Raw genomic sequence first — 135,916 nt, 5'->3', positions numbered from 1 at the left:
CTGGGGACAGTACTGTATTAAAGTACAACAGAGGCCCCCAAAAAAGCATGATATCCTCCTCTGAGTCCCAATTCTACCAACAGGGAACTGAGGTACTAATAAATGAATAGCTGCAAACACAACACACTCTTCCCTACCTTCAGTCTCCTATCAGGGACAGAAGGAAAGCAAGCACCCTGCTGGATGATGGAGCCATTGCCTACATCAGAGATGGTTTTCAGGCTTCCTGCAGACTCAGACATGAATTGCTTCATAAATTATCATCTAACAGTGCTTCCAGACTTTATCTTTGGACTCCCAGGGGAAGAAACTTTTCTTTTTTAAAGGCAAAACTGAGATTCTGAGTAATCCTGTGACTTCAGGTCTAACCTGGGCTCCTCTGTTTGGAGGAGACACAAAAAGTTATTGCCACCTTCAGCACCTCCTCTGGCCTCATCTCTCTACAGGGACCACATCACGTCCTGGAGCCTCGTCTGAAATGGGCAGGAGCTTCATAAAAGCCTTCTCCAGAGCTACACCCCCACTGTTTTCATCCCCTCCTACTGCTATAGGGATGCCTCCAGATCTTAAAGACTAGCAAAGTACACTAAAGAAATCTCTAGACTTTTTGGCAGCTGAAGTATCAACATGAATGGATGGTATTAAATTGTCTTGAAAATTATACACTTAAATGGAAATGATTTAATCACTGCTTTTACTTCTAATTTGGCAGTCTAAGTTGAGCATTTTGTATGTTTTGGGTAAAGTGTTATAATAACAATGATGCAGTTAAGAGCAATGGGTTTTGTTTTTTTTTTCATTTTTAAACTGTTTTTCATACAATTGCTTTAAAAAAATCATCTTTGAGAAGAAAATTACTTACTCCGGGACTCAGCCCAGCCATGAATTTTTGTAGCAATTGTCATTAGAATTCAGCAGGGGAGTGGGGGTAAATTTTGAATTTAAACATGCTTGCTAAGATTTGTATTACTAGAAAGCCAGAAACTTTCAGCAGTTAAGGTGTTGACCTCTATGTATGTGTGCCTACGTGCTGAGCTAGTCAAAAGGCAGGCAAAAAAGCATTCTGTCTGGATTTTCTATCTATAGGAGAGCAGTTGTGCTAAATAATTATAACAAAAATAACATCAGTGCAGAGCCAACAATCAGACCCAGATCATCTTCTTACCACCAGTCAGATGCCTCATCTTCCTGCCCCAAAGGCATTTTCAGACAGTGAAGGATGACACCAGATGCATGCCTGCTTCAAACCTTTCTCTTCACAGAGACCAGTTTGACATAGAAACCTTCACTTCAGTCTATAAATAGCAACACCAATTACCCATGGATGCACCACATAGCAGAGGAGCTGATAACCCATGACATTCTGGAAGGTAGCTGAACATTGCCCTGCCATACATGTTAGTCTACATCTAACTGCAATAAGGGGGAAAAAAAGCACAAATTAGTGAGTCCCTTTTTCCTAACTCCTAAGGCAAAAAGATCTGCAAGATAACAATTTACATTCCCCAGTAAACATCTAATTCAGCTCAATGCTTTTTCACTAGTGAAGTTTTGCACTGAACCCAGTGCTAACATGGCTTATGCACAGTTTAACTGTCCAGGTTTAGGTTGTGTGCTGGACAGCTCTCCTTTTCCTTCTCTAGATTAATTCTGTGCAAGCTTCCATATTGATTTTCACAGAAGCAGAAGGAAGTCCTTAAGATGGTATGTTTATAATATTGACCCATCAGAAAAGCTTAAAAAAAAAAAGAAAGCTTATCACAGAATTACCTGTTTTTAACATAGTTAATCTCAACCCATCAACTCACTGGCACAGTTTTCTCACATTAAGTTTGATTGGGGTTTGCTGCTGCCTCTGCAGAAAGCATAACAGAATCTGCTGACATACAAACTTTTCATAACAAGCAACGCAACTGCTACTCTGGCACTTCGTTGCAAAGCAGTAACATCTTAGGTGACTAATTGCTTAGTATGGAAAAGATGTCCCCAGTTTGCTATTCCGTTAGGTACATAGAATAATAGAACTCTTGACTAACAGAAGCAGGTCCAACAGATGTGATGTGTAAAATGCAGTTCAGAGTGAGTTAAGTCTAAGGACATTGAACTCTGCTTTATGGGAAGGAAGGATGTTCCAAGGCATTTACCAAGCAACTTTCGAAGAGAATTTTTCCAGATGGTCTGGTTGCTTTCCTTAAGACTACTAACATGCCTAGTAAGCAATGCAAGGAAAACACACTTTTGTTTTTATAGTGAGTGGCCAGTCTGAAGCCTAGTGACTTCACATACTGCCTACAGCACTTCCAGACTGTGGTAGAGGTCCTAAAATGTAGGATCACCCAACAGACCCATGTCTTTACTGCAAGTTGGAGCGTCTGCATGTTCCCTTTTCCTGGACTAGGACAAGCATTCCAGCAGTCAAGACCAGAGCTGTCACCACTTGATCTGAAACTGCAGCTGGTGTCAGGATATAATCATTCCTCAAGATCTTCTACTGCTTTAGAGAGGTGCACAAGAGCAGAAAAGGGCCAAAGACAGCACAACTGCTTCTGGGTTTGGCACAAAATGAGATATCAAGATGAATGCATATAAGGGCATGAAGCTGTTCCTGAGCTTGGGCCAAAGCGACTAAAGGCCGTCTTTGGAAGAAGTCTGCAAGCAGCAAAGAGGGATTTAATTTTTCTGCTTGAATCCTGGGCTCAAGTCTGATCCATACACTGGGTCTTTCATGCTTTGGAAATCCCAACCAAGAGCTTTAAAATACACTAGCTAAAAGACAGACTGAGGGGAAAGAAGAGATGAAGAAGTGAATATCTGAGATTTCTTTCTTTCAGTGATTCTGCTCCAACCTTCTCCACAACTAACTACTTCTCCTTTGTCAAAAAAAAAAGGTGCTCCTGTGCTGAAGCCTTGGGTGGGAAGCTTACTTCCATCATTTGGGCTTCAGTAGCAAACAGACACTGTGGACATTAAGCAGATAGTCAGATATATGAATCTGATACCAACGATTAAAACTAAGCCATTTTCCTTAGAGCACTGAAGGGAGCCTGTCTCATCCTCCTAATGTGGATGGGGTACTGACAGGCACATCCGTGAGCCATGCTTGAGTATGTCTCCCATAACCTACTCAGCAATGCAGAGCTGTCTTCCAGGATCCAGCATGCAAGCAGGCAGAAGTCAGAAATCCCAAGCAGCAACAAACTGGACATGCAAGCATTTGTGCCTGGCTCCTGGATCCCTCCAGCCAGTGAGGATGGACAATGTCCTGTAACCTCCTCCTACCCATCCTCTCATGCAGGAAACCCAAATGGAGAAGAGTTCTTCTGCAACAGGACAGACTTTTCCCCCCCTCACACAGTGGAAATACATCAGCTTCGTTCAGAAGAGGTTCTTCACCAGAGGGTGGTGGGCATGGAATAGGCTCCCCAGGGCACTGGGCATGGCCCCAAGCTGCCAGAGTTCAAGAAGCATCTGGAAAACACTCTCAGACATACAGTCTGATTATTGGGTGCCCCTCTGTGGAGCCAGGAGTTGGACTCAATGATCCTTGTGGGTCTCTACCAACTTGGAATATTCTATGATTTTATGAAGTGGTGCCGCAGGTGGGAGAGCAGCACTGCCTTCCCTTCAAAGGTCACTAGGGCTAGAAAATGAGAGCAACCTGAGCACTTCAGCAATGCCAACACTACATATTTCCCCCTTCCAACAGTGCAGATTTGGGTTGGGCAACCTGCAGAAGAGACTGACTATATTAACTTGCATTAGGGAAAATGCCTGGGAAGCATCCATCTCTCTTCACTTCAGGTAGCATCTTCACATCGCCCTTGTCACCTGCAGGTTCGTGAGGTTGTATCCATTTGTCTCAAGGAAAAATATTATGCTTCATCAGCTCACTTTATAAGCTCTTACCTCTGCTCCTGGACTGGCTGTGTGCAGTTGTGTCCCTCTCACCATTGTTCTTGCTAGATGGAAAAAAAAAAGAAAAATGAACCAGACTCCTCTTGCCTTTTCTATTGTGATAGGAGTATTAACAGGCTCAGGGGAAGGAAGATGCTGTGTGCCACTGATCCAATTAGAATTCTTCTTATCTGACCATGGGGGACCAGAATTGCTCACAGCATCCCAGATACACCAGCAAGCAAAAGCTCTGCTGCTGCTGCAGGTTGCTTATTTACTTCGCTTCAAAAAAATCATAACTGCTACTTCACTTTGGAGGAAATTAAAGTTATTAGGTTATTTAAAACCCATTTTAAAGGAAGGCAGGTAATGAAATCCACTTCTCAAAATTTAGAGCATTGGCAGATTTTTAGCCAACAATTCATTTTGACACATCTTTATGAAAGCAATTCTCCTCAGCATTAACATTTATTTTCAAATCCAGCTCGATTTAACCACAGACAGTAGAAAGCCCTTCACTTAAAGGTGTATGTAACTATGTGAGTGTGGCAGCAGCACAGAAAAGGCTGCAGTTTCTAAAACGTGAAGAGGGAGAAGCTTCTTCTTTAATTGGTGCCATAAACATCAGAAACCACATCTCCCTCAGAATGTATGCCAGGAGTCCCACGTACATGAGTGGTTGTACCCATCATAATTATCTCTGTAATAAATACTACTTTCATTTCCAGAAACCACAATTCACATCCACACTGTAGCTCCTTTCTACAGTCCTCTGCATTTAGTAATCCAATAACTTGAGCAAAGTTTTCTGCCACAATGAAGAGCAGCAGCTAATTCTACTGCTTCATCTGATTCCTGTCAGAAAAATATAATTGCCGCCTAACTTTAATTCCTGGTTAGAAAGCTGGAAATCATTGATACAAATAATTTGCACCAGAAACGCTTAGATTTTTCAAGTGGTTTTTGAGCTACATGTCACACAGAAATCATCTGGATCTTAATTATATCAATCTCATTCATTTTCATCTCAAGATAAACACAAGCTAGACAAAGGAAATAGAAGAGACTTATACATTTCCTAATTATAAATCTTCTGAAAAAACAGGGCCTAATCCTACTTATTTGCAGGATAAAGGATTCCAGTCTTGCTGTTTTCAATCAAGCGAGGTAGAGATTCCCCTCTGCTCGAAGTAGAAATACACATTTAATCAGCATAAACTTAATGCCCCCTGTTGGTTATATATCGCTAAATACACAGCACATGTACATAGGGATTCCTCTGTCTCCTGCTGCCAACAAAGGCATTGTACAGAACATTTTAATCTTACATGGGCACAGGGATTATACTCCAGGTTTACCTGGAGGCATTCTTCACCTCCTCCACGAGGAAGGAGCCACATCCTTGTGCATGGCAAGCCTTTGTGTCTTCAAAGACACAGGAGTGCTCAGTAATAACTTGTCCTGAGGCACAGAACTACGCATGGCGGCCTGCAGCCATAAAGCCTGGAGCCTCAGGCCTTAGGAAACCTAAAAAGGTGAGTTTGGGATCAGGTATTTAAAACTCTCTGTAACGTATTTTGATAGTCCCTGAGGAGAAACAAGGTGAAAACTAACTGCATCCTCATCTGGCCAACTTGTCTGTAGCCACTTCATCCTACATGTGGAATTATTAGAAGAAAAAAAGCTTCGTCAAAAAGGTGGTCCAGAGCTGGTTATCAGCAAATACCAGCCTCTTCCTGGAGAGACATTTGGTTTCCACTGTGCAGATGGCTGAAATGCCCAGGGTGACTTTGTGTGTTATGCTGTAGCTTCACAGCAGAACCAGCAGCAGGAGGCAAAAAATCCCATTTTGTTCCCTTACCTTAGTTTCTGGAGCAGCTGCCCATCACTGGGGAGATAGTCTTGCCTCTGTCCTCAGGTTAGGAGCATGCCAATGGCATCAAGATTGGGACTGAGAGGGACAGAAACTGCTGATGAAGGGACAGAACATTAGAATGCAAGGGAGTACCAGCAGGCACCAGGAGCCACCCAACTCAGCTCATGCCAGGCTGTAAGTGACTGCAGGTCTCTGCGCCAAGCCCCTGATGCACCTGTGAGCCCCTCAAGTGACACTGAGCCCCACAGTGCCGCTGCCACCTGAGAACAAAGGTATCAACACTCACCTGACTGTGGAAGGTCCTTGGAGCTGTGTCTCACCACACCTCCACAATGGCTATCACCACAGTGACATGGGGATGCTTTCTCTGGGCACAAATCCGCTCAAGAGCTCGGTAGGCCCAAGCATCAGCTGTGCTACAATGGGGACGTGCAGCTGCTGCAGCACTGTGAAAACAGGCCCTATTTACATGTTAACTACTATTATTTCCCCAGTTGACTGAAGAAGAGACTGAGTTAGCGTTGGTTCAGTCACCTGGCTCTCATCCTACCTGTGGCAGAGGAGCAGCTTGGTTGCACCCTTGGGGCAAACGTTCGTGAGCAGAGCCTCCAAGCCTCCTTGAGTCATCTCATTTTTCTTCTGGGTGTGGCCAAAATGAAGTTGAAATTCAAAGTTTCTTCATTCCCTGATCTCTGGAAGACAAGCTGTGCCAGAATTGCAATGAAGCACAGGGTTCCTCAGTTACAACAGTACATGAAGAAAGATGGCATGGCTGAAATTAGGGTCTACAACATGGGCAAAGTGGAAGCAAAATTTAAGCATTTATTTGAATGATAATATCATTAAGGTTGGAAAAGACCACTGAGATCATCTAGTCCAGCCATACTCAAATCTGGCAAAATCTCATTGCAGATACCACTTTGAAATACCCAGTAGTTCCTTCATCAAAAACAAATGTAGATTCCTCTCAGCCCTCCAGCTAAAAGTATCCTACATTAGATGATCCTTTAGACATTCATTAATGAATCATTAATTAGCCAACAGTATTCCTTTGCTGTTTGTTTGATATACAGCTATCTCTGCTGAGCCATTTGTGAACCCGCACTGTCTGGATAGAATAAGTAACATGAAATAACATTTTAATTGAGCACAAAGATCCCCAAATCTCTTCCTTGTATTCTCTTCCTTGAAATTCCTTGAATTTGCTTTAAAATGACAGGAAGCAGGAATACATCAGGAGTAGAAGAGAGGAGACACTGAGAAAAGCATCTGGATTTAAGAGTGTTAATGTACATCCAGTGTGACTTTATTCTGAATGGAGAAACCTAATGTTAATCCTTGCATATAGCCCTTTGTGAGCCCTAAGACTGTGAAGATAAGAAGAGCAAAGCTTTTAAAATAATGTAAGGTCATATCGCTAAAAGATTGCCACAAGTCTGCCTTCTAGACTGGAGGGAGAGGAAAATTCAACAAAACAAAACCTTAAAAAGCACATGATACTCTAAAAATCTATGTAGCTACTCAAGAAACCTGAAAAAAAGAGCAAAGGAACACCTGAAAAGCAACAGTGACAATGGCACATGATGCAAGAAAATGGTGGAGAAACATCTGTAGCCCTTAAGGGCATCAAGTGAGATGCAGAATGCTCAAAGTTAGCTTGGATTGCTCTCTGCTCAATTTGAATTTCAAGCTCTGCTGTACAAATGTCTTTGTCTCAATGCATGGTTTTGAAGTGCTGCAGGAGTGACTGCCTGGATGCTTTTCTTTTGAAGCCCTCTAAATCCTCCCTGTCATCACTGTTTCACATTAAAATATATATTCTCCATTGCAGGACCCAACAAAGAGATCTTCAGCTGTTCAGTTCCCCCACCCCCACACTCCTACTCACATTGTTTTTCTTTAGTTTCCAAGAACATGCAGATTTAATGGAGACATCCTTAAAAAAAATAATGCTTTCCTTACAGAAAGTAATATGTTAAAAGCCATTTGTTGTCTCCCGCTGGCAGATTTTTGCCAACAAGACAAGAAAACATAATATGATCAGAACGATGTGTGCAGGAAAGCAAAATTGTCTGCCTTTTATAAACCATTCTCTTGTCCTTGTTACATCAGCTCCCAACATTTGTTCCCATGATTTCAGCTGCCTTCCAGCTGGCTCCAGAGCCCAGTCCTACAGACTGAGTAGCAAATGTAGGTGTTGGTTGACACCACCAAGCTCTGCTGCCTCCCTGAGCCCCTGCACCCTCCTGGCTCCCAGAGGATAAGTTTACCTCTGCTCTCCTTTTGCTGTCTTTTCTTTTTTCCTTCACCTCCCTTCTAACCTAAGCCAACCTCATGGTCCTACTCGCCCCACTATCCTTCTGCTTTCCTCCTTTTCATCACTTAAATTCCTTTCTTCTTAGGCATAAATCCTACACCTGCCTCTCCTGGCAGAGAATTTGGGATCACCTGTGACCCTGAGCTCAGTTCTTCATCTCAATCCTCTTCATTTATCAAGAGCTGAAATTTCACCCTAACTGACCCTGACATGAACAATTCCTCTGTGCCTCAGTCTTCTCATGTGAGCCATCACAGCTCTTTTTCTTGTTGAAGAAATCCATGTTTGGAAAATGGAAAAAAACCTTCCTGGGTCAGCTGTGCCCACCAACCTTACAGGTAACATACCCGCTCCGAGCGAAGGTTATTCTCCTAAGACTGGCTTATTTTCTTTTTCTGCTATCCCTTCTCTATCTCCCATTTTATTACTGGAAGCTTCACACTGACTGGTAGTTGTGTAAATAACATTTGCATCTTTATTAACGCAGATTCAGCTGTGCCCACGTTAAGATCCATCATAACATACAAAAGGCACTACAGCTTTGTAGTCAGTAACACACACAGGGAGGAAACTGGTTTCTTGCTCAGTCACCTCTGAACACACAGCCAGAACAGCCAGTTAGCATTTAGGTGGGTGAAGTCTTCACACAAGTACATGGTTTGAATCAACTGTGAAATAACTTACCTGCCCTAGCAACAGCTTCAAAGTGTAACGACAGTTTGTTTCAAAAGAATGTCTTCTCCAACAGGATTAGATAGGACTAGAGGAAATGGCCTCAAGTTGCACCAGATTGGATGTTAGGAAATACTTCAAAAGAGTGGTCAGGCACTGGAATGGGCTGGTGTCACCGTGAGGTGGTGGAGTCACCGTCCCGGCAGGTGTTCAAGAAGCCTTTAGACATTGTACTGAGGGACATGGTTTAGTGGGAAATATCGGTGGTAGGTAGACGGTTGTATTGGATGATATTAGAGGTCTTCTCCAACCTTAGTGATCCTATGATTCTCCTGCCAATTCCTTACAGATAATGAGGCATCATAGGCTGCCTTTTAAGCGTTAGCACAATGAATGCAAATCAATATTGATGAGTCAGCAGGTCATTTATATTCCTGTAAATAGATAATTCAATTTACAGACTGTTTTTTAATTTGTTAGTGTTTCTTTACATACTTGTTCTCCCACTTCATTTTGTCTGTCTTTTTTATCTCTTGCAAGTAAATAGAGAGACTCAATGTATTCTGAAAACTGCAGAATAATTGAATGAAACAGTGTACTTACCTAAGGATATGCTGCTTTTCCAAAGGAGGAAGTGTTCCCCTCTTTCATGTTGTATATGATGAGTAATACCAATTGCCAACTACACAAAGATTTTAGGCAAAGCATAATATGGTTTAGAAACATAAATACACCACAGTGATTCATGAGCTGGCATAATCAGGTCAGTGAAGAGCCGCATCAGTGAGGAACATCCTTAAAAGATATTAGAGCATCTTTAACCACAGTACAAGCAGGTGTGTCTCCACTTGCTCCACTGCCTTCACTTGTAAGGCTGATTTTCACCTATAACTGAAAAGTAAAGAGTGCACCTCTGCTTTAATGAGGCAAATTCACCTTGTGAACTATAAACAGAGACTCTGTGTAGAAAGTAATAGCTGCCATTCTTATTCCTCAAAGCTTCTCCTCTCTTCGCCTTTACTCCACTTTCCACCTACTATTTTTCCTTCTCATATCCTGCAGCTCCAAGTCATCCTTATGTTTTGAAGCCTTGTTCATGGCAATAACCTCCATCATTTCCCTTGCAGTTAAATCAGATAATGACATTATCACATCCCAGCTCCGATGGGCTCCCAGTTCTGTGGGAGATCATCACACTGCTTCAAAACATGGCTCTCTATGACTCCCATGCTCATTCACTTGTCTTCTATAATCCTGAAAATGCTTCTGTATTGGCTGATAGACTCTGCCAGCATCCAAATGCAGCACTCCCATGTTCACCTTTCGCAGCAGCCAAGAAGCAAGGCCTAACATAGTTATTTACTACTGAAGGAGGACCAGCTGCAAAATGTGTTTTCTGCTTCCTCAGCCTCCAAACCCAAACACAGGCCACCTAGTTTTCCACCAGCCTATCTCTACATAGTCTCCACATGCCTCCCACATGGCTCCAAAAGTTTCCCTTTTGCCTTGTTTCTCTTATCTTCTCATTAAGAAAATAATCCCTTCTCTTCATTTTCCCAAAGCCCCTTTCAGCCCTATAAATCTCCCCAGGAAATTCAGGACCTGACCTTCATGCACAGGACCAGATCATTGCCCCACTGCTGTAGCATTGCAAATCAACTTCCGTTCTCTCTCTCAAGCATTCACATGCAACCTGCTGTCCTTTTGGAGATGAAATGACCCAACTACCTCTAGCATTTAAATCTGTCTAACAGCTCTTGGTAGAAATCATTTGAGCTGGTCTGTTTTATATCCTTCTGAGGTTTCTTAAGCCACTGCCCAGCTTTGATTAACTTGTCAGGCCCCCAGATTTTCTGTATTACTCCCTATTCCCTTGTTAACACAGCTTACTTGCTGTTGTTAACTTTTGACAGCTGCTATGCATTGAGAAGACATTTTCACTAGGTTCACGGGGATATCTAAAGCTTTTCCCTTCAGCTAGGGGGCCTCACATAACTTAGAACCTACATGCAAGGGTGATGCTTCTCTATGTTGATTTTCAATTTCCTCCAGGTTTCTTAGCTAGGAGTCACTCAAAGGGCAGATTTTAAGGAATTAATATGAAACTGGACCACAAAAATTTTGCCAGAAACCCACCAAGCTCCAAGACAGATGATGTCTTCCATGTTCCTGCAGGACATCTCCTATTTCTGACTGCTTTCCCAGGAGCAGAATATCAACAATGGCACACAGTTCTGCCTGGGCTGTTGAAGGCAGAGGCTGAGTACTGCTTTCTGCTGAGCAAATGTCTATAAGAGAACACAGAAGACCTTAATAAAAACAGAAAAAACAAATTTGTTTGGAGAGTGCTGGTGTAAAATGAGGAGCCTTATTCACATCCTTCTGGGATTCCTCAAACCTGTTCTAACTAACTCAAGTCACTTATTACAGCAGCACATCTGCTCAAGTTGCCCTTTTTGAAAGGTGTTTTAATTAAATATCTTTTTCAAAAATTTCAATTTTTTTTCATTTGCTTTTCAGTTTTTGACTTGAAATGTTAACTTGTGAAATTTAGAAGAGAAACAACAGTTCATAGCTTTATCTAGACCTCTTGGATGTTTTCCAGCTAAACTAACGCAAGCCAGCATACAAATACACCTCTCAAGTTCCATTGACATAAATAGGGCTAATTCAAATAGTATCACATAAGGATGGGAGCCTCTCAGTGCAGTGAAACAGGATTATTTAGCCACCTCCGGAGAGATCTTTTATTTCTTAACACACAGCTGTGTACTTCTTTAGCCAGATGAAACCCACTGACGCATTACGTGTGGAGATGGTGTTTGTGTTGCCAGTCACTGTACCAAAGTGACTTGGTTGTACCAAGCTAAGGTAGCACAGACTGCATCTGCTTGGCCAGGGGCACAACACACAGGACTCATTGGCTCTTTCTCTATTGTAGCGATCAGAAGGACTAACGCGATGGAAATAGCATTACAAAAAGGGGGAAGGAAAATACAGTGCTCACCCACATAGGAAGATTTTAGGCTTGCAGGAAAAGACTCCCACCAAGGAGGGATCTCCAGGAAGAGATCCTTCCTCAGGGGCGGTCAGCCCTTAAATGAGGCCTAAGAGGGGTGGAGCCAGGCTCCACCCCTTCTGGTTGCACAGGTGAATTGCCTTCACCTGGGCACCCAGGGCTGACTGGGTCTTTCCTCCAGGTGCTCAATCAGTGGTTCAGGCCATGACTCAGCAGTTCCCATACACTCTATGAAGCTTTCCAAGACTTATGTAGCCAGATGACCCTGTATAAGTGCCATAGTGGCCTGAACCATTTCACTAGATTTTCCACTGGACTGCTGCTACTATGTACATCTTCCCACTTACCTGGTCCGAAGGCCATACATGCCAGAATGGCACTTGAGGCCAAGGAGAAGGGATGCAGGGATGTTTCTGATTCCCTAACAGCAGTGAAAAATGTCAGCCTGGGCAGCTTGATTAAACCAGATATATTAAACCAACCTCTTTTATTTGTTTCTATCTCTTTGAGAACATCTCTTGCAAGGAAAGAGAAAGTCAAGACAAATGAGGTCACACATGACTAGAACCAACCACAAAAGGTTCACTGCTCTGTTTGCTATTTAATGAAATGTGTGAATCAGTATTAGTCTTTTAACGAGATTTTCATAAGGTTTTATGAGATGTCCTTTTAATTTGTAATGGTTACTTATAAAATGTGACAGTTTCCAGTTGGGGGACAGCAGGAGACAAGAGGGAAGCTCCCAACTGCTCTGTCTCTTTTCATTTCAACACATCCTGTTCTTTTTGCATTTCACACACAACCTTTGGCATGCAGATTACCATATCAACAAGCTAGAGAGGCAGTCTTATTTTCTGTTATGATGTGGATCCAATGCAGCTCCACACATCAGATGTGTGGCTGCTGAGAAAAGGTGTCAGAAGCAGCAAAGCCATTGTATTTTTATGACATGAAAAAGGAGTATGAGGACAAAAAAAGACATACTACCTCAGATGAAAGACCAAGTGTTCTGTTTCCACAGCTGGACAAGAACAGATATGTGAGAGGGAATACAAGAACAGAGAAAGTATGTGAAGATATAGTCCCAGGTTACCCTCCAAATCTGTGCTACTTTGCAGTTCAGGAGCTTCCTAAAGAAGAGGAGTTTTCTTTGCATTTAATGCCCCTTCTCTGGTTCTTTTTCCATGACTTTGTTTAGCTGGTTTTTGAACCCTGAGCCAAATATCTAAACTGAAAGCCTTATTTGTTTGCAATAGCTAATCTGAGGGTAGCAGCTGACATCAAACCTGATTCAAAGAAAAAAAAAAGACATAATAAATCTCATTATTGATGCACATGTGTTCCAGGAAAACAAGACAAAAACAAACCATGCCAAACAATAGTTAAATCGCTAACTGTTACATATACAAATAATAATGTGGAAATAACAATTCTATAATTTTCTATACCCACTACTGGCAATTTCCTATAATACTCCCTGAGCTTAATGGAAAAAAATAAAAACAATTTTTAAAAAACCCTGAAAATTCTAATTGCAGACAGTTTATTCTCTTATTTAGTTTCAACAAAATAAGCATCCCATTTCAATCAGCACTACCAAGCTCTGTGTCAGAGGACAAAAATATCCCATAAGACAAAGGCTGTCAGAGATGTAATGTCACTTCTGATTTCTTGATCCTTCTTTGCTGTTCATGAAACTTGTGTTGCCAAAAGGGACATTTTTTGTTGTTGTGAGTGTGGATCTCCAAAACATAATAGAAATCACAACTGCTGACTCCACCTGGGACAGTCACAGTACCACTGATATGCAGTGATGTGACTGAGGACAACTGAGCACTTGGCATGGCTGGGCTCTAGATTTCTTAGCTCACAAAAGCCACTTGGTCCAAAGAAAGATAATTCATCCCTGAGAATATCTCCTAATGGTTTTCCCCTGCCAGAAAACAAGATCAAGAAATCTGCATGGGACGTATTTTCTCTTGGCCTGTATTTAACTATGGTAGCATATTTCTATAGGAGCATCACTGTGTTTTATAGATGCATCGGTGCTGTCATAAGCTTTTTTCATTATTGCTTCCAAAAGCTCATGGTCAGAGCCAACTGCAGCTTTCCTGTATGAGTACTCACAGCTAGATGTAGACAGCCACCACTGTATGGTATGGGATACATCTTTTTCAATCTGCACATTGTTTACTTTTGCAAATGCAAGACTTCTGAAGGGATAAACAACTGGTTTCCCTCTTTTGCAGCTGTATAACTCCAAACCTTTGCACAGATGCATCCTTTACATCTTGTTTCAAATGAATTGGCAAAAGTTGAAGGGAAACGATGCTTTTGGTATTTCTGAATCATAGTGAAATAATTCTTTTATAGACATGCGGCTTTCTGATGACTTTAAAGATCACTGTGGTTCACTCTTTGATCATACAGAGAGTGCAGACATAAACTGAGGTAAGGGTTTTCATGTCAACCCCACATAAGGATAGGAGCCACCTAGAAGGGCCAGCTGAGCCCTGGGCCCTGTTTTTAGAGAACAAAAGTAAGACCTTACACATTGTATTATATTATATTCATTATATTATAGTCATTATATCTTAATACATGAAGGGTTATAGACTCATCTTTTACCTTTGGCTCTCTGGAAACTTTGTTTCATAAAGAATCCAGCTGGAACATACTATTTTAACGAGGCTATTTTTCCTCATATTACAATCATGTTATATTAATATTCAGTGCTTTCTTTAAGCTCTCTAGAGTGTTAGTCACGGTGTCATTGCTTGGAAGACACTAGGTTGTTCGTCCTGCTTTTGAAGCAAAACACATTGAGGGACTTTGTCTTCTATTGTGCTGAAAGCTGTCTGTTGCCAACTGACTGCTGCTGCCTTTGCTGCAGAACACTTCCACAGAATTTCACAGAATCATTAAGGTTGGCAAAGACCACTGAGATCATCCAGTCCAACCCCAACCCATCCCCATGGTGCCCACTGACCATGTCCCTCAGTGCCACGTCTCTGCATTCCTTGAACACCCCCAGGGACAATAACTCCACCACCTCCCTGAGCAGCCTCTTCCAATGCCTCAACACTCTGAGAAGAAATTTCAGCAAGGAGGAGTTGCCAGAGGACTTCCATTCACTCTCTTTTCCATTTTAATCTTTACTTTTTTTTTGTCTTGGTTTCAATTCCTTCTGGTTTCTGAACAATACCTGCAGAGGGAGATGCAGTCAAATGGAGAACACTCTCCAAAATATCCAGCAGGTCATTTCTGCAAATGACTGCTTGAAGTAGGATGGAAAGAAGTTGCTTCTACAATGCATTAAACACTCATTTTTCTTTAAGATCCTATCACTACCTTTGAGCACGATCCTGAGCCCCATAACTCCATCTGTGACAAGGCAGAAAGCTGATTGTTCACCTCACTGCAGCAAAGATTCCAGTTGTGGAAACATTTAGGCCTCTCTACCTGGCAGCAGCAGCAGGACAAGCTCTGCCCATGGGAGAGGTCTGGCTTGATCAAGTTGTTCATCTTCCCACCAAGTTCTTTATTTGTTCAGCAGTAACATCTTGAAATCCTTTAGGAAGTAAGCCTTGACTAGCTGAGAGGACTGTCATCACGGCTGGGGAGGACAGACTCTCAGGCTGTGTTATGGCTCATCTGCACAGTCTCCTTGGCAACTTTCCACCACATGCCTGGAGTTGTTCCACCCAGAATTTCTTCTTTTCCCATGTCTGTGGCACACAATTTTCCTGCATGTCCCTCTACACCCTTCTATCCACCCCAGAGGGGTGAGGAGTCAGCAGGACAACATCTGGTACTTTGCAGGTCCAATGAGTAATACTTAATGTCAGGCTGCCCCAAGGCCCTCAGCCAGGCAGAACCTTGGGGGACATGGCTGATATCCCACTACAGCATTTCCAGAGGTCAAGAAGGCCAGAAATTGTGATTCCCACTAGCTATGGCATGGAAATAGGCTCCAGACTTCAGCAGGAGATTAAACAAGATATCCAGAAACAGTGGGATTTGGGAATTATTCAGCCACTTTGGTGCTGTTCTTTAAAACAATCTCTGCAATTTTTGTCTCTAAAATGTTTCTACCACATAACCACACCTAAGCACAACAATTAAGGTGTAAGTTACAGCAATTCCCTAATTAAAATGTGCAACTGAACTGCAAAACAGAGCGTACTCAACACTGCGATAAAAGAGATTCGTTTTGAAAATGTTACCCATACAGACATAATTCTATTTCAGGATGTTCAAAAAGAGTCAGGGGAAAAAGATGCACAAATGTGTGTCACAGGATGTAAAACAAAAAACAAACCAAAAAACACAAGCAAAACAAACGAAGCAAACAAAAAGAACAACCAAGCCAAACAAAAAAAAACAAACCAAAAAATCCAACAAATTTCATCTGAGCAGCTGATTGGGCACAGAGTGTTGCAACTTCATCATCTTGCTAAGGTAATTATTTATTTATTTTTTTTATGTTTTCCCACACAACCAGCCTGGAGTTATCTGTGAAGTTTTACACAAATTCCCAGTTGGTGTAAGACAGCTTGATCTCCAATAACTCTGCTTATGTTAATGGAGGATTTGGCCCAAGGTGTTAAAATATTTACTGCAAAGAGAGTCACAGATCTGCTATAATTATGTTTTATCCACTGATCAAACCTCTTACTGTTCCCACTGCCTTAATTACAAAACTTGGATTTCTTCCAGGAAGAGAAAAACACCAGTAGACAGATGGGAAAAAAAAAAAAAAGAATAATTTAACATTTCCCTGGAGAAACAACAGAGAAGAAATCATTTGACAATAACCTGAATTAAGTAATGATTAAGATGTTCAGCAGTTGTTGTTCAAGAACAAAATCAGATGCACTTGCAATGGCCATGAGCCATGGAGCTACGTATTGGGTGGGTCACTGGTGCTGCTCAATGAGGCTCCTCCAGCCATGTTCCAACAACCCTCCTTAATGGGATTTTGACACTCCTCACATGTATTTTTCAAAAGCTTGGTACAATGCACCGTTGGGAAATTTCTCTTGTTTTTCCACCTGAGGTTTTAATTTTTGCCCATTACAACTTAGGTTTTGAAAGCTCTGTGACCTCTTCATGCCGTTCTGCCCCACCATAGCGATTTACTGGTCTCTGTGCAATCATTTGTGCCATTTTTCAGCTGAGATTAGAAATTAAAGTAACACACAAGTCATTCATATTAGTCAGCACTACTTCCTAATATTACAAAGGGTCATGCAGAGCTTTCCTGTAAACTGATGTCAGGAAGGCAAAAAGGCATTCAGGAATTTTGCAAAGCAGAGTTTCCACCAAACTCTCCTTTCGTGGGAAAGGTGTTTGGGGTCCATGACCAAGAAGACCAGGAAATCTGTTGGAAGTCCTTTCCTGGATGTGTGTGATACACACACACACAATGTTAGGTACTGGAGAAGAGCTTGAGTGATGAAAAATACTCTGTTCTTTAAAGGCAACATGAGAACTTTCCCTATCCCACTGAACCCTGGAGAAAGCCTGAAAGAAGGAAGATGAGGGTGTGTTGCTCTGCAGTCTCATCTTTTCTGCTCACCACCCCTCTTCCCACGGGAACTATCTATCCAAACTCAGTAAGCTGAAAGGAAATTCACCCTGAATCCTACCAAGACCCCAGGCATCAGCCAAGAACATTAAGTGCATGTAGAAAACAGGGACTGAGAGCAAAAAATCCCACTGCACAGTCATCAGTGGGCAGGCAGTGTCAAGAGTTTTGTTCATTTGTAGGAACTGTTAGGAGACTTGCCAAATAACGTGCAAGGCAGCAGTTTCATTGCTAACATGATAGTTCCCTTCAGTGCAAAGCAATTAACCAAATCCGGGCCCCATCCTCGCACAGCACCCAGGACTGCCTCTTCCTGACTTAATTTGGGCTCTCATTTTGCTGCTCCTGGTGCACAGTACAAAACTGTAAATCACATTTCTTGAAAGAGTAGAGGAAACTGCCTGCCCTGGTCATCACAAGTGACAAGACAACCACAATTCAAACTCAGATGTTCTGAAGATGTTGCATTAGAGGCAATTTTGACTGGACAATCAGAGTTAATGCTAAAACCATCTGGAACTTTAAAATGAACACAGATTTACCAGCAACATTGTTATAGGTTTTAAAATATTCCTCTACACTAGATGCAAAAACAATTCACCTGCATTATTACTCTTTGTTAGTTGTACTATGAAACCGCTCCTGAGCCTTAGCTGTGAACAGCAACCACCAGGAGCAAGGCTCTGTACAAATAACATAATTATCATTTGATCTGTTTTTGTCATTTATGTAATTTGAGCCAAATTCATCTCAGTGAACACAAAAGAAGCCAGCAAAACAACACACCCAGCACTTGGTCAGTTTAGTCCTCTCCCTCAATTCTTCAGCCAATATCCATTTGTCTTTTTAGATGTATTTCTCATTTCCTCTTTTTAAACACATTCTGTCTCAGACACCACCCTGACAGAATTTGAATGTATCCTATTTTTTTTCCTATCTGGCGCTCCCTCTTAGTCTTCAGGGGATACCAAAAAACTCAGATATTTTTAGCAGCAGGAAGGAGCTTGCTGCCTCGGGGGCAGCCTGATGGATTTCTATCCTTGCCCAGGAACTGGACTGTAGCTTTCATGTATGCACAAAGCAGTGGATGAATTTTTCTGGGCTTATCCTTCAGTCAGCTCTCTGTGATCCAAAGTGTGTGCATTTTCCAGCTGGTCTCCATCCAGTTATGTATGGCACACCAGTATGCAGATTGGTTATTCTGGAGGATTTGTCTTTCTAGTTACCCAACAGTCAAATCTTCCTCATTAAGTGCTTTAAGGAGAAAATGGATACCTCCACCACCAAGCTGCAGTCTCTTCTGTGAAACTCCCTTTCAGCATCTCCAGCACTCTATACCCTTGGCTGCAGTCACTGTTTGACAGCAGACACTTGACTGAGAGCTCTCAGGAATGGAAGTGTGGAAACTGGACTATGTAGTCATCACATTTCTCCGCCAACTTAATTTCTGCTGACAAAATCCTGAAGGAATGAAGAAGAGATCTGCTTTAAATAATCAAGATATTTGACTTGGGAACATGATGCAGCTCCCTTAGTACTGGGAAAAAAAAAATAATTCTTATTTTAAAATGCTTTGGTCTGTACCATGGAAAAGAACAGGAGAAATGCATTGAGAAAAGGAAGATAATTACTGTCAGAGAAAGTCACCAAAAACTCAGGGTGAGAAGGAAAGAAGGAGACAACGTCAAATTAAGGCGTTGATCCTGCAAACACTGAAGTATGTCCTCATTTCCAGGAATTCAGTCATCCCTTTGTTTCTTGAATGTGCTGATTTGTTATACCCATGCACAGGACCTAGATGTCATAGCAAGGGGCTAGGAGTGAGCCGCAGTCCTGCACCGTAAGAAGAGAAACATTCTTCTGCAACTCAAGAACAACCACAACACCATCACAACGCCTGCTCAATTTAAATGAGGGAATATTTCATGTGATGTTACATATTGGGGTATTCGATCTGAAATTAATTACCTCGGGAATGATGGGATTTCCTGGAACTTTCATTTTCTAAGCTGTGAGAAACAATCTCTCTAAACACTGGAGCAGTCTATACACTTGGATTTAAATATTGTTTCCTGTAAACAAAAAGATAGAAAAAGGGAAAAATATATTTTTATATAATTATTTACTGTATTATTATTAATATCATTAACAATCCAGGACTTTCCTCTTGTCTTGTTTTCTCATGCTCTGAATAATAATAATAAAAAAAGGATATAGTAATCAGCAGCAAGAAAAGTATAGTTTTCTTGAGGAATATTTATTTTTATTTATTTATAAATAAAAATAAATATTATAAAAATAAATATTTATTTATTATTGAACAAGTTTATAGAAGTGTTGTGTCCCAGTACCTAATCTCCCCAAACAACTCAATAACGTAATGTCAGACAGAAATAGAAATTTCTTTCCAATAAGCTGTTTGGGAAAATGATTCATTTTTTTATTAAACTACAGGCTTCTTTCCTAGTTTTGAACACCAGGGATTAATGTGGATATGATTGAAGCTACATGGTATAGATATATTCAGGCTATCACTGCATGCTGGAAAAGTTAAATTCAGGAGGTGGAAAGGTGGAGGTGAAGCTGTGCACTAAATACCAGAAAACCAGAACACCAGAAGCCAAACTCCCAAAATCTTTGATAAACGCAGGTCCCATCACTGTTATTGTTCTTGATTAGTCCTCACAATGACTCAGAACGGTTGTCATAATGCAATATCATCTTGCTTCTTCTTGATGTGAAATCACTTGTGCTGCATACCAGAAGGGTAAACAGAGTACCTCTCCTTTTTAGAGGAGGAAAATGAGAATCTGGGGAACCATAAAACTGTCAGTCTGAAAAGAGACTAAAGCAAATTATTAAACAATCCTTTTATAAACAGCAGGAGGAAAACAAAGATATTTAAAAATGCCAGAATGCATGTATCAGGAACACACTGTACCAAATCCAAACTCATTTCCCTCTCTGGCAATATTACTGAGAAAGGAGGAGGGGAGGAAGGTGGATATCTTGACTTCAGTCATGACAAGCTGGGAAAACTTCATTTCCATGGGCACCTGCCTACAAAAGCACATCCCAGCAATTTGTCCTCAGAATGACAGCACACTGCTTTGGGGATCCTGAAGGGTCCATCCTGCCCAATTGCGCTCACTGCATTCATTACTCATGTTAATGATAGAAAGTAAAACTCCAGGAAAAAGCAGATGGCCTCAACCAAGAAGGCTGCATTTGACTGTTACTAAGACCGAATTTAGCAATCTTTATTTAAGTTGAAGCACTGGAACAGGCTTTCCAGAGTGGTTGTGAATTCCCCATCCCTGGAGATGCCCAAGGCCGTGTTGTATGGGACCACAGGCAGCCTGATCTGGTGGTTGGCACCCTACCCATGGCAGGGTGGTTGGAACTAGATGAACTTCATGATTCCATGATTTAAGATCTTAGGTGAGACAGTCTTTACAGCCCCATCCCATGTTATTTATTTCAGAGAAGTCAGCAGTAAAACAGACTGAAATATGTATGATTGTATGTTTAAAGAAAGCAACATCAGCTTGTAACACTGACAAGCAAGCTCTGTTTCCCTGTTATTTATTGTGCAAAGACATTGATAAGGAGCTGGAGGGAAGATGCACATCTCTCTCCATCTGTTTTATTGTACTGGTGTAAAATAGAGTGTGAAAGGTCTCTATAGAGTGGAGAAAATAATGATTAGGTTTGAGACAAGGAAGAAATTTAATTTGCACTTCTTGCATACCAGACTCATCCCACTGTACCTTGCAGAAGGACAGATGCATATGGGGATCCAATGCCATACTTCTTTCTCCTCACTTGATCTATCGGACAATTTCAGATTCCTTTCCTAGTTTAGGGTTTTGTTAAAAATAAGCTCTGTCAGATAGATGAGGAAGTCCACAGGAAAAACTCACAGGAATGGGAACTCATTTTCTACCAGGGGAAATATCCATCTCCTCTCCAGGGTAAAGCTCAGAGTAGTTCAAATCTCAGTTAAAAGGATTTATTAGATCAGCTTCTTGCTTGGTCTATTTATCTGGGGGAAATATAAGGAATCTCAGAGGACAGGAGTTGTCCCATGTTCGCTGGGAGGGGTGTGCAGAAGGGGAATGTTCATCTACAAGGGCTGCAGCAGGTACCTGGGGTGGGTGGGTGGAGCAGCACCAGAGCTGCCCCTGGGTTCCTCTTCCACCCAATGGCCCTGTGGCTCACCTGGAAATGTACCACGCAGCTCCTCCTATGGAAATGGGAAACGCAGATTTCTTTGTCCTTGTGAATGCTCCCCTGCAGCACCCAGGAGCCTCGAGTATTTATAGGCCAAGCCAGGTAAAATCAGAGTCAAAGCAAATGAAGACCTTTCCATGAATTTGAACTCTGTGATGTGAAATGTGCCGACTCTGTGCATCTGTTCCCTGAGGAAGAGGAAGGTGAACAGCATGAGCATGGCCTCTGGAGCTGGAGCTGGCTGATATCACAGGATGCAGGACACAGCGAAGCCCTCTGCACAAAGCTCTGCTTGAATTGCTGGCCCCTCCTGAGTCACACCTGCCCCAGGCAAAGCAGCTCCCTTTGGCTGATGTCAAGGCTCTGCATTCAGAGGAAAGGGAAAAAAAACAGCACACCCTTAAGCTACAGGGACTTCCTACAGGAGTCTTCCATTAAATTCCTTCACTGGAGGAAACAGCAGCAGCATGAGCTGGGACCCCTGTTCCTGTCTGCATGCAGAACAGCAGGACACAGTCTAGAAGAGGGAAGGGCAACCCAGAAAGTTCTGCAGACAACAAGCCTCAGCCAGCACTTCTGATGCAAGTATAGTGTTTAATTATTATATTTTGTCTTTGATTTTCTAAGCATTGTTCACAGAAAGATAAATATTATTATCCTCATTTCAAAGTTACAGAATAATAACGCTAAAATGGAAAAGATGATGAGCTCTAGCCCTGAGGCTGAGCTCTACGTCAGCAGCCAGATGCACTGCTGGGGCTGCAGGCATACCTGGCTGCTCTGTTCACTGTGTCTCATAGAATCATTAAGGCTGGAAAAGACCTCTAACATCACCCAGTCCAACCGCCAGCCCACCCCCACCATGCCCACTGACCATGTCCCTCAGTGCCATATCTCCATGGTACTTGAACGCTACCCATAAGGCCTGTGCTCCCAACCCTTCACCACTTCACTGCCCTTCTCTGGACATGCTCCAGAGCCTCAATGTCTTTCTTGTAGTGAGGGGCCCAAAACTGAACGCAGCCCTCAAGGTCTAAAAGTGGAGCACTGAATGAAGCACTGCCTTCCCCATAAAGACCATTCCCCATGTAACAGCCCTGTGGGCTCTGTACAAATAGTCAAGCAGAAGGTAGTGGAATGTCTCGTGCAAAACATTTTTGCTTCATGTATATTTTTTCAATCTTACTGATAACACCTTAGGGCACTAGAATGGGAATAATTCACACAGCTCTGTTTGCTTTCACAGTTTACTCTCTTTGCTTCTTAATTCAAATTTAGACAAGTACCAGCTTTGCTTAACAACCACATGCATTTTAATTCTATATTCTTCTCCCTTCACCCATTGTTTGCAGAAGGGATTACCTACCACCAGGGCAAACAGTTGAGCAACGAAAACATTTCTGTCCTGGTCACACAAAATTTGTTCCCACTCACCGCAAAACCCACAGCAGGTGGATTATGGAGAAAAGAAACACGAGCCTCCACCACTCCGTCATTTCTTATGATCATTTCCCAGCATCAGTTCAGCTTCTTACCCTCTTCACATTTTGATGAGTCTATTCAAAACAAAGCGGAATTCCTTCTCTCTGCTTTCATCTCAGCTGGACACGAAAGAAAGAACAACCACCTCTTCCCAGAGCTAGCATGGAAAAAAAAGCAAGATGCATCCCTCGCAGCGCTGGTAACCCCCTGCTTTAGGCCACTGCTCTATTAAAAATCTCCCAATGACCACTAGGTGGGGAGAGACGCTTATTGTCCCCGAGCCTCTGGAAGACGACAGCAGGGCAGACCTCCCTCCAAATCTGCATTTTAAGCAGAACATTTTCCTCTCTCAGCTGCAGATCGGTGGGGAGGGGGGAAACTGTAAACTGGGTGTGACCAGAGACAAAGAGATCCTTCACAGTGAGCTGCAGGTTCTGAGATCTGCAGATATTCCAAACTCAGTTGCAATCCCTGAGATATAGAAACTTAGATTTGTTGATGGTGCAGGATTGAGTTTAATATCACACATGGGGAATGTTGGGCCAAAGCAATTTTTAGGCGTAAGTTCCTTACTGACAGATTTATTTGTCAGAGGGGTTTGTGCTGTTTTTATTTTCTTTGTTACTTAAAAGTATTTTATAAAAATTTGGGTTTGCAACTTGAGATTCCCAGGAGAGAAGGATGAAATGAAGAAGAGAAGGATCTGGGAAGACCCAATAATGGCCTTTCAGTACCTACAGGGGGGCTGCAGGGAGGAAGGCATTTGACTTGTTAGCCGGGTCTGTTTTGATAGGACAAGGGGAATTGGTTTCAAACTAAAAGAGGGGAGATTTAGGTGGGGTGTAAGGAAGAAGTTTTTTGCAATAAGAGTGGTGAGGCACTGGCACAGCTTGCCCAGAGAGGTGATGGATGCCCCGTCCCTGCAGACACCTAAAGTCAGGCTGGACAGAGCTCTGAGCACCTGATGGAGCTGTGGGTGTCCCTGCTCATTGTTGGACCAGATGGCCTTTAAGGGTCCCTTCCAAGTCAAACAATTGTATGATTCTATATGAATAGTGTCCCACTAGCTGGCATGAATTTGGACCTTTACGTCTCCATGTTACCATTACAGATTACCACAAACCCCAGCAACATTAGTTCTAGAAAGCAATATGGGCAACATCAGGCTTTAAATTTTCCAGTGAAGACAGATACATGAGCAGTGAGCTGCTGGATGTTCCATAATGCAGCAGCAAGTCTATCACTCAGAGGTGCTGTTCTACAGCAAGGTTGGGTCTGGCTCTACCACTCGGTAGTCACAGACATGGCGTCAGCTTAGATGTATCCTCAGAAACCCCAACTCCTGGTGTTTACTATAGAGACAGAATCAGAAGTTCTCCTTCTCACTTGCAGCCTTAGCTGAGAATTACAGCAGCACCCACAAACAACTTGGTGGCTATAAAAACCATCTCAGCCTCTTCGTCACCTTTCAGTAACAAATACCTTGAAAGTGCTTGGCATCCATTGCTGCAAGTTTCTCACTTCATGCCTGGTAGTAAACAACATCATCCTTCAGATGAGATGAGAAGGTTGCCATGGAGCTCCTGGATCATTTTGATCAAGGAAAAGTTAATGTTTCAAGTATAACGTTTTGATGAGGATTTTCTGTGTGGTCTTTTCTTATTTTTTTAATCTCTGCATTCCCTGATAGAGGGATCATTACCTATGACCAAATAAGAGATGTATTTGGCAGCTACAGCCCTCATCTGCCAAGTTCAGTGCAATGTACTTCCAAGAAGAACATCTGGCTCTGTAATTTTGTTCCTTGGCAATGCAGCTGTTGTCTGCACGGCTGACTACCCCCTCTCTGCTGGCGGCTGTGAAGCTGCACTGGTGCATGCTTTGCACACTGCAGCTTCATGCTGTCTGGATGTTCTTTGCCCTTTCCTATATCACAGATTTACCTACACCTAAAAATTATTTTTGCTTTTGCAAATGAGTGCAAGATGCAGGCCCTCACATTACACCTCGCTGCACATGGAAGCAACCAGAGACAAAGCTGGTGTGGGGTCTGGAGCACAGGCCTTATGGGGAGCGGCTGAGGGAACTGGGATTGTTTAGTCTGCACAAGAGGAGGCTCAGGGGAGACCTTACAGCTCTCTGCAACTCCCTTGAAAGGAGGCTGTGGAGAGGTGGGGGTCGGCCTCTTCTCTTGCGTAACTAACTAGTAATAGGACTAGAGGGAATGGCCTCAAGTTGCGCCAGGGGAGGTTCCGGTTGGATATTAGGGAAAATTTCTTCACCAAAAGAGTGGTCAGGTGCTGAAACACACTGCCCAGGCAGGTGGCTGAATCACCATCCCTGGAGGTGTTCAAGAAACGTTTCAGTGTTCTACTAAGGGACATGATTTAGTGGGGAAATATTGGTGGTAGGTTGGACTATATGATCTTGGTGGACTTTTCCAACTTTGGTGATTCTATGAATAACAGCATAAGCCTGTTCACCTGCTCACCAGAATTAGCAGCAGGTGTTGGTGCATGAGCTGGAGACCACTACAAGGTACAGCACTTGCGGCTGACAGGCACACATCATCATATGTGTTGTCCCCATAGGAAACAGGGTATGAGAGAGAAAGGAACTCCCATGTCAACTGCATGCTATTTTATGGTAGCTTCACTGAGATCTTAGGTGGAACCGTTTAAATTCTCTTGAAAACTAATTAACTTAAATCTATTAAGGAATAGTGGAAATACAGGACATACGAATATTAAATCTGTACAGGGAGAATGCAGTATTAAGAGTTACTGTGCTTCTTAAATAAGTGGTAACCACTGGCACGGTATTTCACCTAAATGTCTAGTGAAAGCAATAGAATCAGTCATAGAACCATTAAGGTTGGAAAGACCACTAAGATCATTTAGTCCAACCATCAACTCATGCCTGTGACCTCTTTAGACCATGTCACACAGTGCTACTTGTCCACAGTTCTTGAACACCCCCAGGTACAGTGACTCCTCCAGCTCCCTGGGCAGCCTGTGCCACTGCATTACAACTCTTTCTGAAAAGAAATGTTTCCTGATATCCAACCTGAACCTTCCCTGGCACATCTTAAGGCCATTACCTCACATCCTGTCGTCATTTTTTTTTTCATAAACCATTAAGGTTATATTCAAGACTCAGAGGATGAACATCACTGAACAAAGGCCCAAGGCTAAAGGAATTACAGGTTTTATTTTCTCTTGGAAGAGAAATTCCCAGGCAGAAGAACCAGAGTATTAGCCAAGAAAAGTTGAAAACATGGATACTGCAATGAATATCATAAAGGCCACTTGAGAAGGTAGGTGGGAGAAATGAGCCATGCAAGGAAGGTGTGGAATAAATTGGTTACTGTTATACAATATCCACCAGTGGACAGAGCCTCATACTGTACGATGCTGAGCCTCCAGCTAGCACTGAAGGATGCCTTCATGTTGAATAACAGTAGAGCAACACGTGCTCTGTTTGAGGGGACCTGCCAGGAACTGTCTGGAGGGGAACACTGAGGTTGCTAAAAGTCACCTCTGGACTAATAATTTCCAGAACACCAGCAGCTGTAAAGAATTTACACAGCAGTTCTTTTGGTATCTGTAGGGAAGGCTGCAAAGACAGGTAGGAGACAGACGGATTTCTGGCAGGAAAGAAAGTGACGTCGGTGATATTTTCCAGTTACGTCAGACAAAGGTGGCTAACAATGAAACAAGGAAACAATAGATGGGCTTTGCGTTCCATACAGAAATGGAAACAGATGAGGGAGGTGCTTGCAAACCAGGCGACAAAGCGAGAAAACATGGAAGAAGCTGGGAATTATCTAGGGGTGAGGACTCAGTCTGGGGAGGACTGAGTCCTTTAATTGGAGTAGATCCTGGCTGGAGTTTGGGTAAAGAGACTACCTGTAAATGCAGAAGTTTTTTTCCAATAAAGTATTTCACTTTTTTTTAAAAGAAGGATTTTCTCCATCAAGACAGATTTTACATGAGATGAACACTGCCACTGAATTGCGTCAGGAAAAGAGACCTGAGGCAAAATATCATATGAAACCAAGAGTCTAAGCCCACAAAAAAAAAAAAAAAAGTAATACTAAACTTGCATATACTGTGGCCACCATCACAGTGTCTGGCAAAAACAACTTGAAGTGTCCACACGTTGCTATGTGACGGTCTGCTTATGCCAGAAGTGGGCACAGCAGGATGAAGGGATCACAAGGGCACTCAGAACAGTTTTTCACTGAGACAGTAGAAAAGCTCACTTCAGAAGAGGAAAAAAACTGATCCAGCTGTAGATGCCCATGTTCATTGCAGGGGATTTGGACTGGATGACCTTTAAAGGTCCCTTCCAATTCAAACGATTCTATGGCTCAGTGCAGCTGAGTGCAAGGATGCTACAAGTCTCCCGAGTGCATGTAGGAGTTTCGATAGACCTTGAGAACAGAGCCCAAGTTGACACAAATCCTTCTTTTCATTTGTGATATCCCCACTTCAATCCTCCAGCTTTTTCATCCAGCTGTTGCACTGTTCCCCAGGATTCAGACCTCAGCTGGCCTCTGGCGCCTGGTACAACCTTTGGAGCAGGTAAACCCACCATGTGATGCCAGGTACAGCTGAATGTTTGTTACAGCTCCCTGGTGAGTTGCTATGAAAACTGGCGTCAAATTAATAAAAGTCTTAGCAAAAAAAATGTCAAAGGACCAGCCACTGCTCCATGTTTGAGGCTGTTAATTACAGAGCAGCAGGGGAGGCTAAGACAGCACCTGCTGGCACCGCTTAGTGGCACTGCAACCAGAAAATGCCTGCACGGCTGGACATGGAGGTCAGCTGTGGGAAGAGACAGAGGAGGAGAAGCAAATAGCTTGTTAGGGTCTGAAAGCCCAAGTTTTCCCCAAAAGCAATAAAAACAAAGCTGTATGTAACCAGAGTGGGACAGCTGTGAGCAGCTGTGTATGAGAGGAAACTTCACGGTGATGTGAAGTTACTTGCTGGATCAGATCTGTTCTGCTCTGGTATAAACATGGTTTCTACACTCTGGAAGGCAGAGGGAAGTGGTGAGACATCCCATAGCTGTATTGTCATACCCTCTTGGGTTTCAAGCCCATATTGAGTCTGCTCTTCTCAAACTTGACAACTTGTTGGCTCACAAACTGACTTGTGTCAGCCAGGAGCCAGGGGAATTGCCAGCCAAGGAAATTCAGATGCAGGCAAGTGTCCAGATTTGCACTTTGCCTCTTGGGGCAGAACGGCTGCAGCCAGCACAAGATACGTGATGCAGAAAGTTCAAATCCAGATTCAAGCCTGGTCAGTGGGCATAGCTTAAACATGGACAGGCAACAACAGGAAGATGGAAGAGCTGAGCTACGGCATGGTGCAGGTGTCCTGAGATTTTCATTACCCATGTCTATAGTCTTTGATACGGCTGGGTAAGGAGAAGAAATGTACTTTTCCAAATGACATCACAAGTGAACGTATTTTCTGCTAGGAAGAAACTAAGGGGAGTCCCTTCCTGAGCCCGCAGGTTGTGTGCACTGCAGCTGAGTTGCACACAGAGGACAGTTTTATCACCTTACACTCAGTCTCTCCCCAGTGACTGCAGGGTGACAGATTCCACACCAGGAAAATCCCATAAACAAGCAGCTCGCCTGGTCTTGGATTTGGAGCAACCTGCTGTAGGCACAGCACATGACTCAAAGGCATTTAGCTCAAAAGATAACCACTGATTCATGAGTTCAAGGGGTGCTATTTCTAGCAATACCACTACACAACACGTGAGCCAGACGATCCTTTCTTTTCTGGTTCCTTTCCCCTCATTCACATCTTTAGACAGCAAATGTCACAGAGTTGAGGCTGCTGAATTTTCATATGTACCCTTGTACGGTGCTTAATGCAAAGGGAGAATGATTACGACATGGTCTTCTAAGCGCTGCTGAATGCAAACCCGATGTCAGCACAGAACAACAAGAGCAGGAACTGCAGTAACAGGAGGACAATTAAATTAAGACACTATGCAAACTCTCAGTGAAGCACAAACCAACCTTCTTCCTCAGATAACAAGAGCTGGTTAACTTTTTCCTTATTTCCACAAGCAGGCACTCACCTCAGTTCCATCAAAGTGATGCAGGCAGTGACATAGTTGAGTGCTGAAAGGCTGTTGCTCTGCTATTTGTGGCATGACAAGTTGCAGAAAGATCTGTCACATGAACCCACTCTCACATGATTTCCAGTGGACTGTTTTCCAATGCTTGTTACCTAAGTGCAAATCTGGTAGAGAACTGAGAACTGAACCTGGACCAAAAAGTTTGGAAATCTCATGGGGACAGATTTTCTGAGGAGCTTGGCAGCTCCAGTACAGCTCCTTTTTTCTCTTTTTTTCCTCCAATAATCAAATATGCCCCAAGATGGTCTAGATAAAATTTCCTGGTGGCAATCTGTAATTTCAGTCTGTTAGAAAGAATAATAATGCTCAAGACACTGGAGAATAAGGAGAAATGTATAAGCACTGCACCATTATTCAGATGATTAGTGAATGGGTTTAAGTGCGGCTTACTATTTATCCAAAGCCAACATATGACAAGTGTTCTCAATGGCCATTTTGAACGCAGATGAAGCTCTGAAGACATTCTGCAAGAAAGATACAAAAAATCGGTGGAGCACTTCAAACGATGTAATGGCAACAAGCTGAAATGAAGCATCTTATTCCTGATGTTCATTTTCCACCAATGGAGTGATGTTCTTTCACTTGTGATAGAAGGAAAGACAGTGAATGGCTTAGGTTGGAGGGGACCTTAAAGCCCACCCAGCCCCAACACCCTGCCATGGGCTGGTTGCCCCCAACCAGCTCAGGCTGCCCAGGGCCCATCCATGGCCTTGGGCACCTCCAGGGAAGGGGCACCCACAGCTCTCTGGGCAGCAGTGCCAGGACTACAGCACCATTAGGGATAAATAGTTCTGCTTACTGAGTGGTTCCTGCAGCAGCATGCTCTCAGGCTGCTTGGATGCCTAAGCTGAAGAAGCAAAAGGCAGTCTGTGACAAAAGAAAGGCTGCACAGCTGGGTCCCCTGACAAAAGCCAGTGCAACATATGGTTGCAGGGCTCAGATGAACACAGCAGGCTCACGGCTTGGGGAAAGCACTTCCAAGAAAAGTCCTACTGGGGGATGCCTACTGAGAGCAGGCTGTGTCTTCAGATCGCCTGCATTAATTAAAGCACGTAAATTGGGGCTGTTCTGCTCCTGTCGCTGGGGAGCACAGTCCATCAAACAAGTCTGATGTTTAAATTACAGATGCTTATCAGCTGCTTGCTGTTTTCAAGTTCATTCCTCTCATGTTTTGCTTCACATGTTAAATAAACCCACGTGTTTCAGAAGTCTCTTCATCTCCACACAGCACTGATCACAGCCCTCTCCCCAAAAGTTGCTTCCGAGTTACATGCTTCTCAGAACAGCTGAAAATGCAGAGTTCATCCCAATGCAAGTCAATGGGCCATGCCTGATGCCTGCAGGGCACAAATTAGAGAGACAAGACAAAAAAAAAGGATGGTTTCCCCTCCACCAGTTCCTACCCTTTACTCAGTTCTGTAACAAACAGCAACCTGTGTCTGACTATTATCCCAAATGTCAAGAAGACAGCAAAGAAGTTAAGCTGGAGTCAAGCTCAGTCAATAATAGTCCACTGGGAACCAACAACCATATTACTCAGCAAGGTTGTCTTCTACAGCATATTTGGTGGGGTTTTTTTGTTATGAAAGTGATTATGGTACACATGAGATCCTAATGATACCAAAATTGTGATTTCTTGTGTGACTAGAGGATTCTGTACAAATTTTTGAAATATGTTGCAGTCCCATGTATTGGAAATGTATGTGGAAAGAGGCATACAAAATGTGTATGTGTGGTGCTTCATTTTACATGGGGACAGAGAAGAGGTCAAGCTGCATGGTCTGTCAGATCACGGAATTGCAGAACAATAGTGGTTGGATCCTCCCTGAGCAGGGTCACCTAGAGCCAGTTGTCCTCAACTGCATCAAAATGTCTTTTGAATATTTCAAAGGATGGAGTCTCCATAACATCTCTGATGCATTACGGGACCTTTGACTCCAATAAAGTCAAACCAAACTGGAAATTCTCATGAGTCATCTTTGCCTACTAAATCTCCATTACAAAATATATTTTCATGAAGACAGCATGGTCTCAAATGCTGCAGAACTGAGGTAAACAATCCATGGGGATTCTTGCCACTTAATGGCAGACAGTGGAAGCAAACCCAGTCAGTTCTGAGATGGTGGCAAGTGTGCAGCCAGGCTCATTTTGTGTGAGTGTGGCACAGGAGAGAACAGGGAGCAGGGAAAGGAAACCCTGATTCTTAGAAGCTTCATGGAGTTGCATATAGAATCATAGAATCATTAAGATTGGAAAGGACCTCTAAGATCATCTGGTCCAACCATCCACCTACCACTAGTACTGCCCACTAAACCATGTCCCTCAGTGCCACATCTCCACTGTTCTTGAACATCTCCAGGGAAAGTGACTACACCACCTCCCAGGGCAGCCTGTGCCAGTGGCCAATCACTCTTTCAAAGAAGTTTTTCTTAATATCCAACCTAATTGCAGCACAGTGCAGGGCACAGTTGCAGCATTCAGCAGCCGCAGTTCCCCAGTAATACACTATACCTAAATTTCACAAATGGCCATAATGAAATAAACAGCGCTTGCTACTGAGAGAATTAACCAGGCAGCAGGGAGAAAGAGGAGGCACAGGTGGGTGATTTTTTTTTCTGAATCAGCCCGAAAGAGCCAGGAACATCTACCATGGCACGTCTGTTCTGCAACCCAAAGCTGTGGCTGCAGCTTATCACACACACATCAGCCAAATATGTTAGCACAGATACACTGACAGCTGTATAACCTGCAGCAAAAGCTATGCTGAGCACAACAAATAGACTGTTTGAAAAGCACCAGGGTATACACTACTCCTCCAAGCAGTGAGCTGCCAAGTATAAGTCCTGCAGTTGCTGTGGCTGCAAAAATTGCCTGTGAGTAGCCACTACTTGTGCAAGTCTGAGCAATGGGCCTCTAAATGGTGTGCCGCTTGGTCACTTTGCAGCGCCTTTGCCACAATACTCTACTCAGGATAGGCTCACCAAGGAGAAAGGCAGAGAAACCACCCAACCAATCTTGATATCATCTTGCTTTCCGCTGTAATCTTCATCCCACCTACCTACTCCTGAAATGAGGAAGCAGTGCCAGCCCTCTGCTAATTTTTGGGTGGATGCAGAAAGATCACATGAAGCACAAATGCACATTCCCTCCCTGGAAGCAGCCCGCTCCTTCTTTCCAAGAGAGTAAAAAGTGCATGAATGTTTTATGAGAGAGGAGTGGAGCTGAGTGGAGAGGAGTGGAGAAATAAAAACATTATACAAGTCAGCCATGCAAGACAGAAACCAGACAGCAGAGAAGGTAGAGGTGACAGCCAACAATTTTCTGGAAGGAAATGAGAGAACTCTGATGCAAATGGAGGGACGTACCAGACCGCCAGATGCATACGTTTCCAGAGGCAACTTTCACACCTCCAAGGAAAAGTGATCCCCAAAATTCAAATGCAAATACCTTTAAACAGAAAAGCTGGAAATACAGACACTGGAGAAGTACTACCACCTGCATGGATGGGTAACACAGCATTATCTACAGCCAGTGATGCAAAAAGAACCGTGTGTTAACAAGCTAATCATCATCTTTCCTAACTGAAAATAACCCTCCCCATTCACACACACACAAATAAATCACATGCAAGTCTTATTAGATAGCAGCTGCCTTTGGGAAGCAAGTTCAGAGATTAGGGTACTCCGATGAGCCGGACGTGAATCATCCTTTGCTTGACCTCATTTCCCAGAAGTAATTTGTTTTATAACCTTCTCTTTCCAAAGGGAAACCTAATGACACTAATTATATCCACGGCAGCAGCATGAAACAGGAGACGCCGTGCTGCTGGTGTGGACCACCATGCACGGTGGTGGTGGCAGCATGACTGATGGCGTGCAGTGGTTGTAGAAGGCCTGCTCTCACTCAACAAGCCTCCAAGTCGAACCTCAGCACCTACGCTTCAGCAAGCTGCCTCTAAAAATGCTTCACGCACAGCGCTTCCATCCCTGCTGTGGTCAATGTTAAACTGCTATTTTTCCTTCTGTTTTCGCTGCTTCTGCTTTTTGACAGAGCAAATTCACTTGAGGTCTCAACAACCATTTCACCAGTGTGGGAGGCTGATGGATGGAGCTGCCAGTGAGGAAAGGGAAGAGAGGATGGAGCAAATAAATAAAAACAGTGTCTTTATTTCAATTATTCTTAGCACAAGGTGGAGGCACACACAAAGAATCCAAGAACAAAGAGGAACAACCCCAAGACTTCTGTATGTAGCACTAGAGGTTAAGAAGATTCCCCTAAGAACATCATGACTGTAGGGATGCTTAAACTCCTGATTTCATTTAATTGCAAGAGTCTGGCTCTTACCATCTCACAGTTTGGAAAAGGAGCTGAATCTGACCTGGCTTTGGTTCTGCTATGCTCAGATATTTACACAATCCTTGCCCTAGAAGACTCTGACAATCTCAACAGATTAGACAAAGGATAAGAAAAAATGTGAGAAGATTTACCTGAAATCAATTTACAGTTCAGTAGCAGTGCCAGAAACTTCATTCCCACATCAGCACTGGTAGGAGGAAGGAGGGAGGATGTTTCTAACAGTAAGAAAAGCTCCCAATCACCTTGAAAATCTTTCACTCCATGGCGCTACCTCCTATGGGTGAGTGTGTGGAGAGACAGATCTGTCCAGTTTATGCCAAGAGGTCATAACGAAGGAGGTTATCCTCCTAATAGAAGATAAGGTCCCCATCAGATCCAGGAGATCAGATTTGATGACCAAGATAGTTAACTGAGAAAAGTCTTCTGACTTACAAGCTTTAAGCTCATAAGACCATGTGGAGACAGATGAGAGGAGGCACCATGGAATGAAGTGGCAGCAGCAAATTTGGTAAGGGAGAAAGAGCCGGGAGGGCATGATACAGGTGGTTTATTTCCTCATCTGAAAGCTTGCAGAGAATGCAGGATGGGTTTAACTGGCAAGCACACTGCTCATTGCAGAGCTAATTAACAAATGTGGAAGTCTTTCACCTCCTACTGACCTTCTCACAGAAGTTTCTTGCACTGGCCTTGAACTCACTGATCCCTGAGGATGCAGCTCCTTGGACAGGCAGCCCTGTCAGACCTGGCCTGATGAAGACAAAGCTGATGTTTTCATGCAGGCATGTGGGAGCTGGAAATACTACACAGTCCTGGGAATAGATCTGCTCCCAGTTAATTTGTTAATTAACAAAAGGTCAGAGTCACTTCATCTGGAGCAGAGCTCTTGGCTTGACAATCTTTGCTAGGAAGTGCCTTAAGTGACAGCTTCACTCCACAGTGCTAATAATGTCTGCCTGTCTCCATTACACCCTCCTTTAGAGGCTTCTGGCCATGATGGTCTTGGCTAGAAGCTTGTAAAACGAGTGGGAAGAAAAATGGGTTCGATATCTGAGAACCACACGTTTCAGCAAGCTTTCCAAACATTCCAGCTAGTTTGGTTCACTTCTTTACTTTAGGCACGTCTTTCCAAACTTCATGGCTTGAAACCAGCAAGCTCTTATTGGATTCAAGAGTTGAGAAAGACTGAGATCTTGTGAGAAAATCTGACACTTTATAACCTGATTACAGAAAGAGCAAATAAGCCCTGGATCCAGATTAAATCACCAAACATGAGCTTTGCTAACCAATAAACCTGTGACTTCCATGCTGGGTCTAGTAGGCAGCTCTGCTTTGCAGAAGCATTTTTAGTGCAGCTGAAACTCCCAGTGCAAGTATGCAAGGGTCAGCTTAACCTAAAGTATTGTGTAAAACATAGCAAATTGGCCTCAAAATTTTCTAGACAAGAAAATTGAGTCGTTAATTCATACAGCAAAGTCAGTGCCAACTTTGCTAGTAAAGGACACAACCACAGGTTGCAGAAGGGTTAATGTTGCCTCAGCCTCTTGAGAGAAAAGTATAAACCAATGTGATTGTATGGTATTGCCACAAAACCAGCTCTTAAAATGTTTTGGTCCAACTGATCTGAATGATGCCAAACGAAGGTAAAGTAATGAGGTTGAAGAAAACATAGGCTTTTAGTCCAGATACAGCTCTTTTTCTTATAACATTATCATAGTTAAAGCTAGTACATACCATACTAGAGCTGTACATATCATCTACATAGCTGAGGTGAAATTGTAGCACTGAATCTGACAGCTAACCAGGCAAGATGTCATCCTTCCTCACCTTCAAGATAAACTCATCTTGTTAGACTTTTCAAAGAAGGCCATTAGGTAGAATCTAATGAGTGGCTATGCTTCCATTATCATAGAAACATTAAGTTTGGAAAGACCACTAATATCGTCTAATCCAACCACCAACCCATCACCACCATACCACTAAATCATGGCACTCAGCATGACAACTATCCTTTTCTTGAACACATCCAGGGACAGTGACTTCACCATTTCCCTGCCCAGAGCAGCCTGTTCCAATTCCTCTCTACTTTCTGAGAAGAAATTTTTCCCAATATCCAACCTGAACCTCCCCTGGCATAACTTAAAGCCATTACCTCTGGTCTCATCACTAGCTAGCTGGCAGAAGACCTCACTACAACTCACCACAACCCCCTTTCAGGGAGTTGTAGAGAGTGACTCTCCCTTGAGCCTCCTATTCTCCAGACTGAGCAGTCCCACTTTCAACAGCTGCTCCCCATAAGACTTGTGCTCCAGACCTATGTCTTCAAGCCTCCAGAAAAACTACAAAGGAATTTCATTAACTTCTTGCAAAAAATGAAAGTGGACGCAGTCTTGCTGAGACTGCCTAACTTTGTGGTCAAAGCGACACAGCCCTGCCTCAGATGGAGGAATGAGCTATGGGGCTTCTGTTGTAATCCTAAATCTGGCTTAACTAGCATTAAGGCTTGCCTTAGCTAGAGGTATATTTGATGCTAGAAAAGCTTGCAGATAAATTATCCCTACAAAGTAGTTGTTGTTTCTGTCTGATGGAGGCAATGAGGAGCTGAACCATGAATTACTGGAATTTCTTGCTTCTTCAGGCTCTGCAGTTACCTTGCAACAACATGTGCATACTCACGGATCTGGCAAACTTACCCAACAAGGTCAGAGCAATGACCATTCAATACCTAAACAGGCACGAGCTTGGAGTCTGCCCCAGCTATAATTAGAAGCTTAAAGAATGACACCCTGTAACTCCTGATCCCCCCCCCAGGGTGACCCAGAGTAACTGCTTGGAGAATGGCTTTGGGTGCCCAGAGCTCACAAGTTCTGTTGTGTAAACTTCAGCTATTGGCTGCAGTTTTGAAGTTAAAAGTATGCCACCTGAACTCCTGATGGAAAGCCTTCAGTGATGACCTGTGACAGTGGGTATGATGCTGGGTCTAAAGCTCCCTCCTCAGATCCCTGCTGTCAACAGAGGATGACATGGAGAAGATAATGACCATGGGACACGTTGCATAAATTACTGAATGACTGATATGCCTGATTAGAGAAGGCTAACTAAGTAAAAAGACAAATCTTGTTCAACCTTGTTCACCTTCTTCTTCCATCGACGACCTCTAGGGAAGGTGCTGAGGGCCATTCCATCATGGGACCCTGCAGAGCTCTGGCAGCATTGCAGATGTGGGGCTAAGGAGATTCATTGTTAAGGTTGTGCTGGTCTTTATACTTCCAGGTGTGCATCGCCCAGAGGCTGCGTGAGCCTTTGAGCATTTCACGAGCAAGGCAGGGGGAGCCTTTAGCATTGATGCGCTTCCCCTAGAAACCCAGTGGGGGTTGTTTCCCACTTTCAAAGCCTTTTAAGCTTATGGAAGGGAAACGCAGCCAGCAGGATGTACTGAGCTGCTGGGCTGGAGTTTATGTTGATGTCTGGCTCGTTTCTGCCGGAAAACGCAAAATCTTTCTTGTGGAAGAAGCAGGGAGTTTGGCTCTTCATCTTGCCCACGTACAAACTGCTATATATTTAAATTGAGAGAAGCCAGGAGGCACGTGAGAGACCAGAACAAAATTGAGATGAGGGAGCAGGGATCATGCAGTTCAAAGCTGTTTTTCCACAAACTGCTATGGGAAGTTTATGTATACATAAATATACATACAAGACTCTTAATTTCTCTTTTTTTTCCTCTCTGACTGTGCATACACAGTTATACTAGAGGTAAAAAATGCCTCTTTTTCTCTTTTTGGGTGGATGAGGGGGAATGCAAGGGGTATGTTCTGAGTGTTTGACTTGAAAAATCAGTGATTTGTTATTGCAAACCAAGTTGGTTCTTTTTTAAAGACCTATAGACACAGAGCAAATTCACATTAAACTCTACCTACTTGTACCTCCTGCCTGCCTTTCCACGTCCCCTCCTGTCTCCCACATGAAAGAAAACACTGATATGGGATCAGCAGGGATCATGCCCAGCACACCCCGGGGGTAGTGCAGGGCTTCCAGCATCGCCGTACCCCCACTGCCACAAGGTCCCAATTCCTCTCTGAAATCTTCCTCACCCAAATCAGTGCCGGCAGCCCCAAGAGCAGCCCGGGCACGGGATGGAGCAGGAAGCCTAAAAACTTCAGTCTGCAGAGAGACCTCTAGTGTTTTTCTTTCTCCATGTCCTGGCAGAGTTCCTCCAAAGTACAAATACACACAGAGCTCCCATTGTTTGCAGCCCTTCACAAGCCCACTGATCCTAATATGGAATTCAGCAGGAAACCCATGATTTCCTGACACACAGCAAGCTGGAGAAAGAAAGGAAAAACTCCATTAAAAACCTCCAGGCTCTCCTCCATGTTAGAAATGAGATGGAAAATGGAGTGGATTTAACAGGAATCCCCGATCCCTGCGGCCAGGCGGGAGGAAGGCAGACACGAATCCAAGCCGCAGGCTGCTGATATTTTTTAAGTTGCAATAAATACGGAGAACTGCAGGGCAGGATGAGGATTTCCTGACTCGGACGGACAAGAAAGGACAGATCGCTTTTTCACGATACTCCTCTCCGTGAATTTAATCTATTCACCTCAATGATTCTCTGGACTGCTCTGGTAATTGTTAGAAGCAGCTGTGACAGCCTGGAAACATTAGTATGATTTCCTGAGTTTGAGCTTCCCCCCCCCTCCCCTTCCCCAACTACTCCAAACTCAGGAAAAGTCCATACAATCGCACTTCATTTTTCCTTCATGTGCACTTGGAAGCCCCGGGAGCAGCAGGAGCAGCGGCAGCAGACGCAAGGATGAGCTGCAAGGCAGAAGGTGACAACTGCACTGACGGGAGCAGCAACAGCACCAAGAAGATGTTAAAATGTGTGGTGGTTGGGGACGGGGCCGTCGGGAAAACCTGTTTGCTGATGAGCTACGCCAACGATGCCTTCCCCGAGGAGTACGTGCCCACTGTGTTTGACCACTATGCAGGTAAGGAAGGGCTTCAAAAATATTTAATCGAGAGCCAGGTGGGAGGTGAAGGAGGATCAAGGATGGAAAAGATTGGTTTGAAGGCAATGCATGGGTTACTGCTCATCCAGGAGCGTGATTCAGACCTGGACGGCAGCCAGAGGGCTTAGATGGCAGTTCATACAATTGGGGCAATGCGGGATTTATGCAGAGAACTTGCTTGCTTCTGATTTTTAGTAAATAAGCAACGTGAGGGATGCACTGGATTTTCAGGACAACAAATAGAATTCAGCCTCTGTCGGGTTATACTCAGCTGCTTGGTTTGTTTTGGTTTATTTGTTGTTGATGTTGTTGTTCTTACAAAAATATTGAAGCTCTGAAGTTGGCAGGCTGCATATGGTGACAATTACATTTATGTGTGTATACACTAAAATCATAGAATCATCAAGGTTGGAAAAGCCCTCTCAGACCATTTAGTCCAGCCGTGCACCTACCACCAATATTGCCCACTAAACCATGCCCCAAATTACTACACCTACCCTTTCTCGGTGACGTTTTGCTTCTTGGCAAATGGTGTGTAAGTTATAATATTTATATCCTATTTAAGGAGTAATCTCTAAGAAAAGCAGTGCATCTCTGAGTGCTGTCAAAATGTAATTCTCCTTCTGGAGACATTTGTTTCTCCATCTATAAATAGAATTTAATATTATAACTTGGAGGTGGGGGAAGCAGGAGGGGTGATTGGTTCGAGTGCTTTATGGGGAAGGAATTTTTGATTTAAGAAAAAAATATAAATCTAACCAAGATCATAGATGACATTCAGTGCATCACTGTGCAAAACAGATGCACAGAAGAATCACAACATTCACAGGCCTCTATCCTTAGCAATTACTTTACCCAGCTGTGTCCGAAGTTACCACCCAGATGGTGTGACAGCCTAAAACTATTGCTCAAACTACTCCTTAAATTTCCCTATCCCAGATCCTGCTGTTTTTCTTATCTCCCTGCTCCTTTGGCTTCTAGTTGTTGTTTTTAAGATCCCTTCCAAAAACAGATTTTAGCACTGTGAAACTCATGGCTTTTTGTGCAGCAGCAGCTGGAGTTTCCTTCATTCTCTTTCCACCTCCTTAAAAACTGAATTTTCATGGCGTGGCTTATCATAGATTTGGTGTTCTGTAATGGGAAAATCTCTGTTTTCATTCTGGCTCCGTGTCAGCTTTAGCAGATGAACTGGCCAAACAAGAAAGCTGTGTAATTGCAGAATCTGATCCGTGGAAATGTGAAGACCTTTTTCTCCACAAGAGCGGGCAGTGTCACTTCTAATGCGAGCAATGCTGTCTTTCCTCTATTATTCCCTCCAGACAGATCAAAGAACCATTCTAGAAAAAGTCTTTACCCAGAGGTGATATAGGGAAGAACACTTCATGGTGTAAATAAGCACTTCCATAAGGGGAAAGCAGTAGGCAACACTGCGTGGATTTATGTCCTATATTGTGATAGCTCCCACATACTTTCCCATGATAAACTGAGATCTGCTTGTCCCCTAAGGCTTTGCCATACAGCAGTACACCACTCCCAGCACCCTCTGCAGTCTGCCAAGACCTGTAAGTATCTCTGAATATGGAGAAACCCATATGACAGCTGGCCCCAGCCATTGACCTGTAGGTTGGGTGGCTTTGGTATGAGCATGGGGGGTGTGTGCATATTCAGATGCTGATGCTAGTCCGGGTGGGGAGCACCAGGCATATCCCTAACTGGTAACATGCAGGAATGTACCTTGATTTTGTCTCTTCTCCATCAGAAGTGGTAGAACTTGCCAATGGGCTCAGAAGTTGCTGAGGAAAGGACAGGCAGATGGAGAGTGTCACTGCATAATCCTCCTTTCCTTAGGGTAACAGGTAAAAGCATTCAGCTTTTAAATCAAGCTACATTTTCAGGCTTTGAAGATTTAGACCTCTAAAAGATCTCCAGCTGCTCTCATTTGCCTTCTAAACCATGATAGCACATAAACATAAGCTAAAAAAGTTCTCGGTAGCAAAGTTCAGAAAGATAAGAAAAAAACACCTCTGTGTATTAACATGCTTTTCTGAGACAAACCTTGTCCAGTGCCAGTGGTCAAAACGTGCGCTGATCAGAAATGGAATTTACATTTTTTGAGAAATTCCATTATCCAATAGACCGATTTCACTACAAAGCAGTACAAAAAACTGAGCAGTGGAAATGACTTCCAGAGCAGAGTGCCTTAAAAAAAAACAAAAAAAAACCCACATATCTACTAATACAACATGCAGTCACAGACATGGGTTGATGGTTGGACTAGATGATCTTAGCGGTCTTTCCAACTTGTATGAAAGACATTACATGGCATAAAATATAATCTATTAAAATACTTTCATATATTGTAGCCATTGAGAGAGGAAAGAGCTCACCTGGGGCAAAATTACCTCTGAGCTCACAGTCATTGGGATCCTTTCTGGCTATAGACCTTTCCACTGCAAAGTACTTAGCAGCCCATGGTCGCTAGGAGAGGTGTCACGGAGGTAATAGGGACATGGTGATACCACCATGGCATACAGAAAAGCTTTGCACATTGACACATCCTGGAGGATGGCTGAGATGCTGGAAAATCCCCTTTAAATTTACCCCGCCACAGAGCTTTATCTGCCCCTATCAAAACCCAACCATTTTACCTTTCCCAAATCAGCTGAAGACATTTGTTTCAGATGGTCTGTGCTGAAAGTGCTCAAAAGCAATTAACTGCTGCAGGTTTCTGCAGAGCTGTGCTTCCCAGTGAAGTTTTTTCACCCAGCCCATTATTACCAGCAGCAAGTGCTTCCATTTGCCTCTCCAGGTCACAGCCTGGTTGTGAGTCCCAGGGCATTTACCAATTTCCTTCTTTCTAATGGAAAAAAATAGCGGTGGGGGGAAGCATTAAAAGTTGAGGATTCCAATTGTGATCTCAGAGCAGTTTCTCACTGCCACAACTCTGGCAGCTGGGGGGAGACAGCGATGCTATCCAGCCCAGAATTGGGAAAAGCTCCAGATGCACCGTGGTCGTGGCCAAGGCGTTAACTGTTCATGGTCCCGCAGCACCAGCTGCATCTATTTGCCAAGCTCCACTGCATCCTTTTAGCTGTAGGCCCGGGGCAGGTTTTCATGGTGCAGATAAGTGAAACAACAGGGTGTCCTTGAGGATGCACACAGCTTGGACACAGTGATGCCGTGGATGAGAGGCTGCTGGTGTTTTGCTGTGCGTGCAGCTGCTCTGTGCAGAAGTCCAAACCAGTTATTAGCTCCACACTAATAATATTCAGCCACAGATTTCACCCACAGTCCACAAAAATGAATTTGTTCGAGGCCCCTTGCCAGGGCTGGGATGCGATGGATACAGAGCAGAGTCTGAGGTAATGCCAGACAGATGGGGAAGGCAAATTTGTTATTTGGATACAAAACTGGGCTCTTTTGTTGAATGTGGGGAAGTTTACGAGTCTGTTTACTTCTCGAGCCATTCTGAAGAAGTTTAGCTGGTGGCCAGAACCCTGAGTAGGTTTCCTTTACCTTTGGTGAAAATCCTAGTCCCACACTGAACGGGTTTAACCACAAAGTGGCTATTTCTAGGGCAGGCGAACCAAAGTGTGATCCCAGTGACAAACAGGATATTACTGGCCATAGCTGTAACAATAGGGTCTGTTTGGATAGTGAGGGCATGCTTTAATATGGTGCTTCCATTCCGTCTTTCCAACATCAAACACTGATTTTCCGTGAGCAAAGGTCTCTCAGCCAGGGTGACTTGTATTGTGTCTAACTATGTGAAGTTATAAATGTTTAATTAGGGCTGAGGTTGTATCAACAAAAAGAAAAATACAATTCAGCTACTAGCCAAGCTGGTTTAATAGTACCAAAATTAATGGGGGTGCTCTGTGGAAAGCAGAAAGGAGATGTATCTTGCTTTTTAAGCTAGGCAGCCACTAAGCATCTTGTTTGATATTTCTGAACTCTAAAAAAAAGGCAGCAATTTTTAGCATGAAATTTATTCACCCCAAAATTTATACTCAAAAGTTCATTTATTTTTTTCCTATGTGAAAACTCTCCATCAAGTGGGGAGCAGTAGCAATTCGTATGACTACCTCAACCCACTGCACAGCCAGAAGAGAATGGACTCACAGGATGGTTGTCTAAGGAGGAGAGGGTGGTGAGTCTCAAACCATTTGGTTTAGGGACTGCACACAAGTAAATGCCATATAAGTATCTTTAGTAACTGATGGTGTATCCTTGGTAAATGAGAGAGAGGTCAGCCTGTCCAAAGGAGAACTGCAAACATCTGGACTGATGACTTAATGAATATGGCATAAATATGTCTCTCCTTCCCCTCAGGTGTCGGCACAAACTGGCGAACATTTATAAATAGTGAATTCATTTGAAAAAAATTAGCACTGGCATACGATCAGCTAATGAATAACATACAGAATAGTTCAGCCATGACAGAAGCTCTGTAAATCAAAAGCAATGTAGAAGAAAACAATTATTAATTACCATTAGGAGACAGATGCTTTGTTCTTTAGCGATGATTCAAGCCAATGTGGTTGATTGAGCAGTGAAGTGGGCTGGAGTGCTCACTGAGCAGCTTCACCTCCATGAGAGAGGAACCACCCACTGAGACAGGAGCCTGAACACCCCAGGTCAGATATTAGGATAAACTTCTTTCAGAAGGAGTGGTGATTCACTGGCACAGGCTGCCCAGGGAGTGGTACAATCACCATCCTTGGAGGTGTTCAGAAACTGTGGAGATGTGGCACTGAGGGACATGGGCACAGTGGGAATGGGCTGGGGTTGGACTAGGCCATCTTAGAGTTCTTTTCCAACCTTAATGATTCTCTGTCTCTGTGAAACTCCTCCAGCTGCAGGAACAACAGCACATCTGTCCACACTTTCGATATGCCAGTCATTTTTGATTGATTACTAATCCTTTGCATGGGCACACTGATTTCAACTAGTTTGTTTGGCAGGATGTGTCAGCAATGACCTAACTATCATACTATTTCTATTTCCTCTGTGAGAACTTCATTAGACAGGATAATTAGGTAGGAAGAGGCTATCGCAGGAGCTTTGCCATTTCTGCACAGGTGCTGCTGTGGGAGTCTTCACACTACCATGTTCTTGAGACAGTTGTCTCCTATAAACAGTCTTGGTAGTACATTAGATGTTTCATGTGATGCCTGGGGTCATTAAACTGAAAGAGCTATAAATAGCACTGAGAGAGAGCTGTGATGTTTATTTCCAGGGATGTTTGCAGTGTTTTTTTTCCTTTTAATTTTCATCCAGCTTTGATCAAACTGATTTGAACGTTATCCTTGAGACAGGAAAGCGCTGACTCTTTTAAGATTTAGGTCTCTAGACTCACAGCCACAGAACAGATTTGTTCATTTTGCCTCACAGCAGCTGAAAGGATTTTTCTGCCAATCTTCTCTGTTATCCAGAATAAACCAAAGGTCTCAATAACACATTCAAGGTTCAACTCAACAGAAAGCCACCGGTGCAATTCAAAGATTTTTGTGGCTGCCTTTTTGGGAAGATAAGTTTTACAGAACCACTAATTCTTAATCTTTCCACAGAAGGTTTACTTCCATGTCCTGTGCCACATAAGCTAGAGGAAGTTCAAAAATCATCAGTTTTTTTCACAGCCAGGAAGTCTAGATAGTCTTTGTATACCAAAGAAGAGCTTTTTACCTGAATGATCATGGTCATCCCACACTCAAATGAAGCAGGCACCATATACACGCTCAAGCATAGAATCACACAGTCATTGAGGTTGGAAATCATAGAATCACTAAGGTTGAAAAAGATCTTAAAGATCATTTGGTCCAACTGTCAACCCATCTTAAGACCTTTTCCTTCTGAAGGGTGTGAAGAGCTGAGATTACTAAGGCTTGTATCTCTCTTCCTCACACACATCCCTGTACTGTCCTGTGCCTCCACAGTCCACTTGAAGCCGATGGAGACAGAGATATGTGCTCATTTCCTCACCTGGTATGAGCAGTCAATGCATATTTTCATGGGTCAAGCACGCAGGGGACAATGCTGTCCAGGTGTAGAATGATGGCTTTTCTAGGGGCAACCACAACTGGAAATATATTGTAAAGATGAGAAAGTCAAATGACATAAAAAGAAATGTATCGAGTGTGATTAACTCCAGGAATTTATCAACATATGAAACTTACTGGGGGAAAATTTTAATAAGGTTTGCAAAAAAGGGAGGTTGAACCTGATGTAAGGAGACCGAGTGCTACCATAATTGAAAAATAAGACTTCTGCAAGTGATAATAAAAGTAAGCTGACAAGTGACCCTCTTGTAGTAGTCAGGATAAGACCTGAATGTGTTATGAGGTGGCTGGAGCAGAAAAAGGGTTAACAGTAGGAGCAATGAAAAAGTGACCCTCTTCTCCACCACTCCAAGATGGTCTTAGTCTTCCCCTCCCCTTCTTATAGGCATAACATTGCAGGAGGTGACATCAGCTGAGGAAAACAAAACTGAAACTGTGACCTCTGGCTCTTGAAGGAGATTTCTACAGCTTGAACTAAACAAAAACAAACAAACAAACAAACAAAAAAAAACGTAGTAAGAATGTCTACAGAATCAAAATTCCTAGACAAGTACAAACCTCTTCATTTCTGCAGGATGTGGCGGTGTTTTACTAAATGAGTCACAGTTAAAATGGTTTACCTACTGATTAAGCCAACTCAAAATGCCTTTACCAAAGTTTCCATCTACTTTTCTCTTTTCTTCATAAACCTTGATACAGATCTCTGTGCCAGCAATGCTCATCATCGCTACCATACGTTGTTGTGTACATTTGCTCTGCAGGTAGTGCCTTTCCTATGTTCTAACTTTCCAGTTGCTATGGCCAAACCCAATGACATCATGGAAATGGCAAGGGATGAGGAAGAGCAAACATATTTCCTTCAATTGTTCTGTTCAGACAAAGCCATTAAACAATAATGACATCTTCTGTCAAATTATTATTTATCTTTGCAATGAAAAAATCCAAGTTATTATATTTCTAGCATGCTTTTTAGAGTGATCACTCACCAGTCTCTGGACAGACATCATATTCTTGTATCCCAACATATGAGTCTTCCAGTCATTGAATAAGATACTGAGGAATTAAAGATTTATAAACTGTGACCTCACAATTTGTCAAAGAACCACTCAGATCAGGATGAACTCCAGACTGTATCCTTGAAGGGGCATTCACTTCTCCTTTTTCCCAAAATAAGTTCTGGGAAAAGAGGTTTAAAAATAATTTCTAATAATTAAAATCTTTTAAAAAATAGGTGAATTTACCCTTTTAAGTGCAAAGGGTTATTCGTTATTCACTCTCAGAAGCCTTTCACCCAAGACAAGCCATGCTACCAGCAGCCTTCGCTGAATACAGGGACTGAACTTTATGTGCAAATTCTACATATGCTAAAATGCTCAAGTACTATTAATCAGCCAATGAGTTTCCCATGTACGCAGGTGGACTGGAAAGCTCTCCCAAAACTGAGAGTGAATCATTACACCTCGCTGCAATCCCAAGCACCATCCATCATGTCTCTACAGTCTCAGAGACACAGCCAGGTGAGCTTCGCATGAAGGAGGATCTGACAATGCTCTCCAGTTGTGTGGTTCCTATCACCTTTGGCTGAGATGGCTGCAGATCTCATTCTGCAGTGATGGCCTTTCCTGAATACTTGCTCTGTCGCATACATACTTATAAGTTCATGACCATGAGCAATAACCTCCTCTTAAACAGATTTCACCAAGGGCAAAGAGAGTCATCATATGAGTAGGCAAGATGGCCTGTGAGGGTACTGGGTGAGACAGGGCCATCTGCACCCTACAGCGGATGTGGCACTGAGTGGAGCCTTCAGCTAATCCCTACAGCCACAAAGCGTTGAACCCAGGAAAGGAGAAGACATGAGGACCATGAGGGACCATATTACAGTTGGCTCTATTCCTCAAACTTACTGTGGGTCCAGTGCACCAAAAATTCAGCAATGTGATTGCCCTAGGGTTACCTTTCTACCTCAGTGAGTGGCACAGCAATGACTCCATACATATTTGAAGTGCTGACCAGCCTCAAGGGAAGAGAAGCCTGGAAAACTCATTCACTGACAGGAGAAGCACTAGGGAAAAAAACGAAAAGAGAGAGAAAAAAATATATACTCCCAAAGGAGAGAGGGAGGCAGCTGTAAAAATATTCCCATACAGAGTGGCACAGGAGGCACAGTCAGGAGAGGGGTGTCTTGGGAGCAGGAGGAGGAAGAGCACCGCAGTGCTGGATCCTTCCTCCTGGTTTGGGACAGTGTACAAGTCTATGGTGGAAACAGCAGTGCCCGTGATGAGACAGGAGGCAGCAGTTAGGCATCTGAAAGAGTTAAGAGTAGAGGGGCTGGACAGAAAGGCCCTGTCACAATGCAGGAGGACGCCCAAGATGACTCACTAGAATGAGTTTCCAACCCCTGCAATTCTGAGGGGACAGAGGCCACGTCTTTTATTAAAGGCTCCCTGGCAAAGATATTCAGATAGAACTTTGAAGTAATGATATTAACAGTATTTGCTAATGCTCAGCTTTCTGCAGACCTTATGGAAAGGAACTGCTTCAGCAGTGAGTGGGAAAAACATACATCTTCAAAGATAACATTATTTTTTCTCCCTTGGGAGATGGGACAAAAAGAGCATCTAGTTACAATAATAATGCGGCTCCACTGAGAACAGACCATAAGGAAAATCCCATAAGGTTGGAAAATTTGCTTTAAGTTTATAAACTGTCCCATGCTCCAGTTCCAGAGCGGGCAGCCGTCCAGCTGCTCTAAGCAGCTCTGTCCTCAAAGGCCAGACCCTTCCCAACTCAGACGCTCTCTGTTTCTGAGCAGTCTCCCCAGCTCTGTTTCTGGACTGGCTGGATTACCTCAGAGTGCTTTCCTCCAATAATTAGGCACAGAGTCAAGGTCCTGTCCTAACTTTTGGGGCCAGTTGCTTGAGATGCTTCCCATGAGCAGCACAACCACAGTGGCAACAAGCAGCAGGAACAAAAAGACCTGATTTTTCATTTAAAAGGTGAGGCATTTCCACTGGGGAAACTCAGCTCCGGAACAAACTCTCTGTATTAAAATGCACTTCCTGAGACTGTCTATTTTTTGCCATACAGTTCAAGAAATGCCTTGCAGAAGTAAGGGAGAGCCCTCTGGCTTAGAATCATAGAATCATTAAGGTTGGAAAGACCACTGAGATCATCTAGTCCAGCCGTCAACCCATCACCACCATACCACTAAACCATGTCAGTCAAGATGACATCTACACTTTCCTTGAAAAACTTCAGGGACGGCAACCTGTTTGGCTTCATGTTTTCCACTCAAGTCAGACAACAGCGCAGATATTGACAGGTTTGGTTGTATGATCCCACTTCCCAGATGGCTCCATTTGGGCAGACCAACTTCAACCAGGGTTCAGGATCTATCAGCTACATAGATAAGTATTTTTTAATTGCATCTTTATTTTTAGTTAGCTAGAACTACACACATGCCTTCACTGCTATGTCAAAACACGAAGGATGCTACGGAATTGTTTGTAATTTCTTTTCAGTGTAGCCTGTATTTTGCTTTCTGCAAAATTGCCATTAAAATTTTCAGTGAGAACATGAACAAAATCCAGGAGGGCATTTGTATGCTGTATTTAAACATTTAGAAAGAGAGCTGTTTTGCTTTGTTCTGTATATGTAACCAGTAAATCTCAGAAATCAAGTACAATTCCCTTCATTTCATTGCCTTTTAGTAACTGCTGTGAATATTTGAAGCCTATTCCAGAAGTTCAAGGGAATAACATCTCTCATTTAAAAATATATTTGAAATACAGCTTCTATAAAGTGATTTTCCATGAATACCATCCATGAAAACAGGATCAGACTCTATACTAAAGGGGGAGTTCATATTTCAAAAATATTCTTCTACTCTGCCAGAAACCAGGCCTAACTCCAAAGAACTCCAAATTAGCTGATCCAGTTTGTAATATCATTAGTATAGAGAAATTCCCTTGCCATGCATAGAAATATTCTCTGATGGAGTTTGCCACTTGGATCTGCTGGGAATTTACCTCAACCAGCCAGTTTGGTGGAAGTCCAGAGGGGTGAAGTTGATGAGGTTCCTGTTATTTTAATATTTTAGAGTGTTAAATGCATTTTCTTCCCTCTACTCTCCCTCCTGGGAAATGGCTAAAATGGTGAAATAATTCATTCTTCCATTATTTGAGGTATATTTCTCAATTCATTTATTTTCCTGTAAGAGCTCCTTGTAGCAATACCATAAGTCCTTCCTGATGCTTCCAAGGAAGTAAGAAGCAATGGGGAGTGTGAATGCAGAGGTCCCAAATTTGAAGTATTGTTTGACAGAGGAAATGGATGCCAAGAAAATGGTGAAACAGGAATAACTTTGTGTTGTCTCCATATGTTGCTCCCAACTGAGTTTCTTTCCCCCCGCTTCCTATTTAAATGTACAAACAGAAAAATGAGTCTTGAGACAATTTTGCAAGGAAAATGGAGTTTTGAGACTACCCCCAGTAGGGTGGAAATTCCTGAGAACACAGGGGAACCTTGTCCCTGGGTGATAATCATGGTATGTCATGGTGAGCTGCATGAAATAATTTGTACAAAGACTTCTACAGAAGCACCTTGTACTTTGCATCACGTTAAGTCACTCCACCTCTAGCTCTCCTTTCTGCTGTTCTCTCCATCTTTTAAAATGCATAGATGCATTTCCTCTTCTACAGATTTATTCTCCACACTGCTTTTTTTCCCCTCAAAGAATAGGGTCTACCCACCTGAAGTGTTAGAAAAAAGAAAGACAATTTCATTTTCCAAAGCAGGCAGCACAGAGCATGGGGCTGGACAGCACTAGGTGTATGTCTTGTAGAGTCATCTCTGAGCCAGCTGGGTCCAAACCCAAACCACAGACATTGCATGCATAGCAGCTGCCCCACAAGCACTTACTGATAATTATTACCGTGTGGCTCTTCTGGTTTCCCAAAGTGCTGCTGAGCTGGTGAGGGCGGCAGCCAGCCAGGGCATGGGAGCACATGTTTCTGCCTTCTCACGGATGTCAGCTCTGCCTGATGGAAAATGCCGTCTGAGAAGAATTAAAACCAAAGAGCAGACAGTCAGGGATTTGCAGGATGGTTGTGGGACTGCCATACGGTAACCACTATCTGTTGCAGAGTCCATTCAGCAGCCACCTCTTTCCTAGCTAACCTCTGCTACAGCATACCATGAAACATTACCTTAGCACTGCTTCTTCTGCATAAGCTACAAAAGGTCAAAAGTGCTAAGAAGATGCAAGAGAAACAAGAAAACCGAAGAAAATAGGAGAAAATAACTGGATGAGGGTGGAAAATGGATGTACATCCACAGAGGATGGAGGGAAAATGTATGCTTTAGAGAAGATAGTCCGGAAACAATCCATAAAACACAAAAGAAGTTATTTGTAACAAAAATGTTTTTGGGCGTAAGACATCAATTTGAACTTCTAGGGTTAGCAAAAGTTCGGGCCAGAGCATTTTCATTGAACTATCCCACCAGGAGAAAATGCTGATTCATCAATGTTGAAGCATTTTTTAAATACTTGGAAGGACAAATTCTTGACGTCCAGGGCACTCTGGTTATTCCTGACAATGCAGCAAGAAAGACCTAAATTGAAAACATAATATGTGAAGGTCTTGTTTTCATTCCATGGTAAAATGAAAACAAATTGTAAAACCTCAGAAGTTGTCGCAAAGTTGAATTATCATCCCCCTGGCCAGTACTAGTTGGTTACCCTTATTACCCATTTTACAGTTATTGTATTGCAACCATTATTATTTAAAGGCAGATTTCCTCCCAGTTCCTCTAAAAGAAAAGTCTGTGCAACGAAGAAAAAAATTCCAAGGAAAATGCCTCAAATAGTATGAGCTCAGGTGTGGTTTCACGCTTCCGCAATATGAAGAGATGCAGTGGTTGCAGGGAAAGGTTGGAAATCCTTGCAAGCCCTGGCAAACATTATGACAGCACAAGTCAAGTGCTTTGGAAAAGAGAAAACAGCCTTAGAACTAAGTATCCATCATCGTGTCTTTAATCCTTCTGGTATATGCTACCTATAGAGTTGTTTGGGTTTTTTTCTTCTCCTCTGCTTTGATGACTTTTGTTATCACATTACTGTCTAGTAAATCCACGTTGTAACTAATGAGACCACGTAGGTTTGATTTCCAGAAGAAGCCAGATAAGAATAGAAATAGAGTCATCAGAAGTAATGAGAAGGCACTACCAACAATCCACATGGATTTGTTTCCTTAAGAGAGCTGGAAGCGTATCCTGAAAGAGATCACTTCATTTCCCTGTGAGTGTGGTGGGTGAGGGTACTGAAAATTAGACTGAGTTTTTACTAGTTGTAAATATTTGTGCCTATCGCCATCATACATTGTTTTTTTGTCTGATGATATTCACTAGGATGAAATTGTACTAAACATATTTTGATACCGAATAGAGAGGAAATAATGGATTCTTAAGAAATCCTTTTCAAGATTAGATATGTTCACATAAAGTGCTGGGTTCATCTGGTTTTGGAAGGCTCACAGAGCTGGGTACAAGCACATCTAAGTCAGGAAACCTTTGAAGTGAATGAATGTATTGCATATAATAGAAGGCCAGTAATTAGATCAATAAAATAAATGAAAGAAATAGACAATTTCCTTAATGCTTTTCTGTGCTAACCCCTAAGCTTTGAGGAAATAAGAATGAAGGGATTTATGACACGCAATAGATAATTTCTCAAGAACAAGTATCAATTTTCACCTTATATATTTGCAGGAGACGCAAGGAAATGTTCATATAATAATAATGGTGAAATTTATTTTTGTCAAAGACATATCAGATTACAAAGAAGACACATTTGGGAATTATTTTCCTGACTTACTTTGTTATACCAATTTACAGAAGCAGTTAGAGAAGTGTCTGTGGTTTCTGCTTTATGGAATTTTCCTCCAAATCATTTGCACAGATGCACATTGCTAAACAAAGGCAGCAGTCCTAAAGCCATTCACCATCTCAGAGATGTAACTCCAGCTAATTACAGGTGGTAGCAAATGAGCTTAATTTCCCTTCATCTACTTGAATAGTAGGTACAGAAGAGAAGGAGATTGGTCAGCAGAGGAACACATATGGCATTTGGCATGGGGCAGGGGCATGGCAGCTCCACGCCTCAATATGGGATAGTGGGCAAAAAGCAACCACAAGTGCCAGGATAGCTGCTGATAAAATACAGCCCAGAGGAGAGGCAGGAGGAGATAAGAGGGGTAGAATGGGATGGAAAAGCCAAAAGTGCTGCCCCTCCTTTTCTCACAGCACAACAGCATTGAAAAATCTCCCATGTACCTCCTCAAACAAAGGCAACTCCACCATAATCCCGGTAAGGGCCAAAGTTCACCAGCAACAATGGGAGACAACAGAAACAGGAACCAGAAAGTCAGGGCAGATCAGGCAAAATAAACACTGACTTGAAAAATACGTGCAAAAACTAGAACAAACCTGGGCCCTGGCATTTGCTTTGTACAATGGAGTCATTTCTGGTGTAGAAAAAATGGAACACTTTTCTCCTTGTTTGGGCACTTTGGAATGTGGGAGGATGGAAAATCTCCTCTTTCTCTCCCTTAAAACTTGTGCTGGAGTTTTTGAAGGCATCACGTGGAACTTGAGAGCCCATTCAAATTCTGTTGCTGAGTTTTGAAAAGAAGCACATTGGGTTCCTTGGAAAATCTCCTGTCCTCATTTTTGTTCCAGTCAGGTTCAAATCCACTGATTCAGCTTCCTTGAAGGCTGAAGGTTTCTGGTTCATTCCTCAGCACCCACCCCATTAGTTTATAAAAGACACTCATTAAGTTTGGTTATGGAAGGACAAGCACTAAGAAGGAGTCTCAGTATCAGAGACTCTTAGTAGCTGTACAAGAGGATGTTAGACACATCAGAATTTCTGCAGTCACCCATTTGGAGGGAAGACCACATATTCCCTTAGGTCAGCAAAAAATATATGGTAACTGGGTGATGCTCACTGACTCTGGGAGTGCAATGGATACACTCCAGATGTCTCTTCAACATCCGCTGGAATTTAAATCCACCCATTGACAGATGGGAAACCTCAGTTCTGAAAAAAGACCTATGGGCTGAGTTTATAGTAAGGTGGCCAAGACCAGAATTTCTCACTATTTGTTTGTCATTTTGCTATTTCTAGAAATACCTCCCTCTGCCCTCTTGGAACGCAAGGGTGTGTAGTTCCCAGACATGTAGCCAGCTTTAAAAAAAACCCAAATCTTAATGTAGGAAGATGCAAGCCTATGGGAAATCAATACGTCCAAAGGAACAGGGTTGGTAAAAAAAACTCTGAAGAAAAATTACTGTGAAGGAAAGCAAATTTGTTAGAACAAACACTGGCTGATGTGAGCAACTCAAGAGGATACCGCTCTGATATTCTTCAAATCATTGTTTCACTTTGTTAAAGAATTACAAAAGGAATCATAAGCTTATGATGATGAATGTATGCATAAGATCAAATTAATTTGTCTTCACTGTTTTCCTGTGTTTATAAGAAGACATACATTTTTTCCATACCCAGATTGCATTATCTTTGGCTTCCTGAGTACCAGTCCATCGCTGACCATCATATCCTGGGAAATGTCTGACTTCATCAATTTCTCTGTTCAACAACATGGAGTCTGCTTGGAGAATGCAGGCTGCCCATGAGCACAGCAATAACAATTTATTGTTTTAACAGAAGGAAAGGAGTTTCAAGTGATATATAGGCATATATGTCCTGTTGGTTTTCTCTTCTTAATTTGACTAGAGGATCTCAGCAGCGGTAGATCCATCTGTTTTCCAGAATTTATTCTTAAACTGGAAGTCCAAAGATCCTGCTTGAACAGAGGAATGTTGTTATTCAGAAAGGGCAGAGATTTTGAGAAAACCCTTTGTTCTGAAATCCTCTGAAAACCAATCCAAACCAGTCTCTTAGAGGTCCTCAGTGGTGTGGTATAAACCAGATTTAATCCTCATATCTTAGCCATTTGCTCACTGCTTTCCCAACTGAAATGACACCAGCTGGCCATTATTACTTCACACTCCGGAGGGTTCAAATGTTCATTGGTGTTCTGATTCTGTGAGCTCTCATCACCAAGGGCAAGAGAGATTTTTGGGCTGTTTGGTCAAAAAACATTTCATATGAGAGCACAGTATAATAATGCACACACTGCCTAATGTTGAGCAACTCACTGCACGCTATTGAATGCTTAAAAATAAAATGAACAACTGTTATTTTATATATTCTTGATCATGAAAGCCCTGTAGACAGCAGGCATCACAGCAGTTAACAATAACAGCAGTTAATGCAGAGAAGTGAGCTATGCTAAGTAAACAGTAAGTTCAACCCATGGACTGTTGCTTGTATAACCACAGTGATATATGAGAGTTCATCAGGCTTCATTTAAAAGCAAATTTATTTCAATGCTACCATTTTATTTGGAGGGAAACACTGGCATTGGGAAAGGCACACAGCTGAGGTCAGGAATCAAGGCCAAGTCACTGGTGTTGTAGACCAGAACTTCACCCACGAGCTGCCTCACTTGCCATTTTGTGTTCACATTACTCCTGACTGTATTTTTCACCTGGAAGAGCTCAAGATCAAGCCCTGATTCCTTTGCCAAAATATTTCATAGCCAGCCACATACAACATGATCATTCCTCTCTGTCTCAGAGTCTCTTCACACGCAGGGAATGAAATCTGGTCTGCTGAGGGCAATGTGCTCATTGTCATTGTCAGGATGAGGGCTTCATACCCTGCCCTAAAGCCTTTCCAGCTGAGTCCATGCTCACATGGGTGATAGCAGAGACTGCTAAAGTCTGCCCTTAGGAAAACAGCAGAAGCACAGGATAAATGACCACAGATCATGGCAAACATACGTGCTTTCTGCCACCTCCACCCATCCTCCATGTCTACCTGCAAGAGTTCCTTCAGCCGCTATGCAGATGCAAGCACATGGTTGCCTTCACGCATGTCAAGAAGCCTAGCCCTTTGAAAAGTCCTTCCCATAAGTATATTAACAGTCATCTTGGCTTAAACACTAATTAAAGATAAGCACACACTTGCATGTTTTGCTGAAACAACCCCAGAATGAGGAAAGTCTGAATTACGCAATATGAAAATAATACTCTCCATTTATTAAGCACGTCTTGACAGTACATAAAATTCTGGAGCTTTCTTCTTGGCCAAATATTTCTCCCACTTCATACCATAGGTATGCTCCAATTATGCTGGGAGCAGAATGGCAATATTATGACTCACTTCATATTGTAGGCTGGAAGTACCATATTTTGTTCCAGAGAGAAACAGAATGTAGGCATAAGATTTAAAAGGCAGCTTTTTGTAAACTCTGCTCCAGCCTATGCTGTGGCACCATCCAGTCCCTCTTCAGCTACAGCTCTGACTGCACTCATTTTTAAATTTATAATTGTGCCGGGAATAAAGCACGTCCCAGTTAACTTGCAGAGGTGAAGGAGGGAGTTAAATGATTTTTTTTGTGTTTTCTCCCAGAACAACTCTCATGGCAGTAACCGCTGCCACACACTTTTGTCATCAATTCCATGTTGTGTCTGTGCTGAAGCGCTCAGACACAGATGAAATGATGCTGTTCTTGTGGCTCATCAGATCTCATTAAAGACAACCAAAGCTTTTTGTTTGTCAGCCTACCGAGAGTGGAAATTATCATCATCCCACTTTGGCTCTGCATGACTTACACAGGGCTTGCCCACCAAGGTTACGGTGGGCTGAAGGTTTAGATATAACTGTCTTCCAGTGTAGAAGTGAAAATCAAATTAATTTCTGCTATTAACAGATGATGCAAAGTCTCTGTGCCATTTGGTATCAGCAAGTCTCATTCTCAAAATTCCAGCACTGTGTCCTCTGTGTAGGTTCAGACACCAGCTAGTGCCATGGGTCCAAGCAGAACTCAACCGGAAACTTTGAGAGGGCACCTGGCAGTTCTAATAAACATCACAGGATTAGAAACAAACCCTGGGGAGATAATACCTTGATTCCCAGCCTCTCTTACCAGGACCAAAGAATTTTTATATACCACTGCCATGTCTCAGAAATTAAAAAATCATAAAATATCCCAAGTTGGAAGGGACTCTTGAAGATCACTGAGTCCAACCTCTGGCTCCACACAGGACCACCCAAACCCAAACCCTCTGAGAGCATTATCCATTATCCAAACACTCCTTGAACTCTGGCAGCTCAGGGCTGTGCCACCTGCCCTGGGAAGCCTGTGCCATGTCCAGCAACGTCTGGTCAAGAACTTTTTCCTAATATCCAATCTCAGCCTCCCCATCACAACTTCATGCCATTCCCTTGGGTTTTATCAGTGGCCCTAAGCACCAACCATGTTTTGCACTTGTGACTACCAAGACCCAGTAGCAGAACTCTGCAAGCAAAACCAGCCAGCCTGGCTCTCTTGGGTTTGCCTTTTAAAGGTCAGCACCAGTATACTCAACAGAAGCACATAGAAATGATATAAAATGTTGGAGGTTCCCACACATCTAGGCCCCACTGAAGAATGCACTTCCTTTCTGCAACTGAGATTCGATACCTGTGGTTTCCACTTGTGCTTCCACTGTGCTTAACCAGCACAGCCCCCCAAGCACCCTCCGCAAACCTTGGCAAAAATCACATATCCAAGAAAAGCGCACAGGTTGGATGGTGTTGTCAGCCTCCACAACGCCTGCTCGTGGCTTCTAGCCCAAAATGCTTCCACCCTCATCAACCTTCCCAGCCCCTCGGCAGCCCCAGGCTTACTGTGATCAGCTGCACCTGACGCTTTTGGCTCAGGGATGCATTCCTCAGGGGAACTTTGAATCTCCCAAAGGATCTGCTCCAAGCAGATATTTTTCCCCTTAGGGAACCAACAGTGCAGGATACAAGAGATTTCCTTCCTAGGAAATACGTGCAGATGAAGCCTTAAAATCGTTGCTGATGTAGAAGTGGTTTTGTGACAGATTCACTTTGCTTTTGGCGGCAGTATCCTCCAGAAATAGCACTCCCCATCTGACCGCAACCTGCATACCTCAGAGCAAGCACCACGCTCACGTGGGTGCAAAGCGAGGTTGCACACAGCCCTGCCTGAGCATGGGAAAGGACACTGCAGGATTAAAACAACAGGGCATAGGAGTGGAAACATGTCCTATACAAGCATGTAGGATTTGTATCACGCTGTACCAAGTCGGCTCAGTGCATCTTTCTGAAAGATATGCTGGAAATGGGAAATGCCCCCGAAAGTCACAAAAAATAAAATAGAATAGAGTGTTCAGAAAATACTGTCTGTGGGGAAGAAGTTCAAGTAGTGCAAGTGTCACGGGTGGGAATTTAGTGGAAAAAAATGATGGAGAGCAGCAGGGTAACAGTCCAAAGGGACCAGTGAGAAATTGAGAATAGGAAGCTCACGGCAGAAGGCAATCTTTTATCCAAGTGCCATACACAGAGAACAGCCTAAATGACCTCCAACTGCCAAAATTGACAATGTTGGTTTTTGGTGTTTTTTTTTCCCCCCGTTTTTTTTCAGTAAAATGCGTAGAGTGATCTGTATGGCACTTATAGGGCTGAGGTAGCTGCCCTGTGAAACTCACGGGGTACTGGTGTCACAGATGCACTGTTCGGGGGAAGAACAGAGAGGGAGTGAATTCTCATTCATAGCACTCCTTTACCTCCAGAACTCATGCTATTATCTGTTTTGATTCTTCTTATCTGGCCAAGTGAGAATATGCAACAATCTTATTTAAATTTTTTTTAAAAGCCATTACACCTCAACATTCTGAGATGGTTGAGGAGTGTGCAGGCACAACAAAACACCTTCACAGCATCCCTCCAGCTCCAATTCAGTGAAAGGATCGAGCAGAGGGACATGTCTTTGATATCCCATTTTCTGTTGTTATAGGCTCTGGTTTTCAGTTTTAAACCTTCTAATAGTGTAGTAATGAGCTTTCCATTTCTTTGCTGACGTGGTTAATGCCTTCAGGCTATTGAGTTTAAAAGCCAAAACACACAGACATAGAAAATTTGCTTCAGGGTTGAAAAAATGTATATCCTATTGGAAGGGTGGGATTTAATTTGCCTTTGTTCTCCCAAATCTCACATAAACAAACTCTCGCATATCTCCCAGTGCAAGGCAAGGAAAATCAAGAGTGCCAGTTCTAACTGGAACCTTACTAGTCCCTGGTAGCTGGCAGGAACACATGTGCAAGCTGCAAGGCTTGAAATTTAGGACTTTTTTTCACAAAATGTCCACGTGGATCAGAAGAAAGATTGCCACTCACTGAAAGAAACGATGTGCATGGGACCAGATCCTGACCACCTCAGTTGTGTGGGTTAGCACTTGGCTCTCCTGGGTCTGCAGTCATGTCCACAGTCAGTAGGTGCATCAGGATCTGGTGCAGGACAATACTTCATGACCACGAAATAGCTGTAAAACAAAAGAGGAAAAAAAAAAAAGAAAAAAAAAGAGGATTTTTATTTTTGAAACGGTGATAATTATCCATACCACTACATTGTAAGCATATAATTATACACTGAAACATGCATTCTGCTTTTGTAAAACATCTGCTGTACCTTCCCAGCCACTAAAAGCAGCTGTTTGATAAAGCTAGGCAATAGTCCACACTATCTGCTGCACTGTCTGCCTCCTCCTCCTCTGCCTTTGTGTTTTCTTCCTCTCTCCTCATCCTCCTTATCAATTTTACAACAAGGTATCACTGTCTGCCTCAAATTATGGGAACTGGGAGCAATTCTATCGAAAAAAAACCTGGAGGAGGTGGATCTCTTCAAATTGAGAGGGACTCGAGCAGTCAGAGAAGGGTTTAACGCCAGCTTGCGTCAATGATCTTCATTACTAAGGCCAGAGCAGTACTGGCAACAAGCATGGCAAAGTGCTGTTAATGTCACTATTGAGCACAAGAACAGAGAGCTGTAAGTTTGTGAAGTCTGTCTGAAAGTTCTTGGATGTGAGTGTGTGCATACAGAGAGACATCTTAAAAAATAATCTAAAAAAAAAGGGAAATATGGGATAGTAATTCCGGATCCAAATCAGACCCAGTAAGGACACTAACAAAACACAAGGATAATTACATCCATGGCACACTCTACGGTAGATTCTGTTTTTCCATATTTAAGACAAAATGTAACAGATATTCATACCTTCACAAGATGTTATGTGTGCAAAATATGTGCATATCTTTGATTCTGTAAAAAATATTTTATATCTAAATATACAGGGTCAGATGGGTATGTCAGCTCATTGCTACTTGAGTCACAGAATCATTGAAAAAAAATATTATTAAAACGGGCTCTTCCCAAGTTATCCAAGGGCTGGTTTCTTACTCTGGTGCTTGTTTTAAATGATGTTATGTTTTGCTAGATAATAAAGAATCAAAAGCACAGATGAGTTTCCAGAGAAGCACTGACCCCTTATCCAAAATAATGGAAAATTTTCAGTAAATGCCAAGAGAGCATAGGGGAAGCTCATCACAATGCTTCTGCTGTCACAGCTTGCTCTGTTTTCCCAGGGACGACTGATTGAGGGCTGTTCCACTGGAGGTGGAATTTCAATGAAGGACTTAACATTTTAGTAAGTAGGGACTGTAAGAAAAAGCTTGTGGAAGCAAGGCAGCCATATAAACCATATTTATAAATTTGCATTCAGACCGTGCCTGGAAAGTACAAAGCAGTCTTTTTGTATTAAAGATGTAAAGCCGGGTACAACAGAGCCATTTTCCTAAGTATGTGCTATACAGTGGAAGCATTGGCTGGCTTTCATGTTTTGCAAAGTTCAGTCTCAGTAGATGGAGTCCCCGCAGTATCCCAGATGCAGGACGCACACGTCTGTGCACAGCCTACAGCCCAGAATCCCTTTTTCCAGAGTGAGAATGAGTCTTCACTTTCTCCAGCACTTAGTACTTCTGAAGGCCTCTTTCTGCAGCATTTTTTTCCTTTTCCCCTACTTTCCTCATCCATGTATGAGATAAGCAAAAGCTCTTGCACCTGGGATGATGCCAAGACGTCCCAGCCAACAGGATTAGCAGCAAACATCTTCACTCATCTCTACGTGCAGCCCGTGATCTCGCCTTCAAAGCAAGGGAGAACTCAGTCCTGGCGATCTGAGAGTTCCAGCATCCTGAATTTGGCTGTCACGTGGTGCTGGATCACACTAGCCATATGCTACCTACATAGCCACAGGAGTGCCAGCCAATATTGGGCTGATACCTAACGAGTGCAAAACTGCCACAATTTATGAACAGGGCAGAACTCTCAATGAGCATTTTCTTCTGGTCTGACTGACCTCGAACACTGGTTCAAACATCCGACAAAGCTTGGCATTTCCATTCCTATTGAAAGTGACAACTCTCAAATCTTCTGTGCAAAGTGTCGCTACAATCCTAAAGAAGGAACTTTGAAAGCAGAGCACAACAGAATATAGAGGAAATAGATGCACACACACTAATTTACCTTGTAAGGGTAAAAGGTAACAGTTGTTACTGGACTATTATTACCCATCCAGCTGCATATGTTGTGAATTACAACCAGTGTCAAGTTCAGACTAGAAAGAACCCAACCAGTGCAGCAACAGTACTTTTCCATTGACTCAGCAGGACTCAGCCCAAGAGACACTTAATAAAAGCTGCAATGGCAAAGAACAGAAAACGTAACCCATGTGATAGGCAAGGAACACTGGGCATATATGCAGAAGTCTCTGTATCAGAAGAGCAGGCCAGATAATACTACATTTGGTAGGAAGTTGCTGGAATTTCTTTACATTTTTAAGCTTGCACAGCAAGGGAAAAAAGACAATTTACTTAGACTGTGAGTGTGCTTCACAAACTGCCCCACTGTTTGCTGACATTTAAGATCTTCAAATCTCGCGTTGAAGCATGACCTTGGAAGGCACAGAAGTGAAGGGACCTTTCAGGAACAGACAACTCTTGAGAGCACAGCTCTGACACAGAGTACTGATGGAAGGAAAAACAGCCTCTCCATCGGGACAAACTTCTGGGGCATTTTTAAGCAGCACTGTATTTAAGAAAGACGGCAGCAGTCTTTTGTCACTGAAAAGACTTGGGGTTACAGTCACAAACCTTGTAGGAACTGTGTTCACTAAGTTCCCATCACCACCAAGAAAAATCTTGGGTGTGCACACACCACAGGTCCCAGCCTCTAAAACTAAGTGTTCAACTATTATTTAATGTTTGTTTTGCCATTACAAAGATTTGACTGAAATTCAAGTTTCAGTTAAACAATTTCTTATTTCTGGGTGACTCATTCAATTTTGGATTCTCCAAGATTCAGTGCATATGCAGGAGAGTGGAACCTATGCAAATCCCATGGATTTCTGAATATTTCCATCCAAATCTTATCCTTTATCTGGCTGGTTGAAGCCAAGGGGTTTACAGGAATAGCTGAGGCCCAGGGAAGTGGGCCCACTGTCCCTGGAGGTGTTCAAGAAATAGGAAGATATGGCACTGAAAGACATGGTTAGCGGGCATAGCGGGTTAGACTAGATTATCTTAGTGGTCTTTTCTAATCTTGATTCTATGAAAATTTGGTAACCAGGTAGGATATAGTGGGATGAAAGAGTGAGAATGGTTGGAAAAAAACCTGAAAAACTGAAACATTCACCCAATACTTGGTAAACAATAAAGTGACAGAAGTGTCAATAGTCACCTATGCATTATAGTTCCTGGTGAGAATTAATGGACACATGGATTAAAATCATCCAGCTGCCTTTCAAAACCCCACATTAAGACCCCATCCAGCAAAACCTCAGGCAAACAGTTGGCTTACAACCCCACGTGTGCTTTCTCTGCAGTTCAAGGGGCTCTGCAGGAACACAGGCATCTGCCCACACATGACCAACCGCAAGATTAGAGCCAAAGTGCTTAGCAGTGGAACCTTACCAGAATTTTTCTAGCTCAGTTTGCATCAACACTGCCTTCTAAGTGTTTTTCATGATTTGATAGTAAGTGGCATTTGAAGAGACCAAAGATCTTTTTGCAGGCAGCACAACACGGCCAACCATGCATCCCTTCTGACAAATGCTCTCTTCTCACAGCCTTGTGCAAGGAAAGAGCGTGCCTGTCAGATGTGTTTTGTTGTCTTTTAACTCTCCTGTCAGCACAAGTGTCAGCTATTTGTAAGTCCCCCTGTGCAACTAACCTTCCCTAAGCAGTTCTGAAGACGGTGCCTGCAGAAGCAGTTTGCAGATGATCTCGATGCAGCCTGTGATGTTACAGGAGGAAGACATCATCATACATCTTTCACCCAGCACCAGAGGGCGCTCTTGCTTCCTTCTGAGGCCTGTACCAAAGAAAGCTGATATTTTATGGGTATCTCCTAAGCACTGAAATATGAGTCCCACAGACCCCTGGGCTGGAAGCTGTTCCCTGAGCAAGGAAAGCCAGCATCAACAGGTGGTATTTCAAAGAGGGTGGAATCATGGAATCACAGAATCATTAAGGTTGGAAAAGATCTCTAAGATCATCTAGTCCAACCGTCAACTCATCCCCACTGTGCCCACTGCGCATGTCCCTCAGTGCCACATCTCTACAGTTCTTGAACACCTCCAGGGATAGTGACCCCAACACCTCCCTGGTGTCACGGTATTATCTAAGGGTCTGCGTCCGTGACAAGGGGGACAGGCCCGAAAGAAAAAAAAACGAGAAAAGAGGAAGGAAAAAAAAAATTGCCGGCGAGTAGGGGCCGGCCCCCGGGGGGTCCGGCGGCTAAAGCGGCAGAGAAGCCGCGGAGCCGCAACCTGGGAAAACAAAGGGAAGAGGGGGACTCGGAGGCGGATCTAACACAAAAAACAGCGGCACCAATCTGAGGAGGAACAACTAATTTTACTAAATATATCAAAATGAGGCTAGTAGAATTATAATAGAGGGTTTACAGGCTGAAAATCTTACACAGTAAACAGCAGGAGGACCACGTGCTTTCTCCGCCGGGCAGGAAGGAACAGACCCCGCGTCTCCCACGCGGCTTCACCCCTCCCCTCCAACGCAAAGACCCCTGGGGAGTGCACCTCCTCCCCTTCCCCTCAGAGGGCCACACCAAAAAAGGTAGTTTGCAGTAACCAGGGAATTAACTCTTTAACTGCCCGTACCTTACATGATGTAATGATGTGGAATACCGACAACAAAAATCACAAAACCATAACACCTGGGCAGCCTATGCCAACGCACTGCCACTCTGAGAATAATTTTTTCCTAATAGTCAACCTGAACCTCCCCCGTTGCAACTTATAGCCATTACTTCTCGTCCTATTGCTGTTATGCAGAAGAAGCCGGTCTCCACCTCACCACAACCTCCTTTCAGGTAGTTGTAGAGAGAGATGTGGTCTCCCCTGAGCCTCCTCTTCTCCAGACTGAACAATCCCAGCTCCCTCAGCTGCTCCCCATAAGACTTGTGCTCCAGACCCTTCACAGCTTTGTTGCCCTTCTCTGAACACAATCCAAGGCCTCAATGTCTTTCTTGTAGTGAGGAGCTCAAAACTGAACACAGTACTTGAGGTGCGGCCTCATCAGTGCTGAGTACAGAGGGACAATTACTTCCCTGCTCCCGCTGGCTGCACTATTTCTGATACAAGCCAGGATGCCATTGGCCTTCTTGGCCACCTGAGCACACTGCTGACTCATGTTCAGCTGAGCATCAGCCAACACCTCCAGAACCTTTTCCTCCACACAGCTTTCCAGCCACTCTGTCCCAAGCCTGTAGCACTGCATGGGGTTGTTGTGACCAAAGTGCAGGACCTGGCACTTTGTCTTGTTGAACCTCATCCCATTGGCCTCAACCCATCAATCCAGCCTATAACAAGAAGAACCAGGTGCTGCAAGGTGAATGTGCAGCGTACAGCCAAGTGTGCTGCAGTGGCCGGTGCTTGCAAAGCACACAACAGAGCATGGAGAGTGCAGGGTGTGAGCAGAGAGAGGATGCAGTGTGTGAGCAGAGCCCATCTGACTCAGACAAGGATGCCTCCCCCCTCCAGGGAGCAGTGTGGGTCAGGGTGGAACGAACCGCACAAGCAAGATGAATGCTGATGACAAGTCCACGAGGAATTTGATGGGGGGAAATGAGACAGCAGTAATTGAGGAGAAACATCCCCAGTGGGGATTTAACAGGGTTTTTCCTGGTAGTGTTTTGAACTGAGAATAAACCCAGTGGAAGCGTCCCCTCTCCTCTTCTGTATCCACATCCTTGTGAGCAAGGACCCCAGAGCAGCGGCGGGACCGAGGTCAGCCTCTGTCACTGCATGGGAGAAAGACAGCATTTCAGACACAATGACGCAACATTCCTGGAAGAAAAAAATGCCACCGATTCAGAAATAATCGGCCTCTGGCCCCAGGCTGTGATTTGCACAGACACATCATTGCTCCTTGCTGAGCAGCTGCTTTGGATTCCCTGCAGAACCCACTACAGGCAGGGGCCAGCAGCACAGGTCAGCTATTAAACGATGCTTTTGACTCTTCATTGACCTGCAGAGCTGTGGATCTTCTAATAACTAGATTAGAGACAGCTTATCTTTCTACATTAGGTAAAGGTAAAGACACTACAGAATTTTACTAAAAATTGTGTGTGTGGAAACCAGCACCAGAATACCTTACCTTACACACAGCAGCACCAGGCTGACCTGCTGCATGACTCTCAGGACGGCAGGAGGTGCACCAGTGTCCCAATAGTTAGGGCACGGCATGATTAAGTCCTTCTCGGTGATACAATGCAGACACCTCACTGTGTGTGGACCAGAGACAGAATTAAAAACAGATAGCAAAGACAGAAGTATGGCAAGTTAAGAGGGAAACAATTCAAGAATATATGCCAAGCATCAGTGTTTGCCATATGAGCCTCAGCAGTGAAGCATGCCAGTTTGCATCAGACCAGACTCAACACTGCCTAGGCAGTGCAATTGCCAAAAATAGCTGTGTGCATCACCATCAGCCAGACAGCTCCGTCCATCCCGCTCCATGCCGAGCTGCTGTGTCACATACCTCTGCTACATCTCTGCTGCCTCCGTTCGGTTTGGGCAGAGGGATTTCCATTGAGATGTGCACTCCACATGATGGATTTAAACTGATGCTGCAAGGTTCAAAATTCAGCAATGCAAGAAGTCTGCAACCCTACCTGTGCACTGAGCATTTCCACTCCCCTCCAAATCATGGTTCTGACTTACAATGGATCCTGAACCCTTACACATTGCAGCAGTCACTGAATCACCTCCCATGGCCACCTCTAGCTCCAACCTATTTAAGTCAGCTCCGAGGATGAAACAACCCAGGAAGCCACCCCCAGACCTACGTCTCTAAATGCTCATTCTCCACGAGGACCAGGAAGCACTTAGATCTTGCTATGTTTATACTACACTGAAAGAGCTGCCCATTTGTTCTAGCATCCCTGCAAGAACCTTAGCAAAATGAAATTCAGCCCTTTCACTCTGGTATGGTTTTCAAGCCAGAAAAAGCCCATCTCCCCATAAGTATTCTCAGAGTTATTTAATAATGTAGGTATAGCTTCCAGATACTGCAGCTTGCTTTTTGGCTATGATGAGAAATGCTTAGAAAACAACAACAGACAAAGAGGCTGAATGCCAGAGGGGAAATAAATGAACAACAGATTTGATTTGTACAGTAGGAGAGGACAGTAATTGTAGAGCATCTATTGCAGTAAAAATTTGGTGTATGCAAGAGATCAAATTCTTTCACTCTAAGCATATGGAAGGGGGAAAATGGGCTTAGGGCTGAAAGCACAGTTCCAACAAACTGGATAATTGTGGCCCCATTTACACACACATGCAGGTGCAGACTGAACTCAGGCACCATCTGTGGAAAATGTCACTTGGCCAAGGAGCACACAACAGAAAGCAATTGCTGCATGCACACACATACACATACACACACACAGAGTGTGCTGTTGGCAAGCTGTAGTAGGAAAGTGTCCTCTGCAGTCTATGATCGTGGTGGCCTCTGGACAGGGATATGTAAACTGTTTATTGTCCCACAGCACGCAACGTTCATCACAGCACTGGGTCAGCACGGGTACAGGCAGAGCTCACCTCCCTGCAGCCACTGAGCCACAGTGCCAGAGGTCTGCAAGCATTTCCCTGACTAGCACTTCCATAGATTCTGTTTTAACCAAAGTCCTGAAGAACAAGGTGGGATTGTGCTTGGTTTTGCATTGGTGGTGTTGCTGTTTGGAAAAAGCTTTACCTTCAGACTTTCATGGTTTGCTCATCAGGCAAAGGTGGAAGGGCTGCCTGGAACAGATGCACTGAGCAGCATCTGCATTGTCTTCCTGCAATCCCATGAGGCTGAGCTTGCACAGCCCGATCCTTGCAGATGCTCCCTGCCTGGTTATGCACAACCTACAGCCAAAGTGGAGGCACTGCTTCATGCAGTGGTTTTGTCCTTCCACTTGGATTGGAGCTCTGGACAATCTTGAGATCTGTGAAAAAGGCGAAGTGCACTAGGTGAAAGCAGCTGAGCTTTTTCTATCTTCTGCACTTTCCAGAGTGAAAATTTATCAGGTTTACCCAGCCTTAGGCTGAAACGGGCAGAAAAGCATAAAGGGTAAAGACAAAAGTTGCTTCGCTCAAAGCACTAAAAATACCAGCGCTTAATGCAAAAGTCATACTTTTTTTTTTTTTTCTCTCAACAGCGTCTTCAGGTTGTAGGCCAAAGCTCCGTGGTCCACACTCACTTCCTCTTTCCTTCCACTTTGTTTTGCCACAAGCCATAGCAAGCACACAATGTGGTCACTAATTGCAGAGCGGCGCACCCCATTGTGTCAGAGCCAGCAGACAGACAGACAGATGACACATCCCAGACAAACATAGTGCTTCCTCCACCCATGTAGGCAGCATCAGAGAGAGTCTAAAACCAGCATCAACTTGCCCTGTGCACATCCATCCCAATGCAGCTTCATGGTTGTGTTCCCTACACATGTGAGTTTGAAGGGAGCCACAGGGATTTCCTTCATAATGCCAATCTGAGGCAACTGAAGAGGCTTCAGAAATTGAGCTTAGAGGTGTCTGAGTTGATTCCTGCTTTACTTAACCTGGCAGCTTAATTCTTTGTGGTTGCTCTTTCTGAAGGAGTTTCAGGGAATCCATCAGACTCTAACAGGACACAAACTGGAAGAAAAGGTTATCTCATGGTCTGACACCAAGAGGGCTGGGTGTACGAGGTTACTGCCCTGGATGAGAGCTCAGAAGATCAGAGAATCATAGAATATCCCAAGTTGGAAGGGACTCACAAGGATCATCGAGTCCAACTCCTGGCTCACCAGAGCACCACCCAAAACCAAACCCTAAGTCTGAGAGCAGAGCCCAAACACTCCTTGAACTCTGGCATCTCGGGGATCTGCCCACTGCCCTGGGCAGCCTGTTCCAGTGCCCAACCACCCTCTCAGTGAAGAACTTATTCCTCATACCCAACCTGAAGCTGTGGGCTTTGCACCCATGGCGGCCTCAGGCTTCCCTCTTGGCCCCAAGGAGCTGCATCATCTCTGGGCACCTCACTTCCCCTGCTGTGAAACAGGAAATTTTCCTTCTCCACCTTCATTGTTAGCGTGTTTGCTCTGCAGAGCCAGGCTGGTCTCTGCCCCTGTGTTTGCACAGGCCTGATACAATGGAGTCATGATCCTAGGTGTTGCCGTCATAAAAATAGAAGCAGAGAACAATGCCTTCTTTAAAAACAAGGCTTTTCATGTCTCTGGCTGTGTAAAATATGCTGCTTAAAATCCATTCACTGTGCTAACCAGCACTCAAATCAAAGGCGCAATTCACATCATGCTTGGTAATAATTTGCAGAAAGTAGCTATAGATTTTCTACCTGGATTAATTTCCCTTTTATTTGCAACATTCTGTGATTTTTCTTCACAGTCCCTTTTCTCTGAAGTCAGATCTGATCCCCATTAGTGTCGCTTTCATGTAACTAAAGAAGTGTGTCAATATTTTCCAATACAGATTAAAGCCCCAGAAAACAAGGTGGGGAGGGAGAGGGGTGTGATCTGCTTGGTTCTCAGGAGAGCAGTGTGAAACAGAAAAAAAATTGCCAGGCACTTTGTGAAAAACTATCTTTCAGAATGCCTGCTTTAAGAGCTCTCTATTTCAGTCAATTATTAAGCAAATACAGCTTTCAATAATGATAGATGGAAAATAAATAATATTTCTTCTGGATGAAAGAATAATTTGCAGAGAAGCCAGATTTCCTGCAGGCTAATATTATTATTTTTTCTACCTGAGGTATACGCTGCTATGCTGTATTTTGCTGACGAGGTTCTTTTTTTTGTTTAAGGGAACAGAGGAAATGTTACAAAAATATTCATCTCACCATAAATTTCCTCTCTTCTGGAACTAAAGTGACCACCGCTTTTTAAAATAAAGCCATTTAACGGCAACTTACATAAAAAATACACAGCACTTGTTTCAAAATTCATTCACTTACTTTTCCAACCAGAAGACATTATGATGGATGTTCCTCCCAACCAAAAGCCATTCCTCTGAGCTCAGTAGAGATGCCTCTGGTGTTCACAAGGCAGAAGAAAAGGTGAATGAATCCTAATAAATTTTCTCAAGAGTAAATACAGTCTAAGCAGGGTTACAGCCAACAGGGAGTGCAAGATATTCCTGGAAACTCAGCCCAATTGAAACATATGATTCAAAAGTCGTATTAAAGCATGGAACGCTTAGCAGAATGGTTAGATGCATTAATTCTAACCTAAGAGTTAGAAGTTTAAAGAACAGAAACCCATCACAAATTCCTGTCTCTTGAAAAAGCTGTGCATTTCAGAATTAATTTTCAGTGTAAAACAGGCTAAAAAATATAAAACGTGCATAAGAGAAAACTTTCTGCAAATAAGTAAATAAATGTGTCTGCTGGAAAAGCAGAGCTGCTTCACTTCAGGATTTGTAAATCAAAGGGGTGTTCACACCAATCCACGTCAGCCTTAGTTCTAATCCATTTGCAACAACCTTCAAAATTTTGACTCAGCATCTCTAGCTGAAAATTCCTGTCCAGCTCTATGTGGGAATTTGGATTTTTTTTTCTGTTCAAAGGACAAAATGCTCCTGCCCCAGATTAACCAGCCCCTTCAGGCTCTTCCTCTCCTGCAAGACCCAACCCAGCCTGAAAAGTCCCCAGACTATCCCACAGATGTACGTGGGGTAGAAAGTGCTCTTCTCAGGTCATGGGGGCTGCCCAGAGAGCTGTGGGTGCCCCATCCCTGGAGGTGCCCAAGGCCAGGCTGGATGGGGCCAACCAGGTCCCTTCCAACCTAAGCCATTCTATGGTTCTATGATCACACCCTGTCCCACCTTCTGCTTCGCATGAGCGCAGTCACACACAAAGAAAGGTTAAGGATCTCATAGGCTCAGGTTGGCACTCACCTTCTCTCCCTCTCACAGAGGGTTAAGATCAGGCATCTCAGCCATCTGCATCGGTTGCTTTTCCAACATCACAATCAGTTCATTGTCCGCAGTGGCTGCCACACTGAGAGGAAAGTGGAAGGGCTCTCAGCAGGACATAGTGAAAGCATTAACAATGTATAAAACCTCCATGGTAGCTGAGAAAAAAAAATATAATCTTCTAACTTCATGTTTTCTTATGAGAAAGTTTAAATATTTCCAAGATTTCTGCTTATGGTATTTAACATTTCTGCTTCCTCAGCCATGTGTGTTTAGAGCTGCTGGACAAATGTTGGCCTGATCTCGAGCTGCAGGACAAATAGCAACTGAAGTTGGGTACCTGGGGCTGAGCACAATTTTTATTTCCTGATGTTCTTTCTGAGAAATACAAAGCAGCATTTTTGCCGTGGCCCACCGTGGGCCGAGGAGCAGGTACTTGCTTTTCAAGTTGTTTCAGGCAATTTGTATTTCCTCTAATATCAGGCTGCTATGGAAAATACATTCCTGACCCCTTCTGTGTACAACTAGATTGTTCTTGCTTTCGAGCTTTGGCATCCGTACATTTTGTTGAACAAAAGATGGGGAAGGGTATGGAGGGGAAGACGCGTGAGGAGCGGCTGAGACCCCTGGGTTTGCTGGGCCCAGAGCAGAGCAGACTGAGGGGAGGCCTCATGGCAGCCTACAGCTCCTCACAGGGAGCGGAGGGGCCTGAGAGTACGGCATGGAGCTGTGTGAAGGGAGGGCCAGGTGGGGGTTAGGCAAAGGCTCTGCCCCAGAGGGCTGTGGGCATGGAACAGGCTGCTCAGGGCAGTGGGCACAGCCCCGAGCTGCTGGAGCTCAGGGAGCGCTGGTACACTGGTCTCAGACACAGGGTTTGGGTTTGCATGGTGCTGTGTGGAGCCAGGGCTTGGACTCAGTGATCTTTATGGGTCTCTTCCAATGCAAGATATCCTATGATTCTAAACAGAGAAGCCATTTTTCCCTTGAAATACATCCAGCAGCCAGGGCAACATGTCTCCACCCCCTTCACCCAGCTTCCAGGACACATCCATCTTAGCTCCATGCCCCTCATTTCTTGGCTGTTCTACCACAATTACCAATACTGACTAATGTGGGATGACCAGCGCAGACTGTCTGCCCAAGAGGCTCCTTGGCCACACTCAGCCAGGAATCCTTCAGGAATGCTAGAAGTAAAAGCTCCTCAGTTTGTCAGCCTCAAAAAATGCAATCCACTGAAGTTATAGCTGCTGAGGATTAAAATGCCTTTGCAGAAGTTTTTCTCAGCAAGTGCCAAGGACCTCTGTCAAGTTCAGAGCACAGGGTCTCCTGCCAGTGTAAGTCACAGTAAAAGAGCTGCCCCATCATCTAAGAGCCAGCTCACAGTGAGGACAACCTGGACATTGCAGAGCAGAGATTTCATGCCTTTCCATGAACATTATCTGCTCCTGCTGCCATCTAACGAGATCGTGACAGATCACCACTTTTTTTAAGGAGACAGTGTAGTGTTTATTTCTCCAGACTGCTTCCCACTCCTTTCCATGCAAAAAATAATAATAAATAGATAAACAAATCTGGCTCTGATACAGAGTGGAGAACTGCCTGGATTCCATCAACCACACAAACAGCTTCTGTAATTACTTTGAGAAATAACCTATGTAATGCCTGGGCACATTTCAGTGAGATTTGCCTCATTTTGCCACTAATCTTCCATTTATTCCAATGCTGCTTATCAGGCCTCATGCTCCTTTGATAACCACCTGTTTGACATAACTTTGGAGAGCCTTTTCTCCAGTACTCAATTGCAGTCAGAGGAATGACTTTTGCCATGTGCAGACAGGAGAGAGAAGCTCAGCAAACACTCCAAGTTTCCCTTTGTTCCCACCTTTTCTCTCTGGAGAAAAAGTCACAATCCTTGCTGTACTCACCATGCTCGTAACATCTCTGTTAAGAGACTCCAAATACAGGCTTCAAAGAATCAGGTTTCAACAAAGAGCTGCTTTAAAGAGTCTTGACTGACTCCATCTGTGTTAAAATAAATGAAAATGGAATAGCATCTGTTCAGGTCAGGTCAGCACAGCTAGTTAAAATACTAATAAGATTATTCCAATTATCAGTCACTCTTTATCTCATCACTCTACTACAATAGCCTTTGCTTTTGACTTGAGCCATAATCCCAGCTCCAGCAAAACATATTCGTAGACATTGTGCTATGGTGATTGAAGCTTAAAAATATTTAGTAGAGCTAAAAATATAGATATAGATAACAATATACTTTCTGCCTTTCAGTTTTTGGATAGGCTTATGCTACAGTCAGAGCCAAAATTTTCTTCTCTCACTCATCTCCATGCCACAAACAACCACATGATATCATGAAGGGCACTTCCCTTCCATAGGGGTTTGGAATATATCCTGTGTTCTCTGTTGTTTAGGAATGATCATAATGTTTTTAATAATACGTTCAGGCTCAATCTATTTACACTACTTAATGCTACATTGTTCCTCTAAGGTTTGCTTGGATTTAGAGCTATTGCTTTCAGGAAAGAGTAAAAAGACCCTTAACTACAGTATAATTGAAATGCACACAACAGAGTCTATTTTCCTGTGAATTTAGTCCATTTACTTTGGCAGTTATTATTAATTTCTAACCTGGGAGCAGAACTGCCTTCCATGGGGACAGATGATGGTGCATAGTGAGCTGAACGACTCAGGAAGCACATCCCAGCCTGCTGCTGTGCACAGCCCTGTATTTAAAACAGGATGAAACCTAACAAACCACTTATAGATACAAGGTCAGTTTTCCTCAGTTCCCCAAGCACTATAATCAGGGTAGTCTTTTCCATCTAAAAGACCTTTGCACAACGCTGAGGCTCCAAGAGCTCCCTCAATACTGTAATCCTGGAGGAACTGGGCACAGCTTTCCTTGCAGAGACCCCAAGGCTCCTTGGGCTCTGCTATCAGCAAAGCTGAATTTATTCAAGGATTGATCAGCAGAGTAATAACTCACTGAGATGCATGGCAAATCCTCCAGTGCTGATTTTACAAACAGTGAGGTCAATGATTCCAACAAATCAACTTCATTCATGCTGTCTATAAATAAGTAATGTCCCAGAGTGGGAAGAAGCTGGCTCATGTTTTAATGTTGTGCTTGTTCTGAAAGCTTTGGGAATTTCCATTTTCATTCAATCATTTCTAGACCAGATGCACTCTGCTTGATCTTCTTAATCCACTTCCACTGCTTTTGTGTTCTTTGTCATGTAGGCTGGCCAACACTAAAGTCTGTCTTCTCAATGCACTTTGAAAGATTTGCAGCATTTCATATCTGCTGTTTGAATAAAAATGATTAGCGGACAGGTACATTTTTTCTACTAGCTTTCTCTGCACAGCAAATGCCCAGCTGTGGAGAGCTGCAGGCAAGATATAAATCTATGGCCTCTATCTTCTCAAGATGCTAAAAAAGCACAAAGTAAATCACAAATTGTTTTGTGAGATGACACTGACTGGATGCCTCTATTCCTGTTGCAGAATGGGACAATAGAGCTGTCACTTGGTACTGGTATGCTTTTCCAATGCAGTTGCAATGCAGGTCAGGGTCAGGCATTTTCTCACTAATTCCACTGGAATTTCTCACTAATTCCATTATTTCACAGTGTTCAAGGGATGGGCAGGGGTGCCCATTGTTACACATGTCCTTCTGCTTGTCTCTGCTCATCCCTAATCATGAGAGAGCTGAGAGAAATTAGAGCCTGAGGAGAAGTGCAATGCCTAGAGAAAGCAGAAAGATGCCTGGAAAGGAAACTTTGAAAGCATTTTGATATTGCATCTCAGATGCTTCCAAAACATCATGCTCCAAAAGCTTGTCCTGCATAGTCAATCCCAGTCTCTCAAAAATCTTTAGCATTGACTTCCACACCATGAGAACGCTGCATGACTCCACGTGGCTATTTGCCTCCTGCCTTGAGAAGCTTCAGTGGGCATCTGAGTCAGTCTCCTGGTTTTCCATGCAACCACAGAGTTAGAAAGAATATAATTAGAGCAATTACAACGCCAAAAGGCAAGAATGAATTCACTTTGAGCTAAAGAAAAGCAAAAACTACTGCAAGGCTCATTAAGTAATGAGAATAATCAACCAGTGCAAGCTTTAGGTCAGCAACTGAGGAAAGATAGGTAGGAAGAGGAAAGTCATGTTACTGCTGGCTAAATCATTAAGAAAACCATTGCTTAGACCACACTGTCTCATCCCACTACCTGCTCGAGAAAGAATTTGGAGAAGAGCTACAGGAATGGTGTAAGAACAAGAAAAATGCCTCGTAGGAAGACACTAGATAAGCTATTCAGAGCAGAGTAAATGATGCTGTGAATCCTATCCAACTTTAAAATCACTAAACGTCTGTGGGCTACAGACAAAGCAGTGAATTCCTCACCACCTCATTAGACCAAGAGCTCTGCTGAGTGCAATCAGCTGAATCCCAGCCCCAGAGGCCTCCCTGTGCTCCCACCTTGGGGAGCAGACTGCAAATGTTTTTCAGATACTGTAAATATCAGATGGGCAATTGTATTTGCGCAGCAGAAGAGAGAGCTCACCCGTGGTTGAGATGACAGCAAATCGTGAGACTTACTCAGAGGATTTCATCTGAAAAATACTGGCTAGCAGAGTCCTGTACAAGATGCTAGTAGGTGATTACAGGAGCCATTAAAGAAAGGCGCTTAGTACAATTTTACATTTAAAGTATGGTATTTAGGCCAATTACAGGGCAAAACAGAATACTCTTGATTTTCCTTTCAGAAAGAATATATGTAACCAGCAGGATAAATCTGAGGTAGAAAATCAGTTTCCCTGTAATCAGATCTTGTTTTTCAAAAAGGATGAAACTGGGGGACGTGCCAAGAGTGATGTGTCAGTTGATTTCCTGGAGATGACTCTCACACACGGAAGTGGAAAACGACCCAGTTTTGAGTCACGGGGCACTAGCAGACCTGGGGGAGCCAGGGCTCCCATCACACTGCTCCTCATCTGCCATGATGTCAGCCCCACAAGGTGGGAACACTGCATTCAGCCAAAGCAAAGGGAGCATTTCCGAGAGAGAAAAGCTGCAGGGGCAGGAGGACAAAGCTTAACTGAATGGATTATGATTTCTGACGGAATGACGGGGACATGTCATTAAGGTCTTACACTTTTTTTAACTGGCTGACTTTGGCGGGGGCCAGATGGCAGCATCCTTATGGCTTTCATTTGCAGGTTCCCTCAGCATTCCCAGCTCTAGGTGGAGCTGTGTAACATCTCCTGAAGTTAGGTCCATGGCAGCTAAAATGAAGTTCCCCACACACTGAGCCAGTCAAAAATGAAGCAGCATGTGAGAGATTAACCTCCAGTGACTCTATTCCTATTATTCTCATATGTATCAGCTAAAGAAAGATATTTTTGGAAAAAAAATACCAGAACCAGGATTCATGAATGCACTTGAAGTACACAGAAGGAGCTACAAAAATGTACTGCCCACAAAGACTTTGTATTCCTGTTGAATATTCAAACTGCTATTTTTTCAAGCCCAGGACATGTAGTTTCAGAGGTATTTAGATGTTGAGTTATGGGAAAGAAAGGGAATTAGAGACTGAAATGTCTCTGAGGCATGTCCGGGTTTCAATCTCTATCTGGAGCATAACGGAGATTCTCCCATTTCACTCACAGAAACCCTGCATTTGCGTTATGCTTTAAGACAAGAAGATTTACAGACAAAATATTTTTTAAATCATTATTTTCAAACAAGATCCTACAAAACACATTCCTGTCCTGCCTGGGCTAAGCCCCAGAGAACAGCAGACACTGGGAATGGGAAAGGGGATTCCCAGTTCCTTACAAAAGCTTTGACTGAACTGCATTCAGGAGGGAAGGAAATGTTTCCCAGCAAGCACTAACAGTATCCCCAGGAGTATCAGCTGCTGGAGAACACATGATGTTCAGTGTATCGACAACTTCACTTCTCAGAAATCATTCTGAAAGGCACCAGACGAAAGAACTTGAGGTCCCTGATACACCCAGACATTTGCTGCACTTCATATAAAATGCATTTGCTCTTGAGTACAAGGTGCGGACTTGAGACATGCCTTGCAAAGACAATTATTCTACTAGAGGGAAAACTCCCATGGGGAAATCATTTACCAGTGTCTCCTGAAGAGTTCAACTCTTGGTACCCATTCCCTGGGCTCTTCCACCCACAGACCTCAAGCATTTATGGTACCTCCACGCTCAACAGCTAGCCCCCTTCAAGTCCCCATGGGAACTGCACTGTGTACATGTTACCTCCCAAAGTGAGGAGATGAAAGAAGGCTCCCAATCCCTTCCCCATCTCCTCTTTCCCTTCCACATCACAAGGCGGCCTCAGCAGTGTTCCATTCTGCTCTCATCAGCAAGTCTGCTCCTTGCTGAGCCTTCGTGCTTTCAGGATGTCAGTTTTGTTCTGTTCATATGCTAGCAAAATTACCACATCGCTTTGCAAGCAAGTAAAGCTGCTGAATAATCAATCTGTCCAGCCACAATGACAGAGACTTTAAGTCTAACAGATTTCAAGCAGGACACTGCTCCCCAGCCTAGCAGCTATTATCTTCTATAAAACCGGTGGGTGCTTTTCCATTACAAAGCATATCGTAAGACACACACCAATGTCTAGCACAGGGGTGTACTGGCATTTTAGGATTAAAAGTTACTAAAATGATTCCACTGGTTTCTGCATAAGCAACATCCCTCTGCTTCTCTCTTTCAGTAACCGTGACTGTGGGAGGACAACAGCACTTGCTGGGACTTTATGACACAGCAGGGCAGGTAAATTACTGCAAAACATCTATAAGTTGCCTTTCTCATGATTTGTTTGTTACTATCACATATCGGGTTTTGTTGACTGTGCTGTTGTTTCATCATGTTGTTTTGATGGTTTTGTAGTTGTTGTTTTTGTGTTTTGTTTTGTTTTTTAACAAATATTAACTACTGATTATGAGCTGTAACAGCTGATCTGCTGACCTCCTTTTTGTTTTTTACATATAGATTTCATTCTGGTTCAGCAACAACACACACACATACACACATACCTAGGATGGGATTTTGTCTTAGCAAAAAGCAAAGCCTCATGATGATGTTCAGCCTCCCATACGTCCACTCCCAAGAGGACATACACCCTCTTAGAAAAGTCTGTTTTCTTCTAATTACCACATGGTGGCATTGGAGATACAGAGAAGAATTCCAGTTTCCAAGACCAGAAAACCAGTATAATACAGCAGCAGGCTATCAGTCACCAGCTATTGACTTCATAAACGTTAACCCAGGCAGATGGGCACCCATCCCAAGACAGGATTACATCCCAAGCAGAAGAAAGCACCAGGAGCAACACATGTTCATGACGAATTCTCTTTCCTATCTCCAAAATGCCGGTGACTTAGAGAACAAAGAAAAGACCACCAGCAGCACAGAAACCTTGCAGGAAATCAGGGGCCAAGAAGAGAGGGAGCAGGTCCCAGCTCCTTCCCAGCCAGGGCGGGCTCAAGCCCACTGCCCATGTTCCTCAGTGCCTCATCACCATGGCTCTTGAACACCTCCAGGGATGGTGACTCCACCACCTCCCTGGGCAGCCTGTGCCAGTGCATTAGCACTCTTTCTGAGAAGAAATTTTTCCTAATATCCAAACCTCCTAATATCCACCTCCTGTCAGAGCTGGTTCTGGAGGCAGCAGGGAGGAGCAGATGTGAGAGCCTGCTTCTCTCCCTGGGACAGAGTGGCTCTGGGTGCCAGGTTTTGCTTTCAGGATCTCTCCTTGTCTGCACTTTCTGTCCACAGCTGCTATAAAATGCATAAACAACACAGAATGAGACTCTCCTGTCTGTGAGAGGCCACTTATTGCAGGCTGTACTTCACAGCAGTGTGCTGAGAGGTCAAAAACTGCAACACAACAGACTGTCACTTCCAGAAAAAAACTGCACTCAGCAGAACCTGTGCCTTTATGCTCTTCATTTTGCTTTTTTTGTTGGTTTTTTTTGCTGTCACATGTCTGTAGGCCACTTCATAGCTAGCCTGGTGTCAGTTACAGTCCGCTCATCCTTCCTATTTACAAGGTGTGAACAGATGATCTAAAACTCAGTCCTACAAAATGACCCAAGTCCTCATTTTGCATCAGAAATTCAAGAAGGTGTGTGTGCAGTTTTCTTCTCTGCACTCACAAAGGCAGAGCTCAGAGCGTGTCTGTCACGATCTGGCAGCTCTGTGAGCCTCTGCAAACGCGGCTGGAGTTATATTCAGTTCTCAATCAGATTCTACTCAGCGCCTTAATATTTCTGCTTGTTTTGAAGGGCTGACAGTTCCACCTGCCACCCATTTCTTCAGCAACACATCCTCTTATTTGTTCTCCTGAGCCAAAAGAACCATAAATCTGTTTCTCTATCAGACCTCACCCTCCCTCCATTCCTCCACAATCATCTTGCCATCTCTCGCTTCCAACCAGTCAGACCACCACCTGCCTCCCAGTGACATTTCCAGCTCCTCGGGATCGTTTCCATCTCAGACTTTGGTCCAGAGGACGTGGCCATATAGGCAAAACCTGGAGCATGAATCACTGTTTGATGACTAGATTGTATCTGCGTGGAGGCAGTGGGGATGATGCTTCCCACATGCTCAAGCTGTAACAACAGATCATCTGGGTTGTTTCCTCACTCCCTCTCCTTGTGTTGTGTGGCTTTCCAAAGGCACTGGTGTGAAGTCATAGCCAAAAATAGCACTTGACATTACGATGCTATAAAACACATGCTAATGAAATAACAATTGGAGAATGTACTTCTGCAGCAGGACCCTCTGTCAGCCTGCAGGGAAAGCTGGCAGGGACCCCAGAGCTGGGGGATCTGGTTTTCTGCATCTCTGGGCACAAACAGTCCTAGGAGGGAAAAGAAAACATTGCTTTGGTTTTTTTTCCCCACAAGCTGGAATCAGGTGTGGAGCGCTTTAATGGCAGGGAGCGTACACAGGGAGATTGTGACAGCAGCAACATTAAAAAATAAAAAGTTTTGTACTTTCTCAGGCACAGCACACCACAGGCACATAGCTCAGCCAGTGGCCAGGCAGCGTGGCTGGGAAGCCCTGCGTTATCCAAATGACAGCCAGCAAGCTGCGAGCATGAGCCAAGGAAATGAATTAATGATCAGCTACAGTCCACGTGCACAAAGTCTCGTGTCCCTTCTCAAACATCTCTGTCACTACAGATACGCCCCAAAGCGGGGCAAGCATCCAGCACCTTTTTTACCCTCTTTATTTGCTTTACTTCAACAATGAACCATCTCTGAACGAGAAACAATTCTGATGCGGACCATTTCACAGCGGTGCATTGCAAGGTTTTGCAGCATTCTCCTGGAGCACGAACAGAGAAAGGGTCCTCACCTGGTGTGCTCTGGAGGATCCTGCCAGCCCACGGACAGGGATACATGGGATCAACTCATACCTATGAAATCTAGTATCTGTGTGCATATTAACACGTCCGTGTGAGCTCCTGTGTGCCCTGACCTCTGCTCTGTGACATGTGGTTGTCCCTCCTTACAGCTTATACAACGCTCAGTGCCACTAACACAAATCAGGGATGCTCCTTAAAAAAAAGATTTTCTGGGGGCTTCAGAGGAACAAGCAAAATCCGATTAAATGTGCACTTCTGTAGCTGCCACCACCTGGTAGAAGTGCTCGTGGCTTTCAGTTTGGATTTCAATGGCACAATAAGTCACAGCGTCTCTAAATAGCATGTCTGGAATATGCTAACTTGTTATATTTAGCCAATTTCATTCCAAAAATCCTAAATCGAGATTCCTAGAGGGCTTGCTGCCACCACGTGGCTGTTTTAGGAGGCTGATTCGCAGCAACTAAACTGAAAACACATAGGAAAGGCCTTTGCCAGGTACCTAACATCAACCCATGTTGGTCCTTTGAGCCCGTCATGCTGGCATCCACTTTGCCTCCATTAATTCATCCACCACACGTCATCTCCAGAGCCTCGAACAAACCTCATTCCATTGGCTTTGCTTCTTCATGGCCACTGACACTGATGGTCTCCACATCGCCTCCGAATTTCCGTTATGAATTTCCCTATCTGTGGGTAGCCATTCTTTCTTGGCTGCTATGTCCAAACATCTCCTGTTCCCATGTAAATCTTTCTTCAGATCAACACTTTCTGTGACATGTAGCTCAGTCAACAAACACTGTGGCTTTGCAAAATGCAGCAGGTTATCTCCGTTACTAAATTTCCCCAGTGCACCAAGGGAGTGTTCTCACTAAAGGACAGAGGTCTCAGATGAAGTTTTCTGACATCAAATAGCCTCAGATAGATAAAAAAACTTCTCCTTCCCCTTGGTTGGGTCAAAAGGAAGATGACTTACAACTAAATGCAGTCAGAAACGTGTCTCTTGAGCTGCACAGACCACAGCAGGGAGTCTGCAACCAGGACTGGAAACCAGCGTGGTATTGGAGCTGGTAACTGGGAATGCATCCTTCCTCTTGAAGCAAGTTTGGGACAATGAATTTGCAGCTAGACAAAACAAAACATTTTGTTTGTATTTTAGGATGTTTCTTTAATCATTATTGTTTTTAATGAGGCAGAGCTATATTTGGCCTCATACTTCCTTTCAGAATAAATAAGTTTTCTTGTTTAGAAAAGGTTGGTGCAGAATATTTTTTCACGATTAGTGTTTTTTGGAAACAAGTGTCTATTCAGAAGTAGTTTGAATCACCTTATCAAGATGAAAGAAAAAGAAAAGTACAACCATAAGAAAGAAATTTTAACAGTCTCAACTTGTGATAATTAAGCCCTCTCATTTGTTGACATAACCAAAGCAAGACAGAAGTGAGGCAGAAGTAAGGAACCATCAATTCAGGACACGTGGGTTTCCCTGCCTGTTTCATTCTCTGCAAAGCAGAACTGCAGCAGTGGAAGTTTCAGGCAGCTATAACCAAAAGCCACTGTGCTGCAGGGACATGAGGCTTGCCCAGAATGCAGAACCTGTCACCTGACGAGCTGAGTCTCAGTCTGGGCTGACAGCAGCTCGCTTTAGGATTTCCAAGATTTCAACTTTGTGTTGCTTTCTCCTTTTTCTGATGGACAGAGCTGAGCAGTCCAAGAGCTGATGTCAGCCATCGTTTTCCACCGCCCCATAACTCACTGCCATTCTCTCCCTGCAGGAGGACTACAACCAGCTGAGACCCCTTTCCTACCCCAACACAGACGTGTTCTTGATCTGCTTCTCAGTGGTAAACCCTGCCTCATACCACAATGTCCAGGAGGAGTGGGTACCTGAGCTGAAGGTCTGCATGCCCAATGTGCCTTATGTCCTCATAGGAACACAGGTAATGCTCCTTTGGGTCACAGCTCGCTGCTGCAGGGGTCCTCACAACCTCAGAGCTAAGGGCTAGAGGCTGAGGCTTCCTATTGGACTTCATATATGAAAGCCACAATTCAGCATTAGAGGGAAAGTCATAGACTGAGAATGGAAGCCAACATGCAGTTGTCCCATTGAATTAGTCACAACTGGCAAAACTCTTTATTCATATGTGTATTAATATGGTATCAAGGCATAAAATCCTATAGGGATAAAAGATTTCTGATAGGTCTTTAATGGAGGGATAAGCAAACATCAAAGGCTGTGGCTGGAAGCAGAGGCTAAATTCAAGCTAAATTGTAAGAAAGAATAATTAGCCAAACAACTTACTTATAGAAAGGAAATAGCCTCCCTCATGCTTTACATCAGCACCACAATCACTGACTCACCATCCCACTTGTGCTTTAGGGGATGTTAGACTGAATGATCAAAGTACTTTGTTTCACCCTTAAAACCTATGAATCTATGGGATTCAAAGACACAGACTGGACAGAGACCATGAGAAGCAGCAATGCTAAAGTCAGGAAAATGTCCAAATATTGGGCAGAAACCTAAACAAAATTAGAGAACGAGATCAAATTCTGAGCAAAAATAAAATCCTCATGCCGTAGGAAAGTCCAGTTATTCAAACATTAGTTTCCCACACTGGAACATTCTAAAACACCAATTTTAAAATATTATCCTTTGGAACACACACTCTGAAAATGGATGGTTTTGAAATGCCAGAATGTTTCACTTTGATATTTTTCATGGAAATAAAGGATTTTGCTTCAAGTCCACCAGCCAGAACTGTGTCTGTCTGGTCTGTCACCGTGTTTTACAGGTGATGCAGTGCAGGATCGCAGCAGACTCCCTTTCCAATGTGGCTTAGGCTTCTACCAACACTTTCCATGATGTATTGTGAAAACCACTGAGAAATTCATCTGCACTGTGCTGCAGCCATCCGAGCTGTGGCCTGATAACTGGCCAATAAGAACTAATCCATGTTAAACAGAAAGTTTTTTAAAAAAAGGAAAAAAAGGAAAATACATGTGTAATTCATTTCTGAATTCTCATCTGAAGCTGGGAGGACAGACATCCTTGTACAAGGATACGACTATGGGTTTGTAAACCTACAAATATATCTTCCAAGAATTACAGTAAGGTGGTACTGAGCATGGCGTTTGTGTATTTTCTACCAGATTGATCTGCGAGATGATCCCAAAACTTTGGCTCGTCTGCTTTACATGAAGGAGAAACCACTCACCTATGAGCATGGCGTGAAGCTGGCGAAGGAGGTAACAACTTTTTGGAGTCCCATGAAATCAGTCAATCTCATCTTTCCACTGGGTTTCATTCATTCAAAGCAAACACTCACCAGGGCTCATTGGTTGGCCCCAGCCAGATATCAAATGTCCTGGAAGTAGAAACAGACTTTAGCTCCTGAACTCACTGCTTTGCTGCAACACCCAACCTACCTCCAGGCAAAGCAATAGTGGGGAAAGGGGCAGCAAAACAGATCTTACTGCCTATTTTGGCTCATAGCAATTAAGAGCTGCTCCTCTGGTACCCTCATACCAAGTCCACCCACCTTACACCACTTCTCTTCCCATAGCAGACAGAAGCACTCCAGTTCTGGTTATTCATCCTGGGGTGGTGGGGAAAAGAGTCTGGCTTATACAGCTAAGAAGTCCTGAGCCACATCTCAGTCCCTCTAGCCAGTGATAGATAACAAGAACACTGCAGTCAATTACCTAAATAAATGGGAAATGTGCTTCAAGGGCATCTAACATCCCTACTTTTCATTTCATTGCATCTCACTGCATTTCCCCATGCTTGGTAGACAGAAAATGGGGACAGAACACAAATTTTTTGCACTGATAAATTAGACAACACGTGGTGCTCCCTCACTCAGGATGACCACTGGGCTTGTCCCTCCAGTCCTGAGGCAGTCAGATATAAAACAGAAGATCTCACCCCACTTTGCCTCTCCGGACAGTGGGAACTCACACTTTCTCTCTCCTCTTTCAGATTGGAGCACAATGCTACCTGGAGTGCTCAGCCCTCACACAGAAAGGCCTTAAGACTGTCTTTGATGAAGCAATCCTGACTATTTTCCACCCCAAGAAGAAGAAGAAGCATTGTGCAAAGTGCCACAGATGCTGCACCATTGTATGAAGTCACTTGGAAAGAAAAGTGAGATGAGTTCAGTGAAACCAAGCAGGTTAGAAAGGCAATGAAGGTCATATGCAACTGAAAAGGGGAACATGATCAGAAAGGGGTCCTTTTTACCCAAATAGGAGCCCTCCACTCTGTGAAACCTCCAAGCTGTATCTCAATAGGCCAATTCTTGTCTATGAGCTTTCCTAAACCTTCAGAGTTGTAGGCAGCCTGTTTCCACCACTGCAAACTGTGCTGAGCCAACAGAAGCAAGGATGCCTCCTCCTGCTTGACTCTTCTTCACCTTAGGAATAAGAAGAAGGCACTGTGTGGCAAAATAAATAAATAAATAAATAAATAAAATTAAAGGGATAAAAGAAACAGAACAAACTCCATTTGTGGCCTTAAGCAAGAGTTGATCAAAATTAAGAATTTGCAGTGCTTAGGAATTTAATCTGAACTGACTGAAAGAACACGGAGATCTGTAGAAATCTACTATGTAAGATATACGCTATAGGTAGGATGTACTTTTGAATTACTTTTCTTTTATAAAACTCATTACTTCAGGATATACTTCCGTACGTTCAAGCTGCATGGAAGCAAAGGTGGAGCGAGTCCAGTTTGTCTTCACTTAATGGTGAAACTTCACAGCGTCAGTACGTTGCTGCACCCAAGCTATCAAAATGGATCAACATTTACCTCCAGACTTAAGGAATGTTCTAAAACTAAAAAATGCAAGTAACTCTATTTGTACAAGGGAATATTCAGGCTGAGCCACGTTTCCATAAGCTGGGAAAGGAAGAACAGAGTTGTGGTGTTTATGTACTGAGACAAAGACATTCTGCCACCAAAGAATATTGCCCTGGACATGAAACACCAGCTCGGAACAATCGCCTTTCCAAACTGAGAACATGAAAGAAATACATTGCCATGGCAACTGAAAAATTACCTTATAGATCAGCTGGAGTTCTACATCCCACCCAGCAGACAAAAATAGCACAAACCAAAAAGCCAAAGGTCACACCGATCTCATGTACTTTAAAATGATCCAAGTGCCTTACGATTTTTTTAGAGTGTCTCATGTAAAAACCTTATCAAAGCAGAATTACAAACATTGTGATTTACTGTGGTCCCCCTCCTCTCATTCACTATTTCGCTTCGCTCCCACTCTTCCATCCTCATTGCGGTAAGTGCTGATTAAGTTGCAGTTCTCAGCAGTGGACTTTCAGAAGATGGGCTGCAGCCCTTAGCATAGGGGTGGGAAGTCCAGACCTCGAGGGAGCACATGCTGCCTGTAAGCTCCCCGTGCTGTTGGGAAAATTGTGCCTTTCCACAAAAGCCTCTCCAGGAAGCCTGTACTTTTGCACATCACAGCAACACTGATGCTCAGAGGTGAGCTCAAAGGGCATCTGCCTTTGGGAACAACAGCAATGCCATGAGATTGTCTTGTGGATCTCATTCCCCAAGCAGAAAATCACCGTGACAGAAAATACAGAGACCTCTAATATAACTCCTGGCAAAAGCAGCATCTCTATTCGGCATTTTGAAAACTGCTCGAACTAAGCAGCAAACAGAAGAGAACAATCGTGATGCAGTGCCCCATCCTTTAGCCATGGAAGATGATGGATCCAAGCTCCTGTTTTCACTCTAGCAGAAATTATGTTTACCATGGACTCTGACAGAAACCAGATCAGACGCAAAGCATTTCCAAGTAGAGATCAACTGCTCTCACTGGAAAAAACTGACCAAACCTGAGGTCAGTGCCACTCACCACCTCTTGTGCTGCACACAAGCATGGACGATAGCTAAAATTATGCTAATGAATAGCTAAAAGAGAGGCTTCTTTACTGCTGGCAATCATTGTGGATATCTTATATCACGTCCCAGAGAAATCGACTGACTGACACAACACAGCTCGGAGCGAGGACAGAGCTGAGCCTGGTGAAGGAGCTTATGTCGTGCCCTAGAGGCTGTGCTGCTGTCCCAGCACTGAGCATTCACACTGCGGGGACACCAGTGATCAGCTGATCTGAAATGTGTAACACGGTGTTAGAAGAGCATGAGGAAAACTAGGAGTGGCCAAAAATCCACTGAAAAATAAAAGAAGGGTTTCAACAGAAAAAAAATAATGAGAGCTTCACTGTGCTGCTGTTTGCTTCAGTGGAAATAAAACTGGGTGATGACTTTGTGATTTAGGCTGCTGTAAAGCATTAGCCTATATGCAACTCTCTGGTTAAAGTAAGTGAAGTCTGCTGTAGCTGGGGTGCAATGGAAACACTCAGTTTGGAGCTGCCAGGTACTCTCAGAGCTTCACAAAATACAGAGGAAACAATTCAGACCGACAGCTGAGCTTATCATAAAATAATGAGCGCAGTGAAAAGTGCAATATAGCATTCCCAGCATGTGTCAGAGAAAGCCACAATAACCAAATGATATTTTTGCCTGGTATCAGGGGTGCCTATTAATAGTGATGGGATGGTATAGGATAGACATATAAAATCATATAGGAAGTTGCACCATTAATGTAATTGCAGTGGTTTGAGGAAAAATAACTTACAAAAACCCATATGGTGATGAAGAAGATAAATTGCTACTATCCTGATTTATTAAACTGTAGCACCCTGCACAAATCATTGCATAGCACTGAAAGTAGATACATGTAAAAAATATTACAACTAACCTGGGTTTTATTTGTGTTTACAAGGTCTAGCACATCAAGTTTGCAAAACAGTGCAATTTCAAGTTTTTCAAGCTAACTGGGAGCAAAATTTGTCATTTGGGAGCTGCAAGAGTGGGTGAGTGGTCACAATCCACACTCTGTATTCCATTTATTTTTCATTTCTCTTCCAACAAATATAACTGATTCTTTTTTTTTTTAAAGACATGGCTAATGCAGGTCTCATAAACGTCAGTCCTGTGTTAGGTTATATACACACATTCATCCATGCCATGCGGCTTTTTTTCAAGGATCTGACCAGTTACACTGCTGTTTTGGAGAGGAAGGAACAGCACAGGCCAATAGGCTTCAGAAAAGTGTTGTGGGCAGATGTAAGCAGACTCGTTGACTATCTGGAAAGTCATACCTAATGCCTTTCCTACAAACAAACAGATGGTATGTGAGCAGGCAGCAAGGCTTATTTTCAGTAATATCAAAACACCAGGCACAGTGCAAGCACATGCGTAAGGCAACAGATAGAAATTTCAAGTTATTTTCAAGCGCCATTAGTAACGAGAAAAGAAAATCAATATGTGACTGCCAGCTGAACAGAGATAGGTTTTCTCACTGTTAGATGAACTGGAAATCAAATCTGGACTTCACCTTCTAAGGAATGCAGGTCTTATAGCCATAAAAGCTATGAACCATCCCGGGAACCTGAGCATGTCGTTTTAATGCAACCAATGTCAAAGCCCTTCCCAACAGCTGCCTTTGCTAACAGTCTGCTAACGTTTCACCACAGCTTAACAGAAATCTGCTAGATCCTAGAAAACCCATCTTCTGTGTCCGCTTCAAAGTTCTATCAGGAGTTGTTAACTTGAATTTATCTGACAAAGAAGAATGTAGAAACAAGGCTCCAACCCCACCCAGGAGCAATTTGTTCCACCATGTCTAAGTGCCACGTGCTTGTGTCCTCCATGAGAAGTGGGGAGCAGCTCTCAATCTGAACTCCCCCAGCTGTCCTGGGTGCAATACCGACTGTCACAGCGACGTGTAGCTCATGAAGAGCAACCAATTTCATCAGACCAAGAAACAAAAAGCTTACAATAAAATCATTAAGGTTGGAAAAGAGCACTGAGATCATCTAGTCTAACCATCAACCCATCACCAATCTTCTTCATCTTGTGCCACTTTGAATTAGGCCCAATTAGTGCCAAAGGCATGATATGGATCATTCCCTCTGCTTCCACTGGACCTGACACTCATCTTCTACTCCAACAGGCTGGGAGAGAGACACAAAGAATCAGTGCAGCTGAGAAAAGAAGCTCCTCTTGCTAAGTAGGGGCTGTAGAATTCACACCGCATCCAGCAGCACCACTGAAACAATCATTCAGCAGCTGTCACTGATATTTCACACATTTCTCCTCTTTTAAAGCACTGCTTCAGCTCAAAACAAACACAGCTGTCAAGATCTCACCCAACATACTGTCTCAAGGCTCCAGAGACCCAATTTGAGAGGCCTTTACAGGAGCTTGGAAAAGGTTGTAGAAGTTCTTGCAAACAATTTCTACCGCTACCTCACATCATCACAGCCAGAATCATATACAGCAAGCGACACAGTGGCCAATTACACACAGAGTGTGTCTAGCAGATGTGTTTTCATCATATGAGCTGGCACTTCCTTCAATAAATGTCCTTGTAATCAAATATGAAAGATGCCCATTTGCTCGCATAGCTTATACTGGTAGTCCAAGACCTTTTCTTCAGCTTTTTTCCCCAGTGGCACAACAAAAACCTCCTGACTCACTGTACCAAAACCCATCTGGATTAAAAATAAATTGCAATGGCATCAAGCTGCCTCAAGGCAGGCTGGTCTGAAACGCAAGCACAAATGGAGAAGGCACATTTACCTTCTCCACCAAAGCAGCGCAACATATGCTCGTATTAGCCCAGGGACCATCTGTTCAATGAGCAGGTTGAATGCAGGAATCTGGCTGCACATCCACTGCTCCCCATATTTTCTTTTCTTGCCTGAAGAGTATGTGCAATTTGTTTTATCTTGCTTAAAATGTATAACAGAACATTTTCTGGGTTTACATCTCTGCAGGAGCGGAGGGGTATTTGCTGTGACAGGAGGTGAGCATGGAGCAACCTCTGTCAGATAATTTCCAGATGCATTTGTGCTCGAAGTAAAAGTGGAGACAACTCAGCTATAAATGCCTGTTTTTCTCCTGATGAATAGAGACCCTGTGAGGGCAGGGAAAAGCCTCCCAACAATTTCAGCAGTGGCTTGTGATCTCAGCTCCGTTCACCTAACGAAACAAAACATGAATAGAAACATTTCTGAATCAAGAAGTTGGGACAAAAATATTGATTAGCAGGAATGAATGCAACAGAAGAACTGCATCTTCTCTTCTGCTCTGTTGGAGAGTTGCAAAATCAGGGCCCCGAGCCACATTATGAGGAAATTTCACTTTAAGATGTTAAGGGGATGCCCACAATTAGGATGTTTATTGTTATTATTATTATTTTCATTTTACTTTCTTTGTTTCAGTTAAAGCTTTCAGAAACCTGTGAGCAAGAATACATTTTTCCTGGGTAGTTCCAGGAACCCCAACAGAACAAAAAGAGTCAGAAACTCCCTGCAAGAGCTAAATCAGCTCACAAGCCCATCTATCACAGAGCAACAAGCAAAAACTCACATGAATTGCTGTCACTGGTGAAAAATCCCTTTGACTTTGAAAATAGTATGAACGGAAATAACATTGAGCATGATTCCCCTGTCCTTCCAGAACCATAATGCGGTGTTTGGCTGCTTCTTCCAACTCTAATTTCAGGATGGGGTTTTCGAAGATGCAGTGCTTTGGCTTCATTTCAGTTCTCGTGAGGACAATGGAAGATTTCAGTGGGCTCCACATATGACTAATGTGGAAAGCATTTGAGTCTCTTTATATTTCCTCTTTTTCTCCCCTTTATTTTGTGATTGACGAAGCCTTGAGCACACAGATATACTGAACCAGGTCCAAGAATCTTTTGTACCTCTGGGCTTCTGTTTGCTTACTCTAAAGAAATTAGGCATCTGGAGACTTTGCTGACCTGAACTTTAGCTCAAGCTTCAGAGATGGGATTTGTAACTCCTGTTTTCAACCATCACTAGGCTGAAGGTGAAAATGATTACATTAACAGTGTAATATCAAGACAAACAGGTTTCTTCACTGAGTTTGACACTGCACTCATTGCTCTCATTAAATTTCATTTCATCCCAGTGGAATGGTAGCATTCAGGATGGCAGATTGAATTTTGGATTGGTTTTGTCAACAATCAGTTTGAGCTCTCCCTGATATCATCACTGGCAAATTTTGGCTTTGATCAGAGGTCAATGAATTCACAGCAAACAATTGCCAACAGCCTACAGTTTTCAGATCTTCCGGCACAACAGCTATTTGTACTGATAGCATGTAGAAATTGTTGTCTGGTATCTGTCAAAGTAGTTTGGGTGTAAGCCATATCCACAGTGTGACTGTCACACCGACTCTCCCAGCACACTTGCCCAAAGGAGGCAGCTGCTCATCCAGCATTACTGAACTGGCAGGATGTGGAACTGTCCTATCAATATGCAATAAATGAGCCCAAACTTTTCCCCAAACTTGTAAATATTAATTCAGGAACAAGCACTAACATAAAGCTGCCAAAGCCTAATTCACTCATGAGCAAAAGTGACCTCAGGTGGTGAGACCAGGATGCCAGCTGGGAAGGCACAAGATAGCTGCCCTCGTCCCTATGGCATGACCCATGGACAGGGCTCGGAGGTGCCCTCATGGAGTAGCACTGGGACCCCTGGAGCTCAGCAGCACCTTGTGACTGGGAGAGCTTCCAAGAGGAAGGCTGCAGAGAGGAGGAGCAGGGAGACAGACCTGGACTGTCCTTGAGTGCAAGGATAACTGAATCCAGTTGAAACTGTTATGATGTTGATGCACTTGTACAGGCATTTCACTGCAAAGAGATTCCCTGCTTCCCTGAGAACATTTATTTCCTTTCCTTTTGCATGATACTTCAGCAATACTTTGAGTAGCAGTGCAACAATGTATTCACATTGACTGTGAAGCAAATGCAATGACTTCAGCCCAGATCAGGACCTAACACATCACCCATCAGCTGTTAGCACATTAAGAAAAATAGTTATCTACTTTACTTGACGTAAGCAAAAGCATTTCTCTCTTACAAGTTGCTATGTGCAATATCTCTGGAGTATAGGAGTGGTAAAACCAAAGAACAAGTACTAGAAAGCTATGTTTGACTTCTGAGTGACATAAGTCTTTTCAAAGATGAACCAAATCTTCAAATTTCAACTCAAAGCAATAAAATTTCAAACCAAGGAAATTCAGTTTTCCAGGAATTGTTTTGCATATTTTAAAAATCATGTAAACAGTATTAGTTTCCTATTTACAGCTCAATTCTGTACTCTTTTGCTTATCCTCTTTTAAACATGTAATTATTGTATATTGTAACTGCACATTAATATCCTCTATTGTACATAGTTTATTTTAACAAAATAAATGTATTACTAAGTATTTTGACAGCATCTTTTGAAGGTGTGCTGCTCTACCTATTGTCCCAGATGCCAATCAGGCAGGAAAAACACACTCTGACATATACAATTGCTTTTGGATGATCCTGGACCCACCTGCACCTTCCAGTCTCCCCTCCAACAATGGAAAACTTCAAACAGGAGGTGCCACTGGTGACGCAGAGCTTTGAGAGGTCTCAGGCACATCCCTTCTGGGAAAGTGCTGCTTAACCAAACCCTCTATGGACTGGCATATGGAGAAGTGGGGACATGAGGTGGTTGGTTTGTTGCTCTTCCAGATGTTACTTTCTTTCACCTTTAGATAAAGGGTTCTTGGCACAGCACCATCAAAGGATTTTTTTTTCTCCCCTGAGTGAATATTTAAAGTGTTTTAGAGAGAACCCAGTGTGGAGCTCTCTTGGTAAAGCAGCTAGGAAAAGCATTAGCCCAAGAGTTGGGAGCTTTGAGACGAGGTTGTAACCATCCGACAAACTTAACAAAACCTTCCAACAAACCCTTAGCAATGGCATTGAAGATGATGAGGGGTCTAACACTTGGCTCAGACATGAGACAGGACAGGCAAAAAAGAAAGGAAAATGGTTAGAGGGCTAAAGAAATTACATGAGGGGAGGGGAGGGGGAAGGGGAAGGGGAAGATGCTGCCTTCATTACCCAGCTTATCATTTGCATTGATTTCCACACCAGAAGCAGTCCCATCAACCAGTTGGTGAAATAATATGTGAGATGTGATGGCCTCTGCCACAAACTCTCCTTACAAACTTGTACACCAAAGACAGAAGGGCCGTTTAACTGCTTTGGACATGTGGGAAAGTGAGATACAAACCTATGGCTCTGTAGAGTGTTGAAAAGCCCCCAAGGAGACGAAGGCAGCCAGGGGCGGGGATCTTCATGCTCTGAACTGCATGGGTTATTTTGGCTGCCTGGAAATTCTGAGCAGGACATCACATCCCAGCTGCAGCATAAAGGATCTGACCTGATTCCAAGCATCAAAACTGGTGAAAATTAACCACAATGAAGACCTACAAGCAGAAGACCTAAAAAAAAAGCCTGAGATTTGCAAAGACCAGCAACAAGAATCAAGAGCTGTGGATGCCCCATCCCTGGATGGGCCAAGTTGGATGGGGCCCTGGGCAGCCTGATCTGGTGAGAGGTGCCCCTACCCTTGGCAGAGGGTTGGAACTAGATGGTGTGTAATGTCCCTTCCAACTCAAACCATTCTCTGATTCTATCATTGTACGAAAGGATGTGCATTCACCATAACTACATCACCCACAGCATCTCTATTCATTTTTGCTCTTCTCCTTAAAAGACCATCCAGAAGTGCTAGCTGAGATTCAGTCAATACATTCTTCCCACACCTCCCCTTCTGCCTCCCAAGTCTGGATGCTGCTACATCAATCAAAACCTTCCTTCACATCGTGCAGTGTTTCCTTCCAAACACTTGCTGAAGGCTTCTACTGCTTCACCGTATCTGGGTACAGGCAATATTTCCCATTGGTTGCAAAGGAAGGAAGTTTGCCACTTTCAAACCCCATTACTAATCCCGAGATTACAGCACAGCCAGACTCTGAGAGAGAAATCCAGCGGAGGAAATGACTTCGCATTAGGATCGAGAAGATGTTTTGCAGGTGTTCACAGCTCTGGCAAAGAGTTTGCAGGAGCTTACATATATTCCGCATGAGAAAGCTTTATGCACAAATAAAGAAGGACACATTGATTTAAATTGCATTCATAACACAATTTGGGGGTTTTATTAAGGACATAAAATAATTTGTATGTTTCCCATAGTAGTTGTGATGCTGCTTAGAACAGTAATGAGATTAGAGAGACTGTGAGTTGCAGTTTGAAAGAAAACAGAAGGACTTTTTTAAGGCAGTTAAACTCTCCATCACCAGAAAACTGCTCCTGCTGCTGTTTGACACGGAATTCAGAACTACTGAAGGCAGATGATAAAATGTTCTCCTTTCTACTCAGCCGCAGTGCAGCTTTCACAATTCCACCAACAAAATATGACAGCAACTAATACATTGCAGTTCAAATTAAAAACAAAAAGATCTGTCTCCGTGAGGATAGGACACTTGGGGAAGTTTCAGGCATGCAACCGTGGGAACAGAGGAACTGCATCCAGAAGACACTTAATCAGAGGGGAAGGCAGGTGCTGACATTCTCTCAGCAGCAGTTCTCTCCTAATGGCTATCTGAGAAGCTGTCTTTATTTGTAAGCTCCTGTGAGTCTCTTGCATTTGGCCAAATTTTGACGCTTTCACATCATTTCCTATTTTGTTCAGGGGGGGGCAGAAATGAGGGATGAACGTGGATCTGTCCTCCTCCAGGTGGGAGCCAGAGGACAAAGGCATTTAAACAGCTGTGTTCACTTGAGGGGGGATGCTACAGCAGCTCCCATGAGTCCCCCAGTCCATAAACATCGGGTCTGAAGAGGTGTGAATCAACCTTTGGCATGCCTGTTGCCTTCCCTGCCCTGGGCCTGTCCCACTCATGCTGGCTGCATTATTGGCCATCAGAAAACTCCTCAGCTCTCCCATGAGCACTTCTGGCTGCCCTCTGTGCATCTCTTTCCTGAGGAGCAAGTCCCTGTGCAGCTGAGCAGTGCAGGGAAGTGTGGGAATACCCCTCATAGCCCCCTCTTTCCCAACACCTTGGCCAAGGCTTGCTGAAACTGAACCACGAGCACTGCATTTTGGCCTGGTCCCTCTAACTCTGGAAATTGTCAAGAGAGGCTCTTTGGGTTGTGCAGAGCCTCTCTGGTTTTACATGAAGCCAATTCTTTTCTTGGGTAATCCTGGACAAAAGCGGGATGGGAAGAAATGCACACTTAATGTGCTTCTTTCTGTTTTTTTAAGAAATCATCTCTTGTAAGGCAAGATTTTTTTCAGCAGAAGAGCTCCATTTAAGCAAATCACTGAAATATGCACTTAACTGTAAGTCTACTGATATTAATCAAAATACTTAGCCATGAGCTCAAGTACTTGGCCATGTCAGGGCTTAGGATGTACTCACCCTAATTTCAAGGTGGTGATTTGATACCCATTTCCATTTTATTGGCTCTATGGCCTTCTCTTTGACAGATATTCTTGACAGACCTCAGTGGAAGAAGAGCAGAAGGGGCAAGAGGGGGAAATGTTGGTAATCACTCTTACATTACTGGGAAGGTGCTAAAACCTAAAACGAATAAAGAGGCTGGTCTACAGGCTGTAATGCCTTTGTGGCCTATTTCCAGCCCCTCTGTAACTGTTCAGTCCATGTGCACTTTGTGCATGAAGAAAGGTCACACGCTGTGTAAAGCCTGGAAGGAAGAGAAACAGCATCAACTTTTCTTCCATAGGATTTGCTATTGTAAGGTGTTTTCTACATTTCTACAGCAAGGGAAGAGGAAATTAAACCTCGTCTGCCCAGAAAAATCAGTGGTTAGGAGCATTAGATGGTGAGACCAAATTCTGGGCTGACCCACACCCTCCATGAGATAGCAGGGGTGTAGAGCCAGGGAGGAACTTGACCTGGGGTAGGAGAGCTCAGGCAGTCTCACACTCGGTGGTGGCTGTAGAGCAGAAGTCACAGTCGCAGCGAATGGCGACTGGGTAGGTGTAGAAGGGATCCACGCCAGGGGCACACTTGGGCAGCATCACTGTCACCAGCTTCGTCTCATTGTAGGTGCAGACACGGTGGTAAGATTCAATGTAAGGCGGCTCCAGTAGTGGCCTCTGTGGGTGAGAAATGCCAGCATCAGGCAAAGTGCAAGACAAACATCGGGGTTCCCAGTTTTCTCAAGAAAAATAAACAGTGGAGCCACCGGATCAAGATGGAAGGGATCACAGAAACAGCAGCAGTCAGGCTGCACATCCTGCAAAGGCCAGCAGATACATGCCATGATGGCTGTACTGGACACTGCAGGCAGTGTTGAAGCCTGCAGTTCTTCATGAGATGAACAGCTTGGCCAGAGACCTCAGCCAACAAAAGAAGACAGGAGCCTGAAGGCCCTAAAGCCCAAGGTTTAGAAGCGGTTAAGCCTACAGCCAGATGCATTCAGCTTAACTACATCCCCATGGTATTTCACTCTGCAGTCACTGGAACTACCCTGAATAAATTAAACCGGGTTTGGCCCCTTGAGCCTTTCAGTGACAGAAAGGCAATGAGAGTCAGCAACTTGCTCTCTGAAGCGTGTGCAGACCTGCGCTCTCTTTCTGCCCCTCTACACCCCCAAAGCACAGCTACTTCATATTTATACAGAGCTGTGATTTAAAACAGGGCCACGTTAGAAACAGACAATATCTTTGGGATCTGTTTTTTTGGAACAAAATATATTACCCCTCAACCAAGAGCTCCATCTTAATCTCAAGGGAATTTTCTTCCAGTAAAGTAATAAAGGCCTCTTCTCCGTAAGTGTTTGAGCTATAAGAGGCTTTCCAATTGCATAACAAGAGTATTACGTAAGCGCTTCATTACTATCATCATGTGATGCACATCCCCTTCGAGACAGCGCAAGGAGAGAGGGAACCAGTCGCAGCAAAGCACTGCAATGGGATCGCAGAGCAGGACACAGTCCTTGAATATCTGTTTAATGCTTTTTTCTTGGGGAAAGAGTCTCACCTCCCAGGTCTCGCAGCGTCCCCAGCACGCATCCGTCGTGATCCGCAGCGCCTTGCAGCCAGGCTTCTTGGCCAGGAAGGTGAACTCACGCACGGCGCAGCCGATGAAGGTGCGCAGGTCGATGGCAGAGGACTCTGTGCCTCCGTGGCCGGCTGGCAGCAGGAGGAGCAGAGCACCCAGGGTCACACACGGGAGCTTCATGCTGAGGCAGAAGGGAGAGGAGGGTTGGGAGAGCCAAGATGGTGGCATGGTCCAGGGGCCAAGAAGCCCAACTGTGTGGGTCCAACCCAAGAGCTGGGATGCCCCTTCCTCCCCTCGGGCACAATGCTCCCCATCTTCACTCAGTCCAAGACAAGAGAGAAGATGAGAGGTCACCTGCTCCCAGAAGGGAAAAATCTTATTGCAATGGCCTGAATGCAATGGCCACTGAAATCTCCATATGGCAAGCTTATTATGCAGCAAATGCTTTCCTACCAGTCAGGCTGCCCTAAGCTTGCCCCAGGCCAGAAGGTGGAGTTGGGTTTTGGTTGCCCTCTCACCGCACACACATGGAGAGAGGTCAGCACCTCCTAAGAGCAGTATCAGTGCTGCCAACACCAGTACTCCAGCACTCAGCTGGTGCTGGGTCATAAATGCAGCCCTTCTTTCCCCCCCCCCTGCACACACCACCCTACAGTTAGCTCCAGCTCCACTAAGCCAGTGAGGCAGGGCTAGTTGGACAGGGATGGATGTGGCCAAGGTGACCAGAGGAGGCTTTCCAAACAGCTGCCATCAGCCAAATCCCTCTGGCACTTGCCTTTCAAACTCAAACCTTTGATGAAGAAAGCAATCAGTCTCTCTGGAAAACTGTCAGAAAGAGAAAGAAATGCAAAGTATCTCAAGCTCTAAGCCATAATATCCACTTTATACTTCATATACTTGCCTTGCATTTAAAACATGCACTTAGAAACCCTCTACTTAGAGGTAGAAGGCTGCCTACTGAATGTGGCGCACAGCCCTGCACTGGGCTCTGTCCTCAGGTGGGTATGTTTCACATTAAAGAGCTTAGACTTTTTGCCTTGTGTCTCTATGCTGCTGTTAGACTAAATGCTTTAAATTAGCTAAAGTGGAATTTTAGATCAGCACATGGTGATGGTGTTTGCTACAGCGAACCCTTCATATACGTGGCTATGCATGCACTGTAGTCTCACAGATGTTTAAATGAATAAATGTTAATCTATAAGCTTCAACAGTTAAAGAAAAAAACTAAATTTTCTTATTTTTAATAGCAGACATTTGAGAGCAAAGAGACAGCCTTCCAAACAAATTGAACACTTACTCTTCACCATCTCAGCAAAATCTGCTGCTTTATTCATGAGCCAGAGCCGTGACACAGAGCAAACACAGAAGCACACTCACCCAACTTGTTGGAGTCAGATCTCCTTCTGCAGCTTTAAATTGCAGATGGTGTTTCAGGATGTCAGAGTGAGCAGCAAGAGATCTGCACAGCAATTTTTGTCAGGTTTGTGCTGACTGGATCTCTTTAGCAGCTGCTACGAGGCTGCTTAATTGCACAAATTTATAGAAAGGGTCTTGTCAATCAAGGCAAGACAGAGGCAGATCCGTACATGAACGACCCAAGGCATCAAAGTCATTGACTGTGAAGCAAACTTCTCCTTTCCAATAGTGATTAGCTCAAAGCATATTGTTTCATAACACCAACCCTGAAACAAAAGGACCATCTGAGTGAGTGACATCTGCTAATAAAATAATGAGCATGCACTGGAGCAAATGGGATCTTCATTTCCATAGCAGAATTGCAGTACCTTTGCAAAGAGTTTGCACGCTGCTCCTGAAATAACCATTACTTCTCTTATTTAACAAATACTGAGTAAACAGCCTGAAGGAAAGCTTGGCAAATATTTGTGCAAATAAGACTCTGAATTTTTGACAACAGCATAAGACCTTTTTTATTTGATTGCTCTGTACAAGCAAGGGCAACAGATGGGGGAGAACGAGAAGCTGTCACAAAGGTAAGCAGCACTGAGCAAAGGAAATGTGGAAACTTTGTCCATTAACTTCACCATGCCAATACAAGCTCCAGCTACTCAGAGGACAGAAGGAAGCTGAGGAACCTTGGTACTAGGAAACACTTGCTGGTCAGTGAGTTTCTAAAACATAGAAACATAGAATGGCCTGGGTTGAAAAGGACCCCAAAGATCATCAAGTTTCAACCCCCTGCTGAGTGCAGGGTCACCAACCACTGGACCAGGCTGCCCAGAGCCACGTCCAGCCTGGCCTTGAATGCCTCCAGGGACGGGGCATCCACAACCTCTCTGGGCAACCTGTTCCAGTGCATCACCACCCTCTGAGTGAAAAACTTCCTCCTAATATCTAACCTAAATCTCCCCTGTCTCAGTATAAAACCATTCCCTTTTGTCCTATCGCTATCCACCCTCATGAACAATCCTTCCCCCTCCTGTTCATACGCTCCCTTCAAGTATTGGAAGGCCACAATGAGGTCTCCCCGGAGCCTTCTCTTCTCCAAACTCAACAAGCCCAGTTCCCTCAACCTTTCCTTATAGGAGAGGTGCTCCAGCCCTCTGATCATCTTAGTCGCCCTCCTCTGAACTCGTTCCAAGAGCTCCACGTCTTTCTTGTGCTGGGGGCCCCAGGCCTGGACACAGTACTCCAGATGGGGCCCCACAAGAGCTGAGTAGAGGGGGACCACCACCTCCCTCTCCCTGCAGGCCACTCCTCTTTTAATGCAGCCCAGAGCATAGTTGGCCTTCCGGGCTGCCAGCGCACACTGCTGGCTCATGTCCAGCTTTTCATCCACCAGGACCTTCAGGTCCTTCTCCTCAGGGCTGCAAACTGGGGAGTTCTTCCCCCAGTTTGTTTGAGTACCTGGGATTGCCCCAGCCCAAGTGCAGCACCCTGCATTTGGCCTTGTTAAACCTCATTAGGTTCTTGTGGGCCCACTTCTCCAGCATGTCCAGGTCCCTCTGGATGGCTTCCCTTCCTTCCAGTGTATCGACTGCACCGCTCAGCTTGGTGTCATCTGCAAACTTGCTGAGGGTGCACTCGATTCCATCGTCTATGTCATTGATAAAGATGTTGAAGAGCACCGGTCCCAAGACTGAGCCTTGGAGGACACCACTCATGACCGGCTCCACCCTGACACACAACCATTTATCACAACCCTTTGGCTGCGACCAGCCAACCAGTTCTTAATCCACCGAACAGTCCATCCCTCAAATCCATATCTCTCCAATTTGGAGAGAAGGATGTGATGAGGGACCCTGCCAAAGGCTTTGGAGAAGTCCAGGTAGATGACATCCATCGCCCTTCTCCCATCCACCGATGCCATCACTCCAACATGAGTGAGAGAAATGCAGCCATACACTCCCATTGCAGCCTCAGAAAGTCAGACTCCTCTCCTCACTGCCGGACAGTGATTTCTCAGTCCTGAATGCCTTAGCAGCCAAGCACATCACAAAGAGGCCAAGTGTCAGTGGTTACAGATTGCCTGGGGTGCTGCTGATACAGACGGCCGCAACAACACAACCCGAAACTGAGAAGAGAAAATGCCAGAGAAAACTTTGGTTTAGATCCACTCCATCCTATGACGTCTGAGAGAAATGAAATGAAACACCATCTGCTGATGTCATAGAATCATAGAAAGGTTTGGGTTGGAAGGGACCTCAACCATCAGCTAGTTTCAACCCCCTGCCACAGGCAGAGTTGCCAACCACTAAATCAGACACCAGACCAGGTTGCCCAGGGCCCCATCCAAACTAGCCTTGAACATCTACCAGATGTATACTTCTGCTGGGTTGCATTCCAGCCTTCTGCAGCATGACCTGGAAACTAGCAACAAAGCATTGAGTCAGTGTGACAGTGAAGCACACAGGAGTAAACAAGATATGTTACATAGGTGCTCTTCCTGTTTCAGGGTGAATAATCCATGGTTTGGGGTCCTGATTTCACTTCTGAAGTCAATCGCAAAAATTTGGAGTAGTAGCAGAACTCAAATTCAGACTAACACCTTGTGGAACCCACAGAATTCTTGCTTTCCTTTACTTTTCAGCTTGGAACAGCCAATGTTAGACTGTTTTTCTTGCTGCCGTGCAGCCCTGCTATTTCCCTGATCAGTAAATTACACTGGTTGCATGCAAACACACTGATTTGTATACGGCTTGTTGTTTGCTCCTGAGATTTACCGTTTCTCTCTAAATTAGGAAACAGCGACTGGAAGAAATGGAAGAGGGAAGTAATTCTGTTGTCTGCAGGCTCAGACCAACCTCAGGACATTCTGTACAGCCAAGAGCCACTATCCCTTCTTCAGAGATGACATAGGGCAGCAGAGCCTAGATTAGATTCTCAGTTCAGATAAAGCTTACAGGATATGCTGTTTCCAGAACCAGCACAACCAGATCAGAACATCATCTTAACTCTTCTCCTACTTTCATCTTTCCCCTCCCCAAAGTTACTACAGGTTCAAGTAAAGACCCATTAGGTGAGATTCTGGAGGAGTACTGAGTAGAGGTATTGCAGTGGGTTCCATAAACCTCACCATCAGGCAGGTCCTGGTACCTTTCCTCTTACTGAAACCAACAGTATCTGCGAAAAGCACGAGAGTCAAATCCACATCAGATCACAGGGAGGTAAAAAAAAAACTGTCAGTCTTGCCACTGATCTAAAAATATTAACATTTTTCCACCTAAAAATCCTCTAATTTTCTGCTTGCTTCTTTAACATCATGGACCAAGAATAAAACTATTATAAAACAAACCTTTATAAACTTTCCTACTAGCAGAGAAACCAGGTAAAAGTGAAAATACTGGTCAAAGTTTTCCTTTCTTTGATTCTGAAAATGTGCCAGCAAAAATCATCCCAAGATTACAGCCAGACACAGGAATTACATGCCAGATGGCAGATCAACCAGCTCTGACAGATTCTTCTTCTTCTATGGATTAGGAAAGCAGGGGCTGGACCTCTGGTCTGTGTAATCCATTTTGGATTCACTGACTTCTGCTGAGATTCTGTTCCTGTCTTCACCTGTACTGAAAAACCTCGCAAAGTGAAGTGAGAGACAAATTGCAAGCTGACCCTGCTCACTTACTTTCTCTCCTGCAAGTCCTGTCTATTTGTGGGACAGATGCTGATTTCTGACGGATTCGCATCACGTCTCATGAAAAGCATGAATGCTGGCTTTTTTCCAGGTAATGTTTTGTTGGCTTTTTTTTTTTTTTTTTAATGCTAATTAACAAATACACCATCTACATGTACCTTTGGCCTTCAGTGTACATTAGAAATTTAAAAGCTGCATATTTTTATTTTCCCCAGCTGTTTCAAATTTATTTGAAATAAAGGGTGACACACAGATGCAACTTCTAGACATGAGTGTGTCCACCATTTACCTTCCCATTCTGTTTTTGAAACAGGATACAGAAAGAGGTTGACCAGGGGAGGACCTCTGTTGAGGATTGTGCATCCACTCATCCATTCAGGCTTGTGCAGCTCCTCTGAATTCTGGACAGGCAGAGCACAGAAATCAAGCATGCTGTTCAAGGTGTCAGGGTTATCAGCACTGGTAGCTTGCAGCTTTGTCTGCTCATCATTCAAGCTCAAGTGAACCTCAGAGGCTTTGCATAAGAACTGCTGGGGAAGCACAAAGCAACCCTACACACTGCGTAACATCAGAGGTTATAAAGTATGTGTGGCCTTAATTCAACCAGTTCCCAGCAAAACCTAGGACTCACAGTGACTCCACTGGCCCCTTGGTGGTTTTGCCAGCAGGAAGGATGCCTCGCACCTGACCTGGCCCTTCACTGACCCATTGTTAGCAGAGGTCCCAGTACAGAGCCCATTGTACAGCCTGTGCCCTCCAAGAAGCTTTCTGGAAAACAAACTCTCTTGTTCAAGATTTCTGGGCTCTCAGCCTAAAACATGGGCAATACCACAGCTGCAAGAGAGCTTGGACACGCGTAGGCTCTTCCCTGCCTTTTGGATGTGATTTCATGCTCAGTCTTTCCCTATCTGCTCTCCCATGTATGCAATACAGAGCAATACTAGGTGCTATTCACTTCAACAGCACATGATGATCTGAAACTAAAAATTATCCAAACAGATTAACATTAACGCCGTAATTCTCAGCCACACAGTGACTCTTTTAATTCCATCCCTGTCCCTCAACAATGAGCCCCACAACTTCAAACATGCCCTAATGTTTTCTCCCTTGCACTGAAAATCTGTTAGGATTATTTTTATTTTGTCTGGGCACAAGATATTCCAGGTACTACGAGCAATCAGCCTGTATTCTAATTAATTCAAAATTCAGACAGAGAAACAAATAGCGAGAGCAGAAAAGGTGAGAGCTCATGCACAAGCCAAACAGCACTGACAATAACTGTTGGTATTTTGTGTAACATTTGGAGTAAGTTAAAAAAAAAACCAACTCATCAACACTATTCTAACAAAACAGAAAACAGGTTTTCCAATGAAAGATCACTGCTTGTCATATTAGATGCCAAACTTCTGGTTTCAGATTGAAAACATGGATATTTTTCAAGCTACAGAAATAGCTAGGTTTTGAGCCAAATTTCTTGGTCTGTCAGAAGCGGGCTTTCTAACAAAATTTTGTGGGATGAATAAATTGGGAAAAAACTAACAAGAAATTAATTGACATCTTGTGGATATCAATAACATCACCAAGTTTGGAGGAGAAACTGAAAACCAAACCTGGTGGAGGTCTTACAAATGCTCTTCCTGAGATGCCTGGAAAGTAAGGAAATAGAAGAGAACATGGAGGTGAGAGGATGTCAAGATGCTGTGTAATATCACCATATAATCAATGGTTGGAGGAAGCAGGCTGTAGAAATGGGCAGGGAGGTACAGTAAGGAATATAGAGTTAATTGGCTTGAAGTTTAAGTGGAATCAGCCATGAGAAAGGAGATGAGATGCTACTTAACAAGACAGTCCAAAGGGGACAATAATGTTGAGCAGTCGCACAAAGTACTGCAGAGTGCCACGTGGAGCCTGACCAGCCAAGAAGAAACTATTTGCCACTCAGGCAAGCCAAGCCAATGACTAGACAGGAGATCTTAATACACTGGAGATGACACAGAAGAGATTACACAGAGAAAGAAGTTGTAAAATATGTAGTCATTACAAGCATGTGAAACAAGGAAGAGTTAAGGGTGGCTCTTACCAACATCAGGAAGGATGGCTGTGGGTTCAGAAGTAACAGAGCAGGAAAAATAGATAAGGAAACAAGGTGGTTGGGCCAAGTTCACAGGAACAGGCACCCAAGAGAGGTTAGGATTCAGGTTAGAACGAAGTGAATTAAGAAGCCAGGACTGTGAAGAGGTAGGAGATGAAACTACATACGGCAGATGCAATTTGATGAACTCACTGAAAAAAATTAGCACCAGGCTGACTTTTCCCTCTTTATCTAATGCTAGACTTTGCCTCACTAATTGTGTGCTCTTTGCTGGGAATTCTGAAAAAAAAAAAAGATAACCTTTATGTCCCAAGAATAGTATTATAGACAAGTATATGAACACTGTCAATCCATCCTCCCAGCTGCTGCACGTGTGTCCTGGAATGTGACTGTCATCTATTATATTTGTAAAGCATGCGACTAACTGATCTGCAAAGGGATGAGCAAAATACGTTTCACCTTGAAAGGGCACCGCTGATCAGTACATTAAAATCAAAGGAAGCAAGTAAAGCTCACACAAATACTAGGACGGAAATACTGCCAAGTGTAAGCACAGGAAGCACAGTGCAGCAAGCAGGAAATGCATTCTCAAATGGTAATTAGATAAACATTGACTTGCTCTACAGACAATGGGACACCAGTCCTAAGAGAAGGTCCTGGGCACACAGATCCACTCTTGCTTTAAAAGACTTTCTGCTCGGTCCTTCCTGAGGTTATCACAGCGCAAACTGGCAGCGTCCAAATGAGCATTTGGGTGAGAAGAATGAAGTCAGAAAAAAGGATTTGTCAAGCCTGCTGTGGAAATAAATCATGTCACTCTTAGTGCTTAGCAGAATGACCCATCTTACAAAAAAACACATTAAAAATTATTATTATTTCTGTGCTTCCTATGCAATAAATGGCAGAACGGCCAAAGTGAGTGAAACTACAAAATCTAGTCCCAGAAATCTGCTGTGAATCAGCACAGCAGTCAGTGCAGCAGTATCACAGCTGCTCCCCTACCCACTGCCTTGCTAGCATTGCTGTTGCAAGGGCACTGTCAGACACCATTCATCTCCTTCTGCATCCAGCCCTGGAAAATGAATCCAAGAGTAAGCTTAACTGCAAGAGAAAAGCGCTAATCCACAGTTTGCTTCAGGCACGTCAAACTCAGTGAGATAACACTGTTCTGCTGCGAAAGGGCTGTGGCTACGATGGATTCAATCTGAGGGAGTGGCAAGGGAAGTCTTGAAGCCACTAGAAGAGATGAAGCTTCTAAAGGTTGGTAGTGAGCATCTCTAATACACACAGTATGTCCAGTACAAGATAAATCCGTGGCAGAACCAAAGGCTCAGTTCAGACTATTGATCACAATCTGGTTTCATACAATATGAGCTAACAGGAGAGTCTGTCATACAGTCATATATGAGGTACTTCAAAAAATTCACTTCTCAAACCTTAGATTTGGAGGAAAATGTTCTGGAAGGAAAGCTTGGAAGGAAGACTATAAAGGAAAACAGGAAGCTAAGAATGCCCATGCTCAAGAAAAAGACAGCTTCCAACAAAATACACCCTGACCCAACAGTGCAAGGATAGTTACAATTTAAAACTAAACATTAAAAAAAGAGATAGAGCTGATCAGTTTGCCTGATATCTGCCCCTGCCCAGGCCAGGCAAATCCTGATTCAGGTCTCTCTTAATGAAGATTGAAAGGGTAGCAGTATCAAAGTGTTGGCTGGCTGGAAAAAAGAACTCATACCTGGAATAGATGAGGAGAAAAGTAAAGTCACAGTCCCAAGCCCAGGCTGTGGAACAACTTTGTCATGGTCCTCAGGAGAGTAAGGCAACTCCTTCCTTTAGGCCACCACGTCCTTGCTCCAAAAAAAATGCATTTGTCAAGTATAGCTCCTAGTATCAAGGAATAAAACACCACTAATTTGGGGAAAATTGTTCTTCTTGCTTTGCCAATGTCAAATGTGTGATATGATCAGAGCCTGGAAAAAAAATACTTTGGAGGGGGAAAAAGAAATGTTAATTTAAGACAAAAACACACACACACACACACACACAAAAAGTCCAAAACGGGTCTGAAAACAACAGCCACCAAGCTTACAACGGACCATGATTGACCAGCATACCCGGAAACAATAAGAAGATATGTCTAATTAACTCCAAAATCATCCTCAATACCAAGCTGTGCAAACTTCCCAGGAGAACACAGACTTCTGCTTGGCATGAAGTCCTTGAGTAACTCCCTGGTTTCTGCCAAGTTTTGAGGTCTTTTGACATCTCTAAGGCAAGGCAATACGTGGGTGAATGCAAAAATAAATGGCACCCTGTTACGTGACAGCTTCCAAGATTAGCATTCCTCTCTGTTCAACATTTCACCTTGTCTCAGGGGAAACTCAACAAGGAAAAATGCCTGAGCAACCTGAGCAACACCTGCAGAACTGGGGCCAGAACAGGAAAAGTTAGCACTGATATAAACAACCACTGACATATTGTTAGAGTTCATGGGGAACAAGAACAAAAACATGAAATGATCTTAAAACATTAATCACAAAAAGGGGTCATTCTTTGATCACCAAAACACAGCATCTGTGCTCCTGTGGCTGTGTGCATCAAAACGGACACACACATTCCCTGATGTTGGGTACAGGCTGCAACAGCAGTGCTCAGTAACGTGGACCCTACCATGCCACCTGTATCCAAAGGATTCATAACACCTGAACAATACTAAGCACTATAAGTACTAACATAAGCACTATAATAAAACTAATATTATTGCATCGTATTTGCTATTAATGGTCAAAGGGCTTGACAGAAATAATAAGAATTAAGGTGAAAGAAATGACTGACTGTTCTACAAAAAGCCCAGCTTTTATTTTTTTTAAGACAACCTGAGCAGAAACGTAGCAGAACAGTAGTTATTTGCTCTGACATGACAGTACTATGTTTCACTTTTTTATTTTTCAGGATATGGAATGGAAGATTTAAACTTGCAGCACTTTACTCCTGTGCTTTATTTTGCCTTTATCAAAACTGTACCGAATAAGTGACTTTGAACACCACACACTTTAATGTGCTCCTCAGTTCTCAAGTGTTCAAGTAGAATCATAGAACAGAATCATAAAATCATCAGGGTTGGAAAAGACCTCAAAGATCATCTAGTCCAACCATCCACCTACCACCAAGATTGCCCACTAAACCATGTCCCTCAGTACCACCATCTTTAACCTGTCCTCAGCACGTTTCTTACCTGCTAGACTGTTTCGGGCCATGACTCTGATTACAAATAGTCCCTTGCAAATGAAGAATTCAAATCAAATGGAGTTGGCTAAACACTGATATGGGTGAAAGCCAGGTGCTCTAATTGCACATCAGGTAATGGTCTGGAGATCTGCTCTCAGTTCACTGCAATGTGAAAAAAAATCTCCAATAAATGTAGTTGCGATGTAAGTTATACATGACTGCCGTAACCGATTTAACTCAAATCACTTCTGCATTCCATAGCTTTCCTCTAATGGTCTTCTGAAAGAAGATTTTAGGCTTTCATGACAGACTAGTGGGCAATGACATAACTCCATTAATCCTCTTATCTGGGCTCAGAAAGTTTAAACTTCTTAGAAAAAACTACAGAAGTTCAAAGATAAATAAATTAACTTAATTCATTATTTTCCTCATTGTTCATGTCCTGAGCACTGGAAAAAGACACCTGGCTTTGACACGCATCACCACCAGTGCTAATGCTCTGTTTTCAACACTGCTTTGGTGATAAGTCTACAAATTACACAAAGCCGGAAGTGAAGTCTCCTGAAACAAAGCTACTGTCTCTTCCTGTGAATCCTTTTAGAGTAAGTTCATGGAACTACTGAACTAATCAAAATCCAGTCAGGAAAACAAATACGAGAGTCCCAGACCCTAAGAGGCACTTGGCCAAATCAAAGCTCATTACAGCCGAGACCCAGACAGTAACCTGCAAGAAGTATCAGCAGCAGACAGAACCAAATCCTCTGGCCTGAACTCTTTTCACCCTCTGGGGAAATGAGAAGCTCAGTCAACAACACTCTGGAGTTCTCAGACTATTTCCAGTCTGAGTTCATCACCCTGGTCCCAGTGAGTTTAATAAGCTCCTCGTGTGCTGCCATCCCATGTCAAGGAACCAGCATGGCTCACAAGAACGTGGGGCGATATAGAAAAATAGATATAGAAAAATAGGGCTGAGTAACAAACCCTGAAACGTTACAGAGACAACATAAATGACCATAGGGTTGCCCATAGGTTGTCAGCAACTGAAAAATTAACAGGACGGGGGCAGGAGAAGACTGGGAGATGCCTTCTTTCACTCATTAGCATCACTCTGCAACTGTCTTATGGTACTAATCCCATGTCTTTCCTGAAGGGATCTGTTTTCCTTCTGCTGCAGTGCAGCTGGAGATAGACAAGCAAGTTCTTGCAGAGAATCATAGAACTGCTCAGGTTGGAAACCTTCAAGATCATCAAGTCCAACCACAACCTAACTATACTACTCTAACTCTAATAACTCACCACTAAATCATGTCCCTGAGCACCACATCCAAACAGTTTTTAAACACATTCAGGGTCCACCTCCCTGAGGAACCTATTCCAGTGCTTAACAACCCTTCCTGTAAAGAATATCCTGAATATCATCTTAGTCACAGTCCATCTCAAAATCGCCCTAGTAAACCAAGCAAACAACAAGCACAATACTGTATGGCAATTTGTTCATGCTGCCACACATCCCATAAAATGCCAACACCAGCACAGAACAAACAAATGTCCAGTCCATGAAGGCAGCTCGTACATGCAGGGCTTTCCAAAACACAGCTCCACTCTGCCCCAAAAGGGAACAGCTCTCTATCACTGCGAACACATCCTTCATTATCACTTATAACTTACTTACAAATTCAGGAATTATAATTTACTAAAAGCTGTTGATATTGACTTGACCTGGAAGTTCATGTAAGAGCCAATAGCTTTCTACACACAGGCTGATACAGATTAAATGAAAGAGAACCACAAATTCAATTTTATGGTGCTACTGCTCTATACCTCCGCTCTTCTCCCAGCACTTTATGTTCAGCAGTCTTTGAGAGATATGTTCAATTTAATTAGATTAGACAGATAAATCCTGATAGAAACAAAATGCTTTTGTCATTCAAAGAGACTTCCAAATCAGAGATTAATTTATAAAGATCTGATAGTCTGATAAGACAAGCTTCATACTTCACAGGGCTTTATACTATATTTGATTCAGACAATTTCTGCTATATTCTTCTATGCTCTAAGGTCAAACATGTAAATCATGGCACAGTGTAATTATTTCTTGCTTTGCTGGCAGCTGGCATGTGGTGGACAGATGCTGAAATCCAGCTGTTTAAATCCTTGATCAGCCATTTACGTTGAAACCCAGCAGTGAAATGACTAAAAGGTATGTTTTCAGAGTCGTGTGCCAAAACGTACCCCAGGGATTCCCACTCAAGCTGAAATACTGAAAGACTCTGAACCCCATCGATATGTAAAGAATACAACATACAGATGTTGCTGTGTAAGGAAAACGCATTACAAATGACTCACAGATAAAGATGGAAAGATACTAAAACACTGGGTTTGACCCTAAACGCAAGGTTAGAGAATTAAAGGTTTGCCTCATTAGTGTCAACGGCGACCGCATGAAGGGATCAGACATCCTGCAGACTCCAGTTGCATGGAACTGCATTTCTGAACCCACTGTCCCTTAGTATCACTAAGCAGCAACACTGTAAGCTGACTTTCAAGAGTTCAGCACTGGGCAATTCCCCACTGACACTGATGGGAAAATGAGACTGCCCTACAGTTCACTTAAAAAGCCCACTCCATGGAGATTGGATCCAGGCAGAGTACTTGTACAACCCCACGGATGACAGCCAGGTATCCGTTTTCCTGCTTTGGAGTGATATTTTCTGCCTAGCACGGAGAGTTGTGGTGGAACTAGCAACATGTCTCTGAAGAGATCGGTGACAATGACAGCTTCTGTACATTGAGTTTCACAGCCCTTTTCAGCTGAGATAGTACTTCATTTATTTTTAATCTAAGGAGCTACAGTGTTGACAGAGTGATGAAAATTGGCTAACTTGTTGTTTTCCCCCATTTTGTTTGCTTGATTACATGTGCAGGACTGTGTCCATGCAAGGTTTTGGTTTGAGGCAGAAGCTTCACAAACTTTCTTCTAACACTTAGGAGCAGGCAGTGACTCCAGGCTGAGCAGCAAGGAGTTCTCCATCCCAAAACAAGGGCAACTCAAGAGCAAGAAGGAATCTTCATGACAGAGAGATGTGGGAACATCATCCTCCAAAGAACCCTGCTTTGGGGTTTGGTCTATCATTTAATTACAAGAGGGAGCTATCACTGAAGCCACCAGGCACCGAATTGGGATATTCATAGTCACCTGAAGAAGGCTTGTGGCACTTCATCTAGAGCTGGTTTTATCCATATTTGGCACATGGAAGCAGGAAACGACTGGAGGCACCCCATACACCTTCCTGCTCCTTCTGCTGCCCTGTCCTCAGCTCTGAGCAGAAGGATCCCAACTTCCGTAACCCAACACAGAGACCAGTCAAAAGGAGTTCCATCCCCTGTACGTGTTTGGTACTCTCAGGATATAAAAAGTGAAGTTACATAGCTAATTTCCATTTTTTTTCTCACCTCAGAGATTAGGTAATCATCTTTTGCTTAAAACAATGTTTTAAGTAGTAATAATGGAGCGTCTCAGAGGAGAAAATGCAGTATCTCAGTAACATCAGTCTTAAAATGACAACTGCAGTAGAAAAGGGTATTTCTCTGCCCCTGAAAGCAAAAATCTTCCAGTTTCCACAGTGTAGCACAATATCATCTTTTTAACAATGGCACCCTGTTCATAACCAAATTATTTTATACACAGACATCGTGTCTAGACAGTCTTAGCAAAGACTGCCTCTACTTAACATCAAGGGGTTGGGTTTTATTGTGCATTCTTAAGTGTGTGACTGCAGGCTCACGCACCATCCACAAATAAATGTATTAAAGTTTTCTCCAGAGGCAGTGGGAGCATCCTTCTAAGGCACGGAGGAAGCAAAGTGGGACTGCACTTCGTTCTGAGGCTTACGTGCATAAAAGCTTTTTAGAGGTCATGCAGCTAATATGCACAAAACAGTAGGCAACATTAATAGGCTAAATTTATTGCAGGAAAAGGAAACTGAGTCCACGTCATTCCTATTACTACTGTCCAGTTTCCTATATAGACACAGTAGATTTGCCCAATAGCCTCAGAGACCTTTATTTCACTTCTGTTGACAGCAATGGGACTTCCACTCCAGCAGGAAGAGAATTAAGTTTTGCAGGTCACAAAGACAGTCCTCTCCTGCCCTCATCATGCTTCTGCACTTAGAAGAGAGAAGATGTCCCTCATTCAAACAAGCATGAACACACCCAAGGAAAAACCATGAAACATTACTGATAGGAGTGTGAACTCTGGAGGGCAGGAGGAGTGGCTTCAGGCAAAACAAGCAGAGCCTGCAGGCCAGAGGTATGTGTTTGGGGGCTACAGCAGGTTACACAATGAGGAGAAATAGGAAACCTGAGGGATGGGAAGCCCAGAAGAGCAGGTGAGGGTCACCCCACAGACTGCAGGACCTGCGGGAACAGAGGAACAGATATTCGAGGTATTCAACCCTTCTCCTTGACTACCTGCCCAGTCCTCCATCTGCAGGCAAAAAGAGAAATCCCCCAATCCTGCAAGCTGCCAAAGAGATATTTCCAGATGTTACATAGAGAATGCATTAGCATGAAAACACTGAGAAGGATAATGGATGCGACTGACAGAATGCGAACACACGGAAAACAATTCAAGGTTACAGTAAAGGAAAATACATTTCAAAGCCTCAACCACTGCCAAGTCAGGCAGCACAGTGGGGAGAAAAGCCAGCGTAGAAGGAAGGTCACATGTTTTTAACTGACAGACAGCATTTCCATAGCAAGCTTGGTATCAATGAACCTAAGCCTCAACTGTATTTGTACACTGTGGGTACTGGAAAAGACTGCTGCAAGGGAAATGCTTCCCCTTTTATCTAATTTGTCGTTGCTGTCGGTCTGTTCAATAAAGCACAGAGATGATATTTTTCCCAGTTCTGCCTCAGGACTATCCTACCATAATGTATGAATGCTGGGCCAACTGTCATCCCATGAAATCAAGCTTATGCAGAAAAAGCAAGTTAAGCTTTGGAAATTGAGTTGTTATTTATGAGTGCAAGATCTGGATTTCATGCTAATACTCCCTGCTGCAGTAATGATGCAATCAAAACAGGATATCCTACATCATTAACTAATTGAAGCTTGATCAAAAGAAAATACCATTATGACACTAAATGTCTTATTTATAGGTTTTGTTTGCCTAGACAATAAATCCAAGCATTATATTTAATTATTGTATTTCAAATCCCAATAATAGGTGTTTTTTTTTCTAATAACTACGGACAGTACACATTCCATTGCCAAGCACTTGAAATTGGTTTGGTAACTTAGAATAGGAAAAGAGAAAGAAGTTCAATGACGGTGGATTTAGCAGGGATATAAATCATGCTTGATTAAAAGGGGGAAAAAAAGGGAAGGGAGTTTCTTAACAGTCTAACTGACTTAATTAATCTCTTTTTCTAGGCACTGAATTAATAAATGGCAGACTCTGTACATAAGTGGTAACTCTGGCAAAACAGCGTGCTTCTGCAATTGAATGTTGGGGTCTTCTTGGTTTGGTCAAGCAAGCCTGAATCATTTCACAGAAACCAGGGGCCACTGTTGGAACAGAACTTCTCATAGTTCAGGTAAGGAGCTGCATAACCCATTATGGTGATGTTCCCTATGGAAATAAGCTCTGTTACCATGCCATCTGCACCTGACTGCTGGCAGTTCTCTTCTGTCCATAGCTTATGTCATGGTTAAGCTCAGCCACGTGCCAGAGGGGTCCGTGACTCAGGTGTAGCTCCTACTGAACCACACAGAAGGGCACAGCATGACTGCTTGTGCTGCTCCTGGATATTTTTAATGAAATGCATTTGGACTGCGTAAAGTTACTAACACGCAGAGGAAAAAATTGGAGGGAAAATAAAGATGGAAAAGCTGATGGACTAAAACGCCATAGTCAAATGCTCCCATATTCTGAAAAAAAAAAAAAATCCTACAAATCCAAAAGAACTCTTGGACATGGTTGGCCTGACTGAACTGTTTTAGCTGAGAATCCAAAAGGCTTTACACATCCTGTAAGGATCTGATTTTTGGACACACTGATCACAGGTAACTTTAAATTAAGGCATGATGTTTCCAGGAGCTTTTGGGGATAACCGGACATCAGTTTCCACGCAGTGGAGGGATGAGGCAGGAGTGCAGAGATTGTGCTGTACAGGAAACTTACACGAACCTTCTCTGGAAGTACAGATCTTGAAAGCAGCTCTTTTTTGCTCTCCTTTTGTTCTGCACTGCACAAATTCAAATTTCCCATCAGCAGAATTATCTCTAGAGCAAGAGAAAACAGAAATAGATTGGGTGGGAGAAAAAAAAAGAGAGGGAAAAGATATTCCCTGTGTGATCTTATACCAAGGCATCCAATCAAAGCCATTATCTCTTACATCTTTTCCTGTTCTGTTGCATTTATTGCAGTAGTACTGGAGCAAATTGATAGAATTCAACATTTGCAAATACTTTCCCAACAAACTCTGAAAAACCAAAGAGACAGCGATGGGATTCAGAGTAGGTGATAAGCCATTAAATGGCTCAAGCTGGAAATTTTGGAGAGAGTTAATCCATTGAAGGTCATTACAGAAATAGAATTTAATTTGAAAATATGTTTCAACAGTTTCTGCTAAAGCAGAGCTACATCACAAGGTCCTTCTAGAACAAGGCTCCTGAAGGCCACTCAAAAAAACCCACGTTTAGCTCACCACACAGAAAGCCATTTCCTAGGTTAAGGCCAAAATACCCACCAGTCTGGGCCATCAACCCTCTCCCCCCTTAGGACAATTCTGAACAGGACACGTTTTGTTCAGCTTTGGCCCATCACAAGCACTGGCTGCACTGGAGGAGCCTTGAGCAGGAGGCTGGCATCGTTCGAGAGGATGACAAGAGTGGGGCAGTGGGAAGCACTCTCTCCTTTGTATCCCTCGGGGTAATTCCAGTCTCGCCAGAACTGAGGCTTGAAATAATCACTAACCATGCGAACAATTACTATCTGATGAGTGTCATGCACAGCAAATAGTGATAATATCCCTTTGTGTCTGTGAAATAGTCTGTGGACTAATAGACTAATTACTACTGTCTAAATTCCATGTGTCCTTGCTCCAGAAATCAAGACTGCATTTTGCCAAATTTCAGTATACTCTGAGATGTACCAACAGCAGACTTCAGCTTACAGCCTCCAAGATGCATGACATGAGGACTGTGTAACACAGATCCTCATTTTGATTTCAGATACTCATGCGTACAGCTCTGATGAACGTTACCTGCAGAGCCGAAGAAGTCTGCAGACATTCATGGGAGCCATCACAAAATCGGAGCGGCACAGATGAGCATAATCCCAAGTCCAACTCAGTACATTCCCTGCTTCCTGTCAGGCTGGTTCTGCTTGAGCCTCATAGTGCTCTGGCCAGCAGGTTGGCATGCATAACCTCAGCACAGCACCTACGAGACAACAGCTCTGCATATGCTGCCTCCGGGGCTGCTGCTTGCTCTGTGGTGAACTGCAGTCTTCACGCAACGTCACAGACTTGGCTCAGCTGGTGTCAAAGTAAGAACTTTGGAAACAAGATTCAGAAGCCACGTAGAGTATCTAAACTGTCTTCCCTTCCCCATACTCTTTTTTTAGGACCTTCCCAGCTTCAGGGCCAATGCAAAACACATTCCCACATTTTCATTTGTGTATCAAAGGTACAAGCCACTGCCCAGCAACTTAAAATATTTTTTTAAATACACCACGATTTCCATTCATCTTCTTTCTAGCCTCTTGAGCCTTCAGAGCTTTGAGTGAAGAAAAGCACTAACTGGACAAAATGAACTAAAAAACACTCAGGAAAAATAATAAAATTTCCATCTAGCATTTTTAATGGGATGTCATGACTCTGTGGGTTCGTACACTTCCTATCAAGGTATTTACTAACAAATTCTGGATATCCACTTTGGTTTCAACATTTAATCTTTAAATACATACAGCTCTGAATTCACACTTCAAGAGTATATCTCAGTTCCTAGTTTAATACCCAGGCTATTGTTTTACTGTATGTGGAAGCGATAACTGAATAGAGACTTGGGAACAGCCTTTACCTGCACGCAAAGTCATTTTCGTAGGCCACAGGCTTGTGATCTAGGATCCAAACTTAATGCAAGATAAACTAGGAGCTCAGATATTACATGAGAAAGGAAAACACTCCTGAGAAGGAAAGACAAAAGATGAAAAATTAGCAAAGCAATTATCGGTACAAGATTCAGGAAACGTTTTTAATTCCAGTCCTTTAAAGGTTGCTTTCTAACGTGCATTTACTGAAGATAAATCCTACCCCGAAGGCCAACTTTTCTGGGGCTTCTTTGAAAATACCTGCCTTGCAATAAGGAAGAAAGGGACAGAAGGAGAGTAAGTGATCTGAATATGATCTTACAAGTACCGAAGAGATTTCTGATAATGAGCTCTGCTAACAAAGGCATGCAAGATCCATCTGCTGAAAATGTAATTTGGAAAAAAGTCAAAATGGAAGAAATTTAAAGAATTATGCTACTGGAATTAACTCACCTGGGAAAAATAACATTTCAAAATCAGAAGTTTAATAAATATTGATGCTAGCTTTATCGGTAAAGCTGCTCATCAGCACTACCCCTCACCCAGCTCTACCTCCAGTTCTCTCCAGAGGCTGTTTCCCTTGTCATTAACCATCTTAAACTTTCCTCCTCACTTCCATAATGCACTGCAGAGAAGCGCAAGGACTGAAACAGCAGAATGATGCTACGAACATTAAGTCTTGTTCCTTCACCAGCTGCAAAGCGTAAGACTCAAATGGCTCACAAAGGACATGGTGTGGATCTAATGTCTGTCCTCTGTCTCCACTGCGCTTTACCTCCTTCACAATCTCTCTTGCAAGCAGCACAAGGATGCTCATCATCATGAGAGGACCTTCAAAAAAAAAAAGTAATGAAAACTAGGAATCTAGGCTGGTAATTCTGACAAACATAAGTTACCTCCTCTCTGGGTGTTCTTTTTCTTAGAGTACTATCCTTACGTTCAGCACACAAGAATGGACAGCTGGAAGCTCACTGCTGAAAAGGTAGACGAAGTTTAGATGGGAGGAGGTGGAAAAAAAAGCCAAGCACCTGGTAAACACTTCATTGCTTCTTTATTTAGATGCACCCACAGTACAGAGCCTCTTGAGCATGTGCATAAGAGGAAGATTACACATTTATAGCTGGGAGCACCACTGAGTTCGAGTTTCTTTGATACCATTTTTAAGAAAGTAAACTATTTCCGAAGAATGACATTTGAATCCAAGAGCTTAAGACCTGCTTGTACTTTATCCAGAGGTGGAAGGCATTTTTGTTATTACTTTGATGTAAGTAGAAGACATGTTCACAGTCTGGTTGGACCAGTCTTTATATTTTCATATGCACCTTTTAATATAATATAAAAAATGCTTCATTTTTCCCCCCTGCCTACAAATAGTTAAATGCATCTAAATTTAAAAACAATAATGGACCAGAGCATTCCTATGGGGAAAAATGAACTTTTGCTGCCCTCTCCTGCTTAAACAATGAAATGCTAAAATATTAAGATCTATGAATCTAACGCTAACTTTTAACCAAAAAGCATGACAGGTCATTCGCTATACTACAGTCAAAAATAGGCCAACAACAAGAAATGTATTGGTACTATTTATATTTGAAAACTCCTCACTTTACATGAGGTCATGAATACAACATATTTACAGTAAGTGATCCAAATAACAAAAACATGTATTCAGAGAGGTCATGAGAAGAAGCGTGTGCCTCTGTGGATGGGAAGCAACACTGGGATTAAAGTTTTCAAAGAAAAATTAGTTCCATTCCGTTTCAAGATACTGTTTCATAGACTTTAAATGAAAAACTGGGCAATGCAAAATCTGCTGCACGTATCGACTAGGAAAGCTAAATTTGTGTCTCGTGATATAGCTGGTAAAGGAAGCAGATGAGCCAAAATAAAAAAAGTCACATGTAAATAAGAACATTCTTCAATCGTGCACTTCATCAGCTTCATCTTCTTTTGGGGGAACTGCTTAGTGAGGATAGTCACACGATCAAGAGAAATGCCATCTTTGTTTTTAAAGACAGAACTAAAGCCAACTCATTTTGGTTTTATTTGGGGGCAGAAAAATCTGTTCAGATCTTTCCCTCTCCTCACAAAACAATACAAAGGTTTTTAAAGCTCCTAATATATTTTCCTTTCCTTAGAGTAGGAGAGCCTGAGGCTGTACTTACACGTGTATAACGTACACACAGCTGCTGCTTTTCTTGCTCAAGCAATTCTTGGCTCCAACAGCCTAGATTTTTTTCCATATATAGGAGGAGATAAAAAAATAAATTAAATCCTTTTATTTATGCTAAGAAAACCAAGATTAAATTTACTAGTGAAAGATCCAATGGCATTAGAATACTTTTATTTAAAGCATTCCAACCTTTGGAAGAGAGACAAAAAACACTCAAAAGCAATGAAAGGAAAACAATAAGGGAGACTCGCAAGATGAAAAAAGCAATATGTGCTCAATTTAAAGTATATGAGAGGAACTTTACTTTTACAGTCGTTATATCCCCGTGACCTGATGCAATGCCCTTGTATTGAAAATGCAGCTCTTTCCTTTTACCAGACAGCATTCAATCCTTTCTCCTGAAACCAATATGGTACAGGACACGAGCGATCACCCAACAACTGCTCTAAGAGCAGGCAGTAAAAACATTTACACAAATAAAGGTAGTTTCTGGAACTCAACAAGCAAATGAAAGCACAATTAAATAGATGCACTGATCACACTTGGGCCCATTTGCTGCCTTCTTCTTTGCCTAGAACTCCCGTTGATCCCAAAGGGAGCTCTGTACAGTGGCAGAATATCGCATTTGGGTTGCGGCAAACAGCGGACCCCAGGGGTACAGTCAGGTCATTGTGGCAAGAGCTTCTTCGCATACACCACAAAGTGCAACCTCGGGTCTTATCAGCCTTTTAGAGTCTCGTGACTAACATCACATCGTCCCATTCCATTCAGAGAAACTCTCCTTCTTGGAAGTGATAAATCATCTACAAACTTTAGATACTCCCCACTATCCCCACATCAGAGGTAACAAAATATTGCAACCCATCAGGTTCTCATCAGTTGTGTATGATCAATACCAGAATGTCATGTCAAAACCATAAAGTTATGAACAAACAACACTCACCTAAACTCTAAGTACAGGACAAGGTGCTTTTTCTAATTTCACATCATTCTGCTTTACTCCACCAGGTGGACATTTTTTAATTCCATTATATCTCCATTTTTCACAATCAAACAGTCTTTAAGCATGATTCAGTCCATCCTCTTGTAACTCATGATAATTTCACACAGAAATCACACTAGTAAATATTTCTTTTGTAACAGAAATAAAAGACTGTCAAAATCAATGGGCTAAGGGACGTGATTTGTTATAAATTTATTTAATCTTCAGCATCTCAGCTTGCACCTTTGCTTCAGCACTTTAAAATAAAATGTTTCAACTATGACAGTAACTGTCTAATGTACACTGCGTCCCAGCCAGTGTTCTTAGAAGCTCGTTAACCCCATTAAACCATGTGGTGTCGGGTGTTGCATATGACTAGTTCCACTTTTGTTTTTTCACTCCCAGAATTAACAGTGTCAAGTTTTTACAAAACTGTTGAGTTTACAACATTTGTGTGTGCAGACCCAGGAGTACAAACTGTGACCTGATAATCCCGAAACAGTCAGTAGTCAAGGAGGGAATTCTTTTTTTTTTTTTTTTTTTTTCCTCTTTTCCGTGCCTGGAAACAAGAAAACTTCAAATTCTACTGTATATTTAAATGGTAGGAAGAAAAATATACAAGCATGTATTTATACTGTATTTCTATCAATGGCAACAGGTCATAAATTCATGTTTGCAACTATCACAAAGACTCATGAACACCAATTCAGTTTTATACTGTAAATACTGTTGGATTGATGGTTTAGGATTATCAATTCACTGTTGTCATATGACCGTAACAGTTCAAAAGCATCCTGGAGTAAAATCCCAAAACACATACCTTTCGGTATATAATAATGCAACTGCATTAGCTAAATATTTACTGTACATAAGTTTTATCAGCATTTTACCTACCAAAGATGTAAATTCCACTTTCAAATACAAAGCAGATAGCCAATAATGTATACTTACAATACAGCCCTCTTCTTTATTTTTTTTTTGTTGTTTTTGTTTTTTTTTTCTTTTGTTTTAAACAATTTGGTCACAATGCACCTTTGATATAAAAGCTTTATTATTAATACTCAGAACATTAGGATTTCCAGATTTTTTTTTCAGTAGCATTTGTAGAACCACTTTTGGTAACAAATACAGTAGTTAGGAATGAGCATCCAGATGAGAATGCAGAAGTATATTATCCAGAATCCTTTCCAGCTAAGACCATAGGGCTGGTACTGCGATGAGTAATAGTACTAGAACCACAAAAACACTATAGTATGTTTCTTAGAGGCTACATCCTCTTTTGCTGGAACACTTTATAAATACATATTAAAAAGTAAGGCAACAACTCCAAACAGTCCAAACTGCTATTTCAACTCATTTCCCAATTAGATCCATGACCACTGGGGATCAATTTCATGCTTGCACTGTTTAGCGTTTGTCTTTATTCTTTCAAAATGGTCCAATAAAAACATACTGTAGTAATTTAGGAATTAGTATTTCTAAAACAGCTCTGGTATGTGTGTCCAATGCCATAACACTAATACTGGTTAGGTACTGAAATCTAGGGTGTTACCACTGTCCATTTTTCAAGGATTGTGGACACTAATTTGGATTTGCAATAAATAGGTGCATGAATCCAAAGCTCCCTTTCCTACTATGTTTATCACCTACTTGTTTTTTAGCTCCTAATGTTCAAATTAAAGAAGCACCAGAGACAGACTGGTACTAAAAAATGCTCACACCAGTAAACAAAACTTTTATTCAGGACCTATGTTTTTTCATGGCCCTGATCTGAATGGACATTCAACTTATGAAGATGTGCAAAAGGAAAGAAAAAAAAAAAGTCAAATTACAGTAAAGTTATCCAGAGAAGGAGGATGTTACACAAACTCATAAGGAAATGACAGTCTTTTTTCTCTTTTACTATAAATACACTTAACAGTTTAGCAGAAAGACAAGCTAAATTTTAAGATTGTTCACATTTGAAAGTTGTATTATACTCTCTGCTAACGATAAATAAGGAACAGGTCCTGACAATGAAATTTGACATTGCAATTTTCATCAACAGATCTTTGAAGACTGGTTTTAAAGAAGGGTTAAAACAATGATTATGTTTGCAAAGTTCTGAGAAGTCCATCTGCTGTCCAAACTTTGGATTAAAGTCCTTATTTTTTCCTTTACTTAGAGACAGGTATATACAGTGCTGTTGTAATAATGAAACAAATGTGAAATCTACTGTAAAGTTGCACAATACAGAAAACTGTTGCTCCATCTTCTACTACATAAATGTGTGACTCCACAGGTTAATAATGCTGTTTTGTTTTTTTGTTAAGTTGGAATTATTCCATCACGTCTAAGACCTCTCTTTAATTCCAAATCCTCCAGTTTTTTCCACAGTTCTTCACGCTCTTTTTCTTTCTTCTTCTCACTGAGAGATGAAACAAAACACAGAGTTAGCAGAAGAAAATAACTATTTATGTACAAAAATTGACATTAATTAGCAGTACTAATTTTATTTAACATATTTGCAATTCCAATATATACGTATTTTTTTTCCAAGTTACTTTTTTTTTTTTTGCTTTTCATTACCTACATAATTACTACTAAAGAAAAGTAGTAGGATAAAACAAAATAACAGTGCTCATAAATGCTATTCTGTAATGCAGAAGAAAAAAACCACTGTGGACTTTTTATTATGGACCAAATATCATGATTGGTGCTAATCTTCATTTTGTTATTTTCAAGTTTACTTATTTAGGGCTTTCATATACCTCAGCAAAGGGAAAGTTCAGACACAAGATGTGTCTTTTAGTCAGCGCTTTCCTTTTTTTTTCCCTACCAAATTCTATGTAGTATTTTCTTTACCAACAGGCTTTAATGGCTGCTTTGATAAAATTACAGCTAAGCTAATATTTGCTTTACCTGCATTATTTTCTAAGTTTCCTGTCTCTGCTGTAGCTTATTTTGAATAAATTTCCCTCTAATTCAAGGTACAAAATGCACCCCATTTCTATTACATCACCCTTCACACTCAGATGAAGTGAAAAGCTAAGAATAATAGATACAGATTCTCTACCTGTCAGATTACAGAAATCTTCAAAATATTTCAGTGCGTTAGAAACACTACTCCTACATATCTTAATTCTGTTGCAATATCAACATCTGTTTATAGTATTTTCAGCATACAAAAAATAAAAGCAACTCGTATCTAAGTCCCTGAAGATCAGTTAAAATAAAATAGAGCCCACTATCACAAAAACATACCATTACAAGAATAAATGAAATAGCCTGACATTTTCAGGCTACTTAGCAGATATTTATTATCCTATCATTATGAAATATACACCTGCTCAGTAAAAGGCTCTGAAATGATGATAACCTCATTCAACTTACCTATCTGACCTATCATAGTCATTAATATTGAACATTTCTCTCCTCAAGCTTTAAGTAGTATTACATTTTTAAAATGCTGTTTTATTAATACAACTAAGTTTTTTGTAAACACTATTTTTTTCTTTGAACATCCATGAATTAATTATCCCTTTTTATACATGCATGTATTTACATGCTTTAAAATGATAACTAGTTATCCAGACACGGAACATACTACACCAGTGTCCCATTCTGTTAAGAGCTGAGCTCCTCACCTTAAGGTGCAAAGTGCACATGACTTTCATTTACGTCACTGAGGCTCCTCTGAAAATGTCTGGATTAGATGACCAGTACTGAGATTCTCAGCCTTTTCTGCTAGAAAGCCACACGGTATTGTCTTAGCTGCTCTAACAGATTGAACCTTTTTTATCATCAGCTACCTAGAATTCATCTGCATCTTAGCTCACAGATCTGAGTATTTAAATTTAAAATGCTTTATGAGTTAACCTGTTAACTGTGGGTTTTTCATGTGTAAGATTTCGTATTTTATAGCAATGAAGCGTAACAAACAACAGCATGAATCCAGACACGCAATTGAAAAGCTATGGCCTCCAAGAGACTTTAGAGACTACTAACATAGCAAGTTTTTATGACTTCCAGTACCCTTTGCTTTGCTTGTGGGAACTCCAAGTCACACAAAAGTTCAGAGTTCCTAATTCTTCTTTTTTTAACCTGCAACTTTTTGTAAGCTAAATCTCTTGAGAAAAGAAGCCTCACAATAATTGGAAAATGAAGGAGCACAGGAAAATAGATAAACTGCATATAACTGGGTTGGAATGAAGGAGTGGTGCACCTAATGGATTGCACATGCTAAAAGATTCAGATAGAGCAAGGCTTCTGATTAAGAACTGAAAGAGTTGAAAGATGGCTCTGTGGTTTAAAACAACATCTAGTCTATAAGCAATGATTTGGAAAATCAAAACATGATGATTTTCCTCATGTCTCTTTCCAAACCTCAGTGTTTGTTTAGTTTTAAAATCTTTACGCAAAGTGGTATCTTTAAAACACTTGTTTTCTTTTATCATTGAAAAGCTTCACAGAATCAAAGAATGGCTGAAGTCAGAAGGGGCCTCCGGAGGTCATTAATTTATCCCCTCAAGTAGGGCCACCCACAGCACGTTGCCCAGGACCATGTCCAGGCAGCTTCTGAACATCTCCAAGCATGGCGACTCCAAAACCACACTGGGCAATGTGTTCCATTGCCCATAGAGTTAAGAAGTGCTTCCTGATGTTTAGATGGAAAATAGCTCGATGCATCTAAGTCTTTTGGAATACAGTGTCAAAAGGAGTTTTCTGCAAATTCCCAAGCTATATAATAGGTACCATGTTTTATAAGGGGTAAAGATCAACCTATACGTGGCATTCTCTTATAACTTGAAAACAGTAAGCTAAAGAGAATACAGGGAATAAAACAGGTGTTGTGTAAATTATGTATGAGATTTTGCAATTGCAGCTGAGTGCAAAGGAAAATCTAAACAGCAGTCCTTATGCACAGCTGACAAAAAAAGCTTTAAAAAGTTACCGCTGACGATCTGACTTGTAAGTGGCTGTCAGCTCATCAAACATGGTGCTGTTCATTTCCATAAATGCCTTCAACACATTGTAGACTAAAGCCACAATAGCCCTGCGAAACATTAAAAAAGAAGAAAGGAGTGTATTAGTTTCAGGTGAAATCAAACAAGAAAATTGTTTTCTCCTACCAGCACTTGTGTGACCAATTCTGCTCTTGCAAGTATGCTAATTTCTATTTCAATGAAACTACTTGATTAACACCTTTAAAGGTATGAATCAGTTCTTGATAACTCTAATAACTACTTACATGAAGCAGACCAAACCTCTAGGGTAAAAGGTAACAACAGAAAGCTGCTAGAATTAACAACAGACTCCTCCCTCGTGATGCTGAACAATTCCGAATGCAACTCCAGGGATTCAAATCATCAATGCATGCAGAAGTAATAGAATTGAAACAAAAAATAGGGAATGATTCATATTTCTTCACAATTCTTCCATCAAGCTGAATAATCAGTGCCTCTACGCAAAATACAAGGCTTTATTTCAAAAGTGCTTTCCTTGTATCATTACATTTCATATTCGCTTTCACTTTGGTGCATTAAAAAAATCTTAGAAAAAATACCACCACAAGTGCTAAGGATGAGATGTTGTCATATCTATGCTAAGCAGTATATAGTGCATGAATAAACCTCTGCCACCTTTGCTTATTGCTGTAACACAGAAGTCAATACACCACTGCTCATTTTGATTCTAGTTGCTTAACTGAATAAAACAGGACCTGTTCATACAGAAAGAAATGATGTATGATGCTAGTAATTTCAAAAAGGCTTCAAAGACAATCTGTCGCACAAAGATAAGCTAAAATACAGCAGTATTTCCTAAGTAATAGGGGTTTGCTATTAGTCTGGTTTATCTAGAGCTTAAAATTCCTCTCTGGCAAAGTTGAACTTAAAAAAAAAAAAAAAACCATAGCAACAGAGGAGAAGGGAAAGAAACAAATCTCAAAAACATTTAAAAATGTGAACAGATTATCAATCAAGAGATCCTGAATCCTGATCCAATGCTACAGGTGTCATATTCAGACACGTGGCTGCTTATGAAACAGCTCTTCAGCCAGCATGAACACCACAGGTGCTAGGAATATTTGGAGCTAACCTATATAGCAAATGTGACCTTTCCACATTCTCCTGTCTACCATTCACCTCTTTCAATAAACCATCATTTTTGCTGTCTTCATTTATTAATGTTCTAATAAACACAAAAATTCCTAAAATATCTTCTTTATTCAACAAGTTTCTTAATCTGGTTTGCCTGCTAATGGTACAACATTCCTGTAGGTATGAACAGTCTGAGAACCGGAAGACTAGCACATTCTCATTACTTGAAGCATCCCAGTACGTAGTACAAAAGACTGGACAGGGCTCTGGAAGGTTTGAGACCTTCAGTGGAGCAGCATGCCAAGTAAAAAGTCTTTTGGTAACCAGCCTTTACCATGGAAGGTTTTCAGAAGCATTAGGTTTGTGATGAAAGCACACAAACTCGACGGTTTGGAAGACGTAGAACAAAGAGTAATGAATTAAAAGATGAAATAGTTTACAAATGCTTTACAATAAGGTCTTAGCAAAGTTACTGGGATCTTTGCACAGTACAGCTCATTACAAATACCAGGTTTACTAAACAGTAATCACTTTGGCTTAGAAAAAAATTTCAACGCGTGTATGGAATACTTGACATCTAACTGTAACAATGTTTTTCATTACATTGTCTACTAGGAAATGTAGCTTAAATTTAAAATAGTTTAAAAACAAGAAAACAAAATATCAGTAGGAAGCTACTAATCTGTTACTGCACATAACAGAGAACAGATGTATTTAAATAAATTTAGGAAAAAAACAACTCTACCTAAGAAATAGCTGATGTTTATATACTCCATAAATATTTAGAAAAATGCTGGTACCACAGGGAACAGTACCATCCATGACACAGCTATCAAGTTTTATTAATGCCAAGCAACATTATTCTAGACAACGCATTTACCAGCTGTTTATGAGAAATGCTTGATGAGCAAGACTTTTTCTTCAATAACAATATAACACCTAATTTCTCTTTCTTCTAACTTATAAGAAGGTTTATTTTTATTCCCTAATGTACTTATTTTCATATACACACCACATAATTAATACCATTTTGAGCCAAGCTCAAGCATGGTCTAATTTATACTGGCATTAACAGAGCTGCACCTGCTCATGTCAGCTTTGAATCTGGGTATCTCCTGTTCTGACATTCTTCAGCACACACTTCCTAAATTGATCAGTAGTTTGACAAGAGGCAATTTAATTTAATTGCAAGAACTTACGGATTCCAGTGCTCTTTAGAAATCCTATAAAGGCTGGAAAACATGATGGGAAGTATGACATTTGAATTCTCCTCTATCAAACTCATGATGTATTCATTATTCCAATAGTAGAGTGCTCTTTCAGCAACCTTTGAGTCAAAGGAATAAAATATTAACAGCAATTCATATACCCTTTTTTTTTTTTTTTTTTAAACATTCTGAAGCAAAAACAAACCACAGAAATTTCATTAAGATGAATTAACTCTGGAATTAAAACTCTATTTTTATCAGTAGTATAACCTGTATCAATGGAATTAAGTTTTTATACCGTAATTCAGATCCCACAGTATCTACCCTCTCTTACTCGTGAGCAATATGTTGAGAATCCATAAAGACCAAGTGCAGATAATGCAATGATACTGCAGCTTTGGAAGGGAAGGGACAGTGGAACAACTTCATCTGCCCTTTCTCTCCCTCTCTGATTTCCCAGATGGAAGGAATAGACCAGCACTAGGGTACAGGACAAGAAAACTGGGTAATATCTAGACGCTGGACTGAATATAAGAGATGAGATCTTAAATGTGCGCAGGGTACCAATGAAAATAATCATCATGAGGGGGTCACTGGGAACTAGGAGGGAAAACACTTATCCACACTGTACTTAAAACAGATGTAGTCCAGGGAAAGCGCCTACAGCAGTTGTATCACAGAACCACAGGGGTTGGAAGGGACCTCTGGATGTCCCCCACTCCACCCCCCTGCTAAAGCAGGTTTTTATAGTAGTTGCACAGGAAAGCGTGCGGGTGGGTTTCGAATATATCCAGAGAAGAGGACTCTTCTACCTCTCTGAGAAGCTTGCTCCAATGCTCTGTCACCCTCTCAGAAAAGAAGTTCTTCCTCGTGTTCATATGGAACTCCCTGTTTTCCAGTTTGCTTTCATTGCCTCCTGGGCAAGACTGAAAAGAGCTAGGCCCCATCCTGTTGACACCCACCCTTTTATAAGCCTTGATAAGATCCCCTCTCAGTCTCCTCCAGGCTGAACAGCCCCAGGTCTCACAGCCTATCCTCATAAAGGAGATGTTCCAGGCCCCTAATCATCTTAGTAATCCTCCACTGCTGAACTCTCTCCAGCAGTTCCCTTTCCTGAACTCAGGAGCCCATAACTGGACACAGTACTCCAGATGTGGCCTCACCAGGGCAGAGTAGAGGGGGAGAACAACCTCTCTCGACCTGCTGGCCATGTGCTTTTTAATGTACCCCAGGACACCACTGGGCTTCTTTGCCACAAGGGCACACTGCTGGCTCATGGCCAATCAGGACAGAGAAAGAGATCCTTTCCAGCAGGTAAGCCCCTAATCTGTACTGGTGCATGCAGTTATTCCTCCCCAGGTGTAGACTCTACACTTGCCCTTGCCTCATAAGGTTCCCATCCATCCAACTGTCCAGGTCTCACATGAATTGCAGGACAGCCTTCTGGTGTGCCAGTCACTCCTCCCAGCTTTGCTTCATCAGCAAACTTGCTGAGGGCTCACCCTATTTCTTCAATCCTCTGAGCTCTGCTACTCAGCCAGCTCCCTATCCACCTCACTGTCCACTCATCTAGCCCACACTTCCTAAGCTTACCTATTAGGATGTCATGGGGGGCAGTGTCAAAAACCTTGCTGAAGTCAAGGTACACATTCACTGCTCTCTCCTCATTTACTCAGCCAGTCACGACATCACAGAAGGCTACCACATTGGCCAAGCCTGATTTCTCCTTTGGTGAGCCCAAGTTGGCTACTCCTGATAACCTTCTTCCACTTGCTCGGAGATAACATCTAGAATAAGTTGTTCCATCACCTTTCTAAAGACAGAGGAGAGGCTGACTGGCTTGTAGTTTCCCAGACCCCCCTTCTCCTTCTTGCCCTTTTTGAAGACTTGAGTGACACTGGCTTTCCTCCAGTCTGCTAGAAGCTCTCCAGTTCTCCATGGCCTTGCATAGATGATAGCGAAGTGGTTTGGCAATCACTTCTGCCAGCTCTCTCAGCACTTGGTTGGCTCATCCCATTAAAGACCAAGGGACTGTGTATGCTTGTTTTGTCTAGCTAATCTCTAAACAGATCCTTCTCGACCAAGTGGAAGTCTTCGTTTCTCCAGACTCTCTCTTTTACCTCCAGGGCCTGGGATTCCTGAGAGCCAGTCTCAGCATTATAGAATGGAGCAAAGAATGTATCTGCCTTTGTGCCAGGATAGGTCACATAGCAGGTGATAAAGGCCATGAATTCCTATCTCCTCTTCACATATGATTAAATTTAATTCCTATTCATCCCCCTTCCTCCCATCATGCAAGAAAGAATGTGGTCGATGGGATCTATCACCTCTAACCAGACATCTCCTTAAAGAAGGAAGGAGGTAGGAGAACAAGAATGCTGCACAATGCTGCACTAAGAAAGGGATCAAATAAACCCTATTGGGCCCACCAATCTGAAGGCCATACCATCAGTATCTATCGCCTACAGCTGTAAGGGCTCAGTGTCCAGTTTGGACACAGTTTAAAGCCTTATGTGGCTTCAAACTGCAAGTTTTGTGATGTAACCCTCAAATATACTTAATCACAGAGCTCAGAACTGAATTTCTACTGCAACATAGCTTTCCACGGGAATCCAGAAGACAAGTATTTAAACTCACAGAACATAAAATGGTATTTACATTTGAGGAGGTGTTATGCTAGAAATTGAGACTATGCGTTTGTAAACAAACAATCATCTCCACCACTAACCTGAAAATGAGGGCTAGAGACACACTTGGCAATTTGTTTAAACAAGGGTTCCTGGATTTTGACAAATTGTGATGGTTCAATTACATCCAAGATTTCCTCCAGCTCTCCTAGGAACATAACCTACAGACAAGGAAGGAAGCATTGATTACAAAATCTCTGAAGCATCTTGATCAGTAAAATGTTGCATACCTTTAACTTCTCCTCCTCTGGGGAAAAATGTAAGCTCATGAAGACTCTTGTTCAAAAAAAACTGACAACTTCTGAATCTAGTATCATAAAAAGATACTGAAGTGTGCAAATGCTGTATTTAAAGTAGTCTTTTAAAACAAACTTCAGAATTGCACCAGGATATGTATGCTGAAAACCTAGCCTCATACAAAGACTTTGACTAGAAAGTCTTCAAATCTGGTAAGTAAGAGAAAATTTTACCTCCTTTTTTAAAGTAATATTCAAAGTAACAATTTTTCTGCGTCAGAAAATCTCAGAGAAACCCTGATTTGCATTAAGAATTTTAAACAAATATGCAAATGTTTAACAGCATCTTTTACATGTTTGGTAGGTAACATACTATTTTCAAATATAAAAAATTCCAGATAGAACAGTTTTTCTAATCTGTCTTCAATACATTTATTCTCTCCTTTCTAAAACAACAACAAAAAAAGCCTCTAAGTAAGAACTAGTGCTTATTTTGTGAGTAGAAACTACAGCTATCAGAAGCTTTTCTCTTCATAGTCAAAAGTGTCCAGAAAAAAAAAAAACAGCACACCAGAATCCAAGTATGAAAAATCATCTACAAGAATTAATATCAAGATCCAACACAGCATGTGCAATCAGTCTGCAAATATCTAAATATCTGCTGCATATCACATTGTACAGCAAACTAACACCTACTTTTTTGGTTAACACTAGCAATTCATTTACCTCTTTCTGACTGCAGGTTTTCGGCCAGAATTTCATTAAACCTCTGATGACCTAAATTAGAAGAAAAAGAAGTTAGATTTATTTTTTTTTAACCTTCCTCACAACAGGACATGCTGTTTATCATGGGAAAAAAAAAAGTATGAAAAATATTTACTGGTTCTGTGAGTGAGGGGTCTTTCTCCAGAAACTGTACTATGCAATATGCCAGCTGTGAAGAGGTAAAGATTTAAGAAAACAAAGTTAGAACATTATAATGAAATTACAGACAAACATTTAAAAAAAAAAACAAAGAGAGACTTAAGGCAAGATGCTACATAGCTTTCTCAAAATTGATCGAGTATTTAAACTGAGATGCACAGCTTGCACTGTGCAAATCCATTCAAAGTCAAGTTACTAGGAAACAATAAAGAAAGAAAACATTACAAAAAGCTTAATGCGACAAATTATCACATACAACTAAAAACCAGAGCAACTTGGAATTCAGAACGTAGTGATATAATGTTTATAAGATTTTGTTAATCTCTGAAATTGCTTCTTTTTACACATTTTGAGCAATGGTAAAATCTTGTAAACTAACAAGATGAGCTGGCATAGCTAAAATTCTGAGTAACATATTTAGCAAGTGTGGCTTTGAATGTATAAGAAAGATTGCACTACCAGAAAATCAGACAGAAAGGGAGCAGGTATCACTTATCAGAAGAAAAATGTCATCATGACAGCTGAATGTATGAAAGGACAAAGGAGAGCAAAAATGTAGTATAAAGTCAGTAAGGGAACACATTAAAGAACATGCAAGAGTGAGGGCATTAGTATTCAGAAAGTTGCCAGAATGAAGAAGAGCCTAGAGAGCACAAGACTAGGGAAACTTGAACATCCTCTTGGGACAGAGAAAGGGAAATGGCAGAGAATGGGAAAGGCAGCCTTGTAAGAATGCGGAAAGAACAGAAGGGAAAACCTAAAGAGAAAGTTTAACTACAAAAGAAAAAGTTCAAAACATTACAGATATGGGTTACATTTTTAATTATCTAATCAGAATAAAGCAAAGTATGTCATAAAAAACCCACAGTAAAAGAAGAAAATCTCCCGTATTTTCCCACATTACAAAACTTCTCCCCCACCTTTTACGTAGTAGGCAATTACATTTCCAGAGTAACTAAAAAATTATATAATTCTAACTGAGCAGAAAATATTTTTGTAACTTCTACCTGTGCATGGAAGAGTGATAAACTCCTGACAGTATGTAAAGGAATCAGCACCTTCACCAGAAACTGTTTATGCTCTGCCTTAAGAGGTAAAGCAAAACCATTGATAATACTAGAAATTAGAAGAGAAGTATTTGTTAGTGTTATCATCACAGAAAACATTCTTGAGGTCTGAACAAGATCTTTCTACATTAAAATCATTTAGCAGTCAGCACCTGTATTAGGTTCAAGTTATTTGTAAACAGGTGCTGAAATTTGTCCTCCTTTATATTAGCAGTTCAGTACATATCTAGGTAATAATTCAGCTCCAATTTAAGAATCATCATACAAACAACCGCACAAACCTGACACCAAACAGGTAAGAACTTGTCGATGTAGTCTGTAAATTCACATGTTTTTTGGTAATTAAGTTACCATAACTAGGTTTACTTGAGATATTCACACTGCTACTGCACTTTAAAACAATCTGCAGTACATTAAGGATGAAGAATAACACATGCACACAAAATCAATCCGATGCTTTTGCCTGTAACTTGCATCTACATATGAACTCTTTGCAAAGAGAGGAGAGAGACTGGCACGTGGACTTAAAGATGAGTGTGTGCACACAGCTCTTTCAAAACAGGGCTTATAGCAATACTTTTTCTGACGTTATTCTGACATGTCCAGAAGGGAAGCTTGATATAGCTAATGAATACTCATTTACCTTCCTAAAATTTCCAACAGCTCAGCTACGCCATTGAAGTGTTCAGTTTCATAAACAAATCTAAAAAAAGAAAAAGTTAAATATAAGTAATATATCAGCTTACTACAATATTTATATGAGAAAAGTATCTTGTCCTACAGCTTACCGTAGAAAAATATTATTAATCTGTTTTCGGATAAATGCTCTAAGACCCAGAAACTTGCCATAAATTCTGTGCAAGACTGTTTTTAAGTAGTCCCGTTCTCGAGGGTCTTCGCTGTCAAACAGCTCCAACAACTGTATTTAAAGAAAAAAAGAAGTTAAACTGTGGATTGTCTTTACATTTGACTACAGTATGACATACAGAATACTGTATGGCAGTTAAATTGCAGTAGGTGCACATAAGGACACAGTATCCATACCACCCAAGCTACAGAAATACAGTTATTAAAAAAAAATTGCAACCCCTGTACAACACCACAAAACTCTGCTTATTCATCTCAAGTTCCAGCATAAAAATTAAAAATCTTCAAAGAACTAAGACATTTTTGATTAACTGGCTCCAAAATTCTGCCTTCTTCCTCCTCCCTCTGTCACATCTACAAAAAAAGACACTATTTCTTACCACTCTCATTTTCTCACTCTGAGTTAACAGACCTTCATTTTAATTGCACAGGGAAAAGGAAGGGAAACAGGAAGGGAAACAGGAAGGAAAGAATAAAATTTCTTAATTTAGAAACTGTTAAATCTGATTTTAAAACAGCAAAATAATTATGTGGCTCTCAGTCAAAAGAGAAGTCTATCCAGTGTGTTGTACTGCACAAAATCTGTCCCCAAATACATGAAATGAGCAGCAAGAATATCAGTCTCACTTCTTCAATCTATTCCCCTGGAATCCTCTACCACAAATGTATGAGTTTCACCTCATCTTTTCAGTTCCATTTTTTTTTGACACCGCAACATCTGCTATTTTGGCAGACATTTCAAATGAATTAGAAGAAAAACTTATTTAAAAAGTTAGAATTGCACAGAAAATAATGCAATTTAAGTAGTAAGTAGTAAGAAAGAAAAGAAAGAAAGAACGAGTATCAATCTTGCATGAAAAAAAAAGTTAGCAGTACATATCTTGAAAAATAAATGAAGGCAGCTTGCCACAGAGGCCTTAAAATGTTTATGATGCTGGCAGAAAAACATTACAGGAACAGTAGAAAACAAAATCATTCTCAATTCACAAATAGATAAATTATAATTATTTATTATAAGCAGATATGTAAGTGTATCTACGCTATCTAATCTCTGTAAAACTGGTGCACAATTTTAAGAAAGTGAAGAAGAAAAAAGAAAATCAGAAAAAGATTAATGAGGATTTTTTAAGCTTTCTGGGATTTTGCTTTCTAATATCCAGGTTTGCTACTGATGTATGTATTCTTCTTCACCACACTGGACATTTTTCACAATCTTATCCTTGCAGTAAGAATTTGTGACGGGGATTTCAAGATGAAACTATGAGGTTTGGCAGCTGCCCTCTAGAGGTTATCAACACATTGGTTTGTTCAATTAGTTCTACAGTTAAAGAAATAAACTGTTACCTCATCCTTCCCCAAATAGCAAACTTCACCCAAAGACAGCAAACGGCTGGAAACACTTATGTTTTTAAATATTCTTACTGGATTGTTTTTAGGAGCAAAATATAAATATTTCCAGTTCTTTTACACAGACTCTCTGTGGAAATATTGCCGAAGTCAGACTCGGTCTCTCATTTAAAAAGAAAAGATGCTTATTTTGATTTGTCCAATTCGTTATCAGGTTTCAACAATAAAGTCTTATTTTTACGAACAAGCTGCAAGACTTCCATGATTTACGTAACTACTCTGACACTAAACATACACAGAAAAGGGAAATAAAATCTCCAAAATAGCAACCTACAGTAACACAGATACGCGTGGAGATATTTCGATTGTGCCTCTTAGCAACGCTGCAGACAATATACAATGAGGCTTCAGAAATGAAGAGTTACACAGTTAGGGTACAACATTTTATCAAAACATACAGCTGAAGGCCAATAACACATCCATATTGAAAAAAAAAAACAACCCACATCTGTCTCATCTTTCCCTGTATCAGCACACTTCTTGCTAAGAAACTTCACTAGGGTCCATTTAATGTTAGAAAAGAAATCATGCTAGAGAAGGCTGAGGATAAAAACTGTCGCAGTTGTACGGACAATGTCACAAAACGTAAGCATGCCTGGTGTTTCAAAAGTCTCCAACTGGTTTCCAGTGTAAGTGATCTGTAATCACAGATTCTTAACTCCAGTCACACAAAAAACACAGGAAGAAATGCACAGACACCCAAGTGTCTAAAGATCAAACGAGAACATTTATGCACAGGGAAATGCATCTCTTTGCATGGGTATATAGGGCTCTGCAGAACTTTTGATGGAAAAACATGAACGTTTCACTGTGCAAAGCAATACACAAAAATGCATCACCTAACCATATGGCAAGAGCTTCTGAATTCTTAGAATTCTTTCAAACTCCAATTTTACCATACGTTTTCAGACAAGTAGGTTTCAAAATATCACACTTCTCCTTTTCAGTGGATACATTCTCTCATTTTAATAGATTTATTAAAGAGTAACAGGATCTTAAGAATCCTTGCTTTAGACTCGTTCTCCAGTGCCAAATCGTAATAGGGCTGAATGCCTTGAAAAGCTTTAAGTCATTAGGATACCTTTGAATCTTAAAATTTAAGGATGAAATCTGCTCCCTAAGCTAAATTCTTCAGGTATTCTCTACATGAATAACGTACAAGGACAGCAAATCATTGCTTTTATTGCCTAAGCATCACAGGAAAGAATAAAAACTCCGGAGGTGAGAGTAAGGTCATCAGCAATTCTGGGCTTTCCCAGCCACTTCTAGTTGGGCATCTATTCAAGTCTCAAACCCCAGGAAGTTCCCTTTTCCAGCTAAGTATGTAAATGTGCAAATTTCCCTGATTTCAAAACCAAGCTATAGACCGCATTAAGCATGGAGTTGATTCTGATTTTGTGGTTCGGCAAGAATTCGCCATGGGAACACAAAACATGAACAGGCCTATTGTTGAAAGCTGGAGACAAAAGGCAATGGGAGCATATAGGTGAAGTTTCCTGCCTTATCCCAGAAAACATCATCCTTCAGCCACCTCTGCTGCGGCCTCCATCCTGGCCTGGAAGAAACTTCCCCAGCAGAGAAGACTAACTACTACAGTCTGAAGCGTAGGAGGAGGTGGATGAAATGTGTAAACCATCTGGCTGCCAGCTCACTGACTGACTGTGGCCACCTCATCCATTTAGCCACAATGGCAAGCAAGTTACAAAAGCAGAACTTCCCATTCTTTGCCAGTGTTGTTTATTACTGATACTTCTTCCTCTATGCTTTTAATAGAACTTGCACTTTATATAGCTTTTTGATTTACTTCCTCCCCAAGCACTGTAGTTACTGGTTTTGATAATGCTCTGGGAATGGGCTTGTTAATGAATTCCTGCCCTCACTGCCGGCTCTCCGGCAGAGAAAGATAATTTCCTCCTCCAAAAGAAATATTTTATCAATAACGTGATACATTAAAATTGTGGTTTAAGTAGTGTCTCTAGATGGCAGCATTTTCAGAATATTTGATAGTAAGCCCTTCATTTTTCAAATCACTGTTTTAGCTTGCTCTCCCCTTGAGCAAGTCAAATACAAGTGCTGATCCAAAAGTAATGCCTCCTATTTTATGTTGGCACACGACTTCAGAGGCAGATGTTGGTGGTATGGTGGTAGAGGTTGAACCTTCCCATCAATAACCCATTATATTTTGTTGCCGTGTGACAGATGGCAGCAGAGGGGCAGTCTGACAAAATAGAATCTGACATGAAAGGGCATATGAAGCAAAGGTGTGTCACTGAACTCCTCCATGTGGAAAAATGGCACCCACTGGCATTCATCAATGCCTGCTGAAGGTTTACAGAGATTGAACAGCAAATGTGAGCACAGTGAGGTGGTGGCATTTCAGCAGTGGCAACAGTGACGTGAAAGACAAGCCACATTCCAATAGCCATGCACAGCTGTCACACCACAATGAAGAGCATCTTGATCAGCTCATCCACACAAATTAGCCGATTACCACCAGGAAACTGTGTTCAGGGCTAAAGATCAATTTGAATGAGTTGAAAATGGTGGTGGCAATGTTGGAATACTGTGAAGTTTGCATAAGGTGGGTCCCACAAGTCCTCACACAGGAACAGAAAGAACACCATGTCCAGGTTTGTCGGGACCTACTGAACCAGTAGGAGGCTGAAGGTGACTGTTTTCAGGAATTGCATCATTACCAGTGATGAGATGCATTGTCACCACTAAAAGACTGAGTCAAAACAGCAGCCTATGAAGTGGCAAGATGTGTATTTTCTATTGAAGCAGTTGTTCAAGATGCAGCCCTCAGCAAGTACAGAGAAGGGGTGAGTAACCTTTCTGGACTTCCTGGAACTCAGACAAACCATGAACTCTGAACAGTACATCATGATGCTGACTACACTGAAGGCTTGAACTTCCAGAGTCAGGCCAGAGAAAACCTTTCTCCTGCAACACAATAATGCCAGGCCCCATACCTGTTTGAATACTGTGAAGCACAGTATCAATTTCCACTGGACTGTCCTACCACACCCACCATATAGACAGATTTGGTATCTTCTGACTTCCATCTGTTTACTCTGATGAAAGATTGACTGCATGGGCAACATTTTCCTAGCAATGATGTCGTCACAGCAACTGTGAAACAGTGGGTGACCTCCACTGGTGCAGATTTTTGGTGGGTGCAGGTTTTCATTCATTGCTGGTGAAAATGCATAGCTAATGGTGGTGGCAATGTTGAAAAAGTGTTTTGTAGCTGGGAACTGGCTCTCTCAAACAGCGTTACCGGGCTCTTTTTAGCTGTTGTAGTTTCCTTGGAAACAGACAGGAGGCATTACTTTAGGAACAACCTAGATATTTTGATTAATGTATTGAAACGGGAGTCAAATCGAGCACTGTATACATCTATAGCAACAGAGATCAACATACTTCCCATTTCTGTAGTTGGACAACTTTCACTGTAAATGCTTGCTGAGCATTTTGTGTTGCAAATAACGTTATACTTTCAAATCCTAAACAAAGCATTTTCAAAGCAACTTTTTTTCAAAAGCAAAGTGAAGCCTTAAAGAAACCATACTGGCTTACCTGCAATACAAATTTCTGATCTATGTACTTTTTGGCAATGCTGGGCTGAAATTCTTGGCTTTCCAAAAATCGTATGAAAAACTCATATACAAGCTGCAAAGTGAAAAAAAAATAGTTTAGTTTACGACTTTATTATTGTTTATATTTCTAAGTGTTTCACTAAATTCTTTCCATATAAAATAAAACACTTATTTTTCCACAAAACAAAAGGATGAGAAGATGAAAAATATTTTCCTCCTTTAGCAAACTGCTACCTTAAGTGTTTCAATTAAATACACGAGCTTTGTAAGTTAGTTTTGCTTATTTAACTTCAGTCAGAGACAGCTAATCACCAAGAACAGATACTGCCATCTTGTAATGCTTGTTATCATCTTGTAAAGCTAACCAGAGTAACTGGAAAGCTCATTTAAACTGCCCTCTGAACTGCTTAAGTCATATCAAATAAAGAAATTACAATTCTGAAAGAACCAGCAAAACAGATAGAAAAATTTAAATTAGAAACTGCTCAGAGTAGCTTTCTATGACAACTTGAAACACAGAAAAAAAATAGAAAAAAGAATTTAATCAGGACTTTCTGACTTACTGAAAAGATGAGCCTCAAGGATGTAGAAAACCTGTTTGCTTTCATTCATTTCCTTCTCTGCCTAAACTATTCAGTGAGGCAGCAATAGATCTTCCATTTAATACATAAAAAGAAGAGCAAAAAAGACTGGCCAAAAGGAAGTGAAAGAGGCACTCTGATACCCTCATGTAACAGCAACTCACTGATCAGAATTGCTACCAGCAAGCACTTCTCTTTATTGCACCTTTTCAAGAAGAGCAGCCATTGGAAATTGTTTCCCTTCTGGTGTCAGCAAGTATGAATATTGACAATGAAAGGAGAAAGGAAGCTACAAATTAAATTTTAAAACAACTTTAAACTTTTCCTTGCAAGCACCATTATGCTGCAGCACTGCTGCTGCTTTACGTCAGCGTTCTCTGAGTTCTTCTAAAAGGAAACAATCAAAAATCAGAAACATGGAGAGAGGTTGAGAAATATGATGTGGAAAAAATGTCAGTTTACGTCACTAACATCAAATCAGCAGGAAATCCATCAACTTCTGACAAATACTTTGGTACGCTTCTTCCTCACAATGGTAAGTCATCCACTGGCTAAGAAATTCTATCCTTTCCTTTTTAAGTAATGACTTTTAAAAACATAGTGCTAGTGTCAATGAATGTAAGATAACAGACACATGTGCCTGTGCTGCTCCTAAGTTCCTTGAAGATTTCAGAATTCTTATTTTGTGAAATTTATTATAAGTAAGGGATGAAAACTACATTTCAAGAGAGTCTACATCTAAGAGAACAAGAGAGTGAAACTGCTCACAGGCGAAGATGTGCATCCAACTGTTAAATAAAATACTCATTTCAAGATGAGATCAGTTGCGCTCCTTTGCTCAGAGATCCCAGACTCCACAAACTCTTTCTCTGCCAAACTTCTTCTAAATTTATCTGTGGCGTAAGTCATAGTCCTGACTAACAAAGACAGGATCTGCAGTCATATTTTCTATAAAGAAATTTACTGCAATAGCATCAGTTATGCTGTCTTTCTACAAGATTGTTACATTTTTTGTTCAAAATACCTTCCACTGACACTTCAGATACAGAGGAAACGATGACAGACAGCAGTGAGCGTGCAGC

General features: G+C 42.4%; 3 protein-coding genes and 2 long non-coding RNA genes across 12 annotated transcripts in view; 1 reads left to right on the top strand and 4 right to left on the bottom strand.

Moving 5' to 3' along the window:
- Positions 1 to 11,291, bottom strand: part of LOC110401982 — a 14,204-nt gene extending 2,913 nt beyond the window's left edge. Inside the window, exons 1-4 of one of the 2 annotated variants that reach the window (XR_002440735.1) lie at positions 10,896 to 11,291; positions 6,057 to 9,644; positions 5,756 to 5,864; positions 3,907 to 3,959 (exon numbers count right to left, since the gene is read on the bottom strand). This is a non-coding gene — a long non-coding RNA (uncharacterized LOC110401982). The remainder of the gene's footprint in view (positions 1 to 3,906; positions 3,960 to 5,755; positions 5,865 to 6,056; positions 9,645 to 10,895) is intronic. The other variant, XR_002440736.1, reaches the window with a different exon arrangement.
- Positions 37,822 to 89,877, top strand: RHOJ (ras homolog family member J). 2 transcript variants are annotated; one of them, XM_021402496.1, is made up of 6 exons: positions 37,822 to 38,223; positions 38,374 to 38,589; positions 75,871 to 75,929; positions 80,304 to 80,468; positions 81,682 to 81,777; positions 82,511 to 89,877. In XM_021402496.1, exons 2-6 carry the CDS (start codon positions 38,412 to 38,414, stop codon positions 82,655 to 82,657), a joined length of 645 nt encoding a protein of 214 aa, XP_021258171.1. In that variant the 5' UTR covers positions 37,822 to 38,223; positions 38,374 to 38,411; the 3' UTR covers positions 82,658 to 89,877. The 2 variants fall into 2 exon arrangements, with proteins under 2 accessions (XP_021258171.1, XP_021258170.1); XM_021402495.1 differs by having other exon boundaries at positions 37,823 to 38,589.
- LOC110401405 lies at positions 51,509 to 69,876 on the bottom strand. 2 transcript variants are annotated; one of them, XR_002440368.1, is made up of 3 exons: positions 69,095 to 69,876; positions 64,317 to 68,229; positions 51,509 to 58,129 (listed from the first exon to the last, which is right to left on the bottom strand). It is a non-coding gene; the product is annotated as an uncharacterized LOC110401405 (long non-coding RNA). The 2 variants fall into 2 exon arrangements; XR_002440367.1 differs by lacking the exons at positions 64,317 to 68,229; positions 69,095 to 69,876 and adding exons at positions 61,873 to 62,013; positions 62,622 to 62,655.
- GPHB5 (glycoprotein hormone beta 5) lies at positions 91,632 to 96,681 on the bottom strand. The gene is made up of 3 exons (XM_021402832.1): positions 95,885 to 96,681; positions 94,487 to 94,688; positions 91,632 to 93,600 (listed from the first exon to the last, which is right to left on the bottom strand). The coding sequence occupies exons 2-3, from the start codon at positions 94,685 to 94,687 to the stop codon at positions 93,412 to 93,414; spliced, it is 390 nt and encodes a 129-aa protein (XP_021258507.1). The 5' UTR covers position 94,688; positions 95,885 to 96,681; the 3' UTR covers positions 91,632 to 93,411.
- Positions 114,058 to 135,916, bottom strand: part of PPP2R5E (protein phosphatase 2 regulatory subunit B'epsilon) — a 72,568-nt gene continuing 50,709 nt past the window's right edge. For 4 of the 5 annotated variants that reach the window (XM_021403405.1, XM_021403406.1, XM_021403409.1 and 1 more), the window contains 10 exons: positions 134,234 to 134,326; positions 129,169 to 129,299; positions 129,024 to 129,083; positions 128,321 to 128,429; positions 127,270 to 127,323; positions 127,116 to 127,166; positions 126,195 to 126,314; positions 123,458 to 123,585; positions 121,112 to 121,213; positions 114,058 to 118,585 (listed from right to left, as the gene is read on the bottom strand). In XM_021403405.1, the coding sequence (XP_021259080.1) occupies positions 118,486 to 118,585; positions 121,112 to 121,213; positions 123,458 to 123,585; positions 126,195 to 126,314; positions 127,116 to 127,166; positions 127,270 to 127,323; positions 128,321 to 128,429; positions 129,024 to 129,083; positions 129,169 to 129,299; positions 134,234 to 134,326 (948 nt within the window). In that variant the 3' untranslated portion in view covers positions 114,058 to 118,485. The remainder of the gene's footprint in view (positions 118,586 to 121,111; positions 121,214 to 123,457; positions 123,586 to 126,194; positions 126,315 to 127,115; positions 127,167 to 127,269; positions 127,324 to 128,320; positions 128,430 to 129,023; positions 129,084 to 129,168; positions 129,300 to 134,233; positions 134,327 to 135,916) is intronic. The other variant, XM_021403407.1, reaches the window with a different exon arrangement.

The sequence above is a fragment of the Numida meleagris genome, chromosome 6 (assembly GCF_002078875.1).
Source record: "Numida meleagris isolate 19003 breed g44 Domestic line chromosome 6, NumMel1.0, whole genome shotgun sequence".
Classification (NCBI taxonomy): domain Eukaryota; kingdom Metazoa; phylum Chordata; class Aves; order Galliformes; family Numididae; genus Numida; species Numida meleagris.
The sequence above is the reverse complement of the archived record's forward strand: the minus strand, read 5'-3'. Positions and strand labels throughout refer to the sequence as shown.

What these genes read in the sequence shown, in the direction of transcription:
- RHOJ (XM_021402496.1), top strand. Translation starts at nt 38,412, where the DNA reads ATGAGCTGCAAGGCAGAAGGTGACAACTGCACTGACGGGAGCAGCAAC. An exon ending in TGTGTTTGACCACTATGCAG is followed by an intron (nt 38,590 to 75,870) that starts GTAAGGAAGGGC and finishes TCTCTCTTTCAG; the next exon opens with TAACCGTGACTGTGGGAGGA. An exon ending in ATGTCCTCATAGGAACACAG is followed by an intron (nt 80,469 to 81,681) that starts GTAATGCTCCTT and finishes ATTTTCTACCAG; the next exon opens with ATTGATCTGCGAGATGATCC.
- GPHB5 (XM_021402832.1), bottom strand. Translation starts at nt 94,687, where the DNA reads ATGAAGCTCCCGTGTGTGACCCTGGGTGCTCTGCTCCTCCTGCTGCCA. An exon ending in GACGCTGCGAGACCTGGGAG is followed by an intron (nt 93,601 to 94,486) that starts GTGAGACTCTTT and finishes TCTCACCCACAG; the next exon opens with AGGCCACTACTGGAGCCGCC.